Raw genomic sequence first — 144179 nt, 5'->3', positions numbered from 1 at the left:
ACCTATATAGGTTAGTTCAATTCAATCCATTTTAAGTTCCATATGCAGTGTTTGTAATAATGCAATACAATTCAATGTGCAAAAAATGCAGGATAAATGAAAGAATAGTAATCATATAAGTCCCTATAGAACAGATAGAGTATAAAGTCTATTATTGAGAATTCATATAGATACCAACCCTCAGGATCTAAAACCTCCATGTACAATGCGCATTACATCAATATAGTTAAGTGGCAGCTCTGGGTGGGCCCCTCTGAGCGTGGGGCCCGAGGCAACCGCCCCTCCCTGCCCACCCGAAGCATTGCAACAAGTGCGGGGCTGCACGTCCATTGTATTTATACTATATTGATAGAAGGCTTACTGAAAGTAAATAATAGCAACTTTGAAAATGAATCGGACTTGTGTCCTTTTCATTATACTTTGCATATGTGATTTTTTCAGTATATGGTTCATGTGGTGTCAAGGGTGTATCAAGTGTGACAGAAAGTCATTCTGGATCCGGCTGTAGAAGGTCTCTGCGATTGCCCTTGCAGATGCCTTCTTGATCTTCTCATCTCTGTAATGTAGTGATATCCTTCTTCCTTTAGGACCCAGCAATGACCTTCACCTCCTGCTGCTAATTAACACACCTTTGCTTGGTAGTTAAAAACTCTCAGTGTCTCCAGAGAGTCGCCGGTAATAGTTCTATATTCATCTGTCCATGCTTGGAATACTTGTAGTCGGCTAGTTTCTTCTTGACTTCCCTTGGAGGACAGTTGGCGTTATCTCTCTGGTGTCTTCCCAAGCTAAGTGCATCCCCTTTGTTTGTTTTCCTTGTTGTCTTTAGTTGCAGTGGGGCCTGACTAGTGTTCACGCCGTCCCCTCCCTACCTGGGGCCTAGCTCTATGGGCATTCAAGGATTAGGTTTCCTGCTCGGCGATAGGTGCGGAACCTATACAGGGACGATAGGGCAGTCAGGGTGATATTAGATCTGCCTAGGGGTCTCCACTAGAGATGAGCGTTGTTCTACTCGAACTGTTCGCCAATCTCAAATTCGAGCTGTTTTGGGCGGTGTTCGAGCCGGTCGGCGAACACGAACAATTTGAGAAAAATTCGGCTGTTCGAGGTTATGTTCGATAACTGTTCGTGCACCAAAATCATAACTGGATTTTTTCTCAGTAATGATGAAAATTAATGTTAATACGCAGTTTGAGTGTACAGCGGGGCGGGGGGAGGGGCAGGGGATGGATCTCTGCAGGAACAATGAAGATCTCCATTTTTTTTTCTCTTTCCCGCATTTGCAGTGGGGAGGTGCAATCTGTCAGCCTATCAGCAGCGCACACACGGAGCGAAGTGCTTTTTTTCACACAAGCAAGGGCATGTGTGATTGGCAGTGTATGTCACATGTCCTTGCCCTATAAGACCAAGCCATTTTCCCCGTCGCCACCATTTTCTCACTGCTGCAGCTGCGTGTTAGACGGCACCGCTGTTGCTGTGTGCGCTATACCTTGTTAATTTCAAGCCAATTTTCGCACAAATATACAGATAGCTTGGAAGTAGGGAATAGTTGTGATTGCAGTCCTTTTAAGGACTAGGTTACAGCATTTCCTACGACTTTTATCAGGCAGGTCTGTGCTCTTAAATAGATAGATTGTGGGAGTAAAGACTAATTGTAATTGGAGTCCTTTTCAGGACTAGGTTACATCAGTTCCTATCAGTTTTTGCCAGGCAGGTCTGTGCCAGTGCTGTGCAAGTTTTTTTCACAGCATTTGGCTGAATCTAGCAAAGCTAATCCTTTTTGGCCTATTGCAGAGTGTGTTAGTCAGTGGAGTAGCCTATCTGTGTTGCAAGATATACCACCTGTGTATAGAATACCAATTTTTTTACTGCACCTAGTGAAGTAAAATCTTTTGGGCATAGCATCATTCTATTAGTCCATCTATACTGACCTCCATCAGGTTGCAAACTGAATATAATTTTTTTCTGCATCTAGCTCTGAAAAAATATTTGGGCTTCTAGCGGTGTGTGGGACTTGGTCTATTAGTCCATCTATACTGACCTCCATCAGGTTGCAAATTAAAAATAATTTTTTTCTGCATCTAGCTCTGAAAAAATATTTGGGCTTCTAGCAGTGTGTGGGACTTGGTCTATTAGTCCATCTATACTGACCTCCATCAGGTTGCAAATTAAAAATAATTTTTTTCTGCATCTAGCTCTGAAAAAATATTTGGGCTTCTAGCAGTGTGTGGGACTTGGTCTATTAGTCCATCTATACTGACCTCCATCAGGTTGCAAATTAAAAATAATTTTTTTCTGCATCTAGCTCTGAAAAAATATTTGGGCTTCTAGCAGTGTGTGGGACTTGGTCTATTAGTCCATCTATACTGACCTCCATCAGGTTGCAAATTAAAAATAATTTTTTTCTGCATCTAGCTCTGAAAAAATATTTGGGCTTCTAGCAGTGTGTGGGACTTGGTCTATTAGTCCATCTATACTGACCTCCATCAGGTTGCAAATTAAAAATAATTTTTTTCTGCATCTAGCTCTGAAAAAATATTTGGGCTTCTAGCAGTGTGTGGGACTTGGTCTATTAGTCCATCTATACTGACCTCCATCAGGTTGCAAATTGAATAAAAAAATTTTCTGCATCTAGCTCTGAAAAAATATTTGGGCTTCTAGCAGTGTGTGGGACTTGGTCTATTAGTCCATCTATACTGACCTCCATCAGGTTGCAAATTGAATAAAAAAATTTTCTGCATCTAGCTCTGAAAAAATATTTGGGCTTCTAGCGGTGTGTGGGACTTGGTCTATTAGTCCATCTATACTGACCTCCATCAGGTTGCAAATTAAAAATAATTTTTTTCTGCATCTAGCTCTGAAAAAATATTTGGGCTTCTAGCAGTGTGTGGGACTTGGTCTATTAGTCCATCTATACTGACCTCCATCAGGTTGCAAATTAAAAATAATTTTTTTCTTCATTTATCTCTGAAAAAATATTTGGGCTTCTAGCAGCGTGTGGGACTTGTTCTATTAGTCCATCTATACTGACCTCCATCAGGTTGCAAATTAAAAATAATTTTTTTCTGCATCTAGCCCAGCCAATAGTTTTGGCCTAATACCACAGTTTGGCCACTCAGCTCTGCTCGGTTACCATCCATTGTTTTTTTGTGCAAACAACTCCAGAGTTGTGAATTAGTTAACCACCAAAATGAGTGGAAAAAGGCCTGCTGCTGGTGGAAAGGGGAATAGGCGTGTTGGGAAGGGGAAAAAAGGTTGTGTCCGTGGGGTAGGTGCAGAAGAAAGACCATCTTCCAGCCAAACTAAAATGTCTACTTCTTTTAGCGGACAATATGATAAGATCCCTTTCTTACGGCCACGCCAATCGCTACAAATTCCAGATGAGGCACAAAAACAGCAGGTGCTTCAACGGATATCAAGTGCTCCTTTAAGTGGGCTCTCCTCCACATCAACTTCAACATCACAAATACTCCAGTCCTCAAAGGTGTCACCCAAATCGCACTTGCTTCCTCACAGCTCCCAAATCTCCAGCTGCCCGTCTGAGTATGAGGTAGAACAGATGGTTGAGTCTGCAGAGCTGTTTACTCATACTATAGCCTGGGAATCAGAGGTCGACTCCAGCGCTTCTGTGAATCCAGACGAGGAAATGATCTGCACTGATGCCCAGAATCTTTATGAGTCGGATCCAGGACCAGACGCAGAAGGTTCTGACCATAATGTAGACCCTCATTCCCAAACTGTAACTCCTGTTGGTGGAGACAATGAGGAAGACGATGATAAGACTCAAATACCTGATTGGAGCGACAACTTTAGTTTTTTGTCAGGGCAGGAACAGGTTGGCTCTGAGGACGACGGGTGTGATAACGCACAGGGTGATGATGATGAGGTCGGAGATCCCACTTACTGTCAACCCACAGTCAGCCAAGAGATGAGGTCAGCAGAGGAGGTGGAGGAAGATGCTAGTGACGACGAGGTCAGGTTGCGCCTTCCTGGACAGAGACGTAGTACTGGAAGCACGTCAACAACTGCATCCTCAAACACAACTCTGCCTCTCACCACAAGTCGTGGTGGCTCTTCAGGTCGCATGGGTGCTAAGCCTTGCATAGCCTGGGCATTTTTTCAGATCGATAAAGATAACCCAACTCGTGTTATCTGTAACATTTGTCAGCAAAAGCTAAGTAGAGGCCAAAAAATACATAGTTTGAGTACTTCATGCATGAATCGGCACATGGACATGAAGCATAAGTTGCAGTGGGAAGCTCAGTGTGCTACAATGCGGCCTAGCCGGCCGGGCCAATCACCGTCTGCCATATCTTGTGCATCCGCGGCCTCTTCATCCTCTGTGACTGGGGGGACAGCAGTCACACCTGTTTTGGGGCGCAGACCTGCCACCTCTTTACCCGCAACAGCCAGCGTGATTGGCAGGTCATCATTTTCTTTGGAGGTGGTAACACCAGCTGGTGTTGAGCGCTGTCCGACATCGATAGCACCACCTTTGGATCAAGACAACCTAACATGTCCGCCTGCATCTTCCTCACAGACCGGCAGTTTGCCGGGGACACCCTTATCAACCCCGTCTAAGCACAATAGCCAGCCCTCGGTCCCTCAGATGTGGACAAGTAAAAGACCATTTCCTCCTAGCCATGAGAAAGCTAAGAGGTTGAATTTCACCATCTGCAAGCTCTTGGCTACAGAAATGCTGCCTTTCCGCCTGGTGGACACAGAGGATTTTCGAGACCTTATGTCCGTCGCAGTGCCCCAGTACCAGATGCCCAGTCGGCACTACTTCTCAAAGAAAAGTGTGCCTGCGCTCCACCAGCATGTCGCACACAACATCACCGCTTCTTTGAGAAACTCTGTGTGTGACAGGGTGCATTTCACCACAGACACTTGGACGAGTAGGCATGGACAGGGGCGTTACATGTCGCTGACTGGGCACTGGGTAACTATGGTGACAGCAGGACAAGGGGCTGCTGTCCAAGTCTTGCCGTCCCCACGAGTTGTGCGTCAATCCTCTTTATGTCAAAGTTCCTCCACTGCTTCTGCCTCCTCAACCTCCTCTCGGTCTTCCACCTGCACCCAAAGCCTGTCTGGTCATGCCACAAGCTTTCTAACTGCGCAGAAGGGATCCTGCACACCTCCTTACTATGCTGGCAGTAGGGCTCAATGTCATCAGGCGGTTTTTACATTGAAATGTCTGGGAAATGTGAGTCACACAGCTGAGGAGTTGTGGTCAGCTCTGGAGAACCAATTTCATGAATGGTTGTCTCCACTGGACCTGAAACCAGGGAAGGCCGTGTGCGACAATGCTGCAAACCTGGGTGCGGCCCTTCGCCGGGGCAATGTCACACACGTGCCTTGTATGGCTCACGTGTTGAACCTGGTTGTCCAGCAATTTTTAGCCCACTATCCCAGACTAGATGGCCTTCTGCAGAGGGCACGGTCGCTGTGTGCTCACTTCCGCCGTTCGCATCTCGCAGCTCAGCGACTTACATCTCTACAGAAGTCGTTGGGCCTGCCACTTCACCGGCTAAAATGCGATGTGCCTACCCGGTGGAATTCAACTCTGCACATGTTGCAGCGACTGTGGCAGCACCGACAAGCCCTGGTGCAATACGTTCTGACGTATAGCCTGGGCCAACGAGATTCAGAGGTGGGGCAAATCACGCTGGAGGAGTGGTCTCAGATCAGGAACCTATGCACCCTTCTGCACAGTTTTGAAATGGCGACGAAGATGTTTAGTGCTGACGATGCCATTATCAGCATGACTATTCCGGTGATTTACATGCTGGAGCACATGTTAAACAGAATTCGGAGTCAGGTGGTGGCACAAGAGGAGGTGGAGGAAGTAGAGGAGGAGGAGTTGTATGCGGAAGGGCTAACATCTGCAAGGTCCAGACGGTCGGCAGCACCAAGGCGGCAGGCATGTGAGGGTGGGGGAGATGGTTTTACCAGGGCGCATGGTAGCAGCCAAACTAGTGAAGAAGGTGCAGGAGCCCAGGAAGAAGTGGAGGACGAACTGATGGAAGACTCATCAGATGAGGGAGACCTTGATCACATTTCTGTTGTGCGAGGTTGGGGGGAGAGGACAGAGGAAGGAAGCATGATTGTTACCTCGCCACCAACACAACAGGGACTTGGTGCTCCTGGATGCGCAACACACATGAGTGCCTTCTTGCTGCACTACCTGCAACATGACCCTCGAATTGTGAGAATTAGAAATAATCCTGACTACTGGGTTGCCACACTGTTAGATCCCCGGTACAAAAGTAAATTTGCAGAAATTATTCCTGCCATAGAAAGGGATGCACGCATGCAGGAGTATCAGCAGAGACTGTTGCAGAATCTTACATGTGCTTTTCCACAAAATACCAGTGGTGCACGTAGTGAATCTCACAGTTCCAACTTGCCAACCGTGGGACCGTCAAGTGTTCAGCACTCAAACCGTAACAGAACCACAGTATCTGCTGGTAACATCAATTTTGCGGAATCATTTCACCACTTTTTTAGCCCATCCTTTGCAAGGCCACAGGAGACAAGAAGTCTGACACATAGTCAACGCCTAGAGACGATGGTACAGGAGTATCTCCAAGTAAACATTGAAGCCACGACTGTGTCACTGGACCCTTGCTCTTTTTGGGCTTCCAATCTGGATAAATGGCCGGAGCTAGCCACTTACGCCTTGGAGATCTTGTCATGCCCCGCAGCCAGCGTTCTGTCTGAACGTGTGTTCAGCGCTGCTGGTGGTGTGCTGACAGATAAGCGCACGCGGCTCTCCACTGATAATGTAGACAGACTCACGTTCATAAAGATGAACAAATCATGGATCCGAAACGACTTTTCTACCCCTGTGTCATCCTGGGGAGAGTAAAAGCTTGATGATTGGTTAAAATCACCCTACCAACCGTTTTAAGCTTTCAAATTACTAATCATGTTTATCTGTATCTTGACTGGAAAATAATTTGGGCTTTGTAGCAGTGTGCAGCACTGATCCTATTAGGCCATCTATAATAAGCTTCACCAGATTTAAAATTAAAAATAATTTTTAGCTGCATCTAGCCCGGAAAATAATTTTGGGGCTCCGAGATGCGCAAGACACATAAGTGCCTTCTTGCTGCACTACCTGCAGCATGACCCTCATATTGTCAGAATTCGAAGTAATCATGACTACTGGGTTGCCACACTCTTAGATCCCCCAAACTTTTCGATCAACCTTTTCATTTTAATAAAGACCAAAAAAATGGTCATTTTTTAAATTATAAGCATTAGCAGGTTGTTAGAAACTGAAATCAAACAGTTTTCAACTCAAAACTTTATTCTAGGTGATGTTACATTTTCACATAGGACCCCTTGTTCGAAAGGAGCTTCTGAACTCTCTCGTCCATTGAATTTGTCAGGTTTTGGATGGTTTCTGCTTCAATTGTTTTGCATGAGGACAGAATACCCTCCCAGAGCTGTTGCTTAGATGTGAACTGCCTCCCGCCATCATAGACACTCCTTTTAATGATGCTCCAAAGGTTCTGAATGGGGTAGAGGTCAGGGGAGCATGGGGGTCACACCATAAGTTTGTCCCCTTTTATGCCCATATCAGCCAGAGATGCAGATGTTTTATGTGCAGCATGAGATGGTGCATTATCATGCAGAAAAATGATCTTGCTGTGAAATACACGGTTCTTCTTCTTGAACCATGGCAGGAAGTGCTGTTTGAGAAAATCCACATACATTATGGAGTTCATCTTTAGCGCCTTCAGGGATCCTAAAGGGGCCGACAATCTCTCTCCCCATGATTCCAGCCCAAAACATTACTCCACCTCCTCCTTGTTGGCGCTGTAGCCGTGTTTGCGTGGGGTGTCCATCAACCAGCCATCCTCCACTCCATTCATCTGGACCATCGAGCGCTGCACGGCACTCATCCGTGAACAAAACAGTTTTGAAATCAGTCTTCATGTAATGTTTGGCCCACTGGAGCCGTTTCTGCTTGTGTGAAGTGGATAGAGGAGGTCGACAGGATGGCATATGCACAGCTGCAAACCTCTGAAGGACCCTGCATCTTGTTGTTCGGGGGACGTTGGAGGCACAAGCAGCTTCAAAAACTTGTCTGCTGCTATGACAAGGCTTTTTTGCCGCTGCTGTTTCAACCTGACGTAATTGCCTGTAGGAAAGAGTCCTCAATTTGCCCTTATCAGCACGCACACGTGTGTACTGTGAATCAGCTACATACTTCTCGATTGCCAAGACACTTCATCCTGATCATCGCACAATGTTGATTGTAGTCATGCCTTGACCTAAACACTCCACAATTTGTTGCTTCTCAGCAGCCGACACATCCTTTTTCTTTCCCATTTTGGCAGAAAATGTAGGCTGCTTAATAATGTGAGAGAGCCTTCTTAAGTAGTCTTGCCTTTCATTGGACACACCTGCCAAACTAATTAGCACAGGTGTCTGCAATTGCTTACAGTGATATAAAGAGCCCTGACACACATCACCATCAATGAGTTTAACTGACAAACAAACAAATTCTTCCCTTATCACTCCTAAACACTTTTTGCATAATAATTTGGAACGCGGTGTACATGTGCTTTTCCACAAAACACCAGTGGTTCACGTAGTGAATCTTACAGTTCTAACTTGCCAACCGTGGTCTGTATGGAATTGTTCAATAAAGGGCCCAAAATTAAGATAACATAGATGGGAGAGGTCTCTATGAATAGGAATTCCTAAGTATTTGATACCCTGTGAGGGCCAGGCAAAGGGAAAGTTGGACTGGATGGAATCCTATATGGATTTAGGGAGGGAGACATCGAGGGCCTCAGACTTCGCTGCATTGATTTTAAAATTTTACCATGTAACAAAGTGATCTATTTCAGCCATAACAGCAGGGATGGATATATGTGATTGAGTGATATATACTAGGACATCATCAGCAAATAGAGAGCACTTGTACTCGGTGCCTCCCACCTCAATCCACCTAATATTGGGGTTATGGCGAATTGATGAGAGCAGGTGCTCCGTCACTAGGATGTATAAGAGAGGGGACAGAGGACATCCCTGCCTTGTCCCATTGGTGATTGTGAAAGGTGATGAAAATGTTCTGACGCACCCCCTGGGCCTTGGGACACCCGGAGCCGGACACTTTTTGGTGGATGCTGGTGGTTGTAGTCTTCGTGGCGGCGATCCGGTTCCGTGGCTCAGGGCGGTCAAACCAGTGGCGGAACTATTTATGTGGTTTTGATGTTTAAATGTCCGACTACGCCACCCGTGGATTGCGGTCAGAGTGAACCGCCGCTACAGGGCAGACCGCTAAGGCTGGTGTTGTGGGTGCAGCAGAGCGTAGCATAACTCCCCACGGGAGGAGTATAGCCTCAGGGCAGTGTATGCGGAGGATGGGGGTGATGGTGCAGGGCAGCAGCAGTAACGACACGGAGTCAGTGATGCAGTTCAGGGCCTTTACTCACAGTTCTTATTATCCAGACCACGTCTGCAGGTAACGGCTGCCCACGTCGTACTGTGCTCACCAGGTGAGGGGCTCAGACAACTCCCAGATAACTTTGGAGCGCTTCACAGGACCCCCTTTGTGTGTCCTTTGTCTGGCCTTTCTTACCAACACTTCTGTCCGGCTGCCTCGGGCCTCCTCTTGGTAAACTTGGCGCCAGTTTCCCTGACCCTATGTGGTGCCTTCCTAGCGGGTGGAGCAAGGGGCTGCGCCACATAAAATGTCAGAGCCTCCGGTTTCTAGCTGAGGGTCGTTTCCTGCCTCCACTAGTTCGGGGACCGGTCTCCCCCTTTGGCCTGACCCCTCCACGCAGGTGGATTCGGGCGTGCGGTGGCGACTCGCCCGTCCGCACCCCTGGGATCCCTTCATTCCTCGTTCCTGGAGCCTTCTCCGCTCCTCTTCCTTCCTTCTCCCTCTTGCAGGCCTGGGCCTCTGTTACTAGGCCCGCCTCCGGAGCAGAGCTCATGCAGAGCCCCTGCTCCCTGCCACTTCTGCTCAGACTTCTCTGCACTGAACTAAGATGGTGCCCACCTTTTATACTCCCTTCTCAATGCACCCAGGAACTGCTTCCTCCCTGCTCCTGCACTGCAGGGTTCCCCTTCCTCAGTGTTCCCTCCCCCCACTCCAGCCAGGGACAGGGACTGTCGTGCCCATCTCAGGGGCATATTGGTCGCCCTGCCCCACGGCAATGTGGTGTAATGCATGCAGGTGTCGGGTCCTGATCCACACTCCATCCTTATCTGAGAGTGAGATATCACACCTCTGGGTGAGGTGCAATACGTCTGTAGCAACCGAGCCCTCGGTGCTACAGTTCCATTTATCTTCAGCCTAGGTGACGTATTGTGATACAGGGCCGTGATTTTGGCTATAAAAGGGTCCCCTAGACCCCTACCCCAAGCTTTTTAAGAGAATCATATATGGCGTGCCAGGAGACTCTATGGAATGCTTTCTCAGCATCCAACGAGAGTATCTACTTACAAATTTTTAACTGCATCTAGCCCAGGAAATACTTTGTGCCTATTAGCAGTGTCTGCTAGTCAGCGGATTATCCCGGCTGTTAAGCAAGCTACACCACCTGTAGTTTGGACACTTAATTTTTTCAAAGGAAATGCTTCGGGACCACGGGATACTTAGTGAAGAGCATCAGGAGGCACCCCAAGGCATAGGGGCTGGGACTGGCACTAGGATGCCTTGCGGTGGACAGCCGAGCTCGATCCTTATAAAAGCTTTTTAACTGCAGCAGCTTTAGTGGACGCTACTGGAGCTGGAATTACGCGGCTGCTGGCATGAGACTTGCCCTCCAATAGATCCTTGTAAATGGATTTAAAGTGTATTCATTCAAATTAGAGGGACAATTTAAATTAAAAAGCTTAGAGCTGCCTCCACCACAGGGGGGCTCTCTCGACCCACCAGCGGACAGGCACCAGTATTGGGAGAGGGGGGCTGGCCGTCAGGGTTCACCGCGGCTCTGGCACAAACCCGGCGACACGGAGGTGGCACGGGCAGGAGCGGACTGGCCGTCTCGGCTTCTCACTTTTTGGATTTTAGAAGGGCATGACATGCCTATATCTGTGTCTCCCCCTCCTTTTACTCCTCCACCTCTTTTCTTTTCGCATGACTATATGTACTTGTCACTTTTCCATGTGTTAGTTGTGTCTTCTGAGCAGTTTGTCAGCTTTTGGACACCTTTGAAGGTGTTTTCTATGTGTTTCTATGTGTTTTTGTTTGCCTGCCATTGGTTTTAACGGTGTTCGAAGGTGTTCGACGAACAGTTCGACGAACAGTTCGGCGAACACACGGGTGTTAGACGAACCGAACCGAACTCGAACACTACGGGGGTGGCTCAACACTAGTCTCTACTCCCCCTTTCCCTAGTTGTTGTGCTCCCTTCACCCTCTTCCTGTCATTGTATACTTGATCCTTTCTCTCACCCTGCATGAGATGTGTTTTTTGTGAGCCATTTTGCCTGCATTTTGCTGCACAGCTATTACGTCACATAAATAAAAACAAAATATGCTGATACTATAGAAATTTTTTATTAAATTACATCTATGATATAATAAATGTACGTTTTCCACACCTTAGACTACACACTGCACTACATGTCACATAATATATACATAAGACAAGATACATTGCCGTTTACAAAGAATAGAATTTTTCTTTAGCATGTGGTGTAAGATGTTCCATGTGTGTCACTTAATTTCATAAGTATTATTCAAACAGCAATTATGTTTTATAATTTATATTGATAACCGCTCATATCATATATATTAATCATCTCTTGTGATCAATACTGCATCACTCTGTTAATTACCGCTCATTAAGAGATTTTCCTCTTTGACTATGTTGTGTAACTTTAATTACACTTGAATATTGCATAAATTAAATTGGCATTAACTTACACATAATTTATGTAAATACCACGCACAGAAGGGATGTTAATTACAAATAATTAATGCATATGATGTGATGACATTAGGTTTTTCTCAGTAACAAGTTTGTCAAACAAGGTTGTTCGAGGGAGATTTCATGAAATATTCTTTTCTATTTGACTTTCATAGGTTTTGACATTTCAGGAAAAAAAACATCCTATGGAGGCCTATGAGCATTGATAAGAAACATTAAGGGCTCGCTCACATGAGCGTATAACATGGCCAAGTGCTATCCAACGTTTTATCCGATAGCGGTCGGCCCAGTGTTATTCTATGGGGCAGTGCAGATCAGTGATTATTTTCTCATGATACGCATGAGAAAACAATTGCAGCATGTTGCGGGGGCATCCGAGAATCAGATCGTGCGCACCCATATAAGTCTATGGGTGCATGTGAAACATTGGACTGCACTTTGATGGAGAACATGGAAAAATTAAGTTCTCCGTCTATTCCGCACCTGTGCTGAGAATCGGATCATACTCAGATGACACTTGGTTCAAACTTTGACAGAGTTTGAGCTGAGTGTCATTTGCATAACCAGCCTGGTTCTCTCGCATGAGAGAATATATGCTAGTGTACACTGCTGCAGAGCAGTAGTTGCGACCGAGCTGCTGTCCAGTTGCGCTCTGGCACTTTACAGACAAGGGTTGTCAAAGTCCCAGTGTGCTGTAGGGTGTGGGGTGCATCACAATCACTTGTACACCACATTCCTCTGCTGTCTCCAGGCTTCCATCAACAGGAGCTGCCGCACACAATGCATGAGACACCAGGATCTTTGCAATAGTCAAACTTTTACTAAACAGTCCAAGTTCATCAGGTGGTCACAGGTTAATAGGGCACAGCAATTCACAGTTTCCTCCTTCTTAGCAGATCTCCTCTGCAGTCCTGTTGCTAACTCGTCCTGGACTATCCCCAAGCCCATTGATTCTATCAGTCTCAGGGATTTCTCGTCCAACTTGGCAGTGCACCCAGGACAGGCCATCATCTTCCCTCTGTCCAGAGGACACGATGTGTCTGGCAGCCCCTATGCCTGTGTGGCACCCTGCTGTTCACAGGTACCACAGGACCCAAAAGGGTGCATGGACGGACTTCTCCACAAGAGGCCCTCATTACAAACAGACACCTCCACCCTTCCACCTCATACCACCAGAGGGAGCCCTGTTAGGGATAAATATATATATGGAGGGTGGAGCCAGGCAGTTCAGTTTAGTGAGAGAGTTCAGAGAGTATGCTGCCACTGAGAGCAGTGAAGACGCAGCACGTCTGCTGCTATATTAAGCGCCCCGAGTGTGGCCGGAGGCAAAGAGGAGAGGAGAGAGGAGTTGAGGAGGCAGAGGAGCATCATAGGCTCACACCAAGACACAAACCGGACACCGGGTCCGCGCCTACAGGGTCCTCTAAACCCAGTAGGGACTACCGGCATACCAGGAGGCTTCCAGACCCCTGGTCATCCTGAAGCTACCAGCAATAACAGGACTAGGAACCACGAAGGCCCCGGCATCCAGGGATAGTGGTTGCCAAAGAAAGGTCCTACTACCAAGCGGTCAGGTGAGAGAGCAACACAACACAGAAGCTAGGCCAAGTTCCAGGCTGGCTAGAAGCTTAGAGAGAGGGAGACAAGGATCAGGAGGCCTTATACCCGCTCACTGGGAGAAGTCCTGAAGTGCACCCTTCCTAGCAAGTACCCTGGACCATACCTGCCGTTACACCAGTAAAGGTACTGAAGCGAATCCCCTGTGTGCGTGTCCGTCATTCCCCCTGACCTGGCCATCTCTCACCTGCATCCCTTCCATCAACTCTGCCCCGGGGTTCTGCTCTGCCTGTGGGGAGCAGAAACATCTCAGCTGCCATCTCATCACCCCCGGAGGTCTGCAGCAGCAGCGGTAACCATTACAGGAAACCACAGGTGGCATCACGAAACAAACTGTACACTAAAAACCCCTTTTTCAAGAGAGACCCCAGAGTACGGGCCCGGGAGCCGACTGCCATGACATCCTAAGCAAGGCAAAAGGCCCGGGTACAGAGTCCCCTATATCCCCCTGGGCGACACACCTGACCTTAGGCTCCGGGCGTGACAGGAGCGACTGCTTGGGATCCTAGTAATGCCTCCCATTGCCTGGAATACCTACTTCTCCTAGCAATCCACCAAACCTGAACTTGGACTCTCCTCCACACTTCAATCGCTAACACTGAACTGCCCCTAACCAAGAAGTGCCCCCTTCCTATCAGCACTAGTGCCCTCCCACTGGGCTAATCCTAACATTAACCATTTCCTATCTGCATGCTAGCCTATTATATTTATTCTATATTTTATGCTGTCTTAAGCTTATCCTTATACTGTACATCACAATAATACATTACATTAGACACATGTTACTTCACATATAAAACTGTATGACTGTATTCGCATAGTGCGTCTGTTTGTCTTCAGGGGCAGGAACAGGGTAAGACAGTCTACATCTCTACACTAGTGTAAGCAAACCCTTAAAATAATATAAAACAGAGGGCTAGTGATGAGCGAGCATGCTCGCTACTGCTCGCTGCTCGCCCGAGCATTTCACTGCTTGAGATGCTTGGCGCTCGCCGAGTATTTCCGGGTTGCTCGGGCGGGAACTCGGGTCCCCTCCCTGCATGTTTGGCGCTCTTTAGAGAGCCAATGAACATGCAGGGATTGCCTGCCATGTACTGTAATGCTGTAGCCATGTTGGTTGTGCATTACAGTGATTGGCTGGCCGCACAGCGTCATCAGGTCTATATCAGACCTGGCGCCGCCATGCTCGTCACAGTCACTCCGGATCAGACAGTGTAGGGAGAGGTGCTGCTGCTGTGTCAGGGAGAGATTTGATCATGTATTAGGTAGTGTAGGGAGAAAACAAGTACATTACACATATCCATCTTAACAAACAGTCCTGCTGAGGACTAATCCATCTGCAGAGATATCAGGCAGGCAGTGTATATAGGCAGGCAGGGTATATAGCAGACTGCAGTGCATATAGCACAAGAGGCTCCATTCCAATTCTACCTTCTGCTGCTGTTAGATATTTCTATACAAAGACCCAGGTCTCAGGGGCCAGGAATACTTTTCTTTGGATCTTAATCCTCATTATTTGCTTAAAAAGCAATCCAGAGAACACCATTTTTTCTGCTCCATTTGCTTGTTGGCACTGCAGAATACAGCCAGGTCCTTTCCATATTAGAGCGCTAGAAATCCAGCTATTTAAAACTGTGTTTTCTCCGTCAAACGGATCACATATACGTTGTCAGAAAATACTGCCATTTCTGGCCTCCATTAAAAATTTCCTTTAGTGTGTCATTGAAGCAATTCACCGCAGTTTGCTGTTCAAACTACTTACCTACAGGCCAGGTAATTAAAACTGTGTTTTCTCTATCACACGGATCACATATAAGTTCGCTCCAAACTCAGTCATTTGTAGTGAGCATGGAAGATACTGTCCTCTATTTAAAATGGGCAAGGCAAGTGGCAAGGGACGGGGAACTGGATGTGATAGTAATGGTGCATGCAGAGGCCGAGGACAAGGCCGTGGGCAAGCCGAAATTGTGCCACAACAAACACCCACATATTCTCGCCTGACCTTCCTGTCCCAATTTCTAGGTGACCGCAGCACACCACTATTGAACCCAGATCAGTGTCAAAAGGTTGTTGGTTGGATAGCGGATAATGCTTCCAGTCACTTAGCCACCACCACCACCACCTTGTCTTTCACACGGTCAAGTCTCAGTAGCCGTGAGTCTGGACCGCATATTCCTCACCCTGATCCTCCTTCCTCCCACCATGCCGAGTACCCAGAGACAACTGATCACACACTTGGACACTCTGAAGAGCTGTTCACTTTTCCATGTATAGATTCGGGCCTCTCGCCAGGTCCACTTGAAGCTGGGCAAGAGGAGGTCGCATGTAGCGATGCCAAAATATTTGAACAGCCACGGTCACACGAAGGCGACGGTGGGAAAGTGTCACAAGAGTTGGACGATGATGAGACACAATTGCCAGAAAGTCAGGAGGAGGACCAGGATGCGGAAGTGGAAGACGAGATGGTGGATGATATAGTAACTGACCCAACCTGGCAGGAGGACATGGAGAGAGAGGACAGCAACACACAGGGGGAGGGAGGCAGAGCATCCCAGCGGGCAGGAAGAAGCAGTGTGGTGGCCGCAGACAGAAGGCAGGCAACCGTTCCCGTAACACGAAGGAAGTTGCCAGTACAACTGTTAGGTCTTCCCGAGTCTGGTTGTTTTTTAAAGACTCTGCCGATAATCCCAAAAAGGCCATTTGCACCACCTGCCAGGCCAGCATCAGCAGGGGTGGCAAAACGACCAGCCTGACCACCACCAGCATGATCAGGCACATGGCAGCAAAGCGCTCGACTTTGTGGGCCGAACCCCAGGGTCCAGAAACAGTGTCTGCGGGTGGCACCATTGCTTCTTCCGCTGTTGTGCATGCAAGCCAATCCCCTGTCCATGGTGCATGTGAAGACGCCTCCTGCCCTGCACCTGTTGTTGCACACTCTCAAGTAGCAGCATCAGGAAGCACGTCCATGTCCTTGTCCCAGCGCAGCGTTCAGTTGTCCATACCCCAGTCCTTGGAACGCAAGCGCAAATATGCAGCCAACGACCTACAGGCCACACTACTAAATTCTCACATTTCACGACTGCTTGCGCTCGAAATGTTGCCATTTAGGCTCATGGAGACAGAAGCATTCCGCAACCTAATGGCGGTGGCCGTCCCTCAGTACTCGGTCCGCAGCCGCCACTATTTCTCCTGGTGTGCCGTCCCCGCATTACACAAGCACGTGTCCCAAAACATTGGCCGTGCTCTCAACAACGCAGTTACCGTTAAAGTCCACCTAACCACGGACACGTGGACAAGTGCTTGTGGGCAGGGACGGTACATCTCGCTGATGGCACACTGGGTTAACATAGTGGAAGCCGGGACCCAGTCGGACCTTGGCACGGAACACGTCCTCCCGACGCCAAGGATTGCGGGCCCTAGGTCAATCAGGGTTGCCCCCACGGTCTACAGCTCCTGCACCTCATCCTCCTCAGCCTCCTCCTCCTCTTCAGCCTCCATCTCCGAAATAACCACATCAGTAACAAGCTGGAAGCACTGCAGCACTGCCTCGGCCAAGCGGCAACAGGCTGTGAAAACCGCACAATGCTGAAGAGTTGTGGACAGCTCTGAAAGAGCAGGCAGATCTGTGGCTCACACCGCTGAACCTACAGCCAGGCATGGTTGTGTGTGACAATGGCCGGAACCTGGTGGCGGCTCTGAGGCGAGGCGAGCTCGCACACATACCATGCCTGGCCCATGTGCTTAACCTCGTGGTTCAGCGGTTTCTCAAACCCTACCCGGAGCTGCCCGATCTGCTTGTTAAAGTACGCCGCCTGTGTGCCCATTTTAGAAAGTCAGCTACAGCTTCCGCCGCCCTGGCAGGGTTTCAGCAGCATTTACAGCTTCCGGCTCACAGACTGGTATGTGATGTCCCCACGCGTTGGAACTCTACACTGCAGATGTTGGGAAGGATTTGTGAGCAGAAGAGGGCAGTTGTTGAGTACCAGCATCAACAAGGCCGTCGGTATTCAGTTTAGACTCCACACATAAGACCTCAGGAGCGGACATGGATGTCAGATGTATGTACCATCCTCCAAAACTTTGAGAACTCCACCAAGATGGTGAGCGGCGATGACGTCATAATTAGCATCACCATCCCGCTTCTCTGTCCTGAAACGCTCTCTGCTCACAATCAAAGAGGATGCATTGCAGGCAGAGCACGATGAGATGGAGCAAAGAACCATACAGGGTGATTACAGACAGCCAAGCCTCATCTCATCCCAACATGGATTGGGTGACAGTGAGGAAGAAGAGGAGGAGGAGGAAAGACAGGAGCTAGTTTCATGCACTATAGATGGTACTACCTGCACAGCTGTCATACCGTCTGCACAGCGTGGAAGGCCAGAGGACAGAGAGGAGGAGGAGGAGTAGGAGGAGAGCATGGTCAGTCATCCTCTTGGTGAGGAAGACAAAAAGAGACAGGGGCACAATGTGAGGACACCTGAGATTAGATGAGAAGTAATTGGGGGCCAAAAGGCCACTCACCCCGAAGGTTGCGCAACCTTGCACAACTACGGTAAAAGCTGAATACCGTGTTGTCTAGCTGGAGATGCAAAGGAGCCCACCCAATTGTTGTGCTGCTCCCCAAACACTTCCTGGTTTGTCACGTGTTATCATGTGATGCAGGTCCTAGATGATGTGCAGGCAGGTCTCTGCAACAGCGGTGAATGGAAATGTCACTTAGTTCCTCCAAAATAGTAAGTAATATTAAACAAAACCCAAAGCAGCTCCACCAGCGGTCCCAAAGGGACAAACAGTAGAAAATGATGCGAATATGCAAGTGATCTTAAGCGCTAGGGTGATGGATGGGGATAAAAAAACACTGACTAAGACAGGGGTAAATGGTCAATTGAGACCTTTTATTAGAAAACCTTGTATAATCCACAACGCGTTTAGACAGCACGCAGGCCGTCTTCATCAGGTGATCTCCTGATGAAGACGGCCTGCGTGATGTCGAAAAGAGTTGTGGATTATACAAGGTTTTCTAATAAAAGGTCTCAACTGTCCATTTACCCCTGTCTTATTCAGCGTTTTTTTATTCCCATCCATCACCCTAGCGCTTAAGATCACTGACATATTCGCATCACTTTCTATCCTCTTGGTGAGGACACGGAAGTCTTGCCTGTTAATAGTCTGGCACGCATGGCTGAGTTTATGTTACGCTGCCTTTCCCATGACCCTCGCGTTCTCAAAATTTTGGGTCACAGTTATTACTGGTTGGTGACACTTCTAGACCCACGCTACAAGGAGAACTTTATATCTCTTATTCCTAAGGCGGACAGGTCTACAAAAATGGGGCAGTACCAGAAGGCCCTTGTTGCGGAACTATTAAAAAAATTCCCATCTGAAAATGCTGGCGGCAGAGGGCACACTTCCTTGGACAACCAAGGAGTACAGGTGAGAGAGACACAACTTCAATCCAGCAGAGGCAGGGGAACATTGTCAAAGTTCTGGGAGAGTTTTCTCAGACCCTCCCATCACACAGGCCCTGAGGCGCGGGGTACTCTCACAAGGAGTGCAAAGTTTGGGAAGATGCTGATGGAGTACCTTGCCGACCGTACCAATGTCCTCCGTGATTCCCCTGTGCCTTATAATTATTGGGTATCCAAGCTGCATGCGTGGAATGAACTGGCTCTCTATGCCTTGGAGGTCCTGGCCTGCCCTGCCGCCAATGTTTTATCAGAGCGGGTTTTTAGTGCCGCTGGTAGAATTATAACTGATAAGCGCATCCACCTGTCAACTGAAAACGCTGACAGGCTGACTCTTATAAAAATGAACAAGGGCTGGATTGGGCCAGACTTCTCAACACCACCAAATGATAGCAGCGTAACATAAACTCCGATCCAGTGTCTTTTCTTGGGACGTGTATTCCCATGCACCTTTTCACACCCACACATGTGTATACGCTTCCAGATTTTGTCTATTTGCTCTTGTCCTCCTCCTTCTCCTCATCTTCCACCACCATATCACCAGGGTGACCCTGGTCCGTGATGCAACACCCACATAATTTTTTTAAAGGGTGTTTATGATGCCCGTGGAAATTTTTTTTTATACAGTATGTTCATGTATACCCCCCAGGGGTAAATGTTTGTCAGCCCATACACTTAGTGCATGGGCATTACAAGTATAGGAGGCCCGCTCCTTTCTAATGGGAACATTTTTTTATGAGGCCCTCCTCCAAGGGTCATTGAAGTGCCTCCAAATTTTTGGCAGCCCTTGCATTCACTGTATAAGCCAACACTATGGGAGACTCTCTCCTTTCCAATGTGAATTTGTCATTACTGTGGCCCTGCTCTGTGTGTATTTAAATTCTTAGTGGGGTTTTTCCTAAAATTGGTCAGCCGTTGGACTCACTGCATACCCTATAACTGTATAGCAGACCCTCTCCTTTCTAATGGGAACATGTCGTACCTTGTTACTGTGGCCCTGCTTTATGTGTTTTTAAATTCTTAGTGTGGTTTTTCCTAAAATTGGTCAGCCGTTGGACTCACTGCATACCCTATAACTGTATAGCAGACCCTCTTCTTTCTAATGGGAACATGTCGTACTTGTTACTGTGGCCCTGCTCTGTGTGAAAAATTCTTGATTGAAAAACATTGTGCCCACCAGAGGATTTGATTCTGAGGGCTAACCTTTCTCCCCCGCTCAAGAGCCCCATAGCAGCTGCAAAGTTAGCGCTTTCATGAACTCTCCTGAGGTAGAAGCCAAGGCACACCAGAGGATTCTCTGGTGGGACCGTTCAACCCTGCCAAGAAGCAGTCCTGGCTAAGAAAAGTATGTGGAAAAGTTCCCGGACACTCTATGGCTGCTTTTTTACTGAGGAAGAAACACACGCAAACACAGGGAGAACATACAAAGTCCTTGCAGATGTTGTCCTTGCTGGGATTTGAACCCCGGATCCCAGCGCTGCAAGGCTTCAGTGCTAACCACTGATCCAATTTGCTGCCGTTCACCCTCTAATATCTAACAGGCTGGAGAAACTTGCACCTATTGGCACTCTATCTTCAGCTCCTTTGTGAGAAAATGTATTTGGGCAGCCACTCAGTCTACCAAATAAAATTCCTGAGAAGGAAATTGGGGATGGCTTCGCTACTGGTACTGGGGGCAGTGCTAATACCATGGCGTCGTACCATAGTTTGCTGGAAATATTCCAGGCTGGTTGGAGGCAAGCAAATTTCCACAGAAAAGTACCAGCAGTAATGTTCAGGCCACATTTCAAGTGCAAGCAGCTTTAGAGGACTTCCTGGGAGAAATGACACGCAGGTTAGATACGGTTTGCCTCTATGCCAGTCCTTTCACCGAGCTAAATACAACTCTCGGCAAAAAAAGTTGTGGACTGGCTCCGTACCATCCCTGGCCCTAATGTTGTGGGACCCGTGCTTGTGGAAGGCGGAGGCGATACCGGGAAATATAGTGGCGGCTGGGGACCGAGTATGGACACCCGGCCGCCGCCGGCATGAGGTTGTGAAAAGCTTCTGCCTCCACGAGCTTAAAAGGCCATATTTCAAGTGCAAAGAGCTGCCCAGAAATCTGGCAGTTTAAAGTTGCAGTCTATGGGTAGATGGGTGGCTGGCTGCATACTTGCACTTGCATTCCAAGTAACAGAAAACTAAGCAGATGGTGGCCTCTATCATCATCATGGCCTCACCTCGGCACTATGAACTCTCCTGAAGGAGAAGCCAGGACCCGCCGGAGGAGTCTCCAGTTCCCTGGTGAGCCCGTCCAACCCTGCCGAAAAGCAGCCCTGGCTAAGAAAAGTGTAGGGGAAGGTTCCCGGACACTCTATGGCTGCTTTGTTAATGTGGATCGGCCATGCTTATGCATGTTATTTCTCAAAAAGCATTACAGATCAGGCCATTGTCCAACTCTGTATTCAAGAAATTAAATGCGCAAAGAAAGATGTGTGTGTGTCAAAGCACCACCGACAAGTGCGAGTTGATGGGCTGCCATTGGTACTGCAACAAGCTCAATTACAGGACTTCCTGGGAGAAATGACACGCAGGGTACATACGGTTTGCCTCTATGCCAGTCCTTTCACCGAGCTAAATACAACTCTCAGCAAAAAAAGTTGTGGACTGGCTCCGTACCGTCCCTGGCCCTAATGTTGTGGGACCCGTGCTTGTGGAAGGCGGAGGCGATACCGGGAAATATAGTGGCGGCTGGGGACCAAGTATGGACACCCGGATGCCTCCGGCATGAGGTTGTGAAAAGCTTCTGCCTCCACGAGCCTAAAAGGCCATATTTCAAGTGCAAAGAGCTGTCAAAAATTTGGCAGTATAGTATTGCAGCCTGTGGGTGGGTGGCTGGCTGGCTGCCTGCATACTTGCGCTTGCATTCCAAGGAATGGGGTAGGGACAACTGAACACTGCAGTGGGACAAGGACGTGGACGGTGATTGTTGCAAGTCTGCAATGACAGGTGCATGGCAGAGGCATCTTCGCATGTGCCAAGGATCACTTATGATGGGCACACTTTTAGGCAGTGACTTGGGAGACAGAGATGCTTCCAGAAGTCTTCCCATGCTGTTCCCATGTCTTTTCAGCACTCTATGCATGTGTCTGATGATGTGTCACACACCACATGGCCAGATAAGGTTGTAAAATGTTAAAATGACATTTCCTGGTGAATGCATTTGTCTTGGTTGAAAGCAATTCAAAAGTGCAAAAACGGATCAAAAACGCTATATGTGAACATAGCCCAAGTTGTAGAGGAGTATTTTTGTTTTTGGTTATTTATTTTGCCTTATATACAAGTCATTACCCTGGAAAGGATGTTCCTTAACATATTTCCCAGGAAAATCCATTTTGGTTTCGTTTTTGTATGTTTTATTTGAGTCCGTAAAAGTGTTGTAATACTCTGATCACGTTGCTGACAGCAGTGATCTGGGAGTCAGAGATGCTTCCAGGGGTCTTCCCCATGCTGTTCCCATGTCATTTGAGCACTGTTCTCATCTATTTGGGCAATTTTTAGGCCCTCTGCAGACCGCCAGGGGGAGCCGCCTGAAAAATGCTCGAGTTTCCCATAGACTTACATTGGGCTCGTTGCTTGGGTCGAGCACCCGAGTATTCCAATTTGCTCGACCCGAGCAACAAGTACCCGAGCATTTTAGTGCTCTCTCATCACTACAGAGGGCTTCTCAAACTTTAAGACGACACTCATTGGTGAGGTGCATTCAAGTTGTAATGGTTAAACCCTAAATCATGGGGACTATTCTGCACCTTAGGTCACAGCCTCATTTTTTAAATCTGACATGTGTCATTTTATGCAATAATAACATTAGAAGACTTTTACTTATTCAAATGGTATTGATGTTTTTTTCATGATACATTACACTTTACCTTGACGTTTTTAGTTTATTTACCTTTGCAAGAAAATATGAAACATTTACAACTTTCTAAATGTTGTATTTTCTTGCCCTTAACATATCAGACAAAATAGTTAATAATTAACACTTAACATAAGTAAACTAAAAATGGCAAATTGACTTAAATTTAACATTTACCCCTTTCTGACATGGGGTGTATTAATACATATCTGCGCCATGGGCCTTTTGGGCCAGATACATATTAGTATGCCCTGGCGATTTCACCCGCACAGCTATGCCCTGGCGATTTCGCCCGCGCAGAGTCTGTGGGGGCGCGATCGCCGCCGGGTGTCAGCTGATTGTCACAGCTGACACCTGGTACTATGTGCAGGGAGCGGTGCACATTAACCCCTGAAATGCTGCGATTGAAGTAGATCACAGCATTCCTGGAGCAAAGGGAGGTAAGCGCCGTTACTTATCTCCTCTCCGGCGTCCCACGCTCTTTCTGCCGGGTCCCGGTGTTTGTCATGTTGACCGGATGTCTTCATCATCCCGGTCACCAGACAGCAGGAAGTTACTTTGGTCATATGTAGTGCGTGATCAAAGTAACTTCTCCCTGTGCAGCGCTGACAGCCTGGCTAGCATAGAGATGCTGCTGAATCTCTATGCTGTACAGGCAATCAGACTGCAAAAAGTGAAAGTCCCATACTGGGAAAAAGTGTAAAAGTAAGAAAAAGTATCAAAAAGGGAAAAAAAAATTGTAAAAATATATATATATTTTTTTTAAAAAAGAAAAAAATAATCCAAAAAAATTAAAATATATTGTACCCATAAATAAATATTATTATGAAAAAATAAAAGTATACATATTTGGTATCGCTGCATCCAGAACGACCTGACCTATACAACTGTCCCACTAGTCAACCCTTTTAGTGAACCTGGTAAAAAAAAAAAAAAAAAAAGCAAAAAATGATGCTTTATCATCATACCGCCAAACAAAAAATGGAACCAAACGCGATCAAAAAGACGAATGCAAATAAAAATGGTACAGCTGAAAACGTCATCTTGTCCTGCAAAAAAGAAGCTGCCATACAGCTCCATCAGCCGAAAAATAAAAAAGTTGTAGCTCACAGAATAAAGCAATACAAAAATAATACTTTTTTTCTATAAAATAGTTTTTATTGTGTAAAAGCGCCAAAAAAAAACAAAAGACAAAAAAAGATATAAATATGGTACCACTGAAAATGTACTGACCCAAAGAATAAAGCTGCCTTATCAATTTTACCACACGCAGAACGGCATAACCCCCCCCAAAAAAAAATTCCTGAATTGTTGTTTTTTGTTTATTCTGCCTCCCAAAAAGCGGAATAGAAAGTGATCAAAAAATGTCACATGCACAAATATGGTACCAATAAAAACGTCAACTTGTAATGCAAAAAACAAGCCATCACATGACTCTGTCGGCCGAAATATGGAAAAATTATAGCTATCAAAATATGGCGATGCAAAAACTAGTCTTTGCAAAAAAAAAGTTTTTTTTAGTGTGTGACAGCTGTCAATCATAAAAACCCGATATGAATCTGGTATCGCTGTAATTGCACCAACCTGAAGAATAAAGTCATCTAATCGCTTATACCGCACGAGGAACGGCGTAAAAAATAAAAATAAACTCTAGGGTTAGGTTTGTGCTAGGGTTAGGGTTAGGGTTGCACTAGGGTTAGGGTTGTGCTAGGGTTAGGGTTGTGCTAGGGTTAAGGTTGCACTAGAGTTAGGGTTGTGCTAAGGTTAGGGTTGTGCTACGGTTAGGGTTGTGCTAGGTTTAGGGTTGTGCTAGGGTTAGGGTTGTGCTAGGGTTATGGTTGTGCTAGGGTTAGGGTTGCCCTAGAGTTAGGGTTGTGCTAGGGTTAGGGTTGTGCTAGAGAGAGGGTTGCGCTAGAGTTAGGGTTATGCTAGGGTTAGGGTTGTGCTAGAGTTAGGGTTGTGCTATGGTTAGGGTTGCGCTAGAGTTAGGGTTGTGCTAGGGTTAGGGTTGAGCTACGGTTAGGGTTGTGCTACGGTTAGGGTTGTGCTAGGTTTAGGGTTGTGCTAGGGTTAGGGTTGTGCTAGGGTTATGGTTGTGCTAGGGTTAGGGTTGCGCTAGAGTTAGGGTTGTGCTAGGGTTAGGGTTGTGCTAGGGTTAGGGTTGCACTAGAGTTAGTGTTGTGCTACGGTTAGGGTTGTGCTAGGGTTAGGGTTGCGTTAGGGTTAGGGTTGCACTAGGGTTAGGGTTGTGCTAAGGTTAGGGTTGTGCTAGGGTTAGGGTTGTGCTAGGGTTAGGGTTGTGCTAGAGTTAGGGTTGTGCTAGGGTTAGTGTTGTGCTAGGGTTAGATTGTGCTATGGTTAGGGTTGTGCTAGAGTTAGGGTTGTGCTAGGGTTAGGGTTGTGCTAGGGTTAGGGTTGTGTTAGAGTTAGGGTTATGTTAGGGTTAGGATTGTTTTAGGGTTAGGGTTGTGTTAGGGAAAGGATTGTGCTGGGGTTAGGGTTAGGTTTGTGCTAGGTTTAGGGTTTTTCTAGGGTTAGGGTTGTGCTAGGGTTGGGGTTCTGCTTGGGTTGGGGTTAGGGTTGTGCTGGGGTTGGGATTGTTTCAAAAGTAAAGAAAAAAAATGATGACGATATAGCGACTAATATTGAACTTGCTACTTGAGTTTGCATTGGGTGCTCAGGCATGCACCGAGTATCGTGGGTGCTCAAGTGACATACTCGAGTCTCCTCCCCATATGTTTCACTTACACGAGGAACAGCGTAAAAAATAAGAATAAACTCTAGGGTTAGCGTTGTGCTAGGGTTAGGGTTAGGGTTGCACTAGGGTTAGGGTTGTGCTAGGGTTAGGGTTGCACTAGGGTTAGGGTTGTGCTAAGGTTAGGGTTGGGTTTGTGCTAGGGTTAGGGTGGTGCTAGGGATAGGGTTGCGCTAGAGTTAGGGTTGTGCTAGGGTTAGGGTTGCGCTAGAGTTAGGGTTGTGCTAGGGTTAGGGTTGTGCTATGGTTAGGGTTGCGCTAGAGTTAGGGTTGTGCTAGGGTTAGGGTTAGGATTGTGGTAGGGTTAGGGTTGTGCTAGGGTTAGGGTTGTGCTAGGGTTAGGGTTGTGTTAGGGTTAGGGTTATGTTAGGGTTAGGGTTGTGTTAGGGTTAGGTTTGTGTTAGGGTTAGGGTTGTGCTGGGGTTAGGGCTGTGCCAGGTTTAGGGTTTGGCTAGGGTTTAGGGTTAGGATTGTGCTAGGGTTGGGGTTGTGCTAGGGTTAGGGTTGTGTTGGGGTTGGGATTTTTTCTAAAGTAAAGAAAAAAAATGATGACAATATGGCGACTAATGTTCAGAGCAAGTACTTGCTACTTGAGTTTGTATCGGGTGCTCAGGTATGCACTGAGTATTGCAGTGACATGCTCGAGTCTCCGCCCCATATGTTTCACTTATACTGCACGTTGCACTGAGTATTGCAGTGACATGCACAAGTCTCCGCTCCATATGTTTCACTTATACTGCACGAGGAACGGCGTAAATAATAAGAACAAACTCTAGGGTTAGGCTTGTACTAGGGTTAGGGTTGCACTAGGGTTAGGGTTGTGCTAAGGTTAGGGTTGGAGTTGTGCTAGGGTTAGGGTTGTGCTAGGGTTAGGGTTGCGCTAGAGTTAGGGTTGTGCTAGGGTTAGGGTTGTGCTAGGGTTAGATTGTGCAATGGTTAGGGTTGTGCTAGAGTTAGGGTTGTGCTAGGGTTAGGGTTGTGCTACGGTTAGGGTTGTGCTACGGTTAAGGTTGTGGTAGGGTTAGGGTTGTGCTAGAGTTAGAGTTGTGCTAGGGTTAGGGTTGCGCTAGAGTTAGGGTTTGGCTAGGGTTAGGGTTGTGCTTTGGTTAGGGTTGTGCTACGGTTAGGGTTGTGAAACAAGAGGGGATTGTAGGGAGAGAAAATAGGAAGCGCAGGCTTCTAAGTGTAGTAGTTAGATTCCAAGGGTATATACTCAGTATAAATCCACTCACCTATTTGGTATCTTGAGGTAAAGCATGTAAATCCAATCAGTGGATCACTCCATTCCTCTTTCCATTCAGTTTGCTGCAGAAATCTGGGAGCTGATGAGAGCACTGGACAGAGCTTTCATAGGCAATACCACTTTGTAAATGTTTTTTCCCAGCAATATGCGCTCCTGAAGGATGATGATGGAACTTGATATTCGGATTCAAAGAATTTTTATTTCAAACTAAAATACAACCGGTTTCGACTTCTTTGAGTCTTCCTCAGGTATAACATCATGCATATAAACAGATCTATCTACACACTTTTTATAGCAGATATCCTTGCTTGTCATTTTGGGTGGAGACTGAAAGATCTGTTTTTCAGACACACCCAGATACTCAGATATGCAGGATTTTGCACTCTGAGGAATCTAACAAAACCCATATACTAAATGACTTTCATACAGTTTAAAAAAAAAAAAAAAAAAAATTTTTACACACAAATTTTTTTCTCCTTTCCTTCCTTCCTTCACACAGAAAGTATTTTCTTTTCTAAAAACACTATAAATATAATTATAATTTTACCATATATAAAATGTCTTCTAAAATGTTATTGAACATACTAAAAGTTTGATTTCATACAGAAATGTAAAATCCTGCAAAAATGTACATTATGACAAAATTTAAAACCTTTTCTTTCTTCATATTAAAACCATTATCAAATACAATTTAGTAGAAAAAAAAAAAATATATATATATATATATATATACACATACACATATATATATATATACATACATACACACATATACACATACATGCACACATGCATATATACACACGAAAAAATATATATATATATGCATGCACATGCATACCTGTCGACATTTGCATGTCAAATACCCTCTATAATATCATTTAATCCATCTGGGTATAATGTACCCAGACGGAAGATCCAATATGATTCTTTCCGGTTTAAATTTTGTACCCTATTAGTACAATTCTCAGGTATTTGCTCCAACGGGGTCACGGAAATATTAAATATTTTATTATGCTTCAAACATAAGTGCCGAGATAAGCTCTGTTTTAAAAACCCATTTTTGGTATTGTGCCTGTGGCCATTCATACGGGATCGGAGGGACTGGATGGTCCGACCCACGTATTGCAGGCCACAGGTACAGGTAATGACATATATTACAAAATCACTATCACATGTTAATTTTTGTGTGATTGCTATAGTTTCACCCGTACTGTACGATGTAATGTACTGAGTCATATGATTGATGATTTTGCAGGTACAACATTTTCGGGAGCCACATCGATGGACCCCCGATTTGAAAGCATCCGTTTTATTTGTCCTAGTTTTTTCTTTTTTCTTAATACATTCCTGTTCCCCATCTTTGGTCATTCTGAGATTACTAGGGGCAATTATACCCTTCACTGTTTGGCCCCTACGAAAGGTAATATTGGGTCTATCTGGTAGAAGTTTTTTCAAAAATGTATCCTTTTTCAACAAGTACCAGTATTTATTTAAAATGTTTCTTATCTCCGTATTACTACGATTGAAAGCGGTAATAAAGTTATACTGCCACCCATCTTTTTTTCTTTCCTTATTCTTATTAATTATCTGCTTGGGCTTTTCTCCTCCTTCCTTCGTTATCCCCTCCTCCACATCCTTATTTTTGTTATTCTCTCTAGATAAGCACTCCTGCTGAGTTCTTGCTAGATTAGTTCTGTATGCTGCCATAATTAATCGTTTTGGATATTTCTTATCTGTAAACCTATTGATCAGAATTTTTGATTGTTCCACATAATCTTCCTTATTTGTATTATTTCTCCTAATTCGACGAAATTGGCTATAAGGAATGTTTTGCTTCCATTTTTGATGGTGTGCGCTCCGAAAATCAAGGAAGCCATTAGTATCAGTTTTCTTAAAGTACGTTTTAGTGCTGATTTTTTTATTTTTATGGGATATTTCTAAATCGAGGAAATTTATTTTTTCTTTATTGACCTGTGCAGAAAACGTGATCCCCCAGTCATTCCTATTTAATGTTGTGATGAATTCTCGAGCTTCAACCTCAGTACCTTTCCAAAAAATGATTAGATCGTCAATATAGCGACGATAATATAATATGTTGTTACAGTGGGGGTGCTGACACAAGGGCGATGAGGACTCGAAGCATCCCATGAAAAGATTTGCGAAACTTGGGGCTACCCGAGTCCCCATCGCTGTGCCAAGCCGCTGTATATACAATTGCCCCTGGAAAGTGAAAAGGTTATGTTCCAATATAAATTTTAGACCCATTATTAAAAATCGTCTCTGATTTTCTGGCATATCTACTATCCCATTCAAATAATGTGAAACTGAATTGATTCCCAATATGTGTTCAATATTGGAGTAGAGAGCATGTCCATCTAAGGTTATGAACATGTAATCTTCTTCCCATGCAAAATGTTCACATTCTTTTATTAATTGACTGGAGTCTAGGAGAAAAGAGGGTAATTTTCTAACTAGATCCTGTAAGTGCAGATCGATGTAATGTGACAGTTGACTGGTTAGTGACCCTATACCCGAAATAATCGGTCGTCCGGGAGGTTTCACAGGGTCTTTATGCACCTTTGGCAGGTGATAAAAGAGGGCTGTATTTGGATTTTTGTTAGTCAGGAATCGTTTTTCCCTTTTATTTATGATGTCTTGTTTGAAGGCAGTGTCTATCAACCTATGATATTCTTCAATATGTTTTTTGGAAGGGTCAACATCTAATTTTTTATAATATGTTGCGTCTGATAATATATTGTATGCTTCCTCCAAATAGTCATCTCGGTCCTGAATGACAATACCCCCTCCTTTATCTGCCCCTCTAATCACGATTTTCCGCCCCAAATCCAATTTTAACCCCACTCACCACCGGGGCAGCCATTTGGATACTTTTTACGCTTTGGTATCCGAGGAATTTCGGGGATTAAATAGGACTGGAGAGAAAAACATACAAAAAGGGAAAACAGAAAACATGAGTTCTGGAGTAAGAACCAGGAATAAAAGATCTATTCAAAAAACGAATATTTCAAAGGAAGAAAAAGAAGCCTTAATAAAACTAAAGGACAATGAAAAAATCGTGATTAGAGGGGCAGATAAAGGAGGGGGTATTGTCATTCAGGACCGAGATGACTATTTGGAGGAAGCATACAATATATTATCAGACGCAAAATATTATAAAAAATTTGATGTTGACCCTTCCAAAAAACATATTGAAGAATATCATAGGTTGATAGACACTGCCTTCAAACAAGACATCATAAATAAAAGGGAAAAACGATTCCTGACTAACAAAAATCCAAATACAGCCCTCTTTTATCACCTGCCAAAGGTGCATAAAGACCCTGTGAAACCTCCCGGACGACCGATTATTTCGGGTATAGGGTCACTAACCAGTCAACTGTCACATTACATCGATTTGCACTTACAGGATCTAGTTAGAAAATTACCCTCTTTTCTCCTAGACTCCAGTCAATTAATAAAAGAATGTGAACATTTTGCATGGGAAGAAGATTACATGTTCATAACCTTAGACGTACATGCTCTCTACTCCAATATTGAACACATATTGGGAATCAATTCAGTTTCACATTATTTGAATGGGATAGTAGATATGCCAGAAAATCAGAGACGATTTTTAATAATGGGTCTAAAATTTATATTGGAACATAACCTTTTCACTTTCCAGGGGCAATTGTATATACAGCGGCTTGGCACAGCGATGGGGACTCGGGTAGCCCCAAGTTTCGCAAATCTTTTCATGGGATGCTTCGAGTCCTCATCGCCCTTGTGTCAGCACCCCCACTGTAACAACATATTATATTATCGTCGCTATATTGACGATCTAATCATTTTTTGGAAAGGTACTGAGGTTGAAGCTCGAGAATTCATCACAACATTAAATAGGAATGACTGGGGGATCACGTTTTCTGCACAGGTCAATAAAGAAAAAATAAATTTCCTCGATTTAGAAATATCCCATAAAAATAAAAAAATCAGCACTAAAACGTACTTTAAGAAAACTGATACTAATGGCTTCCTTGATTTTCGGAGCGCACACCATCAAAAATGGAAGCAAAACATTCCTTATAGCCAATTTCGTCGAATTAGGAGAAATAATACAAATAAGGAAGATTATGTGGAACAATCAAAAATTCTGATCAATAGGTTTACAGATAAGAAATATCCAAAACGATTAATTATGGCAGCATACAGAACTAATCTAGCAAGAACTCAGCAGGAGTGCTTATCTAGAGAGAATAACAAAAATAAGGATGTGGAGGAGGGGATAACGAAGGAAGGAGGAGAAAAGCCCAAGCAGATAATTAATAAGAATAAGGAAAGAAAAAAAGATGGGTGGCAGTATAACTTTATTACCGCTTTCAATCGTAGTAATACGGAGATAAGAAACATTTTAAATAAATACTGGTACTTGTTGAAAAAAGATACATTTTTGAAAAAACTTCTACCAGATAGACCCAATATTACCTTTCGTAGGGGCCAAACAGTGAAGGGTATAATTGCCCCTGGTAATCTCAGAATGACCAAAGATGGGGAACAGGAATGTATTAAGAAAAAAGAAAAAACTAGGACAAATAAAACGGATGCTTTCAAATCGGGGGTCCATCGATGTGGCTCCCGAAAATGTTGTACCTGCAAAATCATCAATCATATGACTCAGTACATTACGGGTGAAACTATAGCAATCACACAAAAATTAACATGTGATAGTGATTTTGTAATATATGTCATTACCTGTACCTGTGGCCTGCAATACGTGGGTCGGACCATCCAGTCCCTCCGATCCCGTATGAATGGCCACAGGCACAATACCAAAAATGGGTTTTTAAAACAGAGCTTATCTCGGCACTTATGTTTGAAGCATAATAAAATATTTAATATTTCCGTGACCCCGTTGGAGCAAATACCTGAGAATTGTACTAATAGGGTACAAAATTTAAACCGGAAAGAATCATATTGGATCTTCCGTCTGGGTACATTATACCCAGATGGATTAAATGATATTATAGAGGGTATTTGACATGCAAATGTCGACAGGTATGCATGTGCATGCATATATATATATATTTTTTCGTGTGTATATATGCATGTGTGCATGTATGTGTATATGTGTGTATGTATGTATATATATATATATGTGTATGTGTATATATATATATATATATATATATATATATATTTTTTTTTTACTAAATTGTATTTGATAATGGTTTTAATATGAAGAAAGAAAAGGTTTTAAATTTTGTCATAATGTACATTTTTGCAGGATTTTACATTTCTGTATGAAATCAAACTTTTAGTATGTTCAATAACATTTTAGAAGACATTTTATATATGGTAAAATTATAATTATATTTATAGTGTTTTTAGAAAAGAAAATACTTTCTGTGTGAAGGAAGGAAGGAAAGGAGAAAAAAAAAAAAAAAAATTTGTGTGTAAAAATTTTTTTTTTTTTTTTTAAACTGTATGAAAGTCATTTAGTATATGGGTTTTGTTAGATTCCTCAGAGTGCAAAATCCTGCATATCTGAGTATCTGGGTGTGTCTGAAAAACAGATCTTTCAGTCTCCACCCAAAATGACAAGCAAGGATATCTGCTATAAAAAGTGTGTAGATAGATCTGTTTATATGCATGATGTTATACCTGAGGAAGACTCAAAGAAGTCGAAACCGGTTGTATTTTAGTTTGAAATAAAAATTCTTTGAATCCGAATATCAAGTTCCATCATCATCCTTCAGGAGCGCATATTGCTGGGAAAAAACATTTACAAAACGGTTAGGGTTGTGTTAGGGTTAGGGTTGTGTTAGGGTTAGGGTTGTGCTGGCGTTAGGGTCAGGGTTGTGCTAGGTTTAGGGTTTTGCCAGGGTTAGGTTGTGCTAGGGTTGGGGTTGTGCTAGGGTTGGGGTTAGGTTTGTGTTGCGGTTGGGATTTTTTCAAAAGTAAAGAAAAAAATGATGACGATATGGTGACTAATGTTGAGCGCAAGTCCTTGCTACTTGAGTTTGCATCGGGTGTTCAGGTATGCACTGAGTATCGCGGGTGCACAAGTGACATGCTCGAGTCTCCGCCCCATATGTTTCGCGGCCCTTATACAGCCAAGAAACCTTGCGGGGATTGCCTGTCATGCACGAACGATCCCCACATGTTTTTTTTGGGTGTCCAATAACCGTGAAACATGGGGGTGGGGACTTGAGCATTCGTGATACATGGTGCATACCTAAGAACCTGATGCAAATTCAAGTAGCGAGCACTTGCGCTCAAGACTAATGACAACTTATTCAATATGATGACCTAATGTTATCAAATTCTGTGTCGCAACTCTGGGTTCAAAATGTTCACTATACTCCTTGATAAAATCCTTGAGGGGTCTAGTTTCCAAAATGGTGTCACTTGTGGGGGGTTTCCACTGTTTAGGCACATCAGGGGCTACCGAAATGCGACATGGCATCCGCTAATCATTCAAGCAAATTTTACATTCAAAAAGTCAAATGGCGCTCCTTCCCTTCCGAACCCTGTTGTGTGCTCAAACATTAGTTTCCCCCCACATATGGGGTATTGACGTGCTCAGGAGAAATTGCACAACAAATTTTGGGATCCATTTTTTCATGTTACCCTTGCAAAAATAAAAAAATTGGGGTCTAAAGTAACATTTTTGTGAAAAAAATTAAATGTTAATTTTTTTCTTCCACATTCCAAAAATTCCTGTGAAGCATCTGAAGCGTTAATAAACTTCAGGAATGTGGTTTTGAGCACCTTGAGGGGTGAAGTTTTTAGGTTTAGTTTGATGTCACTTTTGGGTATTTTCTGTCATAAAGGCTCCTCAAGGTCACTTCAAATGTGATGTGGTCCCTAAAAAAATGGATTTGCAAAGTTTGCTGGAAAAGTGAGAAATCGTTCGTCAACTTTTAACCCTTATAATCTCCTATCAAAAAAATATTTTGGTTCCAAAATTGTGCTGATGTAAAGTAGACATATGGGAAATGTTATTTATTAACTATTTTGTGTGACATATTTCTCTGATTTAAAGGCATGAAAATTCAAAGTTTGAAAATTGCAAAATTTTCACAAAATTTCTGATTTTTTCACAAATAAACGCAAGTCATATAGAAGAAATGTTACCACTATCATGAAGTACAATTTGTCATGAAAAAACAATTTCATAATCAGTGGGATTCGTTGAAGCGTTCCAGAGTTATTACCTCATAAAGTGACAGTGGATAGAATTGTAAAAATTGCATGGTCATTAACGTGCAAACCACCTTCGAGGATAAAGGGGTTAAGGAGATTGTCCACTTTGGAGGCAGCTGCAGCCGGGGGTCACGTGATGGGGATGAGCGGATAGCAATAGCGCCGCTCACAGGTACATTTGGAAATGCAAGGTATTTGAAGAAAGCCTTATTTCCAAGGTTTAAATTGATGTGCCCACTACACATTGTAGTGAACAACCTCTTTAAACACACTGTTATCTTTGAGGAACATTGGAGGACTTATATGCTTAGCAACAATTTTTCAAATGTTCAAGAAACTTTCAAAAGCTTATTTTTTAGGAACCAATTCAGTTTTTAAGTGACTTTATAGAGTCTACATATTGTATCACCTCCCTTCCAAACAAATAACTCAATTTCAAGAAACGCACCCTTAAAATTATTCAAAGCAGAATTTAGAAAGTTTCTTAAACTTTTCAGAGATTCACATTAATTAAAAAACTGTAAATTGGACACTTACAAATTTATTTTGTTTTGCAAGTATTTAATTTTTTTTCACCAAGAGGAGTTCAAGTTCATTTTTATTATCTGAACCTTTTAAATGTCTTGTATGTGGCCCTTTTGTGCCCAATTGTCTGAAATAAAGGAGCACCTTTTAGATTTTGAGACTTTTTACAGGCACTAGTTTGCAAAGACATTAAGATGCCAAAACAAAAGTAACACCCCCAAAAGGACCACATTTCAGAAACTACACCCCTTGAAAAAATTATCACTACAAGAGGAATAATAAAATACTGATAGGTGTTTGTTATAAGTCTCCAAATATAATAGAAGCAGCAGAAAATATCCTCATAAAGCAAATAGATGAGGCAATGAATCAGGGCAAAGTAATCATTATGGGGGACTTCAACTAACCTTATATAAATTGGTGAGCAGAAACCTGCAGGACCAGCAAAGGAAACAATTTTTTTACAACAATGAAAAACAAATTATCTTTCACAACTGGTTCAGGACCTAATCATTCACAAAATTTACTTACAAATATTATGTAATATGAGATAACAAAGAAGTTATCGGATACTTAGCTTCCACACTTCATATCTTTTTTTTCCCATAACGGCATCCATTGACTTAGAATCAAGCATGTTTGAGATTAGGAAAGCTTCACGGTTTACTATTAAATAGGAGCCCTTGATTTCACTTGTCATTTAATGCATCGTCAGGTTAGTGATTATGGGCTGATCGCTTATGGGGCAGATAATATCTAGACCTAGTTGCGGACATTCACGATATTCTTCCTCATTCATATCATTCTGTTTGTTATGACAACATAATATCACGTGTGATGACTTGATGTTCATATGGTCTTTTGATACTTCAAACATTTTGAGATTTGATTCACGGTTTGCAAAAAAAAACAACCACCCCCCCCATTTCAATTTAATTTTTTTAAATTTCTTGCACTACTGAAGCAACAGAATGCAGGCTATTGTCATTTTATGTTGCTGCATGGTCTCCCCATAATGACCCGCAGCTATGACAGAGTTTGTACAGAAGAGTTGTTTTCCATCTCCAAAGTCACTGGGTAAGTTTCTCTCCTGTAGAGTGTAAGCTCTTATGGTTAGTGATGTCCTCTTTCTCTCCCCTGTAGAGTGTAAGCTCTTATGGTTGATGGGGTCCCCTCTCGCCTGCAAAATGTAAGCTACTATGGTCAGTGGGGTCTTTTCTTTCTCGCATGTAAAATATAAGCTCTTATGGTCAACAGGATTCTCTCTCCCACTGCTTGGACAACCCTTTCTCGTTCCCCATGTTTGGCCCCATTGAAATAAAAAAGCTTATACTTACCTCCCATGCTTGGGCCATTCCAGTGGTGTCGGCACTCACGTTCCTGAGGCTGGTTGTAAATTTTGGAGTCAACACAGAGATTCAGTCTATAGCACTATTACCATTTAGCATTGGGACTTAGGTTCAATTTAGATCAAATTAATATATGTTTGGAGCTTGCATGTTCTTCTTCGAGCAATCCTTTTTCCTCTAAGATCCAAAAACATACTATTAGAGTTTACTTATTCTGCAAAATTATTATGAATGAGTGTTCCAAAGAATCTTACAGTCTGAACAGGCTGCCTATCATCTGATGATTGAGCAAAATGCTCTTTTGTTGGGTGAATTGATCATTATCGTCAGCACATCATCCTGTGCAAACAGAACCTGTGCTGCTGAGAACAATGGCAGCCTAGGCGCACTGAATTATCTATTACAGAATGTTTAGTGCGTATTGTTAAGCATTGTTGGTCTGTTTAAACAGGCCATTAAACTATCGCAAATCGGTAAATATTTACTGATGGATGGTTACTTAATAATGCAGGTCGAGTGGTGTAAACCCACCTTAAAATTAATTGACTTTAAAGGCTATGTGCCCACGATGCAGATATGCTCCAGATTTTTCCTGAGCGTTTCTGCATCTCCCTGGCAGAAAAAATGCATGCGGATTTTACATGCGTTTTTTCTGCCAGGTAGAAGCGTTTGTGAAGAATTTTTAACATGCAATTTCACATGCGGGTTGTCAAGCGCTTTTCCAAGCCATTTTAGCATCACTTGGAAACTGCTTGACAACTTGGTCACACTATATAAATCCATGCAACCGGCATGGATTTATATAGTGTGACCAAGTTACGATGCTGAAAATGCAGCATCAATGGTAAAAAAAAAGAATCAAATGGTGAAAATAAAAAATAAACATTATACTCACTTTCCGATGGCCCCCGGTCTCCTGTATGGTGCGTCCGGTGTCAGCAGTCGCATGACCTGTCACATGACTAAATGACGTCATGGAAGGTCCTTTTACCACCGTGAGCAGCCGAAGATACCGGAGAAAGAGACCGGGGGCCATCAGGAATTGAGTATATGTTTATTTTTTATTTTAATTCTTTTTTAACTACAGGTACTATGGTACCCGGGTCTTGAGGAGAGTCTCCTCTTCTCCAGACCTGAGTACCATCCGCGCATTGAACTGCATAATATCCGCATGTGCACGCGTAGTCATGCGGATGTTATGTGGTCCAATGCAAGTCAATGGCGGCTAAAACGCAGCGATTCCGCAGAATTAATGGTAGTGCTGCGGATTTTTCCACAATGATAATCCGCAGCGGAAATTTCCGCAGCATGTGCACAGCATATGCGGATTATCATTGGGGAACATGGCAGACCTTCTACCAAATGTTTTTTAAGCATTTCCGCAGTGGAATTGCCGCTGCCGAAGTGCTTAAAAAACGCATCGTGGGCACGCAGCCTTTCTCTGAAATTGGCCCTAATGTGTGCGGAAATTAGAATGTAACACAGAATTATAGTATATGAGCAACAAAGAATAAACTTTGTAAAAAATTATGGCACATGTAATCAAATGATGGCATGTGTAGTCATACTGAGATCAGCAGAAATGAAAAATGACAAAAGTGAGGTCAAATACAGATTAAATGTTAGGTAAACAAAATGGTGATGTAAATTGTGTTCTTCCCAGTATAGTGAATGTATGATACATGAAGACTCCATGAATCATATACAGTATATGGAGGGAAAAGGTTCGGTGGACTTTCATTATGTAATGAGCAAACTTGCTAATAATTATTCATCATCATTTAGCCTCATTCGTTTCCAGGAATGGCTGGAAATGTAATTATAATTATGTGCTTTACCACTAACATTCATTAGGATAAAAGACTATTAGACCTTATATAAACATTTTGACCTGTCCAGCTAATTTGGTAAAACATAACAGTTCAGTATTATATATAACATTTCGTTACATATGGATTAATTAATTGTGTGGAAATGATAGCACAACCCAACCGCAACACAGTTATCTGTTCTGCTGGAGTTACAATTGTGCAGAGCTAGTCATCCTCTTTATTGAATGGGGTACTCCTTCTCTGCAATGAAGTTTGCAATAAAGTCATCTAATCATTTATACCGCATGAGAAACGGTGTAAAAAATAAATAAAACAGATTCTTCACCTGCTGATGATTTGTTCAATCTGCCTCACAAAGATCACAGTATTGCTCGGCGCATATTATTTCAGTTATGGTACTCCTTCCCTTCCTTCCCACTGTGCCTCAAAAGTAGTTTCCGATTACATGTAGTGCATTGCCTTACTTAGGAGAAATTGTACAACAAACTGAGAGGTCCATTTTTTTCCCATTAGCCCTTATAAAAACGAAAAATTTGGGGCTAAAACAACATTTTATCAGTAAAAATATAATTATTTTTAATTCACCGCCCAATGGTATAAATTTCTGTGAGGCACATGTGTTCTTAATATGATCACTGCACCCCTGCATGTATTCATTGAGATGTGTATTTTGTAAAATGACATCACTTATGGGGGGGTTCTGCTGTTCTGGCACCTCACAGGCTCTGCCAATGTGATATGGCACCCTCAAAGCATTCCAGCCAAATCGAAATCCAATATGGCGGGTTTTCTCTACTGAGCTTTGCACTGTGCCTAAAAAATAGTTTTCGAACACATATTTTCATGTCCATTTTCTCCTGTTACCCTTGTGAAAATCAAATTTTGGGCTTAAAGAACATTTTTGTGGTAAAAATGAAATTTTTTATTTTCACGGCTCAACATTATAAATTTCTGTGAAGCATCTGGGATTTCAAAATTGCATCACTTGTGGAGGGTTTCCACTGTTTAGGCACATCAGTGGCTTTCCAAACATGACATGGCATCCAGCTCTCAATTCCACCAATTTTGTGTTCAAAAAGTCAAGCGGTGTTCTTTCCCTTCTGAGTCCTGCCGTGTGCCCAAACAGTAGCTTTCCCCCACTTATGGGGTATTGGCGTGCTCAGGAGAGATTGCACAACATATTTTGGGGTCCATTTTCTCCTGTCACCCTTGTGAAAATAAAAAAAAATTGGGTCAAAAGTAAAATTTTTGTGAAAAAAATTAAATGTTCATATTTTCCTTCCACATTGCTTCAGTTCCAGTGAAACACTTGAAGGGTTAATAAACTTCTTGAATGTGGTTTTCAGCACCTTGAGGGGTGCAGTTTTTAGAATGGTATCACATTTGGGGATTTTCTGTCACATAGGCCCCTCAAATTCACTTCAAATGTGATGTGGTCCCTAAAAAAATGGTTTTGTAAATTTTGTTGGAAAAATGAGAAATCGCTGGTCAACTTTTAACCCTTCTAACTTCCTAACAAAAAAATATGTTTCAAAAATTGTGCTGATGTAAAGTAGACATGTGGGAAATGTTATTTATTAACTATTTTATGTGATATAAGTAACTTTCTGATTTTAGAGCGTAAAAATAAAAGTTTGAAAATTGCACAATTTTCAATTTTTTTTACCAAATTTCACATTTTTTCACAAATAAAAGCAGGTCATATTGAACAAATTTTACCACTATCATGAAGTACAATATGTCACAAAAAACAATCTCAGAATCAGATCGCACATTGAAACATTCCAGAGTTATTACCACATAAAGTGACACTGGTCAGATTTGCTTGGTCATGAAGGTGAAAACAGGTTTGGTGGGTGAAGGAGTTAAAGAGAATCTGTCAACAGGTGTTTGCTACTTCACCTGACAGCAACATGATGTACAAAGAGAAGCTGAATCCAACAACGTATCACTTAGTCTATTGGGTGCAGCCGTTCTGACACTATCAGAGTTCTTAGATTTAGCAATAAAGCAGAGCTGAGAAAGCTAACCCTGCCCACACCAGGCTCTGTATATACAATGTCTATAGACAGTGAGCTGCTTATCAATGGAGCGGATGGAGCTGGACTAGCATGCACATGCTGCTGTTTCACAGTAATGATCAGCTCCTGGTGCTAAAACAATCATTGCAAGCAAGCAAAACCACACAGCTTAATAAGAGAGGCATTGCTGAAATCTGTGTTTTAACCCCTACCTCATGCTGTCTTCAGATTACATAGCAAAAACCTGCTGACAGATTCCCTTTAATAAATTCTTCCCATTTGTTATGGTAATAACTCATAAAAGGGATTGCGTCATCAGAAAATTTCCTATTCTTTAAATCACTTTGTTGTGTTAAATGTATTTCTTGTTGTTGATTTTTTTTCATTATCACAATCTTTATTAAAAATAAAAACCCTTCAAATCTTGCAATTTTCACATTGGCAGCTAGGGGGATTTTAGATTCTAACTTTCGGTTATTTCAGGAAATCCACATAAGCTACAATGAACAAACTTTGACCTTTTCTTTTTATTGACACTTCTAATGAGCGTGTGCAGAGGTCATTGCGAAGGGAGGGAGAACTGTGACATCACCTACTGTGATTTGTGGCTTCTGTGTTATCAGCTGTGTATAGAGGTGTTACCACATTGTTATCCTGTCTGTGATAATAAGGAGCCTGCTGAAAACTCTTCCTGAAAAGACAGAAAGTATTTATTTATTTATTTTCCTCATTTATATAGCGCCATTAATTTCACAGCGCTTTACAGACATTATCGGCACTGTTCCCATTGGGGCTCATAATTCCCTATCAGTATGTCTTTGGAAAGTGGGAGGAAAACGGAGAACCCGGAGGAAACCCACGCAAACACGGGGAGAGCATACAAACTCCTTGCAGATGTTGTATGAGTCCATAATAGCCCTAGTGGCCAGTGTTGAAATTGCAAGATTACTAAAATTTGTTTTTTAACAATAAGAATTTTTTTCTCAGAAATGTTTAAAAATGCATGTAAAACAAAAAAATAATTTAAACAATAGGTAATTTTCCTACAATGCATTTTGGGAAGGAAGGCAGCATGAATTTATCAATGATTCAGTGCACTTAAAAGAACTAAAAAAATATGATAATTATTCATATACTACATGACCCTGAATGGCAACAAGACTGAAATGTAAGAGATGATATAACAAGCAGCTGAGATGAATGTATCCCCATATACCAATCTTCCATCTTCCACATCAGTCCTATGTAACATGTGCTTTTGTTGATGTAGTCAGGAGATTGTCTGTACAAGTCCAGGGTTGAGACAACAGCAGTTAAGTATGCAATGTGTTTTCTCTTTGGAAAGGCATGTTCATGACTTATTCCAGTAAAAATGCTAATTCTGTTTGCCTACCAACATGTTATGGCTATTTCTATTCTTTATAAAGGATGAGTGTTATGTATGTCTTTGCTGAAGATATTTTTTAATGAAAAAAATTGTGGAAATTGTATCTTTTTTATCTTCTAAAAAAAAAATCAGACAAATGAAGCAGCATCAGAAAACGTGCAGACATGGGTCTAGCCATGCAGTTTCAATCCACCAACCTATAGTACATAAAAACCAAAGGAAGTTGGCAGCATTCAATAGCAAATTACATGCAAAAAATTGTGTATTTATAAGCCCATGTGAACAGGTGTCACCTGGGTATTGGTACTGGGGTATTTATTTATTTATAAATTCTGGTGTATTTATTGGCTCATGTGAATAGGTGGCACCTGTTCACACAGGCCAATAAATAAATATTTTTTTTTGTGTGGGATTTGCTATTGAGTGCTGCCACTTTAGCTAGATATTTATAGAAAAATAGAAGCAACACAGATCCAGTCTAAAGGCCCCATTCACACATTTAGTATTTGGTCAGTATTTCACCTCAGTATGTATAAGCAAAAATCAGGAGTGGAACAATCAGAGGAAAAGTATATAGATAATGTCAAAAAACAGCAGCACTCCTCCAATAAGTGAAAAAAATAAGGTGCCTTTATTAGTGCATATCCAATAGCAATGTTTCGGCTCCTCCTGGAACTTCCCTCAAGCAGTCATAAGGTGCAAATGATTGGCTTTATATAGCACAGTGTTTCCCAAACACGAGTCCTCGCGGCCCCCAACACATCATGTTTTCAGGATTTCCTTAGTATTGCACAGGTAATGGAATTATTATTAGGGCATCAGAAATTACCACAGGTTCTCTCACCTGTGCAATACTAAAGAAATCCTTAAAATGCACCTGTCAGCAGGATTGTGCTCAGTAAACTACATACACTGTCAGGTGGGTGACATTACACTGATTAATATGATACCTTGGTTAATGAAATCTGTCCTGTGGTTCTTGTTTAATCTTTACTTTCAGTTTGGAGATAATGATATGCTCGTGCTCCGGGGCAGCCTGTGGGGGGCGCTCTATCTGGTGCTCTGTTTATGCTCCTATGACAGCTCACTGTGTCTTCACTGACCTGCCTCCTACTTTACATAATGCATCTAGTAGTGCGGGGCTAGGTAAAATAGGAGGCAGGTCAGTGAAGGCACAGTGAGCTGTCATAAGAGCACACAGATAAATATGTAAGCAGAGCACCAGATAGAGTGCCTCCCCACAGCCCACCCTGGAGCATGGGCATATCATTATCTCCAAACTGAAAGTAAACATTACACAAGAACCACAGCACGGATTTCATCAAGTAAGGTATCATTTTGATGAGTGTAATGTCACCCACCTGACAGTGTATGTAGTTTACTGAACACAATTCTGCTGACAGGTGCGCTTTAAACATGATGAATTTGGGCCGAGAGGATGGGGATTGGGAAACACTGATGTTGTTAGAACCCTCCTGTTTGTTTTTTCCATCTTGTGTTTTGCGGTCACGTGACCACCTGCCTTTATATTCCAGCTCCGCCCTTCTGGCTGTGCTGGACTTCAGTGTTTTACTGTTTTTCTAGCCAGGTGCTTCGGTGCCTTTCCCTGTCAGTTTGCTTGGTCCTTCTGGAACCTCTAGTACCTTTTTGTCTGTTTGCCTTTTGTGTTCTGAAACAACTTTTCTGTTTAGGAGGTGTCCCATTTTTGTTCCAGTCCTTAGTTCTTTTAGGGACCCCTCCTCTTATGCTATAGGTCTTCGTTCAGACTAGCCGAGGACTAAGTCGGGTCTGTTCGCTAGGAACAGGCAGCCCGCTACATCATAGGGATTCAGCTTAGTCTTACTGTAGGGACAGTTTTCCCCTATCTTTCCTTAGTACATGTTGCAGATCATAACAGTAAGTCCAGCCCAAAAAACTAAAATGAAAGAAATTCGGGGATCAGTATGGTTTCCGTCCAGGATATGGCTCAATGCTTGCAGGGATTGTCTCTGGAGGTGGCCGAGCTCCAGCAACACGTGAGTAGCAGTTCTGGAGCCATTTTGTGGAACCCGAGGTAGGACTGCCCTATGTTTTTTATGGTAAACAGCAAGATTTTTTTTCCTTTAAAAATGCTTGATTTTAATATTTTTGTTTGAGACCAAGGTCCTCTGGGAATGAATCACAGCGCATTGGTTTTATTATGTCCCTTTTGCGCAAAGAACCACAGGGGTGGACCTTTTCTCTCCAACCTAATGATCCATGCTTAAGGTCTGTAGAAGAATTTTTTTCAGCTATGAGTCTATTATATGATGATCCTGATTGAATCTCATCTGCTGAGGTAGAACTCAGGCGTTTGAATCAGGGGTCAGGTGATGTTGAAAATTATTGTACGCACTTTAGAAGATGGGCTTCAGAAGTCAAATGGAATGATCCTGCTCTGAAATGTCTATTTCTTGCTGGTCTGAGTGAAAGGGTTAAGGATTTGCTAATTGCACTCCCCGCACCTGAGACTCTGCAGGATGCCATGCAATTAGCTGTTCGTGTGTACAAGAGGCTGAGATTTAGACAGAATGTGGTAAAGACTCCTGTAATGCCAGGTCCTTGTCCCCAGAAAATCTGCTCTGATGGTGGAGAACCGATGGAGGTTGGGGCAAAGTCGCTCTCCTCTCAGGAAAGAGACCGGAGGTTCGCCGAGGGATTGTGTCTTTATTGTGGTAAAGCTGACCATTGGATTAAGTATTGTGAGCTTCGTTTAAGTAAAGATAAAAAGAGGTCAGGTATGCCAGTATAGCTTGTTTACGCTCTGCAGGAGTACTACTTAGCAGGAGAATTTGAATGAATTTCAGGTATTTGTGGATTGTGGTTCAACACTTAATGTGATTGATAAAGGGTTTTTGGAAAAACTTAAATTGAGATCCAAACCTTTGTCATCACCTATTTCTGTGATTGCAATTGATAACACTCCCTTGAAATGTATTACTCACAAGGTTGCTGCATTTCCCCTCACTATCAATGGAGTTCACCAAGAAATTTTGCACTTGGTTGTATTAGCTAATTTACCCTCTCCAGTCATTCTAGGTTTGCCTTGGATAAAACTGCACAATCCTTTACTGGACGGGTCTACTAATGTGATTAAGTCTTGGAGTCTGAAGTGCTATGATAAATGTTGTAATGGTCGCATTGCGGCTGTGGAAAAGGGGGAATTACCGGTACCTATTCAAGATTTTTGGAGGGTTTTTTCGGAGGAGGAGTTGCAAGTTTTACCTCCTCATAGGGATTATGATTGCGCCATTGAGTTTGTTCCGGGATCTACTCTTCCCAAGAGTCGCTTGTTTAATCTGACTATCCCTGAAAGAAAGGCTTGGAGGAGTACATACCGACTAGCCTGGCTGCTGGTCACATTAGACCTTCTAAGTCACCCGTGGCAGTTGGATTTTTCTTTGTTAAAAAAAAGGACAGGGGTTTACATTCATGTCTGGATTTTCGTGAAATTAATAAGATTACCGTACGCAATTCCTACCCATTGCCGTTAATTCCTGACTTGTTTAACCAGTTGGTGGGGGCCAAGAGGTTCTCTAAAATTGATCTCCGGGGGGCATACAATTTGTTACGAATGAAGGAGGGTGATGAATAGAAAACTGCTTTTAACACTCCGGTAGGTCATTTTGAGAATCTGGTGATGCCTTTCGGTCTTACCAATTCACCTGCATTTTTTCAGAACCTTATTAATGACATCCTGAGACCTTTGATTGGTAAGAATGTGGTTGTGTATTTGGATGACATTTTGATTTATTCACCAGATCTAGAGTCCCATTGGCAGAGTGTACGTGAAGTTTTGCAGTTATTGAGTGATAATTCACTCTTTGCTAAGCTGGAGAAATGTGAGTTCGCTGTGCAGAAAATTAGTTTTTTGGGCTACATTGTCTCCAGCGAGGGCTTTGAGATGGACCCGATAAAGGTTCAGGCTGTGCAGGAATGGCCTAGGCCTATTGGTTTGAAATATATACAGAGATTTTTGGGTTTTGCCAATTATTACAGGAAATTCATTAAGAATTTTTCTGTAATTGTTAAGCCTCTAATCGATCTCACCAGGAAAGGTGCGAATATGGTCCAGTGGACTACTGAGGCCATTGACGCGTTTAAGTATCTCAAAGAGAGGTTCAGTTCTGCCCCTATCCTTATGCAACCTGATGAGACCAAGCCTTTTTTGGTCAAGGTCGATGCTTCATCGGTGGGGGTCGAAGCAGTTTTATCTCAGGAGAACAGGGATGGAGTACATCCTTGTGCCTTCTTTTCGAAAAAAAATTCGGAAACCGAACTGAATTATGATGTTGGAAATTGGGAGTTGCTGGCTATTAAACTCGCGTTTGAACATTGGCGTCATTTTTTGGAAGGCACTAGATTTCCTATTTAGGTGTTCACAGATCATCAGAATTTGATCTATCTGGATGCCCGTCAAGCTAGGTGGGCACTTTTTTTTTCTCCGTTTCATTTTTCTGTTACCTATATCCCTGGTACTAAGAACGTTAAAGCCGATGCTTTATCTCACAGCTTCTCTCCTACAGTCGGTGCCGAGGAGGAGGAGATCATTTTACAGAAAGGAGTTGTGGTGGCGGCATTGGACTCTGTTTTGGAGAATGGGATTCTGAAAGCTCAAGATGATGCTCCATCTAACACTCCCCATGGGAGGTTGTTCGTGCCTAGAACCTTTAGGAGAGATTTGTTTGTGGAGTGTCATGAGTCTCAGTTGGCAGGTCATCCAGGAATTTCGGAGACTAAGAGACTTTTCAGTCGCAGTTTTTGGTGGCCTGGATGGCAGAAGGAAGTCATCAAGTGGGTGCGTCAATGTAAGGTGTGTGCTAGGTCAAAGGCTTCACATACTCCTGCTACGGGGTAGCTTTGCCCTCTTGAGGTTCCTAGTGCCCCTTGGACGCATCTCACAATGGATTTTATTACTGATCTTCCTGTGTCCGAGGGTTTTACTGTCATCTGGGAGGTCATGGACCGTTTTAGTAAGATGTGTCATTTGGTTCCATTCATTAAGTTGCCCTGCGCCAAGACACTCGCTAAAGCATTTGTTAAGGAGATTGTCAAGCTGCATGGCGTTCCCACGGATACTGTTTCTGATAGAGGACCTCAGTTTGTGGCTCGCTTTTGGCATGCTTTTTGTGACAGGTTGGGAGTCCATTTGTCATTTTCATCTGGGTATCATCCTGAGTCTAATGGACAGACTGAAAGAAAGAACCAGGATGTTGAACAGTTTTTGCATTGTTTTGTGGTGGACAATCAAGAGGTGTGGTCTGAGTTTCTGCCTCTTGCAGAATTTGCTCTTAACAATCATACATCCACCTCTGCTGGGTGTTCTTCTTTTTTTTGTTATACTGGGAGACATCCGTCTTTTGGTTCGTTCTCCAAATTGGGGTCGGCGGTGCCGGAGGAGGAGAATTTTTCCGGTGATTTGGAGAGAGTTTGGACTAATGTACGTTGCAACCTTCAAGAGGGTAACAAGAAGTCCAAGAAGTATTTTGACAGGAAACGTAAGGAGGTTTTGTTTACTGTGGGTGACATGGTTTAGTTGTCCTCAAAGAACCTGCGGTTGAGGATTCCCTCTAAGAAACTAGGTCCTAAGTTTGTGGGTCCATTTAAAGTGCTTCAGGTTGTTAACCCATCTGCGGTTAGGTTGGATGTCCCTACTTCCTGGAAAATTAATTTTGTGTTTCATGTTTCCTTGTTGAAAAAGGGTGATGTATCAGATAGGGATTCCAGTGTCACAGTTCCTCCTGTGGTGGAAGACGGCGAATATGAAATTTCTCGTATCCTGAATTCTAGATGGCATAGAGGGAGATTACAGTATCTTGTCTCCTGGAAGGGTTTCGGTCCTGAAGATAACTCCTGGGTAAGGGCAGATGATGTCTCTGCTCCTAGGTTTGTTAGAGCTTTCCACAGGAGGTTTCCGGATTGGCCTGGGCCTGGAGGATCCGGAGGATCCTCATAAAAGAGGGGGTACTGTTAGTTCCCTCCTGTTTTATTTTTTTCATCTTGTGTTTTGCGGTCACGTGACCACCTGCCTTTATATTCCAGCTCCGCCCTTCTGGCTGTGCTGGACTTCAGTGTTTTACTGTTTTTCTAGCCAGGTGCTTCGGTGCCTTTCTCTGTCAGTTCGCTTGGTCCTTCTGGGACCTCTAATACCTTTTTGTCTGATTGTCTTTTTGTGTTCTGCAACAACTTCTCTGTTTAGAAGGTGTCCCATTTTTGTTGCAGTCCTTAGTTCTTTTAGGGACCCCTCCCCTTATGTTATAGGTCTTCGTTCAGACTAGCCGAGGACTAAGGCAGGTCTGTTCGCTAGGAACAGGCAGCCCGCTACATAGTAGGGATTCAGCTTAGTCTTACTGTAGGGACAGCTTTCCCCTATCTTTCCTTAGTACATGTTGCAAATCATAACAGATATAGTGTGACGCTGAGTCACTTCTTGCGGACAAGCCGTGAGTCCGGATAGTCTTGAAGTCTGAGGTCATAATAAACAGAGGGAAGAGACAAAGGTGTAGTCAGGTAACGGTCCGAGGTCAAAATACCAAGATGATAGCACATCAAAGGAAAAAGATTAAACAAATGGATGGTCAGAATGAGGTCCAAGGTCAGGCAGCGATAGATCAATAAGCAAGGCACTAGACACAGGGAAAACAAAACACACACATCTGAAACTACGGCTGGCAGCTATCTGGGGCTGCCAGCTCAGTTAAATAGCTGAGCAATCAAGGTTACAGGAAGCATCTGGTGAGAACTCAGCACCTCTCAGTCTCAGATTGGACGTCCGAGCTGTCAATAAAAACCCAAACAGCTCATGTCACGTCAGGTGTAAGTGCAACACAGAGGGAAAAGGGAGAGGGAGCCCAGACACTAGGGAAAGGGGGAAGTGGAGACCTCCTAGTCTGGTCTAGTGTCACCCTGTCTCAACTTATGTCCCTATATAGCCTCCTCAGCTAAGGCCGATCGCGTGCCTTGCCCTACTTTCCCTGGCATATGGCTACGGCTAGGGATGGAAGGAGATGAGCACTAATCAACCTCCACTAAAACTCTAAAGACAACAAGAGTAGACAAAACAGGGGAAAATGGCTTAGCTTTAGATGAACTCCAAATGTGCACACGGCCTCAAACTCCAGAGAGGACGAGGTACTGCTCCTGCTAAGCTTCACAAGTAGAAATGAATATAACCAGCGACGCCCTCTCAGTCACACCAGGTATATATACACCCAGGCCAGAGAGCAAATTAGCAAGAGAGAGGTAGTCGCTCGGTTCTAAAGACAGTCTCCTATCTAAGCAGCTGTCTGCAATGGCAAACATGGAGATCTCCTGCAACCCACTGCAGGGCGACTGTTTGTAACCTCTGACACACCCATGACAGTACCCCCCTTTTACAAGTGGCTGCCGGACACTCAGGACCGGGTTTCTCAGGAAAAGAGGTGTGGAATGAGAGAACCAATCTGGGAGCGTTCACCTCTGACGCTGAAACCCACATCCTCTCCTCTGGACCATAGCCTTTCCAGTGCACCAAGTATTGTAGAGAACGATGTTGGAGATGAGAATCTACAATCCTCGAAATCCGTAACTCCAGATTACCAACAACCATTACTAGGGTCGGTGGTAGAGGTGAGGGCTCAAGAGGTTCCACATATCTTTTGAGTAAGGGCATGTGGAACACATTGTGGAACTTAAGGGCCTGAGGAAGTTCAAGACGAAACGCTGCTGGGTTAATGACGGCGGTTATTTTATAGGGACCAATAAACCTAGGTCTCAGCTTCCAAGAAGGAACTTTCAATCTTATATTCCTGGTAGACAACCACACAAAGTCATTCACATTCAGGTCCAGACCCGGCAAACGCTTTCCGTCAGCCATACGTTTATACCTGTCTCCCATGGTCTTTAAATTACACAGAACATTCTGCCATACCGAGGAGAGTGATGAAGCAAACCGTTCCTCCTCAGGAACTCCTGAAGCTCCTCCCCCACTGAAGGTACCAAACTGTGGATGCCTCCTTAAATACAAAAAACCTGTCCCTACCTCCTGAAAACTTGTCCAGGAGGGCAACCTTGGGTTCAGGCTGGATAGGCCTACCTGCAGAGACCCCTACATTGGCGGCCTGTAACCGCTGATGCTGCTGCTGAACCTCACAGCGGAGGTCATTGGAGGTCATTCACCTCCAGAGACAGACAGTGGAACTGCTCTGCAACTGATCCCATACCAAGGGAAAAAGGAAAAAAAAGGGGCACGCCCAAAAACACATCAAGAAAAAAGAAGAACAAAATGTCAGTTTTATTTTTTTCCTTCCCAAACGTGCTCGGCCGATTATAATGTCACGCCAGGTATAAGTGCAACACAGAGGGAAAAGGAAGAGGGAGCCCAGACACTAGGGAAAGGGGGAAGTGGAGACCTCCTAGTCTGGTCTAGCATCACCCTGTCTCAACTGACATCCCTATATAGCCTCCTCAGCTATCGCAGATTGCGTGCCTCGCCCTACTTTCCCTGGCATATGGCTACGGCTAAAGATGGAAGGAGATGAGCACTAGTCAACCTCCACTAAAACTCTAAAGACAACAAGGGTAGACAAAACAGGGGGAAATGGCTTAGCTTTAGATGAACTCCAAATGTGCACACAACCTCAAGCTCCAGAGAGGACAAGGTACTGCTCCTGCTAAGCTTCACAAGTAGAAATGAATATAACTGGCGACGCCCTCTCACACACACCAGGTATATATACACCCAGGCCGGAGAGCAAATTAGCAAGAGAGAGGTAGTCGCTCATTTCTAAAGACAGTCTCCTATCTAAGCAGATGTCTGCAATGCTAAACGTGGAGATCTCCTGCAACCCACTGCAGGGTGACTGTCTGTCACCTCTGACACACCCATAAAAGCTCAGCACGCCCCTGCACCAGACTGGACAACTGAGCTGTCAATCACTGAACAAACAGCTCAGCATGCTCCTGCACCAGACTGGACGACTGAGCTGTCAATCACTGCACCAACAACTCAGCACGCCCCTGCACCAGACTGGATGACTGAGCTATCAATCATTGTGTTCTAAGACACACTGAGGGGTGGAATAGTTAAATATAGCATATCACAGACATCATCTCATGAACAGTGATTAATCAATATTGCTGTTAATAAGGCATAAGGTACACAGTGGACATTCAGTAAGAAGCAATATGACAGTGATAATGAAACATAATATATACATAAATACATTTCAAATCAATAAAGTGAATCATAAAGCACTTAAACATGTGAATTGAATAATTAACAGCAAGTGTGTGTATACATTATAATCATAGGTGTGACTCTCACCTCATTCATAATCCATCCTCCGATAACACTGTTAAACAGTGTGCCATCTTCAAGATGTCAGTGCTCATGCCTATCACACAATCAGGCAAAGGACCAATCCAGTAAAGACTTTCCTGGCAGTTAAATATTGCATCTGCGTCATGTGCTATAGTAATCTTCTTGCGCCATGTTGTGTGAAGGCAGAGCATTATGTTCAATATTAGATCCTTGCACAAGATCCCTCATGTATAACAAGTCAGTGGTGCCATCTTTGAAGTGAGATAGAGATATGTAGACATGACTCTATGTAGTTAAATGTAAAAAGAATTTCTCTCTATGAATATTTGACCATAAAAATTAACAAGGCTACTATTCCAAATAAAATAGAAAGAGAAAAAATATTACAAAAGCAAAGAGGTAAGTATGGGATCCAAACTCATAACCTGAGTATATTCCCAGCATTATATGTCGACAAACAATCACGATGAGCCGTATCTCCCTTCGCACACCAGATCTGTTAACAGAGTGGTGCATAACCATCAAATGCAAGCATGGTCCGACATATCCTATCTCTCATTGTTGTTGGAACCTACTGATTAGAGAGTTATCATTTACCTCCTTCAATTAGGGGGTTCTGATTGTACCATCAGAGTTTAGTCAGAGACTGATCTGTTTTCCTTGGATAAAAAAATGGTAGCGGTTTCTCCAGCTTCTCCTATCAAACAGTCAGTTGAAAGCAGACAACACATGGATGGCATCTGAGTGCTGTTTGATTTTTTTAGTGGCACCATAGACGTGCATTGGTGAGTTTGAACCGAACCTTGGATCAATATCAGACATGTGTTTTTGTGCGGACCACTTGATGTGAAGAAAAATTGCACACATAAACTATCCCATACAGGGACGGACATATCGCCAGTGCAGCTGCAACGGGGGCTTGAAGGTGGAGGGGGCACATGGACATCGCTGACTATTTCAGCAGGATGTGCGGACGCACATTTCGTTGAAATGTATTGCAGCAGAGGGGGCTCCCCGCGCTGCAATACAAGCCGCCGGCCAATCAGAGGCCAGCAGCTGACCGGCAGCTGACGTCGGCGTGCCCGTGACCTTGTGACATCACGCACCATGGCGGGGATGCCGAAGTCAGCTGTCGGATGCTGCATTGGATGCAGAAGTGGACTGCGCGTGATGTGGGAGCGGAGGAAGGTGAGTAGAATCGTGTTTTGTTTTTTTAATATGGAGGAGAACAGGGAACATTATATTAGAAAGAGGCTCAGGATTGAGCACAGTATCCCAGGAAGAGGCAAGTATGGGGAACAATAACCCCAGGAAGGGGCCAGGATGGGCACAATAACTCCAGGAAGGGGCACATTAACTCAAGGAAGGGGCAATGATATATTAATATAGTGGAGAACATGAAAGATTATATTAGGAAAGGGCCCAGGATAGAGCACAGTATGTACCCCAGGAAGGGGCCAGAATGGGGCAAATAACCCCAGGAAGGGGCCAGGATGGGCCCGATGACCACAGGAAGGGGGCCAAGGATGGAGCACAGGAACCCCAGGATGGGGCCAGGATGGGCACAATAACTCCAGGAATGGACACATTGACCCAGGAAGGGGCCAGAATGGGGCACAATGACCTCAGGAAATGGCCAGGATAGACATAATAACCCCAGGAAGTGGCCAGGATGGGGCACAATAACCCCAGGAAGAGGCCAGGATGGGCACGATGACCCCAGGAAGGGGGCCCAGGATGGAGCACCGGAACCCCAAGAGGGGGCCAGAATTGGCACAAGAACCCCAGGAAAGGGCCAGGATAGACACAATAACCCCAGGAAGGGCCAGGATGCGGCACAATAACCCTATTAGACCAGGAAGGGGCCCAGTATGGGGCACATTTGTACTGGAAGCCTGATTATTACCTGATAGCTTCCTCTCCCACCCCCCAGTTTATTATAAGACCTTGATACCATCATCTCCAAACTCTTAATTCATTATGACATTATCAGGGACTTATAATGAATGTGTGTGTAGGGGGGAGAGGACACAGGATAGGGATTAAGACTATGTGCACACGTTTAGGATTTGCAACAGAAAATTCAGCTGCAAATTCTCATATGTTGGTAGGAAAATAAGCTGTGTATAATAATTGTTTTTGGTGTATGTTTTACATGCATTTTTATTGTGTATTTCCCCATTCATCAGTATGGGTGGAATGCGCTGCAAAAATTAACATTATGCAGATTTTAATTTGGTGTAAATCTGCAAGGAGAAAATAAGCAACATGTGCATGAGACTTCAGAAACCTCATTCACTTTTTGTACTATAAAATGCTGCTTATTTTCCACTTCAAATCCGTGCGAAAAAAAGGCAACAAAAGAATGTGTAAGTAGCCTTCAAATCAATTGGGGGAGAGTCACAGAGACTGATTAATTTATATTTATTGGGCGGCGGAGATTATAGTTATTGGGAGCACAGTGCTGACTTATCACTTTATAATATATCAATGGTGCATGGCTAATATATATTAATGTTTGGGTACATATTTATATTCAGGGGCGCAGTGTGGGGGATTTTTTATTCAGGAGACAAATGTATATATAATGTGATCTTGTTATTTTTAGGGCTGCGGTGATCATTTTTACTGGTCGTGGCTGGGAGATGTCGACATGAAGATCTGATCAGATGGAGAAGAAACAATAGAAAATGTCTCTAATCAGATGAGACGTCAGCGGTCACTGGATGTAAGTATTTGTTCTTTATAGTGTGTGACTTGGAGTAATTCTGTTGTTTGTAAAATCCCTTAGGCTGCATTCTCATATTCGTGTGAAATGTCCATGTGCTGCCAGATTTTTTTTATCGAACGGCTCATGGACTTTTAGAGTTTCATAGATCCATTCACACATCCGTGAAAATCAAGGATCTGAGAAAGAGATCTGTGAGACTTAGAGGATCTGATCTGATTAGATCTTGAGGATCAGAATAGGACATACTCAATGGGTCTTTGTGCTGTCCGAGAAAGAAATCAGGCAGCACACCGACACTTCACATGGATACAGATACGGAATTGCACACAAGATTCATACCATGTTTTACAGATGCTTCTGCAAATTGTCTCTTCAGCGAGGAAGAGGACTTGAACTCTAGTGCCACTCTAGTCCCAGAGGAGCATGCGTTTAAGTCTCCTCATACTGGCATGCTAAACCTGGCATGTCACTCTCCACAAGGAGAAACCTTACTCTTTAGATCTCAGAGGCTTGTATTCATTCATTTCCTTTGTGTTGCAAAAGAACTAATTTGAATCGTATAGAATCAATGTAGAAGTCACAGTAGAAATGTTCATTTTTCATTTTCATTCTTTTCAGGGAAATTAGAGATTTAGGGCTCATACAGATGTCTGTGCCAGTCAGTCCGCTAATGCACGGACTTGGTGCGGCTCTTACGACCTGAGTAAAACAGCTTCATGTACCTTTATAAAGCTTTTACTCTCTGGTCTGGAGACCCACGGCCAGTACATGCATTGCAATCTGATCTTGGGCTTATTTGCAGGGACGTCTGCATGAGCCTTTAGAGCAGAGGAAAGCAACCTTCTGCACTCAAGCTCTTGTTAAACTACAACTCCCAGCATTTACTGACGATCACTGAACTGCTAGAAGTTTCTGCAATAGACAATTCTTAGAGACATGTTGCATGTAGCAGTTGTCTCTATCCATTTGACGGGTCATCATGGTATTGCACTCCCCCCCTGCATTATGCTGGCTTTCCCTAATGTGGCATATCAGTTGTCTATGTCACAGACTCTCTTCCTTTATCAATTTGAGCACAAATAAATGAATTTATCTAGATGAAATATTAGTTTCCCAGTGATTATTGTACATCCTGGAAAGTGTGTGGCACTGTAGAATAAGTTGGTGAGATATAAATAAATATCTGCTATAGTAATAATGGAAATGATCTTGCAGGATCCTGGAATATGAGCAAAGAGAAGTCTGTGGTTTGGAATTAAATAGCATTATGCTACCCATTCATTTACATGACACGTATTAACCCAACATAGAGGTTCCAGGAGAATTGCCTTATTCCCTTGTCTACAGGAGAGCATGTTAGGGGGCTTTAATTGCCACATTTTCAAACTGATGTAATGGTGGACATATCTTAGTCATTACCTTAATGAGATAACACCTTCTCTTCTTCCAAACTACTCATTATCATGCCTCTTGTTCAAATCTCAACTACAAGGCAGTCTTCAGATAGCACGCACTAGGCACTGGTTGTTGTTCACCTGCCATGAATCTTTCTGGCACGACGAAACAATACAAGACCAATTAAGTATTTTCCGAAAAGATTTAAGGAGAGTAAACCAAACATCTGGGTGCCCCTTAATTATTCCTAGCTGCATGCTATTTCTTGACCCTGTAGTGATGCAAAGGTGCCAAAGGGATGAATGTTAAGATGTTAGACTGTGAAGACGTGCAGCTGCAATACTGATGGGTTTGGGAGGAGATAGTAACAAGGTTAGCTGCATGTGAAGTGTGAATTGAGATTTTTGCAAAGAGACTGTGATGGGCATAATGTTATACCCTTGCACAAAATCTTGCTATTATTGTATAATGGTCACACGGGGTGTGAAATGACTTATTACTTTCCTTTTATTCTTTAATGAAGTTGGTTAGAATAGAAGCCACTGTGGGCACAAGTGCAATACCCAGAAACTACATGGCAGGTGCTGACATATTAAATATTTATTTGTTTTTTTTTTCTTTGTAGCACTGTTTCGAGTTTTCAGCTCCTGGTAATGAAAGCGTATTGTAAGAAAGAGAAAAATCCCTATGTATCCGCAGCTCCTAACGTGTAAAATAAAAGTGCACTCGTGTGTTAACGCCGAGTTATAGATTTACAGAATGACTTGCAAACAGCTTAATAGGAAAGAAAATCACTATTGAAGTCGTTTTCTCTTGTAGTTTTCTCTGGAATCTGAGTGAAATTTTATATTTCTTATTGACCAGAGAGACGGACACAATTTATCATTAGGGATCCTCCTTTTTCTTCAACTTGAAGTTAAACTATTGCATTTGTAATAAGGACAATATATCAATAATGGGGCTCTGTCAGCAGTTACCTGGCTTTAAAATTGGGTATCATGGACTAGTGGTTAATCACTCCGATTATCTCAGGGGTTTCCCTGACCTTCAGTCTTTAACCCCTGTAGAGGGATCAGGACTTACACAGGTGTCCCTGGGTTGGGGTCATAGAATAGTTGCTGGCCGGTGGAGCAGGCTGGCAGGAGTGCTCAGGTCTGAAACAGGAGGGCAGACAAAGTATAAAATCAGAAGAATAGTCAGGTTGAGGTCAGAACACTAAACTGCTAGATAAAACAGGATTTGAGAAGCAGCCACAAATCAGAGTAATAGCTAACTATATCTGGGAGCTGCCAGCAGTAAACTGGTAGCTTTGGTAGGGTGTGGTGCTGCCCAATTGGCCAAAGCAGGGCGTGGATTATGCCAACTGAACAGCATGTGACGCGCCCCCTGGGCCATATTCTTTAGGGGGGGAATATCCGGAGCCGGATCAGATGGGAGTTGTAGTCTTCCGAGTGGCTGTGACCCGGTCCGTGCCCAGGGTGTCAAACTCAGTTGTATGTGGCAGTCCTACAGATGTTATTAAGTTCTTAATGTCGACTACGCCACCCGTTGTATTGCGGTCACTATGGCCGCCGCTGCAGCAGGGTCCGCTGAGGCTGATGGTGTAGGTGCAGCTTTTTATGGTATAACCCCCAACGGGTGGGGTATAGCCTCAGGGGGTCAGGTGCAGAGGATGGGGGTTGTGGTGGTGCAGCATAGATGGTAATGAAGACAGAGTCGGGTTATGCAGTTAAGGGTATTTACTCACTGCTGATGTTCCGGTCACTCCAGCTTCAAGTGACCTCCCGAGCCGTGCTGCATCCACCAGGTCCTGGATCCAGCCAACCCCCAAGCGAGTCCGGAGCGTGACCCTGAGCTCTCCTTCTGTCCTTTCTCTGGCCGTCCCCACTAGTGATCCACCCAGGTCCAGCTCCCTCGGGCCTTCTGTTGGGAGACCCTTGGCCTTGGGTTCCCTGACCCTCCACGTGGTATGCCTTCGGGGTGGATGTGGTGGGTGGCCGTGGCAGACGCTGCCCACGGCCTCCGGTCTCTGGCTGGGGTGTGTTTTTGCCCCCACCAGCTTGGGTTCCGGTACCCTGATGCCAACTCTTCACCCGCTGATGGACTTTGGGTTCTCAGAGTCCTCTCTTCTGTTTCCCCCTCTGGGTCTCTCTTGCTTTCTCCTCTCTCTCTCTCTGGGGCTTCTCTGCTCTGCTCTTCTGCTCTCCAACAGACTCTTTGCAAAAGGCTGACTCACTCCTCCTCTACAGCAGACTGACCCTGTTCTTTGATGGTGCCCACCTTATATACTCCCTCTATGTGTGAGCTCAGGTGACCAGCACCCAATGAGCTCCTATCTTTACCCAGGCTGCTCCCCCTATCTGCCCCTACACTACTTGGGATGTACCACCCCCCTCCCACTCCAGCCAGGAACAGACTCGGTCGTACCTGCACATTTCTAAGTGGGAGTACCGTCGGTCTGCTCCTCGGAAATGGGATGTATGTAGGTCATGCAGCCTACCGAGCTCAGTTCCACACTCCATCCTTACCCGGGAGTGGAATATCACACCTCTGGGTTGAGGTGCAATACCCCTGTAGCAGCCGAATCCTCAGGGTGCTACACATGTACACCCGTACTGCTAAACTGGATGCCCTACATGTCCCAGCCACCCTGATCTCAGTGACTGGACAGAGCTTGTGCCACGCAGAACTTCTGGTCCCGTCATCTTCTCCATCACCAGCACCACCCACAGAATTAATACAACAGCAACTGGCGACAGAAGCAGATGTTGCAAGATTAGGTCCCAGAGTAGACAAAATGATACTGAATGGAATGTGGGTGCGTCATGGTTCCATGGCTCATCACGATGATATCTGGACACTTCTTTTTAGGTTCCAGGGCAAGGACCCTATAAAGAATTCCGCTGTGCCCTTTCAAGTTTTTTATGAAACTCAATTATTCTGTTGATCCTTGTGATTTTCTGCTGAAACTGTTAAAAGTCACATGAACATCATCAGCACAATTGTTTTGGTGGTGATCCAAGTAACAAAACTGGAGTTCTAGTGATGCTAGTGTCGAAGTCATGTTGTTGGCCATGCATGTCTACAGCTTGAATACCTGTTAATATTTACAGGCTCTAATAACTCAGAGTATATATTATATACAAAAAGCGAACAACACGGAGTCTTTTTCAAATTTGCTATAAAGGTATATTCAACTTTATTAATACATATAATTATTTTAGTACAAAATTGTAAAATTTAGACAAAATCTGGGCAGGAGGGGGATGGAAAATAGCAGCAGGAGGCGCAAAACAATGACAAGGGAAAAGAAAGCACCTGGAAAAATTTAAAATAAGAGGTACCCGTGTGCACAAGCCTATATTAAAGCCACACTTCCTGAAACAGCTGAAAGAGTAGACAATTAATATATGTATATTGCAAAGTAGGAAGCTGCACAGGCAGTGGCAGTATAATCAAGGTTGATACCCTCAAAACCAATAGCATGAACACACAAGCTTAGTGAACCTCGGTGCCGCTTACCCCTTATCAGTGATGCGCCTCCAAAGAATAGTATGGATGGTACTGGCTTCCCAGTTTGGGATAAGGGGTAAGCGGCACCGAGGTTCACTAAGCTTGTGTGTTCATGCTATTGGTTTTGAGGGTATCAACCTTGATTATACTGCCACTGCCTGTGCAGCTTCCTACTTTGCAATATACATATATTAATTGTCTACTCTTTCAGCTGTTTCAGGAAGTGTGGCTTTAATATAGGCTTGTGCACACGGGTACCTCTTATTTTAAATTTTTCCAGGTGCTTTCTTTTCCCTTGTCATTGTTTTGCGCCTCCTGCTGCTATTTTCCATCCCCCTCCTGCCCAGATTTTGTCTAAATTTTACAATTTTGTACTAAAATAATTATATGTATTAATAAAGTTGAATATACCTTTATAGCAAATTTGAAAAAGACTCCGTGTTGTTCACTTTTTGTAATTACCTTGTGGAGTTTCTTGTTTGTATTGGTGCACAGTTGGTCCAGACGGATCCATGTGCCCACAAACAATATGCGTTTGGGATTGTTTGTTATAACTATATATTATATACAGCGGGGAAAGATTTCTTTAAAACATAACTTCTAATAATTATAATAAAAAATCACAGATAAGCCCCAGTCAGACAGAGAGGAACCGGGACCCACAATAGGGCATACTAAGTCTTTGGTAAAGAGTGATAGGACATATCAAATTCAAAGTGCTATCATGCATAAAAAAGGGTAGATCTCACCCATTTAAGCTGTAGGGATGTCACATTCCAAGGGATTCCAACGGTAACAAAAAACAGTTGGTCTGATCTATCTACCCTGTCGTGCCCTCGGTATGTGCTCCCACCCTAGTAAGGGCTGCACCCAAGTCTAGCTCTCACGATGTATACCCCAGAAAAAATCACTCCTGATGCGTTTCTTTGTAAGTAATGAGATGTCATCAGGGGAGTGTACTTGTTAAAGGGAAAAAGCAGATATAGTGAGGTCCATATTGCTCAAAGGTCCATAGGGCAAAAAGTGCCTCACTGTCTATAAAGTGCCTAGTTTTCAAAAGAAAAAACAAAACAGATATCCCACAATTGTGGGCATTCTTATTGGAGGTGCAGAGTGCTGCCACTTCCCTGTAGAAATTGGGGAGACTTAGTAGGCCCTATTGTGGGTGACAGTTGCTTTCTGTCTGACCGGCCTTCTCTTTTCTAACTAAACATGTGTAGCAATTTGGTTTTCCATTGGGGCTATGTCTGGAAAGGGTAGTAAAAATTGTTCTCAGCAAAAGTTCCTGGTGAGCTCTCCGAAACCCCAAACATCATACCATTTTAAGTAGGATTCCTCCTGACGTTGTCAGATTGGGATTATTTTGGTAGAACAGAGAAATTATTTTGAGGGTCTATTCTCTGCACTGAACATGTTCACAGAGGGCTCCAAGTCATCTAAAAAAATGCTCGCCTTCTTATGGAAAGGTAAAGGTATGGGTCATATTCATACTGTGCTTTCAGAGCCACAATATAGTTCATAATGAACCACATGAATTTTCCCAAAGCGGGAAAGACATTTTAATATGACCATTATAAGGTTATAGCGGTCAAAAGGGTCAAAAGGGTATTTGAATTAGGGGCTTGATAGTAAGTCAGTGTCTATGTAGAAAATTCTTCGACTTCAATGGGCCAAAAATGATTTCTTGTAAGTACAGACTGTAAAGGCATTTACAAGTATGTGAAATAGTGCGAGAGTAACTGTTATCCAAAATACTGGAAACTGTGAGTTTGTTACTTGCAAGTCAGACTGTATTCCTCGAACTATTTGAGTCGAATGCTAAATATTAGCTGATAGGAAATGACAGGAAAGGCTTAATTCTCTTAACTTTACAACTATATTACCTTTGCTAAATCTGTCCAGGAATGGTCTCTGATTTACTATTACAATTGCACATATTATATGGTACTTGTATTTGCTTACCTTTTTTGTATTCTCACACTATTAAAGGGGTTATCCACCACTAGACAAACCCTTCCTAAATGCTAAAGTTTCCTAAATAAATAAAAAACAACACAAATTCACCTCCTGGACTGGCAGCATTTGTCAGCTGTCACACTATCAGTATTTGGTCAGTATTTCACATCAGTATTTGTAAGCCAAAACCAGGTGTGGAACAATCAGAGCAAAAGTATAATAGAAACACGTCACTACTTCTGTATTTATCACCTACTCCTGATTTTGGCTTACAAATACTAATGTAAAATACTGACCAGAAACTGAATGTGTGACCATAGCCTTCCAGAGATGTCGGTGCTGTGTGTCCTTTCACTTCTGCTCCTTGTTTTTGTTGACAGGCTATAGCAATTGAATGACACTATGACTATGTGACTACTGCAGTCGATCACTTGTCTTGGTGGTGATGCTGACTTTATTCGACTACAGCAAAGCCTTCAGTCAACTTCATCGACTACAGCAAAGCCTTCAACCGTGTTTATCATCAGTAACTTTAGAATATCATAAAGGATATGGGTGTGCCGAACCATCTGATCATTAGGAATCTTTACATCAACCAATAAGCAACAGTCCGAACAGAACACAGCAACACTGTGTAAGGTGCCCCAGCGAGGTAGTCATGGGCGAGCTGTAGCCCCCTCTCGCTATGCCACCCTACAGACAATTCGTGTCCTCCCTCTGAAGTGTGGCTGTGTATGTGGTGCTCTTCACTTACTTCAAGCCATCCGATCGTGGCTGTCTCCAGGCATTACTCTTCTGGGACCAGGGCAGCAATAAATTCAGAGGACACGAGGTACTTAACCAGAACTTGAACTTTACTTGGGGAAGAGGGATATATACAATATTTACAGGCAGATATAATGGATAAGGCCCGACAGGCTATCATCTCTCTCACAGGCACTGGCAACATCTTCAGCCCTGGTTCCCTCTTTAAGTGAAGCATCTCTGTGACTCTATCTCTAGCCCAAGAGACTCTTCTGTAATACTGACAGTGACCTGGATCCGATCTCTCCCCCACGTCTTAGCCTGGAGTCCTATTTATCTTCCTCTGCTTCCTGCAGACTAGAAGTGCCCCGGGTCCTCACTAACTTTCATGAGTTTCTCCGGCCGGCTAACAGGACTCGTGCTCTTGTGTAGGGAGACTTGCACACTGGGGATCCCACTGTCTGAGGGTATGGAGCTCCCGTCTACCCTAGCAGCCACTATAGTCAGGCTGCCCGAACGATTCACTGTACTATCTCTTACTGAGTAACTCCTCCTGCTTTCTGGAAACTTAAGCAGGAATTTTCCTAAAGTGGCCACCCTCGGTGAGCTGTCATCACACAGCATTAACTCCTCACTGTCTGTAACCCTGCTAGCAGACTCAACCTGACATCTGCACCCAGAACAGTGGCATCTTGTGGCTGTTTACAGGTACTGCAGCCCACAAAGAATTATGCCAGGAACAAGCTCTATGTTACTCAAGGCTTGATCAGGCACTAAGTTCCCCCTCTACTCTACTAACTGGACCACTAAAGCTAACCCCCTTAGCTTGGTCTGCCACAGTTAGAGAGGTCCGACTTCAGGAACACTTCCTTTACCTATCTCAGTACCAAGGGAAGGCTACGTCCTTCCCCACTATTACATTCCCCGACACTTTAATGTTGGTCGTCCCTGACCACACTAAACAATAAACACAGATCAGCAGCTTATGACATTATATCACATTACTAAATTTTACTAGAACATTTTAGTAAACAACTGGTCCTGAGGTCATCTTCTTGGATGGGAGACCGGCCCTTCTCGGTTAAGGGCCCCGGAACAGCAATTCAGAACAGTCCATTATCAACTTTTCAGAGGTACCGGTCCTTCTTGGTAAGGACCCTGGAAACGCAGTGTCCATGTCCATATTTTTAAGACAGGTCAACACCTCAATAGTCCCCCAATCTCCTTCGAGGGCTGCATTCTGAGGCACACAGTCACAGGTAACACCTGTGAGTCTCTTTCTTCTTGGCTCTAGCGGGGGTCACCGGTTCTTCCCGCTAGGCCACAAGTCTCTTATATTTGGAGGATATCCATCCTCAAGGTGTGCCTCAGCATTGTAAATTCCAGCAGAAAAAGGTGCAACAAGAGCAACAAAAATAAAAATAAAAGTAAAAACAAAAGGAGCATCTCTCTTGGGCACAGAACTTTTGGTGCTGCTTAAGGCCTTCCTGGCCTGGGAGGTAGGGGAACAGTCCTCCATTTTTTTTTTTTCAACTTAACTCAACATGGGGCACTCCGCCCCCATTGGGAAACAGTCCCAAAAACAGGACCACAGCTGATGGGTCCCAGTAGAGGAAGAAGTGGAAGGTCAACGGACCTTTCAGCCAACTATCTCACTTCTTCCGGGCCTCCTTCCATTCCTTCATGAAGGCGGCCCATGCTGCGGACGAAGGTGGCCTCCTCCACTTCCACGGCTGGTCGGGGTACCTGCTAGGCCCGGGGTCCTTGTCCGAGGACGTAGCGCTGCCACAGCCGACTTGGGTAGGGCCATAACTGGTCACGGTGAAATGATGCACCTCATTACTAGCGCCAGCCTGGGTTTCTCTAGCAGCTCCATGCTCCACTTCTCCAGCCCCTCCTGGGTGTTTGGCTGCTGAGCCGACATCAGGCGCCTCACTGGGAGAGTCGGCCCTGCTGCAGCTCAGGAAGTCTTCCTCTTCCTTACCGACGACATCTCCCCGCTGCTGGTTTCTAGGTTCTTCCTCCTGCGGGACGCCAGCCTTGGGAGGGGGCAAGAATCCTCCAGGGGCTTCCCTAGCCCAACGCTGCCGAGCCTCCCTCTCAGCTCTTCGCTGGAGGACTTGCCTGTCCTTCTCCAGGACGTCCTCCCACTTATATGGACGGGTGAGTGCAGCCGCATACCACCCTTTGTGGCACTCACATTTTACAAAGTGCACGATGTCCCCCACATGCAGGTTGTGGAGACGGTCGGGCAGATAGTCCCGCTTTACCACTTCGCGGGCCACGAACACCTCGTGCCCGGTCCATTCCTCCTCCAGAAACCCGTATCCTTCACGGATACGGAACTCTATGACCCGCCCCCGGGTCTGAGCTTTCTCCACCGACTCCCTTCTCGCCGCATTGGACCCCTCCAGCCAGCCTCTCAGGAAGGTATCGGTCCATCGCCGCTGTTCTCGTGCGGTCATCAGGGGGTCGCGGGTAGTCCATTTCAGACTCTCGGGCTCGGTGCACCGCTCTGCCGAGTGGGAGTGGATGGCCTCCAAGGCCAACGACCAGAAATTCTCCCACGGGGCCTTTCTTTTACAGGGCTTCCCTTCCGCGCCGTCCCCTGAAGGCCTGGGGGCCTCTGTTGCCGCAGAAGGTACTGGGGCAGATCCCGCAGGCGTAACCGGCCGCTGGGGCATGGACCGCTCACCTTCTTCAGGCTCCGCTGCGGCTATTGCACCGGCCCCACCGGGATGTTCTCCTCCCTCAGACGAGAGAGATGTTTCCTCCGGCATCTGACTCCAGCACCACACGCGAAGCTCGTGGACTAGCAGGCCCAGCTCCGGATCAGGCCTAGTGGCCCACTGGACAGCCACTGGGGGTAAGGGCAACAGTTCACGGGCAGCGCCCGCCGGCGAACGGCTCCCTGCCGCGGACCCTGGGATGGTAATCTCCAGGAGTTCCTCCTCACCGCTTGACTCACGCATGTTGTCAGGCTCTGGGGCTGCCATCCTCTCAGGACGTACGCTGCCGTACCTCCTTCCCCTTGCGTGCCAGACAGAAAATGGCGCCGGTCGCTTACCGGTGACGTGCGTCCTGCGCGTCCAGCTCCGCCTCTTCCTGGGCCGGCCTTCTGACGCGACCGCCGCGTCACTCATCACTCTCGGCCACTCCGCCTTTTGCCGCGCCCCTTTTCTGTGCGCGCTGATACTCACGGGGCCGGACTTCACTTTATGCCGCGCCCTCTTCCTCACTGAACGTCCCATCCTGGGACGCATCTTCACTGCTGGACCCATCCTTCTTCGGGCCGGAACTCGTAGGGGCTGGACATCTTTTCGCGCTCTCCGGCGCCGTCCACTCCCACGATAGGCGGTTCTTCTCCCAGACCTTACCGCCATTGTCACCATCTTGGAATCCATGCTTCGGGTCGCCATCTTGGGCCACATGCCTTCCAACACTTTCTCCTCAGTGTTCTGCGTCGGCTCTTCCCCGCTTTCTTCATGCGAGGAGCTCGCATCCTGCCGACTACGCCAAATGTAAGGTGCCCCAGCGAGGTAGTCGTGGGCAAGCTGTAGCCCCCTCTCGCTATGCCACCCTACAGACAATACGTGTCCTCCCTCTGAAGTGTGGCTGTGTATGTGGTGCTCTTCACTTACTTCAAGCCATCCATCGCGGCTGTCTCCAGGCATTTCTCTTCTGGGACCAGGGCAGCAATAAATTCAGAGGACACGAGGTTCTTAACCAGAACTTGAACTTTACTTGGGGAAGAGGGATATATACAATATTTACAGGCAGATATAATGGATAAGGCCCGACAGGCTATCATCTCTCTCACAGGCGCTGGCAACATCTTCAGCCCTGGTTCCCTCTTTAAGTGAAGCATCTCTGTGACTCTATCTCTAGCCCAAGATATTCTTCTGTAATACTGACAGTGACCTGGATCCGATCTCTCCCCCACGTCTTAGCCTGGAGTCCTATTTATCTTCCTCTGCTTCCTGCAGACTAGAAGTGCCCCGGGTCCTCACTACCTTTCATGAGTTTCTCCGGCCGGCTAACAGGACTCGTGCTCTTGTGTAGGGAGACTTGCACACTGGGGATCCCACTGTCTGAGGGTATGGAGCTCCCGTCTACCCTAGCAGCCACTATAGTCAGGCTGCCCGAACGATTCACTGTACTATCTCTTACTGAGTAACTCCTCCTGCTTTCTGGAAACTTAAGCAGGAATTTTCCTAAAGTGCCCACCCTCGGTGAGCTGTCATCACACAGCATTAACTCCTCACTGTCTGTAACCCTGCTAGCAGACTCAACCTGACATCTGCACCCAGAACAGTGGCATCTTGTGGCTGTTTACAGGTACTGCAGCCCACAAAGAATTATGCCAGGAACAAGCTCTATGTTACTCAAGGCTTGATCAGGCACTAAGTTCCCCCTCTACTCTACTAACTGGACCACTAAATCTAACCCCCTTAGCTTGGTCTACCACAGTTAGAGAGGTCCGACTTCAGGAACACTTCTTTTACCTATATCAGTACCAAGGGAAGGCTACGCCCTTCCCCACTATTACAACTGCATGGATCAGAGCATCCTGTCACCATTTCTCTTCAATTTATATGCAGAAGCTATTTTTAGGAAGGCTGGACTTGCCGAAAAAGAAGAAGAAATCAAAACTGCTGGACGAATCATCAACAATCTTAAATATGCAGAAGATACAACATTGATAGCAACAAGCATAGATGGAATGAAGGACTTATTACGGAGTGTCAAGATGGAAAGCTTTAATGTAGAACTACTTTTCAACATAAAGAAGACAAAGATATTGAATACTGCCAGGTATGACCGGGACACATTTGAGATAGATGGCGATGACCTGGAAGCTATAAAGGGGTTCAACCTATTTGGATCAATGATAGCTCAAGATGCAATGATGATACCGGATGTCAATAGAAGAATAGCTATGGGCAAATCAACAATGAAGTAACTAGTAGAGATGAGCGTTGTTCTACTCGAACTGTTCGCCAATCTCAAATTCGAGCTGTTTTGGGCGGTGTTCGAGCCGTTCGGCGAACACGAACAATTTGAGAAAAATTTGGCTGTTCGAGGTTATGTTCGATAACTGTTCGTGCACCAAAATCATAACTGGATTTTTTCTCAGTAATGATGAAAATTAATGTTAATACGCAGTTTGAGTGTACAGCGGGGTGGGGGGCGGGGCAGGGGATGGATCTCTGCAGGAACAATGAAGATCTCCATTTTTTTTTTCTCTTTCCCGCATTTACAGTGGGGAGGTGCAATCTGCCAGCCTATCAGCAGCGCACACACGGAGTGAAGTGCTTTTTTTCACACAAGCAAGGGCATGTGTCATTGGCAGTGTATGTCACATGTCCTTGCCCTATAAGACCAAGCCATTTTCCCCGTCGCCACCATTTTCTCACTGCTGCAGCTGCGTGTTAGACGGCACCGCTGTTGCTGTGTGCGCTATACCTTGTTAATTTCAAGCCAATTTTCGCACAAATCTACAGATAGCTTGGGAGTAGGGAATAGTTGTGATTGCAGACTAGGTTACAGCATTTCCTACGACTTTTATCAGGCAGGTCTGTGCTCTTAAATAGATAGATTGTGGGAGTAAAGACTAATTGTAATTGGAGTCCTTTTCAGGACTAGGTTACATCAGTTCCTATCAGTTTTTGCCAGGCAGGTCTGTGCCAGTGCTGTGCAAGTTTTTTTCACAGCATTTGGCTGAATCTAGCAAAGCTAATCCTTTTTGGCCTATTGCAGAGTGTGTTAGTCAGTGGAGTAGCCTATCTGTGTTGCAAGATATACCACCTGTGTATAGAATACCAATTTTTTTACTGCACCTAGTGAAGTAAAATCTTTTGGGCATAGCATCATTCTATTAGTCCATCTATACTGACCTCCATCAGGTTGCAAATTGAATATAATTTTTTTATGCATCTAGCTCTGAAAAAATATTGGGCTTCTAGCTGTGTGTGGGACTTGTTGCATTAGTCCATCTATACTGACCTCCATCAGGTTGCAAACTGCATATATTTTTTTCTTCATCTACCTCTGAAAAAATATTGGGCTTCTAGCTGTGTGTGTGACTTGTTCTATTAATCCATCTATACAGACCTCCATCAGGTTGCAAACTAAATATATTTTTTTCTGCATCTACCTCTGAAAAAATATTGGGCTTCTAGCTGTGTGTGGGACTTGCTGTATTAGTCCATCTATACTGACCTCCATCAGGTTGCAAACTGAATATATTTTTTTCTGCATCTACCTCTGAAAAAATATTGGGCTTCTAGCTGTGTGTGGGACTTGTTGTATTAGTCCATCTATACAGACCTCCATCAGGTTGCAAACTGAATATATTTTTTTCTGCATCTACCTCTGAAAAAATATTGGGCTTCTAGCTGTGTGTGGGACTTGTTGTATTAGTCCATCTATACTGACCTCCATCAGGTTGCAAACTGAATATATTTTTTTCTGCATCTACCTCTGAAAAAATATTGGGCTTCTAGCTGTGTGTGGGACTTGTTCTATTAATCCATCTATACAGACCTCCATCAGGTTGCAAACTGAATATATTTTTTTCTGCATCTACCTCTGAAAAAATATTGGGCTTCTAGCTGTGTGTGGGACTTGTTCTATTAATCCATCTATACAGACCTCCATCAGGTTGCAAACTGAATATATTTTTTTCTGCATCTACCTCTGAAAAAATATTGGGCTTCTAGCTGTGTGTGGGACTTGTTGTATTAGTCCATCTATACTGACCTCCATCAGGTTGCAAACTGAATATATTTTTTTCTGCATCTACCTCTGAAAAAATATTGGGCTTCTAGCTGTGTGTGGGACTTGTTCTATTAATCCATCTATACAGACCTCCATCAGGTTGCAAACTGAATATATTTTTTTCTGCATCTAGCTCTGAAAAAATATTTGGCCTTCTAGCAGTGTGTGGGACTTTCTCTATTAGTCCATCTATACTGACCTCCATCAGGTTGCAAATTGAATATAATTTTTTTCTGCATCTAACCCAGCCAATAGTTTTGGCCTAATACCACAGTTTGGCCACTCAGCTCTGCTCGGTTCCCATCCATTGTTTTTTTGTGCAAACAACTCCAGAGTTGTTAATTAGTTAACCACCAAAATGAGTGGAAAAAGGCCTGCTGCTGGTGGAAAGGGGAATAGGCGTGTTGGGAAGGGGAAAAAAGTTTGTGTCCGTGGGGTAGGTGTTAAAGCAACAGTAACATCTGCAGAAGAAAGACCATCTTCCAGCCAAACTAAAATGTCTACTTCTTTTAGCGGACAATGTGATAAGATCCCTTTCTTACGGCCACGCCAATCGCTACAAAATTCCAGATGAGGCACAAAAACAGCAGGTGCTTCAACGGATATCAAGTGCTCCTTTAAGTGGGCTCTCCTCCACATCAACTTCAACATCACAAATACTCCAGTCCTCAAAGGTGTCACCCCAATCGCACTTGCTTCCTCACAGCTCCCAAATCTCCAGCTGCCCGTCTGAGTATGAGGTAGAACAGATGGTTGAGTCTGCAGAGCTGTTTACTCATACTATAGCCTGGGAATCAGAGGTCGACTCCAGCGCTTCTGTGAATCCAGACGAGGAAATGATCTGCACTGATGCCCAGAATCTTTATGAGTCGGATCCAGGACCAGACGCAGAAGGTTCTGACCATAATGTAGACCCTCATTCCCAAACTGTAACTCCTGTTGGTGGAGACAATGAGGAAGACGATGATAAGACTCAAATACCTGATTGGAGCGACAACTTTAGTTTTTTGTCAGGGCAGGAACAGGTTGGCTCTGAGGACGACGTGTGTGATAACGCACAGGGTGATGATGATGAGGTTGGAGATCCCACTTACTGTCAACCCACAGTCAGCCAAGAGATGAGGTCAGCAGAGGAGGTGGAGGAAGATGCTAGTGACGACGAGGTCAGGTTGCGCCTTCCTGGACAGAGACGTAGTACTGGAAGCACGTCAACAACTGCATCCTCAAACACAACTCTGCCTCTCACCACAAGTCGTGGTGGCTTTTCAGGTCGCATGGGTGCTAAGCCTTGCATAGCCTGGGCATTTTTTCAGATCGATAAAGATGACCCAACTCGTGTTATCTGTAACTTTTGTCAGCAAAAGCTAAGTAGAGGCCAAAAAATACATAGTTTGAGTACTTCATGCATGAACCGGCACATGGACATGAAGCATAAGTTGCAGTGGGAAGCTCAGTGTGCTACAATGCGGCCTAGCCGGCCGGGCCAACCACCGTCTGCCATATCTTGTTCATCCGCGGCCTCTTCATCCTCTGTGACTGGGGGGACAGCAGTCACACCTGTTTTGGGGCGCAGACCTGCCACCTATTTACCCGCAACAGCCAGCGTGATTGGCAGGTCATCATTTTCTTTGGAGGTGGTAACACCAGCTGGTGTTGAGCGCTGTCCGACATCGATAGCACCACCTTTGGATCAAGGCAACCTAACATGTCCGCCTGCATCTTCCTCACAGACCGGCAGTTTGCCGGGGACACCCTTATCAACCCCGTCTAAGCACAATAGCCAGCCCTCGGTCCCTCAGATGTGGACAAGTAAAAGACCATTTCCTCCTAGCCATGAGAAAGCTAAGAGGTTGAATGTCACAATCTGCAAGTTCTTGGCTACAGAAATGCTGTCTTTCCGCCTGGTGGACACAGAGGATTTTCGAGACCTTATGTCCGTCGCAGTGCCCCAGTACCAGATGCCCAGTCGGCACTACTTCTCAAAGAAAGGTGTGCCTGCGCTCCACCAGCATGTCGCACACAACATCACCGCTTCTTTGAGAAACTCTGTGTGTGACAGGGTGCATTTCACCACAGACACTTGGACGAGTAGGCATGGACAGGGGCGTTACATGTCGCTGACGGGGCACTGGGTAACTATGGTGACAGCAGGACAAGGGGCTGCTGTCCAAGTCTTGCCGTCCCCACGAGTTGTGCGTCAATCCTCTTTATGTCAAAGTTCCTCCACTGCTTCTGCCTCCTCAACCTCCTCTCGGTCTTCCACCTGCACCCAAAGCCTGTCTGGTCATGCCACAAGCTTTCTAACTGCGCAGAAGGGATCCTGCACACCTCCTTACTATGCTGGCAGTAGGGCTCAACGTCATCAGGCGGTTTTTACATTGAAATGTCTGGGAAATGTGAGTCACACAGCTGAGGAGTTGTGGTCAGCTCTGGAGAACCAATTTCATGAATGGTTGTCTCCACTGGACCTGAAACCAGGGAAGGCCGTGTGCGACAATGCTGCAAACCTGGGTGCGGCCCTTCGCCGGGGCAATGTCACACACGTGCCTTGTATGGCTCACGTGTTGAACCTGGTTGTCCAGCAATTTTTAGCCCACTATCCCAGACTAGATGGCCTTCTGCAGAGGGCACGGTCGCTGTGTGCTCACTTTCGCCGTTCGCATCCCGCAGCTCAGCGACTTACATCTCTACAGAAGTCGTTGGGCCTGCCACTTCACCGGCTAAAATGCGATGTGCCTACCCGGTGGAATTCAACTCTGCACATGTTGCAGCGACTGTGGCAGCACCGACAAGCCCTGGTGCAATACGTTCTGACGTATAGCCTGGGCCAACGAGATCCAGAGGTGGGGCAAATCACGCTGGAGGAATGGTCTCAGATCAGGGACCTATGCACCCTTCTGCACAGTTTTGAAATGGCGACGAAGATGTTTAGTGCTGACAATGCCATTATCAGCATGACTATTCCGGTGATTTACATGCTGGAGCACATGTTAAACAGAATTCGGAGTCAGGTGGTGGCACAAGAGGAGGTGGAGGAAGTAGAGGAGGAGGAGTTGTATGCGGAAGGGCTAACATCTGCAAGGTCCAGACGGTCGGCAGCACCAAGGCGGCAGGCATGTGAGGGTGGGGGAGATGGTTTTACCAGGGCGCATGGTAGCAGCCAAACTAGTGAGGAAGGTGCAGGAGCCCAGGAAGAAGTGGAGGACGAACTGATGGAAGACTCATCAGATGAGGGAGACCTTGATCACATTTCTGTTGTGCGAGGTTGGGGGGAGAGGACAGAGGAAGGAAGCATGATTGTTACCTCGCCACCAACACAACAGGGACTTGGTGCTCCTGGATGCGCAACACACATGAGTGCCTTCTTGCTGCACTACCTACAACATGACCCTCGAATTGTGAGAATTAGAAATAAACCTGACTACTGGGTTGCCACACTGTTAGATCCCCGGTACAAAAGTAAATTTGCAGAAATTATTCCTGCCATAGAAAGGGATGCACGCATGCAGGAGTATCAGCAGAGACTGTTGCAGAATCTTACATGTGCTTTTCCACAAAATACCAGTGGTGCACGTAGTGAATCTCACAGTTCCAACTTGCCAAGTGTTCAGCACTCAAACCGTAACAGAACCACAGTATCTGCTGGTAACATCAATTTTGCGGAATCATTTCACCACTTTTTTAGCCCATCCTTTGCAAGGCCACAGGAGACAAGAAGTCTGACACATAGTCAACGCCTAGAGACGATGGTACAGGAGTATCTCCAAGTAAACATTGAAGCCACGACTGTGTCACTGGACCCTTGCTCTTTTTGGGCTTCCAATCTGGATAAATGGCCGGAGCTAGCCACTTACGCCTTGGAGATCTTGTCATGCCCCGCAGCCAGCGTTCTGTCTGAACGTGTGTTCAGCGCTGCTGGTGGTGTGCTGACAGATAAGCGCACGCGGCTCTCCACTGATAATGTAGACAGACTCACGTTCATAAAGATGAACAAATCATGGATCCGAAACGACTTTTCTACCCCTGTGTCATCCTGGGGAGAGTAAAAGCTTGATGATTGGTTAAAATCACCCTACCAACCGTTTTAAGCTTTCAAATTACTAATCATGTTTATCTGTATCTTGGCTGGAAAATAATTTGGGCTTTGTAGCAGTGTGCAGCACTGATTCTATTAGGCCATCTATAATAAGCTCCACCAGATTTAAAATTACTAATCATGTTTATCTGTATCTTGACTGGAAAATAATTTGGGCTTTGTAGCAGTGTGCAGCACTGATCCTATTAGGCCATCTATACTAAAGCTTCACCAGATTTAAAATTAATTATAATTTTTAGCTGCATCTAGCCCAGAAAATAATTTTGGGGCTCCGAGATGCGCAAGACACATAAGTGCCTTCTTGCTGCACTACCTGCAGCATGACCCTCATATTGTCAGAATTCGAAGTAATCATGACTACTGGGTTGCCACACTCTTAGATCCCCCAAACTTTTCGATCAACCTTTTCATTTTAATAAAGACCAAAAAAATGGTCATTTTTGAAATTATAAGCATTAGCAGGTTGTTAGAAACTGAAATCAAACAGTTTTCAACTCAAAACTTTATTCTAGGTGATGTTACATTTTCACATAGGACCCCTTGTTCGAAAGGAGCTTCTGAACTCTCTCGTCCATTGAATTTGTCAGGTTTTGGATGGTTTCTGCTTCAATTGTTTTGCATGAGGACAGAATACCCTCCCAGAGCTGTTGCTTAGATGTGAACTGCCTCCCGCCATCATAGACACTCCTTTTAATGATGCTCCAAAGGTTCTGAATGGGGTAGAGGTCAGGGGAGCATGGGGGTCACACCATAAGTTTGTCCCCTTTTATGCCCATATCAGCCAGAGATGCAGATGTTTTATGTGCAGCATGAGATGGTGCATTATCATGCAGAAAAATGATCTTGCTGTGAAATACACGGTTCTTCTTCTTGAACCATGGCAGGAAGTGCTGTTTGAGAAAATCCACATACATTATGGAGTTCATCTTTAGCGCCTTCAGGGATCCTAAAGGGGCCGACAATCTCTCTCCCCATGATTCCAGCCCAAAACATTACTCCACCTCCTCCTTGTTGGCGCTGTAGCCGTGTTTGCGTGGGGTGTCCATCAACCAGCCATCCTCCACTCCATCCATCTGGACCATCGAGCGCTGCACGGCACTCATCCGTGAACAAAACAGTTTTGAAATCAGTCTTCATGTAATGTTTGGCCCACTGGAGCCGTTTCTGCTTGTGTGAAGTGGATAGAGGAGGTCGACAGGATGGCGTATGCACAGCTGCAAACCTCTGAAGGACCCTGCATCTTGTTGTTCGGGGGACGTTGGAGGCACAAGCAGCTTCAAAAACTTGTCTGCTGCTATGACAAGGCTTTTTTGCCGCTGCTCTTTCAACCTGACGTAATTGCCTGTAGGAAAGAGTCCTCAATTTTCCCTTATCAGCACGCACACGTGTGTACTGTGAATCAGCTACATACTTCTTGATTGCCAAGACACTTCATCCTGATCATCGCACAATGTTGATTGTAGTCATGCCTTGACCTAAACACTCCACAATTTGTTGCTTCTCAGCAGCCGACACATCCTTTTTCTTTCCCATTTTGGCAGAAAATGTAGGCTGCTTAATAATGTGAGACAGCCTTCTTAAGTAGTCTTGCCTTTCATTGGACACACCTGCCAAACTAATTAGCACAGGTGTCTGCAATTGCTTACAGTGATATAAAGAGCCCTGACACATATCACCATCAATGAGTTTAACTGACAAACAAACAAATTCTTCCCTTATCACTCCTAAACACTTTTTGCATAATAATTTGGAACACAGTGTACATGTGCTTTTCCACAAAACACCAGTGGTTCACGTACTGAATCTTACAGTTCTAACTTGCCAACCGTGGTCTGTATGGAGTTGTTCAATAAAGGGCCCAAAATTAAGATAACATAGATGGGAGAGGTCTCTATGAATAGGAATTCCTAAGTATTTGATACCCTGTGAGGGCCAGGCAAAGGGAAAGTTGGACTGGATGGAATCCTATATGGATTTGGGGAGGGAGACATCGAGGGCCTCAGACTTCGCTGCATTGATTTTAAAATTTGACCATGTAACAAAGTGATCTATTTCAGCCATAACAGCATGGATGGATATATGTGATTGAGTGATATATACTAGGACATCATCAGCAAATAGAGAGCACTTGTACTCGGTGCCTCCCACCTCAATCCACCTAATATTGGGGTTATGGCGAATTGATGAGAGCAGGTGCTCCGTCACTAGGATGTATAAGAGAGGGGACAGAGAACATCCCTGCCTTGTCCCATTGGTGATTGTGAAAGGTGATGAAAATGTTCTGACGCGCCCCCTGGGCCTTGGGACACCTGGAGCCGGACCCTTTTTGGTGGATGCTGGTGGTTGTAGTCTCTGTGGCGGCAACCCGGTTCCGTGGCTCAGGGCGGTCAAACCAGTGGCGGAACTATTTATGTGGTTTTGATGTTTAAATGTCCGACTACGCCACCCGTGGATTGCGGTCAGAGTGAACCGCCGCTCCAGGGCAGACCGCTGAGGCTGGTGTTGTGGGTGCAGCAGAGCGTAGCATAACTCCCCACGGGAGGAGTATAGCCTCAGGGCAGTGTATGCGGAGGATGGGGGTGATGGTGCAGGGCAGCAGCAGTAATGACACGGAGTCAGTGATGCAGTCCAGGGCCTTTACTCACAGTTCTTATTATCCAGACCACGTCTGCAGGTAACGGCTGCCCATGTCGTACTGTGCTCACCAGGTGAGGGGCTCAGACAACTCCCAGATAACTTTGGAGTGCTTCACAGGACCCCCTTTGTGTGTCCTTTGTCTGGCCTTTCTTACCAACCCTTCTGTCCGGCTGCCTCGGGCCTCCTCTTGGTAAACTTGGCGCCAGTTTCCCTGACCCTATGTGGTGCCTTTCTAGCGGGTGTAGCGAGGGGCTGCGCCACATAAAATGTCACAGCCTCCTGTTTCTAGCTGAGGGTCGTTTCCTGCCTCCACTAGTTTCGGGGACCGGTCTCCCCTTTGGCCTGACCCCTCCACGCAGGTGGATTCGGGCGTGCGGTGGCGACTCGCCCGTCCGCACCCCTGAGATCCCTTCGTTCCTCGTTCCTGGAGCCTTCTCCGCTCCTCTTCCTTCCTTCTCCCTCTTCCAGGCCTGGGCCTCTGTTACTAGGCCCGCCTCCGGAGCAGAGCTCATGCAGAGCCCCTGCTCCCTGCCACTTCTGCTCAGACTTCTCTGCACTGAACTAAGATGGTGCCCACCTTTTATACTCCCTTCTCAATGTACCCAGGAACTGCTTCCTCCCTGCTCCTGCACTACAGGGTTCCCCTTCCTCAGTGTTCCCTCCCCCCACTCCAGCCAGGGACAGGGACTGTCATGCCCATCTCAGGGGCATATTGGTCGCCCTGCCCCACGGCAATGTGGTGTAATGCATGCAGGTGTCGGGTCCTGATCCACACTACATCCTTACCTGAGAGTGAGATATCACACCTCTGGGTGAGGTGCAATACCTCTGTAGCAACCGAGCCCTCACGGTGCTACAGTTCCATTTATCTTCAGCCTAGGTGACGTATTGCGATACAGGGCCGTGATTTTGGCTATAAAAGGGTCCCCTAGACCCCTACCCCAAGCTTTTTAAGAGAATCATATATGGCGTGCCAGGAGACTCTATGGAATGCTTTCTCAGCATCCAACGAGAGTATCTAATTACAAATTTTTAACTGCATCTAGCCCAGGAAATACTTTGTGCCTAGTAGCAGTGTCTGCTAGTCAGCGGATTATCCCGGCTGTTAAGCAAGCTACACCACCTGTAGTTTGGACACTTCATTTTTTCAAAGGAAATGCTTCGGGACCATGGGATACTCAGTGAAGAGCATCAGGAGGCACCCCAAGGCATAGGGGCTCGGACTGGCAGTAGGATGCCTTGCGGTGGACAGCCGAGCTCGATCCTTATAAAAGCTTTTTAACTGCAGCAGCTTTAGTGGACGCTACTGGAGCTGGAATTACGCGGCTGCTGGCATGAGACTTGCCCTCCAATAGATCCTTGTAAATGGGTTTAAAGTGTATTTATTCAAATTAGAGAGACAGTTTAAATTAAAAAGCTTAGAGCTGCCTCCACCACAGGGGGGCTCGCTTGACCCACCAGCGGACAGGCACCAGTATTGGGAGAGGGGGGCTGGCCGTCAGGGTTCACCGCGGCTCTGGCACAAACCCGGCGACACGGAGGTGGCACGGGCAGGAGCGGACTGAACGTGTCGGCTTCTCACTTTTTGGATTTTAGAAGGGCATGACATGCCTATATCTGTGTCTCCCCCTCCTTTTACTCCTCCACCTCTTTTCTTTTCGCATGACTATATGTACTTGTCACTTTTCCATGTGTTAGTTGTGTCTTCTGAGCAGTTTGTCAGCTTTTGGACACCTTTGAAGGTGTTTTCTATGTGTTTCTATGTGTTTTTGTTTGCCTGCCATTGGTTTTAACGGTGTTCGAAGGTGTTCGACGAACAGTTCGACGAACAGTTCGGCGAACACACGGGTGTTCGACGAACCGAACCGAACTCGAACACTACGGGGGTGGCTCAACACTAGTAACTAGACAAAATCTTTCACTGGCGAGGAACATTTCACTGGCGACGAAGACACGGCTCTTATATAGTTTGGTCTTTTCTGTGGTAACATACGGATACGAAACCTGGATGATAAAGAAACAAGACTGATGAAGAATTGACGCCTTCAAAATGTGGAGCTAGAGAAGGATATTATCAATATCATGGATGGCAAGAAGAACAAACAAATCAATTTTGGCACAAATCAAGCCAGACTTTGGGCACATCATACAAAGAGAGCAATCACTGAAGAGGGACGTTATGGTTGGAAGAAAAGAAGGAACAAGGCGAAGAGGAAGACCAGCAACCTAATGGGTTGATACTATCAAGATAATGGAGGAGAAGACAATGGTGGACTTATCTAGTCTTGCACAAGATCGATCTTCCTACAGAGTGTTCATCCATTAAGTCGCCATGGCTCCAGATCGTGCCGAAAGCCGCAAATAAAAATTATATTAATAAAACCCAGATATTAACTCTTCTGCCACATTGAAAAATATTTGTAAAACTAGAGGTTTAAATTACTCTACATTTATACAGGAAATATCAGCAAAACTTTTGAGGGAAAAAACTTATGGCAGAAGTCACTTCACCATACAATGGAGGCCTCTTACTATTAGTCAATTGTCTTTTTGATCTCCCCATAATCTGGACATGTTGGGAAGATTCAGAATGGGGAAGAAACCCAATACATTTGCTATCTAGCTATCCTCCAGCTCAACACTTAACGTCTTGTATACATCAGGCTTGTATGTTATATGCACTTTTTAAAATTTTTTTTTAGAATGTTTTTTTTCACTGATTCTTCATATCACTCTCGACACACAAATAAAAAAACTACTATCTTGCAATTTTCCCACAGGCCACTAAGCCTAGTACTAAATGCCTACTTCCTGTTCCGTACAGATAACTGCAGTCTCATTATAATTATTGGTATGATTTTAAAGACATATTACACCTCTATATACAGTAGATGACTCAGGATCAACTAGTCACATCAGGTGATGGGCACAATGAAGCCTTCGCCCTCCATTCAGATTGCCCTTTCTGCAGATCACAGGATGATGAAAAGGCTGTTATGTAGAGATAAATGAACCCGAACTTAAAAGTTGGGCGTTCGTACCGGACAGTTAGTGTCAGGTGCTAAAAGCTGAACATGGACTTTCCCTGGAAGTTCATTGCAATGTTCGGGGTTCCGGGGTAAGTCCGTGAGACAGAGGGATTTTTTTTTGTTACTCAGACCCAAAGTTCAGGTCTCCATTGTTTCGAATTCTGGTTCAAGTTTGGGTACATTTCTCGAACCGAACTGTGGAATAAAGTTCGGGTTGGGTACCAGATCCCGAACTTTCAAGGGTCTGCTCATCCCTACTCTTATATTGTAGAAGTTAATGAGTCAAAGTTAGTCTATTACAAGTTATGCTGATGTGCATATAACGTGGTCTGTAAAAAGGAAGTGTGGATCTAGTACTAGGTTCAATGGAGCATAGGACGAAAAAAGTGTAATTTCATCTCTCCATTCTATGGACACAGAATCCATGGTCCAATGAGCAAAGTGTTGCATGGAATTGAGCAGAGAGACGGTCCCAGAGAATGTACAAAAGATGTATCCAGCACTAATCCCAATCATACCTGGGTATTATTAAGAACTCAAGGACTAGGGTTTGAAACACATAACAGTCTATACATGTGTATTTTTTAATATTTTTAATATTTTTGTAATGATGGATTATAAATATACCTAATACATGGAATTTTTTTTATTGAACTTTTGGACTTGATACATTCTTTATACATTTATTAGGTCCTGTTGACAGTGTACAAATTGCAAGGTTTGTTATTTTTTAATTTAATATAGATTGTGATAGGAATAATTTAAAAAATAAATCAAAAATCAGTTAAAAAATGCATTTACTACAAAAACCTGATTTAAACAATAGGCGATTGTTTGATGACCCATTCTCTTCAACAGGCACAATTGATTGCAGAGCAGTAGGACCTCTTTAAAGAGGTCTCTTCCAGTGAGAGGGAGGCTTGTAGAGCCAACTATGTAAAATTAACTATCTGCAAAAAAACCCCGATGTATATACAGATTTCCGTTAACCTTTCAACTTTTTTTTCGCGTTTAATTCATAGTTATCCACCATTGGGTATAGAACTGCTCGTTATCTACATTAAAGCAAGATTCATTGCACAGTATCCTGAAACAAAAAGCCCTAGATATGTGACCCAAGAAAGTTTCCTCTCCTTCTCACAGTTCAATGCCATATGTATTATGATAATATGGCTAAATGATACATAACCACTCTTTTTAGTCTACCTCTAGCAAAAAACATTTTATGCCACATGGATTCGCTTATTGCAGGCATTACTCGTGATTGTTACAAACCCTTCGCCAATGAGTGACAAATTTACATACACATCATGTCAGACGGCAATACTTTGCAGGCTTAATTGCTTTAGCTCCAGGCATTTTGTGTCAAAATGGAGTGTTTTACGTCCTGCAAGTTGCTGTGTTCCTTTGCAACAGTTAAATTATTCTGTAATTTGCCAGTTTTCTTTGTAATGCACTGTCCATTAAGTAATTTAATAATTTATTGCAGAAAATGTTTGATGCCTTCCAAACAACACTGCAGCTTTCTGTGTTGTTATCCACAAAATCTGTCCTGGCAATGATAAGACTTTACAACTATTCTAACATCTGACTGGCTTTTATAGTTCTGTAAGGAGTACATAATGTGATGTTCGCACTTTCCTTCAAGAATATGTGCTTAAATGATATGTGGCTGCTGAAAATATGCTATAATACAAACGATCATTTTAGTACTGTTCGTCATTAAACGTATACATGAAGGTAAGTTTCACCTGGCTTCTAGAACTCTTAACATTTACTTGTCCATTGTAAAAATACACTGAAAAATCCCTTCATTACCTCCCTGTTTGTATTAAATTAAAATGGTTTACCCTCTAAATACATATATTCTGTCTACAGGATAGCTTATAATTGGACAATCACTTGGGGTCCGACACCTGGTATTCCCACCAATCCTATGAACATAGGATCCAAAGTCCCGTATGTAACTGGAATAGTGTTGTATTTACTCAACCACCTCTCTGTTCACTCCTGTTCATCATCGTTTGATATTTTGCTAGTCTCTCTGATACATACACTATACGGAATTTACATATATTAAGCCTGAGTTCACATACACTATAAGGAAAATAGTATTGAGACGCACCTCTTAATCTTTGAATTCAGGTTGTTCATTTGGTCCCTTTGCCACAGATGTATAAAATCGGTCGTCTAAGAGGAGTCACTAGTACAACAAGACAGATCATGACTAGTGATGATCAAGTATGCCTCATTAACCCTTTAAACGAGCATGCTCGCGTGCTCGCCGAGTAGTTTCGGCGTGCTCGGCGTTTCATTCATTGTCGCCGCGCAGGCCTGGACCCGTAGAAGCGTGATAGACACTCGAAATGGCCGTCGTCCGCAAAAGGCGCCGCTTCCCTGCATTTTTAATGGAAATGAAATAAAAGAAGATTTTATTACATCGGTGTGCCACCTCGCTTTCTTCACGTATGATTTGTATGGATACACCTAAATTAAATGGGAATGGTTGGTGATATCAACTTCCTGTTTGTGGCACATTAGTATATGGGAGGGGGAAAACTTTTACAGATGGGTGGTGACCATGGCGGCCATTTTGAAGTTGGCCATTTTGGATCCAACTTTATTTTTTTCAATGGGAAGAGGGTCATGTGACACATCAAACTTATTGAGAATTTCATAAGAAAAACAATGGTGTGCTTGGTTTTAACGTAACTTTATTCTTTCATGAGTTTTTTACAAGTTTATGACCACTTATATAATGTGTTCAAAGAGCTGCCCATTGTGTTGGATTGTCAATGCAACCCTCTTCTCCCACTCTTGACACACTGGTAGCAACACCGCAGAAGAAATGCCAGCACAAGCTTCCAGTATCCGTTGTTTCAGATGCTACACATCTCGTATCTTGATGGTATGGTGTGGTATATGGGGTACAAAGATAGTGGGGCCATTCTTCATCAATGGAAACCTCAGTGAAAATTGCTACATGATGACGTGTAGCCCTCTTTATGCACTGAAGATGGCACGTTCCCTGAGTTTTTCCAACAAGATGGTGACCCACCACACTATGGGTGTAAGGTCCGAGCATTCCTACATGAACAGTTTCCTGGAAAGTGGATTGGTCGTCGTGGGCCAGTTGAATGGCCACCAAGGTCTCCCGATCTGATCCCCTTAGACTTTTATCTTTGGGGTCATCTGAAGGCAATTGTCTATGCTGTGAAGAAACGAGATGTGCAGCATCTGAAACAACAGATACTGGAAGCCTGTGCTAGCATTTCTTCTGCGGTGTTGCTATCAGTGTATTAAGAGTAGCAGCATCAGGAAGCACATCCACGTCCTTGCCCCAGCGTAGAGTTCAGTTGTCCATACCCCAGTTCTTGGAGCGCAAGTGCAATTACGCAGCCAACACAGGCCACACTACTAAATTCCCACATTTCACGACTGCTTGCACTCAAAATGTTGCCTTTTAGGTTAGTGGAGACGGAAGCATTCCGCAACCTGATGGCGGCGGCTGTCCCTCGGTACTCGGTCCCCAGCCGCCACTATTTATCCCAGTGTGCCGTCCCCTCATTACACAAGCATGTGTCCCAAAACATTAGCCGTGCCCTCAACAATGCAGTTACTGGGAAAGTCCACCTAACCACGGACAAGTGCTTGTGGGCAGGGACGGTACATCTCGCTGACGGCACACTGGGTTAACATAATGGAATCCGGGACCCAGTCGGAACGTGGGGCGGAACACGTCCTCCCGACGCCAAGGATTGCGGGCCCTAGGTCAATCAGGGTTTCCTCCACAGTCTACAGCTCCTGCACCTCATCCTCCTCAGCCTCCTCCTCCTCTTCAGCCTCCATCTCCGAAATGACCACATCAGTCACAAGCTGGAAGCACTGCAGCACTGCCTCGGCCAAGCGGCAACAGGCTGTGCTGAAGCTAATATGCTTAGGTGACAAACCGCACAATGCTGAAGAGTTGTGGACAGCTTTGAAAGAGCAGGCAGATCTGTGGCTCACACTGCTGAACCTACAGCCAGGCATGGTTGTGTGTGACAATGGCCGGAACCTGGTGGCGACTCTGAGGTGAGGCGAGCTCACACACGTACCATGCCTGGCCCATGTGCTTAACCTCGTGGTTCAGCGGTTTCTCAAATCCTACCCGGAGCTGCCGGATCTGCTTGTTAAAGTACGCCGCCTGTGTGCCCATTTTAGAAAGTCACCTACAGCTTCCGCCGCCCTTGCCGTGTTTCAGCAGCGTTTGCAGCTTCTGGCTCACAGACTAGTGTGTGATGTCCGCACGCGTTGGAACTCTACACTGCAGATGTTGGGAATGATTTGTGAGCAGAAGAGGGCAGTTGTTGAGTACCAGCATCAACAAGGCCATCGGTATTCAGTTCAGACTCCACACATAAGACCTCAGGAGTGGACATGGATGTCAGACATATGTACCATCCTCTAAAACTTTGAGGACTCCACCAAGATGGTGAGCAGTGATGACACCATAATTAGCATCACCATCCCGCTTCTCTGTCTTCTGAAATGCTCTCTGCTCTCAATCAAAGAGGATGCATTGCTGGCGGAGCATGATGAGATGGAGCAAGGAACCATACAGGATGATTACACTGTTAGAATCTATGTTATTTTACTTTTAGGTTTGCTGGCTTCTAGTCTTTTCCTCTGGTGCTGGGAGTCTTGGTCACGTGATCTCCTCACTCTTTATTACTCAGCACCTGTCTCCCATTCCTCGCTGGACATCAGTGTTGTTACGCTTGTGCTCTGGCTAAGTTGCCTTGTTAGTTCTTTGTGCTTAGTACAATTGCTAACTTGGGACTTCTTGTTCCACCAGTTTTGTTTCCTTTTATCTTCGTTTCTGCAACTAACTTATCTTTTAGGAGGTCACCTGTTTTTGCTCCCAGTCCTTAGATCTTTTAGGGACACCCTTTCCCCTTCCTTCAGGTCTTCGTTTGAGTTCAGTGCAGGATCTTTGGTGGGGCTATTCACAAGGAATAGGGCACCCATCATAGCGTAGGGTTTTAAGTTGAGTCTCATTGCAGGGTCTACTCTTCCCTCCTATTCCTTAGTTCATAGTTGCAGAACATAACAGTATGTCCAGCCCTGTTTAAAAACAAAAAAAAAAAGTTTTTTTTTCTCCTCTCCTCTTCCTGGGTTTTCTTCAGTATGAGTACCATCCAGGAGCTTGAGCTTGCTCAATGCTTGCAAGGGTTGACTCTGGAGGATGCCGGTCTTCAGCAGTACGTGAGTAAATACTCTGCAGAACACTATGAAGAACCTAAGGTAGGATTACCTGAGCGTTTCTTGGGGAAACGACAGGATTTTTTTTCATTTAAAAATGCTTGTTTGTTGTATTTTCGGCTCAGACCTAGATCTTCTGGTAGTGAACTACAGCGTGTAGGGATTATTATGTCTCTATTGCGTAAAGAACCACAAATCTGGGCGTTTTCCTTGTCTCCTGATGATCATTGTTTGAGGTTTGTGGAGGCATTTTTTGATGCCATGGGTTTCTGTATGATGATCCTGATCGGGTTACATCAGCTGAGGCAGAGTTCAGTCGTCTCAAGCAGGGTTCTCTTGATGCTGAGAGTTATTGCACCCTGTTCAGACGATGGTCTGCAGAGGTCAGGTGGAACGACCCTGCACTCAAGTTTCAGTTTCTGGCAGGCTTGAATGAAAGGGTTAAAGATTTGCTAATTGCATTCCCGGCACCTGATACTTTGCAAGTTGTCATGCAGTTAGCTATCCGTGTGGATAGAAGGTTTAGAGCCAGACAGAATGAGGAGAAGTTTCCTATATTGCTGGATTCTGTTTCTCACGATAATCCTGCCAACACTGGAGATCCTATGCAGGTGGGGGCAATGTCATCCCGTTTCAAGGAGAGGGACAGGAGGTTCTCTGAGGGACTTTGCTTGTATTGTGGTAAGGCTGATCATTTTTTAAAGCAATGCGAGGTTCGCTTAAAGAAAGAAAGAAAAATGGTCAATAGAAATAACACTCCCATTCGCATTGGGTTTTTACGTTCTGCTCGGGTGTTTTTTCCTGGTAATACCACCTGTCAGGGTCATTCCATTGAGTTTCAGGTAATGGTGGATTGTGGTTCTGCACTTAATTTGATTGATCAACAATTTCTTGAAAAGTATAAGTTCGGTTTTGAACCTTTGTCATCTCCTTTTCCTGTGGTGGCGATTGATAATACTCCCCTGGAGCATGGGAGCATTCTTCGGAAGGTCACTGGGTTTCCGCTTACTATGAATATGGAACATCAGGAGCAGATTGACTTATTTGTACTTGCTAAATTGCCTTCCCCGGTCATCCTGGGGTTGCCCTGGTTAAAAGTGCATAATCCTTTGTTGGACTGGTCGTCTGGTTCCATAAGATCCTGAGGTCAGGGGTGTTATGGTAAGTGTTGTAATGTTCACATTGCGGCTGTTGTGAAGGGGGAGTTACCTGAACCCATTCAGGATTTTTGGAGGGTTTTTTCAGAGGTGGAGTCGAAAGCTTTACCTCCTCATAGAGATTACGATTGCGCTATTGACTTCGTCCCTGATGCTAAGCTCCTTAAGAGTCGGTTGTTTAATCTGACAATTCCTGAGAGGGAGGCTTTGAAGGAGTACCTTCAGACTAGTTTAGCTGCAGGTCACATAAGACCCTCTAAGTCTCCTGCGGCGGTTGGGTTCTTTTTTGCCAAAAAGAAGGATGGGGGTCTTAGGCCATGCCTGGATTTTCGGGAGATTAATAAGATCACTGTGCGCAATCCTTACCCGTTACCACTTATTCCGGATTTGTTCAACCAATTGACCGGAGCTAAATGGTTTTCTAAGATTGACCTTTGTGGGGCATATAATTTGCTGCGGGTGAAGGACGGTGATGAATGGGAGACAGCTTTTAACGCCCCGGAAGGTCATTTTGAGTGTTTGGTGATGCCTTTTGGGCTTACTAACGCTCCTGCATTTTTTCAAAATTTCATCAATGACATTCTGAGACCTTTGATTGGTAGGAGTGTTATTGTTTATCTGGATGATATTTTGATTTATTCATCGGATCTTGAGTCTCATTGGCAAAGAGTCCACAAAGTTCTTCAGATACTGAGAGATAACACACTCTTTGCTAAATTGGAGAAGTGTCAGTTTGCTGTCCAGAAAATTTGTTTTTTGGGTTACTTTGTCTCTTGTGATGGTTTTGAGATGGACCCGGTGAAAGTTCAGGCTGTGCTGGAGTGGCCGAAGCCTGAAGGTTTGAAGTCCGTACAGAGGTTTTTGGGGTTTGCAATTATTACAGGAAATTCATAAAGAATTTCTCTGTCATCGCTAAACCCATTACTGATCTCACCAAGAAGGGTACAAATACAGCCCAATGGTCCACTGAGGCTATTGAAGCTTTTGAGTATCTCAAGGAGAGGTTCAGCTCTGCTCCTGTTCTTATGCAGACGGATGAGACCAAACCATTTTTGGTTGAGGTGGATGCCTCATCTATAGGCGTAGGGGCAGTTCTGTCCCGGGAGGGAGAGGATGGGGTACATCCCTGTGCTTTCTTTTCAAAAATTTTTTCTGAGACTTAGTTCAACTATGATGTTGGGAATCGTGAGTTGTTGGCTATTAAACTCGCGTTCGAGCATTGGTGACATTTTTTGGAGGGGGCTCGACATCCTATATAGGTTTTCACTGATTATAAGAATTTGATTTATCTGGATGCAGCTAAACGTTTGAATGCCCGTCAGGCTAGGTGGGCACTGTTTTTTGCCCGGTTCAATTTTTCCGTAACCTTTGTCCTGGGGACAAAGAATGTTAAGGCTGACGCTTTGTCTCGTAGTTTCTCTCCAGCAGTGAATGCTGAGAGGGAGGAGTGTATATGGCAGAGAGGGGTGGTGGTGGCCGCATTGGATTCAGAGTTGGAGAATAGCATCCTATGATCTCAGAGTGGGGCACCAACCAACACTCCGTGTGGTAAATTGTTTGCGCCTAGAGCCTTGAGTAGAGCGTTGTTTGTTGGCGAGTCACCCAGGGATTTCAGAAACTAGGAAGTCTATCGGTCGGAGTTTCCGGTGGCCAGGGTGGCAAAGAGAAGTCATCAAGTGGGTGCGTCAGTGTTCTGTGTGCGCTAGGTCGAAGGCCTCTCACGCTCCGGTTGCGGGGTTGCTGTACCCCTTGGAAGTTCCTAGTTCGCCATGGACGCACCTTGCCATGGATTTATCACCAATCTGCCTTTATTGGAGGGTTTTTCTGTCATCTGGGTTGTTGTGGACCGGTTTAGTAAAATGTGTCATCTGGTTCCATTCAACAAGTTACCTTGCACCAAGACTCTTGCTAAGGCTTTTGTGAAGGAGATTGTCAGGCTCCATGGTGTTCCCACCGACATTGTTTCCGATAGAGAACCACAGTTTGTGGCTCGCTTTTGGCATGCTTTTTGGGACAGATTGAAAATTCATTTGTCATTCTCGTCGGGGTATCATCCAGAGTCCAATGGACAGACTGAAAGGAAGAACCAGGATGTTGAGCAGTTTTTGAGATGTTTTGTGGCAGACAATCAGGAAATGTGGTCGGAATTTCTACCACTTGCGGAGTTTGCCATTAATAATCATACTTCTTCCTCTGCTTTGTGTTCTCCTTTTTTTGTTGTACAGGTAGGTATCCATCTTTTGGTCCATTTTCCAAAGTTGGGGCTGCTGTACCGGAGGAGGACATTATTTCTGGTGATTTGGAGAGGGTTTGGACCAGTGTATGCCTGAATCTTAAAGAGGCTAACAGGAGATCAAAAAGGTATTTTGACAAAAAAAGAAAGGAGTCCTTGTTTTCTGTTAGGGACATGGTTTGGTTGTCCTCTAGGAATCTTCATTTGAAAATTCCTTCTAAAAAAATGGGTCTTAAATTTGTGGGTCCTTTCAAAGTGGATCAGATTGTCAACTCGGCAGCGGTGAGGTTGGGCATTCCCTCATCCTGGAGGATTAATTTTGTGTTTCATGTGTCATTATTTAAGAAGGCGGACACGCCTGATAAGCAGGCAAAAGTCTACTGTTCCTCCTGTTGATGAGGACGGTGAATTTGAGATTTCTTGCATTTTGGATTCCAGGTGGCATAGAGGGAGATTACAGTATCTTGTGTCCTGGAGAGGTTTCGGCCCCGAGGATAATTCCTGGGTGAAGGCCGAGGATGTCTCGGCCTCAAGGCTATTTAAGGCTTTTCACAGGAGATTTCCTGGTAAGGCCCGGCCTAGAGGATCCGGAGGATCCTTGTAAAAGCGGAGGTACTGTTAGAATCTATGTTGTTTTACTTTTCAGCCATATTTTTGTGCTTTGCTGGCTTCTAGTCTTTTCCTCTGTGGCTGGGTGCCTTGGTCACGTGATCTACTTACTCTTTATTACTCAGGACCTGTCTCCCATTCCTCGCTGGACATCAGCGTTGTTACGCTTGTGCTCTGGCTAAGTTGCCTTGTTAGTTCTTTGTGCTTAGTACAATTGGTATCCTGGTACTTCTTGTTCCACCAGTTTTGTTTCCTTTTATCTTCCTTTCTACAACTAACTTATCTTTTAGGAGGTCACCTGTTTTTTCTCCCAGTCCTTAGATCTTTTAGGGACACACTTTCCCCTTCCTTTCGGTCTTCTTTCGCTCCTATTTCTTAGTTGCAAAACATAACATACACACAGCCCAGCCTCATCTCATCCCAACGTGGATGAGGAAGAGGAGGAGGAGGAAGAGCAGGAGCTAGTTTCATGCACTATAGACGATACTACCAACATAGCTGTCATAGCTTCTGTTCAGCGTGGATGGCCAGAGAACAGAGAGGAGGAGGAGAGCATGGTCAGTCATCCTCTTGGTGAGGACATGGAAGTCTTGCATGTTAGCAGTCTGGCACGCATGGCAGAGTTTATGTTACACCTTTCCCATGACCCTCGCATTCTCAAAATTTGGGTGACAGTCATTACTGGTTGGTGACACTTCTAGACCCACGCTACAAGGAGAACTTTATATCTCTTATTCCTGAGGTGTACAGGTCTACAAAAATGGGGCTGTACCAGAAGGCCCTTGTTGCGGAACTATTAAAAAAATTCCCATCTGAAAACGCTGGCGGCAGAGGTCACAGTTCGTTGGACAACCAAGGAGTACAGGCGAGAGAGACACAAATACAATCCAGCAGAGGCAGGAGAACACTTTCAAAGTTCTGGGAGAATTTTCTCAGCCCCTCCCATCGCACAAGTGCTGAGGCGCAGGGTACTCTCACAAGGAGTGCAAAGTTTGGGAAGATTCTGAGGGAGGAACTTGCCGACTGTACCAACGTCTTCCGTGATTCCTCTGTGCCTTAAAATTATTGGGTATGCAAGCTGGATATATGGAGGTCCTGGCCTGCCCTGCCGCCAGCGTTTTATCAGAGCAGGTTTTTAGTGCCGCTGGTGGAATTATAACTGATAAGTGCATCCGCCTGTCAACTGAAAATGCTGACAGGCTGACTCTTATAAAAATTAACAAGGGCTGGATTGGGCCAGACTTCTCAACACCACCGAATGATAGCAGCGTAACATAAACTCAAATCCAGTGTCTTTTTTTGGGAGGTGCATTCCCATGCACCTCTTCACACCCACACATGGGTATACGCTTCCTGATTTTGGCTATTTGCTCTTGTCCTCTTTCTTCTCCTCATCCTCATCCTCCACCACCATATCACCAGGGTGACCGTGGTCCGTGATGCAACACCCACATAATTTTTTTAAAGGGTGTTTATGATGCCCGTAAATTTTTTTTTTCATACAGTATGTTCATGTATACCCCCCAGGGGTAAATGTTTGTCAGCCCATACACTTAGTGCATGGACATTACAAGTATAGGAGACCCGCTCCTTTCTAAAGGGAACATTTTTTTATGAGGCCCTCCTCCACGTCTCTTCCAAGGGGCATTGGAGTGCCTCCAAATTTTTGGCAGCCCTTGCATTCACTGCATAGGCAAACAGAATGGGAGACCCACTTCCTAATAATGGGAATATTGTTTTCAGGATGCCCTCTGACCTCCACGTCTCTTCCAAGGGACATTGGAGTGCCTCCAAATTTTTGGCAACCCTTGCATTCACTGCATAGGCAAACATAATAAGAGATCCACTTCCTAATAATGGGAAGATTGTTTTCAGGAGGCCTTCCTCTTAGTCTCTTCAAAGAGGCATTGAGATGCGTCCAAATTTTCAAAGTGGTATTGGGGTGCGTCCAAATTTTGGGCAGCCCTGCCACTCACTGCATGTGCAATAACAGGAGACCCACTCTTTAGTAATGGGAACAATAAAACATAGCCGGCTGATGGCTCTCTTATAATAGTGAGGGCCCACTGCTGTCCCTTTAAGAATAGTAAAGGCCGCCTGATGGCCCTATAAAATTAGGCTTTGTGACTTTCAGAGTCCCTCCTTCATAAATGAAACACGATGTGTCTGATGATATCTCACACACCACATGGCCAGATAAGGTTGTAAAATGTTAAAATGACATTTCCTGGTGAATGCATTTGTCACGGTTGAAAGCAATGCAAAAGTGAAAAAACGCATCAAAAACGCTAAATGTGAGCATAGCCCAAGGTGTGGAGGAGTATTTTTGCTTTTGGTTATTTATTTTGCTTTAGATACTCATTATCCTGGAAAGGATGTTCCTCAACATATTTCCCAGGAAAATCCATTTTGGTTTAGTTTTTGTATGTTTTATTGTGAGTCTGTAAAAGTGGCGTAATACCTCTGATAAAGTTGTTGACAGAAGTGACCTGGTAGTCAGAAATGCTTCCATGCTGTCCCCATGTCATTTGAGCACTGTTCCTATTGATTTGGGCAATTTTTAGGCCCTCTGGAGACCGACAGGGGGAGCCGCCTGAAAAATGCTCGAGTTTCCCATAGATTACATTGGGCTCGTTGCTCAGGTCGAGCACCCGAGTATTCCAATGTGGTTGACCCGAGCATCGAGCACCCGAGCATTTTAGTGTTCGCCCATCACTACTGAGGAGCACAGGGGATAAAAGTCACCAATGCTCTGCTGACTCCATAACTCCTCCTCTAGTATTAGCATCAGCACAGAAACTGAGCGCTGGGGGCTTTAATGCTTGGGTTTCCATGGCTGAGGAACTGTATGCAAACCTTACAACACCAATGCAAGGACAAGTGCCACCATTGGACTCTGGAGCAGTGGAAATGTGTTTTTGGAGTGATGACTCACGCCTTTCTATCTCCCAGTCTAATGGATGAGTCTGTGTTTAGTGAATATCAGGTGAATGTTATCTGCCTGACTGCATTGTACTAATGTAAAGTTTGGCATAGGAGAGATAATGCAGTGCCGTTGTTTTGCAGGCATTAGCATAGTCAACTTAGTTCCTGTTAAGGGGAATTGTAACTTCCAGCTTTGTGGGTACACTTTGGGGAAGGTCCTTTTCCGTTCCAGCATGGCTGTGCCCCAGTGCACAAAGCAAGGTCCATAAAGACATGGTTGGGTGCGTTTGATGTGGAAGAGTATGACTGGCTAAACAGACACTTCACCTCAACTGCATCCAACACCTACAATAGAGATTGTGATCCAGGGCTTCTTGCCCAACATCCTAGCAGCTCAACACTAGGAAAAAATAATGCAGTGTTTGAATGAAGTTTTTGAAACCTCATTTACTTTGCCAGTTATATATATACGAAGTGTTTTTGCTGCACTAAAAAACCCATGGAAAACACTGAAAAATTGTCACATGTGTATGTACCCTTCAGGTTCAAGTACTTTTGTTCATATTGTAAATCACTCATGTCCCACCAATATTTTTATGCTTTACCAGACACAATGGCAGACAATGTTGTTCACTGATCTGGTATTCTTAAGCAGACAGGCAAATAATATCAATGTTTTTTTATTCTACTTTAGGACCAATATGGCGCTACAACTGACGCCCCAGTTGCCAAGAATAATCATATAGAAAACGATTGAATCACTTATGAAATCAGTTTCTCTCTGGCAAATCCCTACCAGGCCGGAAAGGAGGGAAAAGAACATAATTTTTTTCCTAGTGGTTACAAATAATTTCATTAGGTAAGGAACTTAATCAGTATCAGTATATCAAATATCGATATAAGACATGACTACATAAATATTAAGAACAGATTACCTTACCATCCTGAGCATAATGTTAATATACATCTACTCATCTAACTAGCTTTAATGCAAGATGTTATGACCATCAACATAAAGCACTAGACATTTGTCAAAAATCATTCTTTATTTTTAATTCAATACATTGCACATCATACATTTCCATGAACACCCACGGTGCTTATATTTTAAAGATCTCTCTGTTTTGCCACAAATAGTCTTGATACAAGTGATATTTAATAATCAAGAAAGACAAATGCAATTGACAAATCAATCATATTCCTTCTCACTTAATAATGATAGCCTGCCACTGTTTTATTGTTATTGTTTTTTCCCGCTGGTATGTTAATGCATTTTCATTCAATCGTGGAAGAATCCATCCGTCCAGTAAGAACTCCCTGGGAGGCAGCATATTGAATGCCGTGTAACAGCCTTCAAACCAAACTATTTATTAGCAGCAAGTGCCAAACAAACAAGTAGAGCTCAACCGATAAGAACAGTTGACTACAAAGCAGGATTATTTATACACCCCACATAATCAATATCACTTGCAGAAATGGCATAATGATTTCTTACTTTAGATCTTTATTTATTTGTAGAAATTCACTTTATAGAAATGCTTGCCTTATTTTTTTGTGTTATGTCATTTGTTTTATTCTTTCATTTTTTGCTAAAATTTATCTTTTTTTATGAATGGTATCTCATTAAAGAGTTCATCTCAAAACATTTCTCCCAAATTTAAATTTTTTGTGATCAGCTTCGTGCCTGTTGCCATTTTGCTTATTTTTAGACGGCCAAGAAAGGGGTAAAAAAAATAATACTTCACCACTCAACTTTCCTTCTACAGCCGGCTTCTCTCTGGTCCTTCGGACAGCTCTGTTCTGCCTCTTCTTCTCCATTGAATGCTACCTCCTCTTCCTTCATCTAAATTGTGCACCTGGGCTTCTGGGGCTAAATAGACCCGGAAATTTGACAAGGCATATTGTGACATCACAATTTCATGATGTACATTGCCAGAGGCATAGTCAAGGCATCACAATTTGTGATGATAAGTTGTGACGTCAACGGCCTATTCAGTGCCTGAAGCCCTGATGCAAACTGAAAATGGAGGAAGCGGATGGTGGACACCTTGGAAAACTAAAGAGAAGACCAGAGGGTGCTGCGGTGGCAAGACAGGGGAGCACCTGGGCTTCTGATGCTAAATAGACCCTGCAATTTGACAATGCATGTTGTGACATCATAATTTCATTACACACATTGCCAGAGACATAGTCAGGGCGACACAATTCATGATGATGTGTCATGACGTCAACGGCCCATTCAGTGCCTGAAGCCCTGATACAAACTGAAAATGGAGGAAGCGGATGGTGGACACCATGGAAAACTAAAGAGAAGACCAGAGGATGCTGTGGTGGCAAGACAGGGGAGCAGCAAGTGGACTATTATTTAATTTAATTTTCTCATCCTGTACGGACCTTTTTTATGTTGGACAAACTGCTTTATGTCTGAGCCTAATAATCAGCATTTATTGTACATCAGGAGATTTTACCACTGCATACTCTGAAAACTTCAAGTGAATAAAGTCTTAGTACAGACATTTATAGAACATTTCAGGGATATGCTATCAATGTTATATTGCTAGAATAAAGTGATGGCAGTAGAAGGAAAGTCACTTTGGCCCCTGTTGAGCTCCACTTAGTTTTTTTTCTGGAGGCTGCATTGTCAATCATGAGAAAAGCTGGGCTTTCTGTTGTTCTTTCTATGGATTGAACAGACACACAGTGATTGGACATTGCTTGTACTATCTAAAAGTGCTGCAAAAACTTAAGGTTGTGGTTCGAAGTCAAAGTAAATTTCATTCTAAATCCCTACCTATTTAGTGCCATAACATTCCTGATAATGTCGCAAAGTAGCTAAAAGTTGCACCAAATTCATTAAGAGGTTCATGCCTCTTAGAGAATTTGGAAACTCTTACGCTAGCGCTCACTGGATAAAGACTGGTGTGATAAGCAATAATCTCAATGAATTGACCCCAATGTTTTTATCACATTTTGTCCTCAGGAATCTATGTTTTCATGTGATTGAGCCACATGCAGGGGTGTAACTATAAAATGTGCAGGGGTTTCAATTGCACCCAGTGTCTGAAAAATAGGGGGCCCAGAGGGTCCTTTTGCCCTATTTGAAAAGAGTATTAATATTAAAGATCTACATTAGTTGGGAGCGATAATGAAGATTTTGCATTTGCGCCCAAGCTTCAAGTTACACTGTTGGTCATACGTATGTCTTCTTGTTTCAAATAATATTACTAAACTAATAGACATAGATGATCACAATATTGCTAACTTACAGCTATGTCTTAAGAACATACCACTAAAGATGGCTATACAACTTAGATAGTTGTCAATCAAGCAGCTGTCCTTCCCAATATCTGGTCATTCGAGTACCCTACACACATGCACGATTTGCTCAAGAAAGGGGAGCAGACCATTGCCAGATACTTCTGGTAGCAGATTAACTCCTATGGATGAAAAAATGGTGTTGAAATTTACCCAACATCTTCTATCAGGGAAGACTCGTGGGCATTGGGTGTAATGTGTATAGGGTCGTTAAAAGGGTTGTCTCATGTTAGCTGAACAGGAATGCACTGCCCCCAGCCGACTTCCTCGTCTCTGGTAGGTGGTGCGCTCCTGATTGACAGTTCGTGACCAGGCCAGTTTTTTTCAATTCTGACCAGTGTCATTTTATGAGGTAATAACTCTGGAATGTTTCAATATACACTGTGTTCCAAATTATTATGCAAATAATATTTTCTCAGATTTTCCCAAATTACCTATATGAATTGCAGTCATTGTAATTTTCCAGTCAAATAACTATTAGAGTACAATTGAAAGGTTTTTGTACAAACTGCCTATGATAACAGTATATTTTTAAAAAAATAAAACACTCAAACTGCATGTTCCAAATTATTATGCACAGCAGAGTTTTCAACCTTTTCATTTTAATAAAGAACAAAAAAATCATCATTTTTGAAATTATAAGCATTAGCAGGTTATTACAAACTGAAATCAAACAGTTTTCAACTCAAAACTTTATTCTAGGTGATGTTACATTTGCACATAGGACCCCTTGTTCGAAAGGAGCTTCTAAACTCTCTCGTCCATTGAATTTGTCAGGTTTTGGATGGTTTCTGCTTTAATTGTTTTGCATGAGGACAGAATACCCTCCCAGAGCTGTTGCTTAGATGTGAACTGCCTCCAGCCATCATAGACACTCCTTTTGATGATGCTCCAGAGGTTCTCAATGGGGTTGAGGTCAGGGGAGCATGGGGGCCACACCATAAGTTTGTCCCCTTTTATGCCCATAGCAGCCAAAGAAGCAGATGTGTTATGTGCAGCATGAGACGGTGCATTATCATGCATGAAAATGATCTTGCTGCGGAATGCACGGTTCTTCTTCTTGAACCATGGCAGGAAGTGCTGTTTGAGAAACTCAACATACATTATGGAGTTCATCTTTACCCCTTCAGGGATCCTAAAGGGGCCGACAATCTCTCTCCACATGATTCCAGCCCAAAACATTACTCCACCTCCTCCTTGTTGGCGCCGTAGCCGTGTTTGCGTGGGGTGTCCATCAACCAGCCATCCTCCACTCTATCCATCTCGACCATCGTGCGTTGCACGGCACTCATCGGTGAACAAAACAGTTTTGAAGTCAGTCTTCATGTATTGTTTGGCCCACTGGAGCCGTTTCTGCTTGTGTGCAGTGGATAGAGGAGGTCAACAGGATGGCTTACGCACAGCTGCAAACCTCTGAAAGACCCTGCATCTTGTTGTTCGGGGGACGTTGGAGGCACCAGCAGCTTCAAAAACTTGTCTGCTACTATGACAAGGCTTTTTTGCCGCTGCTCTTTTAGCCTGACGTAATTGCCTGTAGGAAAGAGTCCTCAATTTTCCCTTATCAGCACGCACACGTGTGTACTGTGAATCAGCTACATACTTCTTGATTGTGCGATGATCACGATGAAGTGTCTTGGCAATGTTGATTGTAGTCATGCCTTGACCTAAACACTCCACAATTTGTTGCTTCTCAGCAGCCGACACATCCTTTTTCTTTCCCATTTTGCCAGAAAATGTAGGCTGCTTAATAATGTGGGACAGCCTTCTTAAGTAGTCTTGCCTTTCATTGGACACACCTGCCAAACTAATTAGCACAGGTGTCTGCAATTGCTTACAGTGATATAAAGAGCCCTGACACACATCACCATCAATGAGTTTAACTGACAAACAAAAAAATTCTTACCTTATCACTCCTAAACACTTTTTGCATAATAATTTGGAACACAGTGTATACAAGTGATTCTGAGATAATTTTTTCGTGACATTTTGTACTTCAGGTTAATGGTAACATTTGTTCAATATAACCCGTGTTTATTTCTGAAAATATTGGAAATTTGGCAAAAATGTGGAAAATTTTGCAATTTTCAAACTTCTAATTTTAATTATGTCCTTAAACCAGAGAGTTATTTCACACAAAATAGTTAATAAATACCATTTCCCACATGTCTACTTTACATCAGCGCAATTTTTGAAACATAATTTTTTTTTGTTAGAAAGTTAGAATGGTTAAAAGTTGATCAACAATTTCTCATTTTGCAGCAGAATTTACAAAACCTTTTTTTTACTGACCACATCACATTTGAAGTGACTTTGAGGGGCCTATATGACAAAAAATTTCCAAAAGTGACAGAATTCTAAAAACTGCATCCCTCAAGGTGCTTAAAACCACAATTAATGGAATGTTGAATGAAAAAATTAACATTTTACCTTTTGCCACAAAAATGTTACTTTAGCCCCAATTTTTTCATTTTCACAAGGGTAACAGGAGAAAATGCACCATAAAATATGTTGTGCAAATTCTCCTGAGTGCGCCGACATCCCATATGTGGTGGAAAACTATTGTTTGGGTGCCTGGCAGGGCTCGGAAGGGAAGGAGCATCATTTGACTTTTGGAATGCAAAATGGGCTGGAGTCGATAGCTGACGCCATGTCGCGTTTAGAGGGCCCCTGAGGTGCCTAAACAGTAGAAACCCCCCACAAGTGACACGATGTTGTAAACTAGACCCCTCAAGGAATTTATCTAGATGTGTGGTGAGCACCTTGAACCTTCAGGGGCTTCACAGAATTTTATAGTGTTGAGCTGTTTATATAAAAAAAATCAAATTTTTCCCACAAAAACGTTGTTTTAGCCCCAATTTTTTTATTTTAACAAGGGTAACAGGAGTAAATGGAGGCCAACGCAATTTTTCCTGAGTATGCCGATACCCCATATGTGGTGGAAAACTACTGCTTTGGCGCACGGAAGGGCTTGGAAGGGAAGAAACGCTGTTTTAGCTGAGATAGGTTGCGAACACTATGTCACATTTGAAGAGTCCCTGACATGCCGAAACAGCAGATACACCCACAAGTGACCCCATTTTGTAAACTACACCTCTCAAGGAATTCATCTATGGGAATATTGAGTATTTTTAACCCTCAGGTAATACACAAACTTGTATAACATTGGGTTGAATAAATGAAATATTACAATTTTTTTCAGCTAAAATGTTGCTTTGACTTCAAGTTTGCAATTTTCAAAAGAGATAATAGGAGAAAATGTTACGTAATTTCTCTTGAGTACATCAATACCCAATAAGTGGTCCAAAACTGCTTTTCAGGCACAGTGCAAAGCTCAAAAGGGAAGGAGCGCCATATTAAAGTGCAGATTTTACTGTTGTGGTTTGCAGGTGACGTGACACACTGGGAGGTCCCAGAAATGCAGAAACCCCCCCCATAAGTGACCCAATTTTACAAACTACATGTACCATCGGCGTCTCTGCCCCCTGCCAGGCAGAGACGCCGTCCCTCTCACCTCCTCGCTCCCCGCGTGGCGTCCTCCAGCGCTCCTCTTCCTGCTGCTGCTGTCGGCGCGCGCTGCTTCCCGGGCACTGTGCTTAGGGCGCGCGCTCCCTCTCTCTTAAAGGGGCCGCGCGCGCCGTCCTAAGGAGTCCCCGGCCAATAGCCGGAGGACCTCCCATATATAAGGCACCTCCTCCAAAATGGAGGTGCCCGAGCAATAGTTGATGCACAGTATACTTACCTCTGCTTCAGCCCTCAGGTCCAGTTGCCAGCCTGACTACTGTTCCAGTCCGCCAGCCTGACTACTCTCCCGCCCGACAGTCTGTCTTCCGTTCAACCCGCCAGTCTGTCTATGGGCAAGTCCACCTGCTTACCAGGAAGCACCTGCCAGTTACCTGCCTGCTACCTGCCGTGCCTGCTAGCCTGCTCACCTGGGAGCACTCGCCTGTTATCCGCCTGCTACCTGCCGTGCCTGCTAGCTTGCTCACCTGGGAGCACTCGCCTGTTACCTGCTAGCCTACCAGGAGGCTCGGCCGTCACTTGCTGTGACCACCTGATAGCCTACCTGGAGGCTCCTGCTGTCACTTGCTGTGACCACCTGATTGCCTACCTGGAGTCTCCTGCCGTCACTTGCCGTGACCACCTGTCTGCTAACCTAGAGACTTCAGCTTGCTCTGCCGTCACGTGCCGTGACCACCTGTCAGCTAACCCAGAGACTTCTGCCTGCTTGTTGTGCCCATCCGCTATACCGGTCAGTCCCAGTCATCTGACCCATGGGAGCCACCTGCTTTCTGACAAGGTTGTCCCCAGAGTAGCACCTGGTCCTTCTGCTCGGTCCCTCCCTGGTCACAGAGTCGTTAGCCGCCGTACGACCAGGGTCGGTCTGAGTTGATACTTAGTTACGCCCCTCTGGGTCCCTCCTTGCACCGCGGCCCAGAGGTTCCACCACCCGGATCCGTAACAGTTTGCTCGGGCCATGGAACCCTGTGGTCCCCAGATCTCCGATCTGCACCAGGAAGTCTTACGTCAGAGAGCTCAACAGGAATCGGTCCTGTCCTTTCTACGGTCTGTTAACTCTCGCCTAGGCGCCTTGTCTGACTCGTCTGTGTCTATCTCCGGTCCAGTGGTGCCTGTTCCTGCGGCTCCGCAATCCAGTCCCATTATGGCACCTGGCTATGTACCTCGGCTCCATGTTTTGCTGGCGACCAAGCTCTAGCCCGGGGTTTCATAAACCAGTGCACTCTGCACTTTGAACTCTTGGCATACCAGTTCATCTCCGAGCGTGCCAAGGTGGCCTTCATCATGTCCCATCTCACTGGGGAGGCACTGGCATGGCTAAATCCCCTGTGGGAAAGAAGGGATCCCCTGGTGTCCGACCTGTCGTCTTTCCTCGCTGCTTTCCAGAGAGTCTTCGATGAACCAGGACAGAAAACCTCTTCTGCCTCCTCTCTGCTACGTCTCCGCCAAGAGAGTCTCACCGTGGGCCAATATGCCATATGGTTCCGTACTTTCGCTTCTGAGCTTGCCTGGGAGAACGAGGCTCAGGTGTCTGTCTTCTGGGAGGGTCTTTCCGGTCGGATTAAGGATGAGTTAGCCGGTCGGGACATTCCTACCACCCTGGATGACCTGGTGTCACTAGCTACCCGGATCGACATACGGTTCCAAGAACGTACCAAAGAGACTACTCGGGAGAGAAAGTTTTCCCGCCTTGCTCCTACTTTCCAGAGACCTGCCTCTCAAGCAGTCACTCCCCGAGCGCACTCGCCCGAAACTATGCAGATCGACCAGACCAAGATGGTCAAATCTTGCTTAGAGTCCCGCCAAGCCGAAGGAAGCTGTTTCCATTGTGGCAGTAAGGAGCACTTCGTCCGTTCCTGCCCGGAGAAGCCGGGAAACGCCAGTGTCTAGGACCGCTCGGAGAGGTCGTCCTAGGCAAAAGTAAGCCCTCTCCAACCCTGACTTTGTCCGTCTCTATCTCGTGGGGTGAAAACCGTCACTTTGAAATCGCTCACCTGGATTCTGGAGCTGCTGGAAACCTCATTTCCCAGTCCCTGGTAGAGAGATACCGGATTCCCACCAAACCTCTGGCTGAACCATTGTTGGTCGCCTCCGTGGATGGAAGACTCCTTTCGGTGACCATCCTGCTCGTCACTGAACCCATAACCCTGCAGATGGGAATGCTGCACTCTGAGAAAATCTCCTTCCATGTGCTACCCAGACTCTCCCACTCCCTATTGCTAGGTCTACCCTGGCTCCAGACACATGAACCCGTGCTGAACTGGCAATCTGGTGAAGTACTCCGGTGGGGTCAGGACTGCCACAGGACCTGCCTGGTTCCGGTTCGCCCGGCTCGTCCACCACCTACCCCAGCTAATTTACCCGGTCTTCTGGCTCCTTACTGGTCTTATGCGGATGTCTTCGGTATAAAGGAAGCAGAGACACTGCCACCCCATAGGCCATATGATTGCCCGATCGACCTGGTACCTGGCGCCACTCCACCCCGTGGGCGTATTTATCCGTTGTCGGCGGCCGAAACCCGGGCCATGTCTGAATACATTGAGGAGAATCTGGCTAGGGGATTCATCCGGAAATCTACCTCCGCGGCTGGAGCCGGATTCTTCTTTGTCAAGAAGAAGGATGGCTCGCTATGCCCCTGTATTGATTATAGAGGACTCAATCAGATCACGGTAAAAAACAAATACCCCCTGCCGCTCATCTCCGAGTTGTTTGATCGCCTTAAGGATGCCAAGATCTTTTCCAAGTTGGATCTACATGGAGCATATAACCTGGTCCGTATCCATCAAGGAGACGAGTGGAAGACGGCATTCAATACCCGGGACGGTCACTATGAATACCGTGTGATGCCCTTCGGTCTCTGCAATGCTCCCGCCGTCTTCCAAGAATTGGTCAATGACATCTTCCGTGATCTTCTCTACTCCTGCGTGGTGGTATACCTGGGCGATATCTTGGTCTTCTCTCCGGATCTTCCCACACACCGGAGGGATGTTCGTCAGGTCCTGCTTAGGCTCAGGCAGAACCACCTCTATGCAAAATACGAGAAGTGCCTCTTCGAGCAGACCTCTCTTCCATTTCTGGGCTATGTCATCTCCCAGACAGGCTTACGAATGGATCCTGAGAAGCTCTCTGCAGTCCTAAAATGGCCCCGTCCGGAGGGGTTGATGGCGATTCAGCGATTCCTGGGCTTCGCCAACTACTATCGTCTCTTCATTCCGCACTTCTCTTCCCGGACTGCTCCCATATCTGCGCTCACCTGTAAGGGAGCAAATCCCAAGGTATGGTCGCCCGAAGCTGAGGAGGCCTTCCTTTCTTTAAAGCAAGCCTTCTCCTCTGCCCCAGTACTGCACTGTCCGGACTGCAACAAACAGTTCTTCCTGGAGGTTGATGCTTCCTCCTCCAGAGCCGGAGCGGTGCTCACCCAAAAATCTTCATCCGGGAGAATGGTAACCTGCGGCTTCTTCTCCAAAGTCTTCTACTCGTCTGAGCGCAACTGGAGACCGAGAATTGTTAGCCATCAAGTTGGCACTGGAGGAGTGGCGTTACCTGCTTGAAGGGGCTCTATACCCAGTGATCATCTATACGGATCACAAAAATCTGGCATATCTCCAAAATGCCCAAAGACTCAATCCGCATCAGGCCCGGTGGTCTTTGTTCTTCGCCCGCTTCGACTTCGTCCTACATTTCCGCCTGGCGGCCAAGAATGTCAAAGCCAACGCCTTGTCCCGATCCTTCCTGTCCTCCGATCAAGAGGAGGAGCCTATGCACATCATCGACCCCTCCAAGGTGATGAATGTGGCCCCCTTGGATCTGACTCGTCTTCCACCCGGTAAGACGTTTGTGGCAGTACCAGATCGGAAGAAGGTTCTTCACTGGAGTCATTCATCTAAACTAGCCGGCCATGCTGGCCAGAAAAAGACCTTCCTGCTCATTACCCGGCATTACTGGTGGCCTACCCTGCGCAAGGATGTGGTAGACTTCGTCTCAGCCTGTTCGTCTTGTGCCCGCAACAAAGTTCCCACACATCTACCAGCTGATCATCTCCTATCTCTTCCCGTACCTGATGCCCCGTGGCAACACATTGCTATGGACTTTATTACAGATCTCCCTGTCTCTGCCGGTTGTACAGTCATTTGGGTGGTCGCCGACTGCTTTTCTAAAATGGCCCACTTCATCCCTCTGCCTGGTCTCTCATCTGTATCAGAGCTAGCTAAGGACTTCTTCCTTAATATCTTCCGTCTCCATGGTCTACCCCTCCACATCGTGTCGGATCGAGGGGTTCAGTTCACCTCACGTTTCTGGAGAGCTACGTGTAAGCTGCTGGATGTCACCCTGGATTTCTCCTCCGCTTACCATCCACAGTCCAATGGTCAAGTGGAGCGGATCAACCAGATCCTTACCGGCTACATCCGGCACTTTGTTAATGCTCACCATACTGATTGGGTGGACCTCCTACCATGGGCTGAATTCTCCTACAACAACCATGAGAGCGAATCGATTTCCAAGTCCCCGTTCTTTATAGTCTATGGTCAACATCCCCGGATTCCGTTTCCCATCTCCACTTCTGTGGACAACCTTGCCGCGGAGTCTCTGGTCAGCGAATTTTCCACCATTTGGGAGAATACTAGGTCCGCACTTCTTCAGTCCTCCGAGCGGATGAAGAGATTTGCTGACAAAAGACGTCTAGATCCGCCTCAATTCCATCCAGGAGACAAGGTTTGGCTCTCCTCCAAACATGTTCGGCTCAAAATACCCTCCTACAAGTTGGGTCCTCGGTTCATCGGTCCATTTGAAGTCCTTAAACAAATCAATCCAGTGGCCTACAAGTTAAAGCTTCCAGCCACCTTACGGATTCCCAACTCCTTCCACGTATCTCTCCTCAAACCAGTTGCCTTTAATTCTTTTTCCAACAATCCAGGTACTTCCCCTGCCCCGGTTTCCGCTGAGTACGTTTTTGAGGTAGAGAATATTCGGGCCACCAAGAGGGTAAGAGAAAAAAACTTTTTTCTGGTGGATTGGAAGGGGTTTGGCCCAGAGGAGAGAACTTGGGAACCCAAGGAGAACATCCACGCCCCGCTTCTACTTGAAAGATTTCTTTCTGGCCTAAAAAAGAGGGGCGCAAAGGGGGGGGTACTGTAGCATCGGCGTCTCTGCCCCCTGCCAGGCAGAGACGCCGTCCCTCCCACCTCCTCGCTCCCCACGTGGCGTCCTCCAGCGCTCTTCTTCCTGCTGCTGCTGTCGGCGTGCGCTGCTTCCCGGGCACTGTGCTTAGGGCGCGCGTGCGCGCTCCCTCTCTCTTAAAGGGGCCGCGCGTGCCGTCCTAAGGAGTCCCCGGCCAATAGCCAGAGGACCTCCCATATATAAGGCACCTCCTCCAAAATGGAGGCACCCGAGCAATAGTTGATGCACATTATACTTACCTCTGCTTCAGCCCTCAGGTCCAGTTGCCAGCCTGACTACTGTTCCAATCCGCCAGCCTGACTACTCTCCCGCCCAACAGTCTGTCTTCCGTTCAACCCGCCTGTCTGTCTATGGGCAAGTCCGCCTGCTTACCAGGAAGCACCTGCCAGTTACCTGCCTGCTACCTGCCGTGCCTGCTAGCCTGCTCACCTGGGAGCACTCGCCTGTTATCCGCCTGCTACCTGCCATGCCTGCTAGCCTGCTCACCTGGGAGCACTCACCTGTTACCTGCTTGTTACCTGCTAGCCTACCTGGAGGCTCGGCCGTCACTTGCCGTGACCACCTGATAGCCTACCTGGAGGCTCCTGCTGTCACTTGCTGTGACCACCTGATTGCCTACCTGGAGTCTCCTGCTGTCACTTGCCGTGACCACCTGTCTGCTAACCTAGAGACTTCAGGCTGCGCTGCTGTCACGTGCCGTGACCACCTGTTAGCTAACCCAGAGACTTCTGCCAGCTTGTTGTGCCCATCCGCTATACCGGTCAGTCCCAGTCATCTGACCCATGGGAGCCACCTGCTCTCTGACAAGGTCGTCCCCAGAGTAGCACCTGGTCCCTTTGCTCGGTCCCTCCCTGGTCACGGAGTCATTAGCTGCCGTACGACCAGGGTCGGTCTGAGTTGATACTTAGTTACGCCCCTCTGGGTCCCTCCTTGCACTGCGGCACAGAGGTTCCACCACCCGGATCCGTAACACTACACCTCTCAATGAATTCATCTAGGGGTGCAGTGATCATATTGACATCACATGTGACTCACAAAAATGTATACCTTTGGCAGGTGAAGAAAAAATAATTCTATTTTTACCACAAAAAATTGTTTTAACCCCAGATTTTACATTTTTACACAGGACAATGGGTAAAAATGGTGATGAAATGTGCCACACAATTTCCACTGAAAGTGGCAATACCCCAAATGTGGCTGTACAGTACTGCTCAGACATACGGTGAGACTTGGGAGGGACAGAGCACTATTTGACTCTTGGAGAACAAATTATTGTAGAATAGTTTGTGGACTCCATATACAAAGCCCCTATGTGCTAGAAGAGCAGAATTCATGCTCAAGTGACCCCATTTTGGAAATTATACCCCTTTGGGAATTTATCTACAGGTGTAGTGATGATTTTGACTCCATGGGTGTTTTCCAGAAACAAGCAGCAGTGGATGTTGCTGAGTGAAAATTGCAAACTGCAGTTGAAGTGACTAGTGTTGAGCGAGCATGCTCGACACTGCTCGGTACTCGCCCGAGCATCACGCTACTCGGGATGTTCGGCGAGCACCGAGCATTTCCGGGTTACTCGGGCGGAAGCTCAGGTCTCCCCCCTACATGTTTGGAGCTCTTTAGAGAGCCAATGAACATGCAGGGATTGCCAGCCAGTCACTGTAATGCCGCAGCCATGTTGTTTGTGGGCATTACAGTGATTGGCTGGCCGCACAGCATCACCTCAAGTATTTAAAACCAGGCGCTGCCATCTTGGACACAGTCGCTGCGGATCAGACAGTGTAGGGTCAGTGCTGCTGAGCTAGGGAGAGATTTATACTGCAAAATAATTAGTGTAGGGTCTCTAAAGCCTGCCAAATCAAACAAGCAGTCCTTCACAGGACTAATATCCATCCCAGATATCAGGCAGGCAGGCAGGCTGTATAGGAGACGCAGTGGTTATACCAACAAACACTGCATTACAGTCCTGTGTGCTCCTGCTGGTCAAATTGCTAGACTTATCCCCAGGTCTCAGGGGCCAGGAAAAATCCTTTTTTTTTCATCTAAATCCTGTTTTTTTTTTTTCCCTCAGTCAGACTGTATAAATACCTGTCTTATTAACCTTTTGGTATTCCCCCCCTAAAAATGTTTTTTTAGTGTGTCTGTGAGTGTTCAGACACAAATATATCTGTTTAAAAGAGTCTGGTGTAGGCCAAAGAACTAGAACTGTGTTTTTCCTCTTCCACAGTTCAAATCTGGGTGTTATCAACCTGCTTGCCTTTTTTTAAAAAAAAAAACAGTTTGAGTGTGTCGCTGACTGTTCAAACACAAATATATCTATTTTAACAAGTCTGGTATACACCAGGAAATTATAACTGTGGTTTTGCAGTTCCACAGTTCAAATCTCTGTATTATCCACTTTTTGGTCTTTTTTCCATAAAAAAAAACATTTTCAGTGTCTCGCTGACTGTTCAGACACCAATATATCTGTTTAAAAGAGTCTGGTGTAGGCCAGAAAAAGAGAACTGTGGTTTTCCTCTTCCACGGTTCAAATCTCCTTTTTATTACCCTTTTGCCATTGATAGTGTGAGTGTAAGCTATTTTACTTTATTTACAATGGGCAAGGTGCATGGCAAGGGACGTGGAACTGGATGTTCTGGTGATGGTGCGTGCAGAGGACGGGGCCATAGCCAAGGTGAAAATGTGCCACAACCAACAGCAACATCTTCTCGCTCCCAGTTCTTGACCAAATTACTAGGGAAGCACACAACAGCACCACTATTGCGAACTGATCAGTGTGAACAGGTTATTAATTGGATAGCAGATAATACTTCCAGTCACCTGGGCACCACCACCTCCGGTCTGTCTTCCACACGGTCAAGTGTTAGTAGCCGTGAGTCTCGACTGCATACTCCTCCTCACCCTGATGCTCCTTCCTCCCACCATGCCGAGTGTCGTCAGACAGCAACTGATCCCACAGTTGGACACTCTGAAGAGCTGTTCACTGGTCCATTTCCATATTTGTGCCCCTCGCCTGCTCCTCTTGAAGTGGTGGAAGAGGAGATCCCATGTAGCGATGGACAAATATTTGAACAGCCACAGCCACAGGAAGGCGACGCTGGCAATTTGTCACAAGAGGTGGACGATGACGAGACACAATTGCCATGAAGTGAGGAGGAGGACCGTGGTGCGAAAGTGGAAGAGGAGGAGGTGGTGAATGATCTAGTAACTGACCCAACGTGGCAGGAGGACATGCAGAGCGAGGCCAGCAGCACACAGGGGGAGGGAGGCAGAGTACCCCAACAGGCAGGAAGATGCAGTGTGGTGGCCACAGACAGAAGGCGGGCAACCGTTCCCCGTAACACCAACACGAGGGACGTTGCCAGTATAACCGGTAGGTCTTCCAGAGTCTGGAATCTGCTGATAACCCCAAAAAGGCCATTTGTACCACCTGCCAGGCCAGCATCAGCAGGGGTGACAAAACTACCAGCCTGACCACCACCAGCATGATCAGCGGGTGTCACCACTGCTTCTTCCGCTGTTGTGCGTGTAAGAGAACCCCCTGTTGTGCGTGCAAGGCAATCCCCTGTCCATACTGCATGCAAAGATTCCCCCTCCTCTCAGTCTTCACTTGTTATGTCAGTTTTTCAAGAAACAGCATCAACGTCCACGTCCATGTCCCACCGCAACGCTCAATTGTCCATATCCCAGACCTTTGAACGAAAGCACAAATTCGCAGCCAACGCCCCACAGGCCACAGTCCTAAATTCGCACATTTCACGACTGTTTGCGCTGGAAATGCTGCCTTTTAGGCTTGTGGAGACGGAATCCTTCCGCAACCTTATGGCGGTGGCCGTCCCTCATTACTTGGTCCCCAGCCGACCACTATTTTGCCCGGTGTGCCGTCCCCGCACTACACAAGCACGTGTCCCAAAACATCTGCCGTGCCCTCAACAACGCAGTTACTGGGAGAGTCCACCTGACAACGGACACGTGAACAAGTGCTTGTGGCCAGGGATGGTACAGCTCCCTGATGGCACACTGGGTAAACATAGTGGAAGCCGGGACCCAGTCGGACCTTGGGACGGAACACATCCTCCCCACACCGAGGACTGTGGGCCCTATGTCAGTCAGAGTTGCACCCACAGTGTACAGCTCATGCGCATCATCCTCCTCCTCATGTTCAGCCTCCATCTCAGATATCACCACATCAGTTACAAGCTGGAAGCACTGCAGTACTGCCTCAGCCAAGCGGCAACAGGCTGTGCTGAAACTCATAAGCTTAGGTGATAAACCTCACACTGCTTGTGAGTTGTGGATAGCAGTGAAAGAGCGGGCAGATCTGTGGCTGAGACCGCAGAATCTACATCCAGGCATGGTCGTGTGTGACAATGGCCGTAACCTGGTGGCAGCTCGGAGGCGAGGCGAGATCACACACGTACCATGCCTGGCTCATGTGCTTAACCTCGTGGTTCAGCGGTTTCTTAAATCGTACCCCAAGTTGCCAGATCTGCTCGTCAAAGTACGCCGCCTGTCAGCTCATTTTCGGATGTCGGCTACAGCTTCCGCCATCCTTGCTGTGTGGCAGCAGCGTTTGCAGCTTCCGGCACACCGACTGGTGTGTGATGTCCCCACACGTTGGAACTCTACCCTCCACATGTTGCAAAGGATTTGTGAGCAGAAGAGAGCAGTTGTGGAGTACCAGCTGCAACAAGGCCGTCGATATTCAGGTCAGACTCCACACATAAGACCTCAGGAGTGGACCTGGATGTCTGACATATGTACCATCCTGACAAACTTTGAGGAGTCCAGCAAGATGGTGAGTGGCGATAACGCCATCATTAGCGTCAGCATCCCACTTGTCTGTCTTTTGCAACGCTCTCTGCAGAGAATAAAAGAGGAGGCATTGCAGCCAGAGTATGATGAGATTGATCAAGAAGCCGTAGCGGTCGATTACACACAGCCCAGCCTCATCTCATCCCAATGTGCATTGGGGGACAATGAGGGAGAGGAGGAGGAGGATGAGGAAGAACAGGAGCTGGTATCATGCGCTGTAGACTGTAGTACCTGTACAACTGTCACACCGTCAGTTCAGCGTGGGTGGCCTGAGGACAGGGAGGGGAGGAGGAGGAGGAGGAGAGCATGGTCAGTTGTCATCTTGGTGAGGACACGGAAGTCTTGCCCATTACCAGTCTGGCACGCATGGCTGACTTTATGTTACGCTGCCTTATCCGTGACCCTCGCGTTGTCAAAATGTTGGGTGACAGTCATTACTGGCTGGTGACACTTTTAGACCCCCGCTACAAGGAGAACTTTCACTCTCTTATTCCTGAGATGGAGAGGTCCACAAAAATGGGGCAGTACCAGAAGGCCCTTGCTGCAGAACTGTTAAAAAAATTCCCATCTGAACACGCTAGCGGCAGAGGTCACAGTTCGTTGCCCAACCAAGGCGTACAGGCGAGAGAGACGCAACTCCAATCCAGCAGAGGAAGGGGAATACTGTCAACGTTCTGGGACAGTTTTCTGAGACCCACCCAGCTTACAGGCCCTGAGGCGCGGGGTACTCTCACAAGGAGTGGAAAGTTTCAAAAGATGGTGAGGGAGTACCTTGCCGACCGTACTAGCGTCTTCCATGATTCCTCTGTGCCTTTTAATTATTGGGTATCCAAGCTGGATACTTGGAATGAACTCGCTGTGTACGCCTTGGAGGTCCTGGCCTACCCTGCCGCTAGCGTGTTATCGGTGCGTGTTTTTAGTGCTGCAGGGGGTATTATAACTGATAAGCGCATTCGCCTGTCAACTGACAATGCTGACAAGCTGACCCTTATCAAAATGAACAAGGGTTGGATTGGACCAGACTTCTCATCAACACCAAATGACAACAGAGTAACATAAAGTCAAATCCACTGTGTTATTTCTGGAGGTGTATTCCCGTGCACCCCTTCACACCCACACATGGGTATACGCTTCCTAATTTTGGCTGTTTTTTGCCCTTCTCCTTATCCTCAGCCTCCACCACTACTATACCACCAGGGTGACCATGGTCCCCGTTGCCAGCATTGCAAGTTCCTCCATTCTAATTTTTGGCAGCTTTTGCTTGGAAGGCATAGGCAAAGACTATGGGAGACCCACTCTCCAATAATGGGAATAATGTTTTAAATTTGCTGTACTGCATGGCTCTTGTAAGGGGCATTGCAAGTTCCTCCGTCCTAATTTTTGGCAGCTTTTGCTTAGAAGGTATAGGCAAAGACTATGGGAGACCCACTCCCCAATAATGGGAATAATGTTTTTAATATGCTCTACTGCATGGCTCTTGTAAGGGGCATTAAAACCATCTTGTTAAACCACTCTGACCTCCACGTCTCTTCCCAGGGGCATTAAAACCATCTTGTTAAACCACTCTGACCTCCACCACTCTTCCAAGGGGCATTAAAACCATCTTGTTAAGCTACTGTGACCTCCACGTCTCTTCCAAGGGGCATTAAAACCATGTTGTTAAACCACTCTGACCTCCACGTCTCTTCCAAGGGGCATTAAAACCATCTTGTTAAACCACTCTGACCTCCACGTCTCATCCAAGGGGCATTTAAACCGTCTTGTTAAGCTACTGTGACCTCCACGTCTCATCCAAGGGGCATTAAAACCGTCTTGTTAAGCTACTATGACCTCCACGTCTCTTCCAAGGGGCATTAAAACCATCTTGTTAAACCACTCTGACCTCCACGTCTCTTCCAAGGGGCATTAAAACCATCTTGTTAAACCACTCTGACCTTCACCACTCTTCCAAGGGGCATTAAAACCGTCTTGTTAAGCTACTGTGACCTCGATGTCCCTTCACGGGGCATTGATATTGTCTTTTTATTCCACTGCGACCTCCACCACTCTTCCAAGGGGCATTGATATTGTCTTTTTATTCCACTGCGACAGCCACCACTCTTCCAAGGGGCATTAAAACCGTCTTGTTAAGCTACTGTGACCTCCACGTCTCTTCCAAGTTGCATTAAAACTGTCTTGTTAAACCACTCTGAACTCCACAGCTCTTCCAAGGGGCATTGCAATGTTGTTTTTAATTACCTCTAACCTCCACGACTCTTCCAACGGGCATTGCATTTCCTCCTAATTTTAGTCAGCTTTTTCTTTTCAATGCATAGACGAATACTAAGGGAGACCCACTCCCCAATAATGGGTAGAAGGTTTTTGGTATGCTGTAATCCACGTCTCTTGCAAGGGGCATTGCAGTTCCTCATAATTTTTGGAAAGCCTTCCATTCACTGCTTAGGCCAACAGTGTACAGTAGAGCCAGTTGCTATAAATGGAAAAAATGGTTTAGTTAAGGCCCTCTGACCTCCATGTCACTTCCAAGGGGCATTGGAATGCTTGGAAATTTTTGATAGGCATTGCACTCACTGTATGCCCTATAACTGTGTAGTCGAACCGCTCCTTTTGGTACAGAAACATATCCTACAAGACATGTGTTGTTGACTGGCCTGATATTGATGTGAATGGTCCCTGTTCCTCCTGCTCTTTCTCCTTTGCCACCACCTCATCCATCATTCATCACCTGAAGCTTTGTTTTAACGGGAGTCGTAGAACTGGGATAGTAGCAGGAAAACATCCAACAATCCCCGGAGGAGGTAGGATATGCGCCAAAAATCTGACCACCTCATGCCTAGCCGCTACTACATACATGCGCTTGCATTCCAAGTAACAGAAAGCTAAGGAGATGGATGGCCTCATGATCATGAATAACTTACTCGTTGTGTAGGAGGCCAACCACTGCTGCTGTCTACCTTCTGAACTTTGTGTTGAAGCATGATTGACCCAGGACCCGCAATCCTCTATGTCTGGAGGACGTGTTGCATCCCTGTGTCCAACTGTGTCCTGGCTTCCACAATATTAACCCAGTGTGAATGCGTCCGTGAGATGGACCATCCCTGGCCACATTCACTTGTCCACGTGTTTGTGGTTAAGCTGTCCTTCCCACTAAATGCACTGGGGAGGGCACAGGTAATGTTTTTGTATGCGCGCTTGTGTATAAGGCGCACCGGGACAAATAGGGGCGGCTGGGGACCGTTTATGGACACCCGGCCGCCCCCTGGCGGCTGGGGACCGAGTGTGGACACCCGGCCACCGGGCGGCTTGGGACTGAGTATGGATACCAGGCCGCCGACGCAGCCATGACATGGTGGCCGGCGTCTGCCTCCACAAGCCTAAAAGGCCTCATTTCAAGTGCAAGCAAGCTAGCAGTATAGTATTGCAGCCTGGGGTGGGTGGGTGGCAGGCTGCATACTTGCGCTTGCATTGCAAGGAATGGGGGAGGTACAATTGAACACTGCCCAGGGACAAGGACTTGCATGGGGATAGTTGCAAGTCTGCATCTTTTGATGCGGCAAGGATCACTTATGATGGGCACACTTTTAGGCAGTGACCTGGGTGTCAGAGATGCTTCCAGGGGTCTTCCCCATGCTGTTCCCATGTCTTTTCAGCACTGTATGCATGTGTCACACAGCACATGGCCAGATAAGGTTGTTAAATGTTAAATTGACATTTCCCGGTGAATGCATTTGTCACAGTTGAAACCAATACAAAAGTGCAAAAACGCATAAAAATGCTACTTGTGAACATAGCCCAAGGTATGGAGGAGTATTTTTGTTTTTGGTTATTTATTTTACCTTTTACACAAGTCTTTACCCTGGAAAGGATGTTCCTTAACATATTTCACAGGAAAGCAGTTTCAGTTTCGTTTTTGAACGTTTTATTGTGAGCCCGTAAAAGTGGCTTAATACCTCTGACCACGTTGTTGACAGCAGTGACCTGGGGATCAGAAATGCTTCCTAGGGCGATCCCCACGCTGTCCCCATGTCATTTGAGCACTGTCACTATCGTTTTGGGCACATTTTAGGCTTTCTACAGACTGCCGGGGGTGCCGCCGCAAAAATGCTCGGGTCTCCCATAGACTAACATTGTGCTCGTTGCTCGGGTCGAGCACCCGAGTATCACTGTGAGCTCGGCCCGAGCTTCGAGCACCTGAGCATTTTAGTGCTCGCTCAACACTAGAAGTGACCAGTATGCTGTAGTGACCAGCTCATGCCTCTGTACACATGCACCTGTAAATTAGGTGGGATCTCATCGCTGCAGAAATGCCAAACATGTGGACCCTAAACATGGTTAAGGCACTCTGTGGGGCTCAGGAGAGAGGGGGCATTTGGATTTGGGAGCACAGAATTTGCTTTTCCAGAGCCTTTGTGCTACCAGTAACATGAAAGCCCCCTATATTTCCATTAACAGATGATGGAACTGAGTGGGGACTTGCTTTTTTGGGGACTGAGTTGAAGCTTTTATTGGAAACATTTTACGTAATGCTTTGGATCACATTTATCCTGCACTTTACGCTGAGCACTTATATTGGGATTTCCATCTAAATCTCCAAGTGATGTAATTCAGATGAAATCCCCAAGGGATCCATTCACTATCATAAGGCAGCACAGTACTCTGGACTCGGTCTGGCCTCTGTTCAGCTGTGCACTTCTTTTCAGAAGTGCACAAAACTGTGGCCAACCGCACTTTTATGCACACCTAAAAAAACTGACACCTCTGGATCACAGGTCAGAAGGCATAAAGTCCATCACAGTCACATTCACAGTCACAGTCCATCTGCCTCATTAGAGGGAATCTTCCGCCGGGAGTTCTATCTGAATCACATATTTCAAAGATTTACACAGAAACCGCTGTGTAAGCACTCAGTGCAGAGCGCAGGATAAATGTGAGCCGAGCCATACTGTGCTGTTGTGGGAACAGAATGAGCAAATCATCAGCAGGTGAAGAATTGGTTTTATTTATTTTTACGCCTTTCCTCGTGTGGTATAGGTGATTAGACGACTTTATTCTTTGGCTCAGTGCGATTACAGCGATACCAGATTTATATTGGGTTTTTATGATTAGCAGCTGTCATACACTAAAAGACGCTTTTTTTTGCAAAACTAGCATTGCCATATCTTGAGAGCTATAATTTTTCCATATGTCGGCCGACAGACTCATATGAGGGCTTGTTTTTGGCGGGACGAGTTGACATTTTAATTGGTACTATTTTCTGGCACACACCATTTTTTGATCATTTTCTATTCTGTTTTTTGGGAGGCAGAATGAACAAAAACCTGCAATTCAGGATTTGTTTTTTGAGGTTTTTTTTTAATGCCGTTCCGTGTGTGGTAAAATTGATAAGGCAGCTTTATTCTTCGGGACACTACAATTACAGTGATACCACTTTTTTATAGTTTTCTTATATTTTGGCGCTTTTACATAATAAAAACTATAGAAAAAAAAAGTTTTTGCATCGCTTTGTTCTGAGAGCTATAACTCTCAGAACAAATGCCACTGGATATCTGAAACTGCTACATGATGATGTGTTGCCCTCTTTATGCACTGAAGATGGCACGTTCTCTGAGTTTTTCCAACAAGATGGTGCACCACCACACTATGGGTGTCAGGTCCGAGCATTCCTACATGAACAGTTTCCTGGAAAGTGGATTTGTTGTTGTGGGCCAGTTGAATGGCCACTAATGTCTCCCGATCTGACCCCCTTAGACTTTTATCTTTGGGGTCATCTGAAGGCAAATGTCTATGCTGTGAAGATACAAGATGTGCCACATCTGAAACAACAGATACTGGAAGTCTGTGCCAGCATTTCTTCTGCGGTGTTGCTATCAGTGTGTCAAGAGTGGGAGAAGAGGGTTGCATTGACAATCCAACACAATGGGCAGCACCTTGAACACATTTTATAAGTGGTCATAAACTTGTAAATAACTCATGAAAGAATAAAGTCACGTTAAAACCAAGCACACCATTGTTTTCTTATGAAATTCTCAATAAGTTTGATGTGTCACATGACCCTCTTCCCATTGAAAAAAATAAAATTGGATCCAAAATTGCCGACGTCAAAATGGCCGCCATGGTCACCACCCATCTGGAAAAGTTTTTCCCCTCCCATATACTAATGTGCCACAAACAGGAAGTTGATATCACCAACCATTCCCATTTAATTTAGGTGGATCCATATAAATGGCCCACACTGTATATAATAATAATAATATTTTTTTTATTTTTATAGCGCCAACATATTCCGCAGCACTTTACAAATTTTAGGGGGGGACTTATACAGACAATACAGAATAAGCATATCTCATATCGAAAGAAGTGAGGGCCCTGCTCACAAACTTACAGTCTATGAGGAAATGGGGGAGACACAAAAGGTAGAATGTACATATATTGTATAATGCAGCCTTGATATACTAAATAGGATAAATAATAATACATGGACTGGTCGCCTGCCGGTATGTGCACAGTCCTGACCGAGGCTATTAAGTGCATGGTTGGTATGAACCTGAAATTGAAGAAGATTTTAATATGGGGGAAAACTGGGACGGACAACTGGGAAGGACAGATAGTGTGTGGAGTCGATACGCCAGTCTAAAAAAATGGGTTTTTAGGGTCCGCTTGAAACTGTGGGTATTGGGAATTAATCAAACTGTCCTGGGTAGTGCATTCCAAAGAATTGGCGCAGCATGCGAGAAATCTTGCAGGCGGGAGTGGGAAGTTCGGATTATGGAGGATTTTAGTTTTAAGTCATTGGCAGAATGGAGGGCACATATAGGGTGGTAGACTGTGACAAGGGAGGAGATGTAGGGGGGGTACTGAAGCATGGAGCTCTTTGTGGGTAAGCGTGATAAGTTTAAATTGAACTCTATATGGGATGGGCAACCAATGCAATGACTGGCACAGGGAAGAGGCATCGTTGTAGCGGTTGGCGAGGAATATGATCCTGGCTGCTGCGTTAAGGACGGATTGGAGAGGGGAGAGTTTAGTAAGAGGGAGCCCGATAAGTAGAGAGTTGCAGTAGTCCAGACGAGAATGAATAAGAGCTACAGTAAGAGCTTTTGACGAGTCGAAGGTGAGAAAAGTCCTGATTCTTGTGATGTTTTTGAGGTGTAGATGACATGAACGAGCGAGTGATTTGATGTGAGGATGAGAGAAGGAAAGATCTGAATCAAAAATGATCCCAAGACAGCGGACTTGTTGCTGGGGAGTAATGGTTGAGCCACAAATGGAAATGGCAATGTCGGGCACAGGTAGGTTAGTGGAGGGAAGAAATACAAGTAGTTCAGTTTTTGACAGATTCAATTTTAGACAGAGGGAGGACATAATGTTAGACACGGCAGAAAGACAATCACTGGTCTTTTGTAGTAATGCAGGGGTGATGTCCGGAGCAGAGGTGTATAATTGGGTGTCATCAGCATAGAGATGGCACTGAAAACCGAATCTGCTGATTGTTTATCCAATGGGAGCAGTGTATAAGGAGAAAAGAAGGGGGCCTAGGACTGATCCTTGAGGAACCTTGACAGTAAGGGGAAGGAGATAGGAGGAGGAGCCGGCGAAAGACACAGAGAAGGAGCGGTCAGAGACATAGGAGGAGAACCAGGAGAGAACAGCGTCCTTGAGGCCAATATTGCGGAGCATTGTGAGGAGGAGCTGGTGATCCACAGTGTCGAATGCTGCAGAGAGATCCAGGAGAATCAGCAGGGAGTAGTGACCATTAGATTTAGCTGTTAGTAGATCATTAGAGACTTTAGTGAGGGCAGTTTCAGTAGAATGTAAAGAGTGGAAACCAGATTGTAAAGGGTCAAGAAGAGAGTTGTCTGAGAGATAGCGATTAGACGGGAATGGACGAGGAGTTCCAGGAGTTTAGAGATAAAAGGAAGATTGGAAACAGGTCTGTAGTTGGCAGTGCAGTTCTGGTCAAGGGATGTTTTTTTAAGTAATGGATGTATGCTGGCATGTTTAAAAGAAGAGGGAAAGATACCAGATGAGAGGGAGAGGTTGAAAATTTTCGTTAGGTGAGTGGTGACAGCTGGAGAAAGGGACTGAAGGAGATGTGAGGGAATAGGGTCACTGGTGCAGGTGGTAGGGCGAGAAGATGCAAGGAGCCTGATCACTTCATCTTCCGTGACTGGTTCGAAGTCAGAAAGTGAGCAAGATACAATGTGGCGGGGGAGAGCATGCATAACGTTTGGGGATTGGGAGAAAATTTCCTGTCGGATATGGTCAATTTTTTCTTTGAAATAATTGGCCAGATCGTCAGCGCTGAGGTCGGTGATCGGGGCCTGTGCTGTTTGATTGAAGAGAGAATGAAACGTGTCAAAGAGTCGTTTAGGATTATTGGAAAATGAGATGATGAGGTTGTTAAAGTAGGTTTGTTTGGAGAGGTGAAGCGCAGAGTTATATGTTTTCAGCATAAATTTATAATGGAGGAAATCTTCGGGCAGATTAGATTTTCTCCACAGCCTTTCAGCGCACCTGGAGCACCGCTGGAGAAGACATGTTTGAGGCGTGTGCCAGGGTTGTCGCCATCTATGCCGAATTGTTATTTGTGTAGGAGGTGCGGATTCATCCAGGGAGCAGAGCATTATTTCGTTAAAATGCTTCAATGCAGAGTCGGGACATGAGAGGGAGGAGATTGGGGCCAATGATGATTGCAACTTTTTCATAAATTTCTGTGTGTTAATGGCGCATATATTTCTATAAGTGTGGAAAGTGGAGGTGTCTTGAGTAGAGTCACAGTTCTTGACAGAGAATGAAAGAAGATTATGGTCAGAGAGTGGAAGGGGAGAGTTAATAAAGTCATGTACTGAGCAAAGCCGGGAGAAGATCAGGTCCAATGTGTTCCTGTCTTCATGTGTAGGAGAATTAGCAAGCTGTGAAAGGCTGAAGGAGGAGGTTAGTGATAAAAGATGAGCGGCAGATGGAGAAAGAGAATCGCCAATTGGGATGTAAAAATCTCCCATGACTATCGTGGGGATGTCGCAGGATCGAAAATTTGGAAGCCAGGCAGCAAAGTGTTCCAGGAACTGACGGGAGGGACCTGGAGGGCGATAGACAACCGCCACTCACTGGGAGAATGGGCGGTAGAGTCTGACTGTGTGGGCCTCAAAAGAAGGGAAGATAAGGGAGGGTACTGGGGGGATAACCTGAAAAGTACAGTTTGTTGAAAGAAGCAGACCAACATCTCCACCTGATCTGTTGTAAGGTCTCGGAGTATGAGAGAAGTGTAGGCCACCATAGGAGAGAGCTGCAACGGCGGTGGTGTCTGACTTCTGGATCCAGGTTTCAGTGAGAGCCAGAAGGTTGAGGGAATTAGAGAGGAGAAAGTCATGAATGTAAGAGAGTTTATTACATGCCGAGCGCGCATTCGAAAGGGCACAGTTGAATGAGACAGAAGATATGTAGGTAATATTAATGAGATTAGCAGGGTTACTGAATGTAACAGGGAAAGAGTTAGTGTTATTACTGGAGGGTCTTGGATTAGGAGAAATATCACCTGCGACTAAGAGAAGGAAGATACAGAGAGTGAGCAGATGGTTGAGTGATTTGTGAGAGTGTTTCCTGTGTTGTATGGTGGGAATAAATGGATCTGTGTGGTCTAACATTGTGAAGAGAGCATGACAGCTGTACATAGGAGAAGAGAGGAGAGAGGGGTTAATATGGATGAAGTGTGCAGAATTTGTGGGAGAACGGTGAATGTGGATGATTGTAGCAGCCAGAACATAAATGGCACAAATACAAATGGTGAATACTGTTTGCAAAACAGATGACCTGGAAGCAAGTTTGTTTAATTGTCTTGCATGTCTTACCTGTCTCCTGCCCTGTCCAACTGCCATATCTAACTGCCGAGACACTTTGATAAACTATGGCACTTCGATAAAGTATGCATAAATCCTATATGCATAAATGCCCCTGCATAAATGCTGCCCCTTGACTTTGTCTCAATATATAGGGATGTATCTGCTTAGATGTACACAGATTTAACTCGTTAGCAATCAATCAGTATATCACTTATAATGTTAATGATTTATTTTGGATTTCCAATATGTCCGTATAAAATATTGGATGTCTATGATTTTTTGATAAGCTATTTAGAAATAATAAAAAACTCAAGTTGATGACTCTACTGTATAGGGCAATTCTAAATATTAAATCACTATAGAAAATAAATAATCTCTTAAAATCTCTTTCATTGTCTGAATAATATGAAGTTTAATTTAAAAGAGGCCATTTAGATATTTCCATATTTTGGTTGTTTTTAACCAGTGACAAAGCTAACTTGAGTCATGACCCAATGACTTTTTGTGGATACAGATGCCCTTAGATAATGACACTGCTTTCCTTATGATAGTTGGTGCCACATCAGTGTTGGTGCCTGCCCCATTTGTTTCTGCTACTCTCACTAGATGGCATCACGCTTGTTGCAGGTGACACAGGGCGACAAAGCAGTGGTCCTGTGTAAGTCTCTGGGACTTGTGATGCTGTCGAGGATGGGAGCTTGGAGGTTAACTTCTTGTTTGAGCTGGATCCCTGTAGTTAGCCCATGGTAGAGCTGCTCGTTACTTAATCCCTTCATAACTTTTACGTATATTTATGTCAAAGATCGCTGCCTTTGATGTGGGTTTGCACACCGAGCCCACATCTAATCCCGCACATGATGACTGATTTAATCAGTCATCATGTGCCTTTAACAGCCGTGGTGCTGTTAACCAGTTAAATCTTGCCACGCCCAGGGCCTCCGTTGAGGGTTTTCGGGCGGGTCCCTCATGTTCTTGTTTGCTAGTTTGCACCTTACTGAAGAATGGACACCCGGTTGCAGATCGTGCTGTAACCTGTTAAGGAACAGTTTATATGAAAAATGTTTTGTCTGGAAAATGTTTTATAAGTGAGAGAAAATGTTATTTAATAAGTCTTATAATGTTTTGATATAGTAACCAGAAGCGTTAAAGAAAAAGAACCTCCCATAAAGGGAAGAAAAGATATTAAGTTTATAATCTTCTATGTGATGCATCTAAAAATTTGCTTGTCTGAAATATACCCTGTTTTTACTCTGTTCCAGCCCGCGGACGTGCTGTGTTTTTCCAGGGGGGTATGTGGCGCCCCTGAAGGTTCGGTCACCACAGAGGTGTTGCATCTCAGCCAGAGATGTCGCATCTCACTCTCAGGTAAGGAAGGAGTACAGCTCAGGACCCTAACACCTGCATCCAACACACACCACTCCAGGCCAGCAGGAGGGGCAAGATGCCTCTGCTTCTTGCTGAGCCCCTTTCCTGGCTGGAGTGGGGGGAACCCGGAGAGGGGGAACCACATAGTGGGTGTGGGTGGAGGAAGTAGTTAAGGGGAACACATAGAAGGGAGATATAAGTAGAGAAGCCATCTTAGAAAGACAGATTAGTCAGAGGAGGAGAAGTGAAGGAGCAGAGGCTCTGCAGGAGCTATGCTCCAGAGGCGGGCCTAGTCAGTGAGGCCCAAGTCTGAGAGGAAGGAGAGAAGGAGAGGAGAGGGAGCAGGAAGGCTCCAGGAACCAGAAGAAAGGACCCCAGGGGTACGGGCGGTGCGAGAGGCCACCCATACACCCGAATCTACCGGGAGGTGGAGGGGTCAGGCTGCACAAAGGGAACCGGTCCCTCAGCTAGCGGAAGACTGTACATCTTAACTAGAAACCGGAGGCTGCTGTACTTGCAAGGTGCAGTGGTCACATCCACAACTATATCGCCGAAAAGGTGGCCACAGAGGGTCCATGGGACTGCTGGTCACCCGACAAGACCCGAGGCTACTGGATTGGGACACTGGTTGCGAGGCACAGGGCAGGATCCCTGCTGCAGTAACATCAGCTTCAGAGGACTGCTCCGCAGCGGCGGCTCCCTTTAGCCGCATTCCACAGGTGGAGTCACAAACTCTATAAAGACTCTATAAATCCCCTATATATTTTGCCCCCCCTTTTATTGACCGCCCTGGGTCATGGACCGGGTCACCGCCACTGTGACATTCCCCTAGCATCCAACGGTCCGGCACTGGACACCCCATGGCCCAGGGGGCGCGTCAAATGCACCTGCCTTAGTCCCATAACAAAGCAAAACACTTTGCAATATTTTACAGATAAAGTCTTTTTGGAGATTACCGTTCCTATTCCCTTCTGGTTCACTTGAGTTATGTCCAGTAGAGAAGAAAAAGTTTTCCAGCGAAGTGGTATTCAATTTCCAAAATTTATTATGCAAAAAATTAAAATCTTCAATCCAAACAAGGAGCTAGCACTGTGTAACTCTCTGTTTGGATTGAAGATTTTATTTTTTTGCATAATAAATTTTGGAAATTGGATACCACTTCGCTGGAAAACTTTTTCTTCTAAGTTGATTACTGGTCACAGGATGGTGTCCGTGCGAGTGAGCATCTAACGGAACAGATTTATACTACTGGCTGGGGAGCTGCTTCACCTCCTTTTACTATATGTCCAGTAGAGAAACACAATGATGTACAATGCAAAAGAGAGGATTTTTATTAAAGGAGTGGTCTAAAAGTGACATTTATTGTAATCCTAAATGTCTGTGTATTTAATGTAATAATCTAATCGCTTTTCAAATATACTTTAAAGAAGTTGTCCATTACTTTATATGAACCCCCCAATGTATCCCCCGTGGCCCCGAAGTGTTTTTGTAAATACCTTGTGGTGCCTTTTCTGCCTCTGAGCGGCGCTATCGCTGGCCGCTCAGAGGCATCATGTGACCTGTCACTGATGTCATGTCAAGTGAGGCGTGACATCAGTGACGCGCTCCCCGCGGTGGATGCTGGGCTGTGGGCGGGGTCACCCAGCACATCACACCCAGCATCCACAACGCGCTTTCCCAATGAATGAGGAGAGGGAGAGCGCACGGTGGATGCCGGGTGTGACGCACGGGGTAACCCCGCCCACAGCCCAGCATACACCGTGGAACGCAGAAGTCAGTACCCCCTGCTACAGCCGGAACTTGATGTGACATCAGCGGATGTCAGAGTCGGCTGCAGCCGGGTGTCACGTGATGCATGTGAGTGGCCAGTGATAGCGCCACTCACAGGCAGAAAAGGCACCACAAGGTATTTAGAGAAACACTTATGGGCCCTGGGGGAATACATTGGGTGATCATATAAAGTAGTGGACAACCCCTTTAATTAAAAAGTCCCTATCATTCCCTCACTACTCTATCTAACTGCTTTATTTTTATTTTTTACCTACTTCCAGTTTGATGATGCTTCATTTGATAACCCACAGTCACTGCCTCTGCCCCAACTCTGAAATGAAGCATCATCAGTGACATCCGTTTCGGTGCTGGGCTAGTCCCTGCTTTACTAAAGATGTGTTGGTTGTCAATTCCACTGTATGCTTAGTAGAATCTTGTCACTATGAAATATTCTTTTTAATGCACATTGACAGTGCTCTCCCTCACTGGCTCTGATGAGAATTGACATGCCGGCAAGAGAGCGCACTTTACTTTCGGGGCAGGGCTAGTCTCTGTTCTCACTGCGTGCCTTATTATCCTTACAATGCATGCTGACAGTGCACTCTCTTGCCTGCTCATCACTTCTGATCAGAACTAGTGAGGGCGCACACTGTCAATGTGCAGTAAAAAGTATATTGCACAGTGACAAGGTTCTACTAAACACACATTGGAGTTGAAAACAGACATGGGCTCAGTAGAGCTGGGACTAGCTGAACCCCTGAAGTGGACAACACTGATGCTGTTTAGATTCAGCGTGGGGGCAGAGGCTGGGGCAGTTACCGCAGCTTCTGCCCCTGATGATGTCACATGTGAGTATCCCAGCATGTACTAAGGTTTCTCAAAGGAAATGTCATCAAATAGGAAGTTGGTAAAAAATAATAAAGCATTTAGATATCATAGTGAATAAGGACATTTTAATTAAAGTGTGTTAGAAAAGAGATTAGATTATTATGTTAATTAGACAGATATTTAAGATTAAAATAAATGTTAGTTTCGGACCACCCATTTAAGGTGCTGCTTATAAATCAGTCTCAGAATAAGATCCTCTTTTTTTGCATTGTGCACCATTGTGTGGTTGGAGGTTTTGACTCTTTCATTGTCTTTGTGGAGCATTATCGGCTGCTAGTCTTTCGCTCCAGTGCTGCTTTGTAGCATTGTAAATAGTTATGTTACACTGATCAATAGATCCGAACCTAACATGTTTCAGGGAAGATGAAACAAGTAGTGATCTGCAGTTGCTATGGTTGGTATTTCCACTTGCAATAACATTCACACATACTTGAGCTTCAGTGTACTTCAGCATCTGAAAAGATATTCAAAGGTCGAGATACATGTAGGCTTCAATTTACCAGTGCATTGTATCTCTGCATTGTTCTCATTCAAGGACCTATTAGAAATGGGACCATAATTGTTTGAACGATCATTAACTGCATAAACTTGCAATTCACTGTAAAGTACATCAAATTCAAACACATTCCAGCTCACAGCCTTTTATTCACGCTATAAGATCGTCAGGCTGCCTAGCACTCTGTAAATGAAGAAAAAAATGTCTAGAAAATGAATGGCAAACTATAACTCGCTCATTTGTCATTGATAATCACATTTTATATGCTCTATGGGACTGTTTGAAACAGCTGAGCACTTTCTATGGTTGTCCCATAGACAACCGATTGATCAGTTGTGTGCATTTCTGACCGCTGCTCCATTCAGATGGGGCTTCTATGAGCCCTGTTCTTTAGATTGTTGAGGTTTCCAGTGGTTGGAGCCTGATTGATCAATAAGTTATTCCCCATTCTGTGAATTAGAAGTACCTTTTAATCTTGAGAAAACTCCTTTAACAGTGATCACGCAAATTCTTAAATCATTACCAGCTTTATTATGGGGAAGAGTTATTTCAACCTCAGTTCATGCATTGTCATTACGAGTACATATAAAGAATAACTGCACTTTTTCAATATTAGTAAAGTTGTAAAATGTCATGATACTGTTATGGTTAATATTTTATATCTTGCTTTGATTATAATCAACAACATTATATTATTAAAGTATAGATTATATATATTAACATTATTTGATTATTTATAATCAAGAACACCATGTCTCATTGCTTTTCTAAAAGGGCACAAGAACAAACAACGATACACAAGCCTCTAAATTTTATGAAAGTATATCAAAGTTTATTTAAGAATAATGACAAGCACAAAATGGGGGAAAAAAAGGGCAAGTGCAACCGGTAAAGAATAGTGTTGATCGAGCACTAAAATGCTCGGGTGCTCGAAGCTCGGGCCGAGCTCACCGTGATACTCGGGTGCTCGACCCGAGCAACGAGCCCAATGTTAGTCTATGGGAGACTCGAGCATTTTTGCGGTGGTACCCGCGGCAGTCTTTTAAAAGCCTAACAAGTGCCCAAAACGATAGTGACAGTGCTCAAATGACATGGGGACAGCATGGGGATCGCCCCAGGAAGCATTTCTGACCCCCAGGTCACTACTGTCAACAACGTGGTCAGAGGTATTAAGCCACTTTTACGGGCTCACAATAAAACGTTCAAAAACGAAACTGAAACTTTTTTCCTGTGAAATATGCTAAGGAATTTCTTTTCCAGGGTAAAGACTTGTGTATAAGGTAAAATAAATAACCAAAAACAAAAATACTCCTCCACACCTTGGGCTATGTTCACAAGTAGCATTTTTTATGCGTTTTTGCACTTTTGTATTGCTTTCAACTGTGACAAATGCATTCACCGGGAAATGTCATTTTAACATTTTACAATCTTATCTGGCCATGTGCTGTGTGACACATGCATACAGTGCTGAAAAGACATGGGAACAGCATGGGGAAGACCCCTGGAAGCATCTCTGACACCCAGGTCACTGTCTAAAAGTGTGCCCATCATAAGTGATCCTTGCCGCATCAGAAGATGCAGACTTGCAACTATCCCCGTGCAAGTTCTAGTCCCAGGGCAGTGTTCAATTGTACCTCCCCCATTCCTTGCAATACAAGCGCAAGTATGCAGCCTGCCACCCACCCACCCCCAGGCTGCAATACTATACTGCTTGCTTGCTCTTGAAATTGGGCCTTTTAGGTATGTGGAGGCGGAATCTGGCCACCACGTCATGGCTGCGTTGGCGGCCTGGAATTCTTACTCAGTCCCCAGCCGCCCGGCGGCCGGGAGTCCATGCTCGGTCCCCAGCTGCCCCACGGCCGGGTGTCCACACACGGTTCCCAACCGCCTGGGGGCAGCCGGGTGTCCATAAACGGTCCCCAGCCGCCCCTATTTCTCCTTGGAACATCCCCCCACACACTTTTCTTAGCCCGGCCTGCTTTAGGGCAGCATTGGACGAGCCCACCAGAGAACCAGACTCCTCCGGTGGGCCCTGGCTTCTCCATCAGGGGAGTTGAGAGTGCCAAGGTGAGGAGCATGATGATGATGACAGAAGTTAGCATCTGCTTTGTTTTCTTTTAATGCAAGTGTAAGTGTGCAGCCTGCCACCCACCCACCCCCAGACTGCAATGCCATACTGCTAGCTTGCACTTGAAATGGGGCCTTTTAGTTTGGAGGAGGCCGAAGCTGGCCACTACCTCATGGCTGCTTCGGCAGCGAGGTATCCATACTCAGTCCCCAGCCACCCCTATTTGTCCTGGTGTGCCTTATACATAAGATTAAGCGCGTATACCAAAACATTACCTGTGCCCTCCCCAGTGCATTTAGTGGGAAGGAGAGCCTATTCCGCTGTAGTGTGTGCATGCCAAACCCCTGTTCATGGTACATGCGAAGATGCCTCCCACCCTGCACCTGTCGTTGCAGACTTGCAACTATCCCCGTTCAAGTCCTTGTCCCAGGGCAGTGTTCAATTGTACCTCTCCCATTCCTTGCAATGCAAGCGCAAGTATGCAGCGTGCCACCCACCCACCCCCAGGCTGCAATACCATACTGCTTGCTTACACTTTAAATTGGGCCTTTTAGGCATGTGGAGGCGGAATCTGGCCACCATGCCATGGCTGCGTCGGCGGCCTGGTATCCATACTCAGTCCCCAGCTGCCCAGTGGCTGGATGTCCCCGCTTGCTCCCCAGCCTCCAGGGGGCGGCCGTGTGTCCATACTCGGTCCCCAGCCACCCCTATTTGTCCCGGTAACCTTTCCCATACTTTTCTTAGCCTGGCCTGCTTTAGGGCAGCATTGGCCGAGCCCACCAGACAACCAGACTCCTCCAGTGGGCCCTGGCTTCTCCATCAGGGGAGTTGAGAGTGCCAAGGTGAGGAGCATGATGAGGATGATAGAAGTTAGCATCTGCTTTGTTTTCTTGGAATGCAAGTGCATGTATGTAGTAGCGGCAAGGCCTGAGGTGGTCAGCGTTTCGGCGCATATCCAACCTCCTCCGAGAATTGCTGGATGTTTTCCTGCTACTATCCAAGTTCTATGACTCCCGTTAAAACAAAGCTTCAGGTGATAAATGATGGATGAGGTAGTGGCAAAGGAGAAAGAGCAGGAGGAACAGGGACCTTGCACATCAATATCAGGCCAGTCAACCAGATATGTCTTGTAGGTTATGTTTCTGTAAAAAAAGGAGCCGTTCGGCTACACAGTTATAGGGCATACAGTGAGTGCAATGCCTACCAAAATTTCGAGGCACTCCAATGCCCCTTGGAAATGACATGGAGGTCAAAGGGCCTTAACTAATCCTTTTTTTCCATTTATAGCAACTGGGTCTCCTGTGCACTGTTGGCCTAAGCAGTGAATGGAAGGCTTTCCAAAAATTATGAGGAACTGCAATGCCCCTTGCAGGAGCCATGCAGTACAGCATATTACAAAAATAAGTCCCAGTATTGGGGAGTGGGTCTCCCATAGGATTTGCTTATGCCTTCCAAGCAAAAGCTTCCAAAAATTAGGACGGAGCAACTTGCAATGCCCCTTACAAGAGCCATGCAGTACAGCATATTACAAACATAAGTCCCATTATTGGGGAGTGGGTCTCCCATAGTATTTGCTTATGCCTTCCAAGCAAAAGCTTCCAAAAATTAGGACGGAGCAACTTGCAATGCCCCTTACAAGAACCATGCAGTACAGCATATTACAAACATAAGTCCCATTATTGGGGAGTGGGTCTCCCATAGTATTTGCTTATGCCTTCCAAGCAAAAGCTTCCGAAAATTAGTACGGAGCTACTTGCAATGCCCCTTACAAGAGCCATGCAGTACAGCATATTACAAACATAAGTCCCATTATTGGGGAGTGGGTCTCCCATAGTATTTGCTTATGCCTTCCAAGCAAAAGCTTCCAAAAATTAGGACGGAGCAACTTGCAATGCCCCTTACAAGAGCCATGCAGTACAGCATATTACAAACATAAGTCTCATTATTGGGGAGTGGGTCTCCCATAGGATTTGCTTATGCCTTCCAAGCAAAAGCTTCCAAAAATTAGGACGGAGCAACTTGCAATGCCCCTTACAAGAGCCATGCCGTACAGCATATTACAAGCATAAGTCCCATTATTGGGGAGTGGGTCTCCCATAGTATTTGCTTATGCCTTCCAAGCAAAAGCTTCTAAAAATTAGGACGGAGCAACTTGCAATGCCCCTTACAAGAGCCATGCCGTACAGCATATTACAAACATAAGTCCCATTATTGGGGAGTGGGTCTCCCATAGTATTTGCTTATGCCTTCCAAGCAAAAGCTTCCAAAAATTAGGACGAAGCAACTTGCAATGACCCTTACAAGAACCATGCAGTACAGCATATTACAAACATAAGTCCCATTATTGGGGAGTGTGTCTCCCATAGGATTTGCTTATGCCTTCCAAGCAAAAGCTTCCAAAAATTAGGACGGAGCAACTTGCAATGCCCCTTACAAGAGCCATGCAGTACAGCATATTACAAACATAAGTCCCATTATTGGGGAGTGGGTCTCCCATAGTATTTGCTTATGCCTTCCAAGCAAAAGCTTCCAAAAATTAGGATGGAGCAACTTGCAATGCCCCTTACAAGAACCATGCAGTACAGCATATTACAAACATAAGTCCCATTATTGGGGAGTGTGTCTCCCATAGGATTTGCTTATGCCTTCCAAGCAAAAGCTTCCAAAAATTAGGACTGAGCAACTTGCAATGCCCCTTACAAGAACCATGCAGTACAGCATATTATAAACATAAGTCCCATTATTGGGGAGTGGGTCTCCCATAGGATTTGCTTATGTCTTCCAAGCAAAAGCTTCCAAAAATTAGGACGGAGCAACTTGCAATGCCCCTTACAAGAGCCATGCAGTACAGCATATTACAAACATAAGTCTCATTATTGGGGAGTGGGTCTCCCATAGGATTTGCTTATGCCTTCCAAGCAAAAGCTTCCAAAAATTAGGACGGAGCAACTTGCAATGCCCCTTACAAGAGCCATGCCGTACAGCATATTACAAACATAAGTCCCATTATTGGGGAGTGTGTCTCCCATAGTATTTGCTTATGCCTTCCAAGCAAAAGCTTCCAAAAATTAGGACGGAGCAACTTGCAATGCCACTTACAAGAGCCATGCAGTACAGCATATTACAAACATAAGTCTCATTATTGGGGAGTGGGTCTCCCATAGGATTTGCTTATGCCTTCCAAGCAAAAGCTTCCAAATATTAGGACGGAGCAACTTGCAATGCCCCTTACAAGAGCCATGCCGTACAGCATATTACAAACATAAGTCCCATTATTGGGGAGTGGGTCTCCCATAGTATTTGCTTATGCCTTCCAAGCAAAAGCTTCCAAAAATTAGGACGGAGCAACTTGCAATGCCCCTTACAAGAACCATGCAGTACAGCATATTACAAACATAAGTCCCATTACTGGGGAGTGGGTCTCCCATAGGATTTGCTTATGCCTTCCAAGCAAAAGCTTCCAAAAATTAGGACGGAGCAACTTGCAATGCCCCTTACAAGAGCCATGCAGTACAGCATATTACAAACATAAGTCCCATTATTGGGGAGTGTGTCTCACATAGGATTTGCTTATGCCTTCCAAGCAAAAGCTTCCAAAAATTAGGACGGAGCAACTTGCAATGACCCTTACAAGAGCCATGCCGTACAGCATATTACAAACATAAGTCCCATTATTGGGGAGTGGGTCTCCCATAGTATTTGCTTATGCCTTCCAAGCAAAAGCTTCCAAAAATTAGGACGGAGCAACTTGCAATGCCCCTTACAAGAACCATGCAGTACAGCATATTACAAACATAAGTCCCATTATTGGGGAGTGGGTCTCCCATAGTATTTGCTTATGCCTTCCAAGCAAAAGCTTCCAAAAATTAGGACGGAGCAACTTGCAATGCCCCTTACAAGAGCCATGCAGTACAGCATATTACAAACATAAGTCCCATTATTGGGGAGTGTGTCTCACATAGGATTTGCTTATGCCTTCCAAGCAAAAGCTTCCAAAAATTACGAAAGAGCAATTTGCAATGCCCCTTACAAGAGCCATGCAGTACAGCATATTACAAACATAAGTCCCATTATTAGGGAGTGGGTCTCCCATAGTATTTGCTTATGCCTTCCAAGCAAAAGCTTCAAAAAATTATGACGGAGCAGCTTGCAATGCCCCTTACAAGAACCATGCAGTACAGCATATTACAAACATAAGTCCCATTATTGGGGAGTGGGTCTCCCACAGTCTTTGCTTATGCCTTCCAAGCAAAAGCTGACAAAAATAAGGACGGAGGAACTTGCAATGCTGGCACCCTGGTGGTATAGTGGTGGTGGAGGCTGAGGATAAGGAGAAGAACATAAAACAGCCGAAATGAGGAAGCGTATACCCATGTGTGGGTGTGAAGCGGTGCATGTGAATACACCTCCCGAAATAACACAGTGGATTTGACTTTATCTTACTCTGCTGTCATTTGGTGGTGATGAGAAGTCTGGCCCAATCCAGCCCTTGTTCATTTTGATAAGGGTCAGCTTGTCAGCATTGTCAGTTGACAGGCGAGTGCGCTTATCAGTTATAATTCCCCCAGCGGCACTAAAAACACGCTCCGATAACACGCTAGCGGCAGGGCAGGCCAGGACCTCCAAGGCGTACAGAGCGAGTTCATTCCAAGTGTCCAGCTTGGATACCCAATAATTAAAAGGCACAGAGGAATCACGGAGGACGCTGGTATGGTCGGCAAGGTACTCCCTCACCATCTTTTCAAACTTTCCACTCCTTGTGAGAGTACCCCGCGCCTCAGGGCCTGTAAGCTGGGCGGGTGTCAGAAATCTGTCCCAGAATGTTGACAGTGTTCCCCTGCCTCTGCTGGATTGGAGTTGCATCTCTCTCGCCTGTACGCCTTGGTTGGACAACGAACTGTGACCTCTGCCGCTAGCGTGTTCAGATGGGAATTTTTTTTAAGAGTTCTGCAGCAAGGGCCTTCTGGTACTGCCCCATTTTTGTAGACCTCTCCACCTCAGGAATAAGAGAGTGAAAGTTTTCCTTGTAGCGGGGGTCTAAAAGTGTCACCAACCAGTAATGACTGTCACCCAACATTTTGACAACGCGAGGGTCATGGTTAAGGCAGCGTAACATAAAGTCAGCCATGCGTGCCAGACTGGTAACGGGCAAGATTTCCGTGTCCTCACCAAGATGACGACTGACCATGCTCTCCTCCTCCTCCTCCCCCCTGTCCTCAGGCCACCCACGCTGAACCGACGGTATGACACTTGTACAGGTACTACCGTCTACAGCGCATGAAAGCAGCTCCTGTTCTTCCTCCTCCTCCCCCTCCTCTCCCTCATTGTCCCCCAATGCACGTTGGGATGAGATGAGGCTGGGCCGTGTGTAATCGCCCGCTACGGCTTCTTGATCCATCTCATCATACTCTGGCTGCAATGCCTCCTCTTTAATTCTCTGCAGAGAGCGTTGCAAATGACAGACAAGAGGCAGTACTGCAGTGCTTCCAGCTTGTAACTGATGTGGTGATATCTGAGATGGAGGCTGAACATGAGGAGGAGGAGGAGGAGGAGGATGATGCGCAGGAACTATACACTGGGGCAACTATGACTGACATAGGGCCCGCAATCCTCAGTGTGGGGAGGACGTGTTCCGTCCCAAGGTCTGACTGGGTCCCGGCTTCCACTATGTTTACCCAGTGTACCGTCAGAGAGATGTACCCTCCCTGGCCACAAGCACTTGTCCACGTGTCCGTTGTCAGGTGGACTCTCCCAGTTACTGCGTTGTTGAGGGCACGGCAGATGCTTTGGGACACGTGCTTGTGTAGTGCAGGGATGGCACACCGGGCAAAATAGTGTCGGCTGGGGACCGAGTACCGAGGGACGGCCACCGCCATAAGATTGCGGAAGGATTCCGTCTCCACCAGCCTAAAAGGCAGCATTTCCAATGCAAGCAGTCGTGAAATGTGCGAATTTAGGACTGCGGCCTGTGGGGCGTTAGCTGCGAATTTCCGCTTTCGTTCAAAGGTCTGGGATATGGACAATTGAATGCTGCGGTGGGACGTGGACGTTGATGCTGTTTCTTGAGAAACTGCCATAACAAGTGAAGACTGAGAGGAGGGGGCATCTTTACATGCAGTATGGACAGGGGATTGCCTTGCACACACAACAGGGGGTTCTATTGCACGCACAACAGCTGAAGACACCCGCTGACACTGGTCGTGGACCCTGGGTTTCGCCCCACAAAGTCGGGTGCTTTGCTGCCATGTACCTGATCATGCTGGTGGTGGTCAGGCTGGTAGTTTTGTCACCCCTGCTGATGCTGGGATGGCAGGTGGAACATATGGCCTTTTGGGGTTATCAGCAGAGTCTTTAAAAAAATTCCAGACTCTGGAAGACCTACCGCTTGTACTGGCAACGTCCCTCGTGTTGGTGTTACGGGGAACGGTTGCCCGCCTTCTGTCTGCGGCCACCACACTGCTTCTTCCTGCCTGTTGGGGTACTCTGCCTCCCTCCCCCTGTGTGCTGCTGGCCTCACTCTGCATGTCCTCCTGCCACGTTGGGTCAGTTACTAGATCATTCACCACCTCCTCCTCTTCCACTTGTGCACCACGATGCTGCTCCTCACTTCCTGGCAATTGTGTCTCGTCATCGTCCACCTCTTGTGACAAATTGCCAGCGTCGACTTCCTGTGGCCGTGGCTGTTCAAATATTTGGGCATCGCTACATGGGATCTCCTCTTCCACCACTTCAAGTGTATCAGGCGAGGGGCACAAATATGGAAATGGACCAGTGAACAGCTCTTCAGAGTGTCCAACTGTGGGATCAATTGCTGTCTGACGACACTCGGCATGGTGGGAGGAAGGAGCATCAGGGTGAGGAGGAGTATGCGGTCGAGACTCACAGCTACTAAGAGTTGACCGTGTGGAAGACAGACCGGAGGTGGTGGTGCCCAGGTAACTGGAAGTATTATCTGCTATCCAATTAATAACCTGTTCACACTGATCAGTTCTCAATACTGGTGTTGTTCTGTGCTTCCCTAGTAATTCGGTCAAGAAGTGGGAGCGAGAAGATGTGGCTGTTGGTTGTGGCACATTTTCACCTTGGCCACGGCCCCGTCCTCTGCACGAACCATCTCCAGAACGTCCACTTCCACGTCCCTTGCCACGCGCCTTGCCAATTGTAAAGGAAGTAAAATAGCTTACACTTGCACTATCAATGGAAAAAGGGTAATAAAAAGTTGATTAGAACCGTGGAAGAGGAAAACCACAGTTCTATTTCTCTGGCCTACACCCGACTCTTTTAAACAATCTGAACAATCAGGGAGAAACTATTACTGTTTTTCTTTACGTAAAAAATACCAAAACCTGAATAATAGAGACTTTTTACCGTGGGATGGCAAAACCACAGTTATTGTTTACTGGGGTATACCACACTTTTTTAAATATATAGATTTGCGGATGAGCAGTGAGCGACACACTCAAACTGTGTTTTTTTAGATACCAAAGGCCCAAAACTGGATAGTACAGAGATTTGACCCATGGAACTGCAAAACCACACTGGTGTTTGTCGGGCCTACGCAATACAGAGATTTGACCCATGGAACTGCAAAACCACACTGGTGTTTGTCGGGCCTACGCAAGACTATTTTCAACAGATATATTTTTATGTCACAACAGTCAGGAGACACTACTGTTTTTCTTTACGGAAAATATACCAAAACCTGAATAATAGAGATTTTTTACCATGGGATGGCAAAACCACAGTTATTGTTTACTGGGGTATACCAGACTTTTTTAAATATATAGATTTGCGGCTAAACAGTGAGCGACACACTCAAACTGTGTTTTTTTAGATACCAAAGGCCCAAAACTGGATAGTACAGAGATTTGACCTGTGGAACTGCAAAACCACACTGGGATTTGTCGGGCCTACACCAGAGTATTTTCAACAGATATATTTTTGTGTCACAACAGTCAGGAGACAATACTGTTTTTCTTTACGTAAAAAATACCAAAACCTGAATAATAGAAATTTTTTACCGTGGGATGGCAAAACCACAGTTATTGTTTACTGGGGTATACCAGACTTTTTTAAATATATAGATTTGCGGCTGAACAGTGAGCGACACACCCAAACTGTTTTTTTTTTAGATACCAAAGGCCCAAAACTGAATAGTACAGAGATTTGACCCGTGGAACTGCAAAACCACACTGGGATTTGTCGAGCCTACACCAGACTATTTTCAATAGATATATTTTTGTGTCACAACAGTCAGGAGACCCTACTGTTTTTCTTTACGGAAAATATACCAAAACCTGAATAATAGAGATTTTTTACCGTGGGATGGCAAAACCACAGTTATTGTTTACTGGGGTATACCACACTTTTTTAATATATAGATTTACGGATGAACAGTGAGCGACACACTCAAACTGTGTTTTTTTAGATACCAAAGGCCCAAAACTGGATAATACAGAGGTTTGACCCGTGGAAGTGCAAAACAACACTTCTGTTTCTCTAGCCTACACCTGACTATTTTCAACTGATATATTTGTGTCTGAAAAATCAGAGACACGATTTTTTTTTGGGGGGGACAGTGTGAAGGAGGAAAAAAAAGAGGATTTAGATGGAAAAAAAAAGGATTTTTCCTGTCGCATGAGACCTGGAGCTAAGTCCAGCAATTTCAGCAACAGGAGCAGCACACAGGACTGTAATGCAGCGTTTGCTGGTATAACCACTGCGTCTCCTATACAGCCTGCCTGCTTGATATCTGGGATGGATATTAGTCCTGAGAAGGACTGTTTGTTTGATATGGCAGCCTTTACAGACCCTACACTAACTATTTCGCAGTTTATATCTCTCCCTAAATCAGCAGCACTGTCCCTACACTGTCTGATCCGGAGCGACTGTGTCCAAGATGGCGGCGCCCGGTTTTAAATACTCGAGGTGACGCTGTGCGGCCAGCCAATCACTGTAATGCCCACAACCAACATGGCTGCGGCATTACAGTGACTGGCTGGCAATCCCTGCATGTTCATTGGCTCTGTAAAGAGTGCCAAACATGCAGGGCAGATACCCGAGCTCCCGCCCGAGTAACCCGGAAATGCTCGGTGCTCGCTGAACATCCCGAGTAGCGTGATGCTCGGGCAAGTACCGAGCAGTGTCGAGCATGTTCGCTCAACACTAGTAAAGAACCTAAAACTCGCAGCTCCACATGGCAAACGCTAGGAATAATGAATGTACATATATAATTACATCATTCATATCTAATATGTATGGTCCTATCAAAAATTGAAGCCTGGGTAAAATTGCAACAGAGTAAATGTCAGTATAGATATATATATTTTTTACCAACTAGGTACTACCTTTATTTTAGCTGTGGCACCAAATTAACCACAAGTTATGAACTAGAAGATATGGTTTACAATATAATACCCTTAGTTGTTAATTAATAAATTATTTATTCAATTTAATACCATCTGAAGTCATATATCAAACATATAAGGTCCGCAAAGCATCCTGTGTATACATACCAGGGAGTCACAGGCAGACAACAGAGGACAGCCAGAAGGGTGTAAGGGCATATATTGAGGAGTTGCACATGTGGAGCGGATGCCCCGATGCGCGTTTTGGTGTTCCTTCGTCAGGGCATGGCCCTGCACTTGCATGGCCCTGCACTTGCACTTTTTTCCCCCCATTTTGTGCTTGTCATTATTCTTAAATAAACTTTGATATACTTTCATAAAATTTAGAGGCTTGTGTATCGTTGTTTGCTCTTGTGCCCTTTTATGTTATTTGACGATGTATCCTTGATCTAGTCTGTACTATGGTAGTTTACATTTTGTTAAATATAGAGATTTTGTATAATTATTCCCCTTCGAGTGAACATACTACTATTCTTCCATGAATTGTGTCTACTCATTGCTTTTATGAATAAGACTTATAAAGCTAATACAAAACATAAAGTTATTAAGATAAATATATAGATATAAATTGTTTCAATTGTAATTATCATTTAAACAATTTGTATCTATATATTGATTTTTAATAACTTTGTGTTTTGTATTAGCTTTATTCATAAAAGCAATGAGAGAGGGTATTGTCTTTGTTTAAAAATTGTTAAAGGCATTGAGAGATGTTTTAAACTAGTTTGAGGGAATTTAGCAGAATACTTTGTTTTTTGAAACATACATATCCTTTTTTTGGTAATGTACTAAACAATTCCCCTTTTTTCAACCTATGGGTTGGTATCTGAGACAGACAAGTCTTGTACACCAACTGTTTAGGTGTGTATGATTTTGTTTCCGATCAATAAATGCCCTGATTTGGTCAACACTGGCACCTGTGTGAGACACCTTGTGTTTCCCCTAAATCTCTCCCTAAAAAGAGATTTACATGACAATATTTAGAGCTTGTATGATATCACATAGAGTTATTACAGTTCCATGTTAGAGAGGCATAGGTACTTCAAATGTTGCCGTATGGTTCATCTAATTATAGACAGCAATGCATTTAGGGTAGAAGACCTCTGTAATACAATGTCTGATGGTGCATGCCATGATTTTATTACTGTTGACTTCTAGAAACTCAGTCCTACAAAGAATAAACTCTGCATGATTTCAATAAAATTGGAGGCATATTGAGGTACAGTATGGCTTCATCTACTGCAAAGGATGGTCTTTTTGGCTCTGTACAACTTGGAGTTACAATGCCATAATATTCTTGAGTACATAACACTGAGAGAATGTTGGATATTTGCTTCTATGGTCTATTTATACCTTTTAAAATCTGCTGAATGTGATTTGATATCAGCCTAAGATGGGAGTTAGGAATGCAAAATTATCTATCAAATACTGCTTGATCAAAAAAAAAACGACTGTATCTAATGACTGAATTGTGAAATAACATATCAGACATAAATGACACTATTCTTACATGTACTGTATGGTATGCCTTAGCTTGAGTAATTTTTATGCTCCTACATTTCTTGCATAGCAATAGTATATATATATATATATATATATATATATATATATATATAGTGTGAAAAAGTGTTTGCCCCCTTCCTGATTTCTTATTCTTTTGCATGTTTGTCACACTTAAATGTTTCAGATCACAAAACTGATTTATATATTAGACAAAGATAACACAAGTAAACACAAAATGCAGTTTTTAAATGAAGGTCTTTAATATTAAGGTAAAAAGAAATCCAAACCTACAGGGCCCTGTGTGAAAAAGTGATTTCCCCCCATCCTTAAAACATAAATCAACTGTGGTTTATCACATCTTTGGGGAGCTGAGTTCAATTTCCCTAGCCACACACAGGCCTGATTACTGCCACACCTGCTCTCAATCAAGAAATCACTTAAATAGGAAATGCCTGACAAAGTGAAGTATACCAAAAGATCCTCAAAATCTAGAAATCATGCTGCGATCCAAAGAAATTCAGGAACAAATGAGAAACAAAGTAATTGAGATCTATCAGTCTGGAAAAGGTTAAGATATTTCAAAAGCTTTGGGACTCCAGAAAACCACATTGAGATTCATTATCCACAAATGCCAAAAACATGGAACAGTGATGAACCTTCCCAGGAGTCGTCGACCTACCAAAATTATCCCAAGAGCGCAGCGACGACTCATCCAAGAGGTCACAAAAGACCCCACAACAACAGCCAAAGAATTTCAGGCCTCACTTGCCTCAGTTAAGGTCAGTGTTCGTGACCCCACCATAAGAATGAGACTGGGCAAAAATGGCATGTGGCAGAGTTCCAAAACGAAAACCAATGCTGAGCAAAAAGAACATAAAGGCTGGTCTCAGTTTTGCTATAAAACATCTTGATGATCACCAAGACTTTTGGGAGAATACTCCATGGACTGACGAGACAAAAATGTAACTTTTTGGAAGATCTTTGACCCATTACATCTGGCGTAGAAGTAACACAGCGTTTCATAAAAGGAACATCATACCAACAGTAATATATGGTGGTAATAATGTGATAGTCTGGGGTTGTTTTGCTGCTTCAGGACCTGGAAGACCTGCTATGGTAAGTGGAACCATGAATTTTGCTGTCTACCAAAAAACCCTGAAGGAGAATGTCCAGCCATCTGTTCATAACCTCATGCTGAAGCACATTTGGGTTATGCAGCATGACAATGATCCAAAATGTACCAGCAATTCCATCTCTTAATGGCTTAAGAATAAAAAAAAATAAGACTTTGGAGTGGCCTAGTCAAAGTCTTGATCTTTATCCGATTGAGATGCTGTGGCATGACCTTAAAAAGGTGGTTCATGCTCGGAAACCCTCCATTGTGGCTGAATTACAACAATTTTGCAAAGATGAGTGGCCAAAATTCCTCCAGAGCGTTGTAAAAGACTCATTGCCAGTTAACGCAAACGTTTGATTGCAGTTGTTGCTGCTAAGGGTGGCCGAGCCAGTTATTAGGTTTAGGGGGCATTCACTTTTTCACACAAGGCCCTGTAGGTTTGGATTTCTTTTTTCCTTAATAATACAGACCTTCATTTAAAAACTGCATTCTGTGTTTACTTCTGTTATCTTAGTCTAATATTTAAATTTGTTTTGTGATCTGAAACACTTACATGTAACAAACATGCAAAAGAATAAGAAATCAGAAAGGGGGCAAAAAGTTTTTCACACCACTGTATACACACACAACGATTTTAAAGTGTCAGATCACTGCCATTATGAGTAACACAACATAAGGGATTATTTGCAGGTGCCTTGACCCACTCTCTAACTGTATGTATTGACCTCTTGTGAGCAAGGATCTTATGGAGTTTCGCCGAGTGTGACTCTTTGTACGATGGCTTTAGTTGACCCAGATTTGTAGATTTGTAATGTTAAAGCGGATATGTCAACAATAGTGTTGAGCGATACCTTCCGATATCGGGAAATATCGGATCGGATTGGATCGGACCGATACCCAAAAAGTATCGGATATCGCCGATTCCGATACCGGAAGCCAATGCAAGTCAATGGGACACAAATATCGGAATAAAAATAAACTCTTTCTTTCCTTGTAGGTTAATTCTACATGAAGGAAAACAACTAAGAATAATGTAGAATGACATGAAAAGCCGGCAATTCAGCAGCGGCAAACACCGGTACCTGATAATTTAGAACAGAAAGAATAGAACATCACACATAGATTAGATAGATAGAAACATGTCAGTCACATATATATGAAGTACAGTGACAGTGTTGCTTACTGTACTTGTCATTTAGTGTAAAGGATTTATTAAAAAAATAACAGTGTTTCCATGCACCGTCTCTTTAAAAAAGCCGGCCGGCAATTCAGCAGCGGTACCCGACAATTTAGAATAGAAAGAATAGAGAATCACACATAGATTAGATAGATAGAAACATGTCAGTCACATATATAATAAGTACAGTGACAGTGTTGATTACTGTACTTGTCATTTAGTGTTAAAATAAAGGATTTATTAAAAAAAAATAGGCGTGGGGTTCCCCGTAATTTTAGCCTCTAGCGGAGGTTAAGCAGATAGCTGGGGCAGATGTTTGAAGCCTGGGAAGGGGGTAATACCCATGGAGCTTCCCAGGCTACTAATATCAGCCCCCAGCTGAATACCTAGCCTTTACTAGCTATTAAAATGGGGGACCCCCAAAAAATGACGTGGAGTCCCCCCTATTTTAATAGCTAGCAAAGGCTAGGCAGACAGCTGGGGGCTGATATTAATAGCCCAGGAATGGTGCCGTGAATATTGGCCCCCTCCCAGGCTAGAAACACCAGCCGTCAGCCGCCCCAGAAAAGGCGCATCCATAGGATGTGCCAATTCTGGCACTTAGCTTCGCTCTTCCCACTGCCCTGTAGCTGTGGCAGTGGGGTAATTGGGCTGGGGTTGATGTCAGCTTATAATGCCAGCTGACATCAAGCCCAGGTTAGTAATGGAGATGCGTCTATAAGACACCCCCATTACTAACCCCATAGTGAAAGTTAAAAAAAAAACACAAACACCCAGAATAAAGTCTTTTAATTGAAATAAAGACACAATTCTTTATTGTTCTAAATTAAACCATACTTACCATCACGCCCATTCCAGCTGAAGCCAACGATCTCCTGCAATAAAAGTAAAATAATAAAGCAACCTCATCCTTACCTTTCCATGGTTCCCACGACGGCTCCAGCTCTGCTACATTCACATGACAGGCTGGATCGCAGCCGAAAGCTGCCATCCAGCTTGCCATGCCGCAGAGACTGAGAAGCGCAGGCATGCTTGCGCTCCTCAGTGTCTTGCTGTGACGGCATCCAGATGAGCTGAGTTCATGTCCAATGAACTCAGCTCACCTCATGCACGTCACTGACAGCGTGGGAAAATTCTCCTGCTCAAGCGCTGAGCACAGGAGAATTTTCCCACGCTGTCAGTGACGTGCATGAGGTGAGCTCATGTCCAATGAATTCAGCTCACCTCATGCACGTCACTGACAGCGTGGGAAAATTCTCCTGCGCTCAGCGCTTGAGCAGGAGAATTCTCCCACGCTGTCAGTGACAGGCATGAGGTGAGCTCATGTCCAATGAACTCAGCTCACCTCATGCACGTCACTGACAGCGTGGGAAAATTCTCCTGTGCTCAGCGCTTGAGCAGGAGAATTTTCCCACGCTGTCAGTGACGTGCATGAGGTGAGCTCATGTCCAATGAACTCAGATCACCTCATGCACGTCACTGAAGGCGTGGGAAAATTCTCCTGTGCTCAGCGCTTGAGCAGGAGAATTTTCCCACGCTGTCAGTGACGTGCATGAGGTGAGCTGAGATCATTGGACATGAACTCGGCTCATCTGGATGCCGTCACAGCGAGACACTGAGGAGCGCAAGCATGCCTGCGCTTCTCAGTCTCTGCGGCATGGCAAGCTGGATGGCAGCGTTCTGTTGCGACCCAGCCTGTCATGTGAATGTAGCAGAGCTGGAGCCGTCGTGGGAACCATGGAAAGGTAAGGATGATGTTGCTTTATTATTTTACTTTTATTGCAGAAGACATTGGCTTCAGCTGGAATGGGCGTGATGGTAAGTATGGTTTAATTTAGAACATTAAAAAATTGTGTGTTTATTTCAATTAAAGGACTTTATTCTGGGTGTTTGTGTTTTTTTTTTAACTTTGACTATGGGGTTAGTAATAGGGGCGTCTTATAGACGCCTCTCCATTACTAACCTGGGCTTGATGTCAGCTGGCATTATAAGCTGACATCAACCCCAGCCCTATTACCCCCTGCCACCGCTACAGGGCAGCGTGGAAGAGCGAGGCTAAGTGCCAGAATTGGCGCATCCTATGGATGCGCCATTTCTGGGGCGTCTGACGGCTGGTGTTTCTAGCCTGGGAGGGGGCCAATATTCATGGCACCCTTCCTGGGCTATTAATATCAGCCCCCAGCTGTCTGCCTAGCCTTTGCTAGCTATTAAAATAGGGGGGACCCCACGTCATTTTTTTTGGGGGGTCCGCAATTTTAATAGCTAGTAAAGGCTAGGTATTCAGCTGGGGACTGATATTAGTAGCCTGGGAAGCTCCGTGGGTATTACCCCCTTCCCAGGCTTCAAACATCTGCCCCAGCGGTCTGTTTAACCTCCGCTAGAGCCTAAAATTATGGGGAACCCCACGCCAATTTTTTTTTTAATAAATCCTTTATTTTAACACTAAATGACAAGTACAGTAATCAACACTATCACTGTACTTCTTATATATGTGACTGACATGTTTCTATCTATCTAATCTATGTGTGATGCTCTATTCTTTCTATTCTAAATTGTCGGGTACCGCTGCTGAATTGCCGGCCGGCTTTTTTAAAGAGACGGTGCATGAAAACATTATTATTTTTTTAAATAAATCCTTTACACTAAATGACAAGTACAGTAAGCAACACTGTCACTGTACTTCTTATATATGTGACTGACATGTTTCTATCTATCTAATCTATGTGTGATGCTCTACTCTTTCTGTTGTAAATTGTCGGGTACCGGTGTATGCCGCTGCTGAATTGCCGGCCGGCTATTTTAAAGAGACGGTGCATGAAAACGCTATTATTTTTTTTAATAAATCCATTAACACTAAATGACAAGTACAGTAAGCTGAGTGCAGCCATCCAGCTTGTCATCCTTCAGAGACACTGCAGAGCGCAGGCATTATGGGAACTTCCGATTCCGGTATTCGATATTCTAAAAGTATCGGAACTCAGTATCGGAACTCCGATACCGCGAATATCGGTCGATACTCGATATTTCAGTATCGGAATGCTCAACACTAGTCACCAAGGTTACAAAACAAACAGCATACAATGTTATACAAAAGAAACCAACAAAACTTCTTAGACTTCTTAGACACCAGCCTCCTTGACTGTCTGATAATGTATGTAGTTCTTATTGTGAAAGCCTTTCTTTGTCATTCAAGGTAAAAATCCAATCATTATCAAGTATTACATTTTTGTAGGTCGAACATGGGACTGTGACTCAATCCAAAGAAAGCAAAGATATTGACTACTGCCAGGTATGACCAGGACACATTTCAGATGGGTGGCGGCGAACTGGAAGTTGTAAAGGAATTCAACCTACTTAGATCAATGATCACTCAAGATGCAGCGATGACACCGTAAGTCAATAGGAGATTAGCTATAGGCAAAACAACAATAAAGTCACTGGACAAAGTCTTCAAATCGAGGAACATTGCACCGGCAATAAACACACAGCTCATACATAGTTTGGTCTTTACTGTGATAACATACGAATACAAAACTTGGACGATAAAGAAACAAGACAGAAGAATCGACGCCTTCAAAATGTGGTGCTGGAGAAGGATGTTATTAATACCATGGATGTCAAGAAGAACAAACAAATCCATTTTAGAACAAATTAAGCCAGACATGTCACTTGAAGCAAGGATCACCAAACTGCGACTTGCCTACTTTGTACACAACATACGAAGAGAGCAATCACTGGAGAAGGAATTCATGGTAGGAAGAATAGAAGGAACAAGGCGAAGAGGAAGACCAGCAACCCGATGGCTTGATGCTACAAATATAACAGGAGAAAAGACCCTGGTGGACCTATCTAGGCTTGCACAAGATCGATCTTCCTACAGATCGTTCATCCATCAATTCGCCATGGCTCGAGATCAAACCGAAAGCCAAATCACTTTTGTAAAACAATCAATTTTTAGTGAAATATCATAAGGTATAGTAAATTTACGTTATAATTTTTTGTGCACCTGATTGCACATGAAATACCATCAATACCATATATTTTATTATTTTATAATAAGCAGGGCCTTGGGCTTTGGCATGATTGTTTATGCAACCCTTGGAAAATAAGTGTCCCCATGGACGACAAATTACGGCACAATGTTGAGATAAGTGTGTGACTTAACAACTCCTAATGAGACTGTCCCTGACCACTTGCTATTTTTTTCGTTATTCTTGGATAATTAGAAGTACGCACCTCTGTGAAGAGTACACAACAATAGAGATGACAGGATTGTACATTAATAATAGAAGGACATGGATCACGTTTGCTTCCAAAACTTACCTGATGGTACAAGATTGATGTCTATTGCTGATGTTGAAGCGCTTTCTTTGTGCATTTGATATCGTCTTCTTTTTTTTTTTATTGATAATTATATACTAGAAGCCACCTGATATTTTGGTTCAGCAGGAGGTAAAAGCATTTGATTGACTCATGGGAACCAAGAAGGCTGTTTCCACTGCATTCACAAGGCAGTTTCGTGAAGACTACAAACAAGAGCTGTGACAAATAGGAACAGCATACAAGTTTCAACTGGCCCATTGTGTATGACTAGTAAATTGGGAGCTGATATTTCTGACAGCTATGTATTAGCAAATCACGCTGTGATACCCCCTGCCTGGCACCCTTCACAATAGTTATCTTCTGCAAACAGTTTTATACCAGTCTTGATAAGCAATATAAAGCAGTTTATTGTGATTTCCACTCATTGCATAAAGTCACAAGATGTTCAACATTGTTTTGCATAGTAAAATAAAATTCACATTAGCGTTAATAGTGCAAACGTAGCAGGGAATCTTCTTGGTTTTTTACACTCAGGTCTATTACGCTGGACATTATTTTCAGGAAATAGTGGGAATGCAGAAGTGATGTATTCCCAGGATTAGAGCCATGATCATAATATCAGAGCGCACAATATGCCAGTAGATTGACTTCATTTTTCTTGCCATCTATAATATTTTCATAGCTATCATTTTTTGTAAATGATTATTTTATTTTGAGAATTTTGCCCATTTCTTTGTGAGGAATGCTCACCAGACTGTACTCACCATTGATTACAATTCTGAACTGTACATGCCCAGACGTGCAGACTTCTACCAAAATTATGTTAAGCCCAACTGGGAAACAAATATCCTGGACTTCTTCAATTTAAAAAAAACCCAACTGGAATTATATGCAGACACCTTTGGGTGTCATTTACAACATAGAGGTGCAGTGCAATATCATGTGTCTATTATTTTGCACAACCATGACCAATGATATAATGGTGACAGAACACTGCAATGTGTACAGCTCTAAAAATGTTAAGGAAATGAACTATTTGGAGTATATCACTGTGCAAGCAATATTCTTCAATTACTGGATTACGAAATTTAATCTTCTACTATATTCTACTGTATTCTTCATATATTAATATTATAATTGCTTTATGATAAATGTAAGGATGGCAAAACAACATTAGATATATGAGAAAGTTGACTAAGCAAGGTTAAGTTCAGATAGGTTCTGAATAGAGAGGATCAAGGAGAATCGAGTTGGATTCTAATTTTCTGAAATTCGCGGTTTCACATGAATTCAAACCCTTTGAAATTCAATTTGCGGTTCAAAAAAAAAGTAAAAAAAAACAACAAAAAAACTTCCCTCATTTCCCTCACTGTTGAAGCATCATAGAATGGGCTAACGACATAATGCCCTGCAGGTATGACATCTTATGGATTATCATACCTTATACAGTAGTGATCAGTACCTGGGACGTCACAGATCAGCAGTTCCCAGTGGACACAGTTTGTACGGCAGAGTCGTTTTCTATCTCCAGAGCCACTGTAGAGTGTAAGCTCTTATGGTCAGTGGGTCCTCTCTCTCTCCTGTAGAGTGTAAGTTCTTAAGGTTAGCGGGGTCCTCTCTCTCTCCTGTAGAGTGTAAGCTCTTATGGTCAGTGGGGTCCTCTCTTTTTCTCTCTTTCTCTCTCTCCTGTAAAGTATAACCTCTTATGATCAGTGGAGTCTAGTGTTGAGCGAGTATGTTCTGTTAACCCTTTCGCCGAGTACGCTCGGGCCGAGCACCGAGTATTTATAGCTGCTCGGTGATATGCTTGAATCACTCCCATGTGCATGATTTGCGACTGTTTGACAGTTTTATTACATGGAAGGAATGTCTATTTCTTGCACATTCCTCACATGTAATAAAGCTGCCAAACAGTTGCAAATCATGCACACGGGAGCGATTTAACCTTATCACCGAGCAGCTGTAAATACTCGAAGCTCGGCCCGAGCGTACTCGGACAGAACATACTTGCTCAACACTAGTGGAGTCCATTTTCTCTTGTAGACTGCAAGCTCTTATAATCAGAAGGATTCTTTCTCTTTCTCCTGTAGACTGTAAGCTCTTATGGTCAGTGGAATTCTCTCTTTCCTCTCCCAGACATGTGTTGTTTTGAAGCAATTACATGCTTTTAATATTGAGATTTGCGCCAAAGTATTCGCCGCCAATCTAATTTTCTGGGAAAAGTAATCAAAGCTGGCAAACTTGAATTTCAAAAGATCCACCCATCTCTAGTGCTGAACTTTATGGACCAGTCAGACCAGTCTCATCCATAAATTGCTTAGTGGATGAATGTACGAGCTGCATGGTCTGGTCCATAAATCGGATCAGAATAGCCCATGTTGCAAGTATTTCTACGTGGACCTGAAGGTGAAAATGCATTAGCACATGGGCTAACATTAGTCCATGTGCTATATGTGTTATGTCCATTGTGGACAAGGACAGCACACATACCGGAAAAATATTTTCATATGACCATAGTACTGACAAGTACCAGTCTGATATATGCAGGCTGCATGTAACCAATGACTTGGGTTGGCCAGGACAAGATGTCTGACAGCTCAATGAGGGAGACCACCAGTCGAAAATAAACTTTTTACTCAACGATTGCTGGGAAGGGATTATATACAGGAGATAGCGGGCACATATGTAGATGAACATTTCTTTCACAATACGGACCATTTTTCACACACAGATTCCTTCTTCTTTTCTCTCTCTTGTCCTCTATCTTCACCTTTCTTCTTTACAGAAAGGGGCTGGGGCGTAAGAGACGAATATACAGCTACCACCCCGTGCCACATTACAAAACAAAACAGGACAATGTTTTAGCTTACTGCAGTCAAAACTGATGGTCCTAACTTTCAAATTTCTAGTTACTCTACTAAAATGATTATTTTACCTAAATTTCTTTATGATTTTTGTATCCCCTCGATCACTGCCATTTCATATTTCCTACATTTACCCCAGAAATAGCTCATGTCTTTTATATAAAAATGGAAGAAACGGCACCAACCATCTGATAGTGTTCTGAATACACCTGTTCAGTGAACTGATTACCACAGCTAAGGAAAAACAGTGATGCAAAGCCAAGCATGCGAGTCCCATTGTAAAGAGAAAAAAGTAAAGGCAGCACTCACCGATCCTTCACTTGGACCCGCAGAAGCGCTGTTCTGAGTGCGAAACAGCTCTTGTCCGTTCTCCATTCTCCCGCTCCCCCTGCTTATCTAAACGACTGTCCCACCACATGAAATAAAGGACATATTCTTTTACTGAAGGATCGGTAAGTGCTGCCTTTACTTTTTTCTCTTTGCAATTGGACTCTTTTATATAAAAGGCAGAAAGATCCAGCATCCCACATCTCACCGCTCATAGACGAGATTCCCAAACCTCTCATGCTATTATCAAAGATAGCAAGAATATAGCTTTCTGTGTCACAATCTAAAATAGGACTACCCCTCTAATATTACCTACAGAGTGTCAGTGTCTCTCCCTTATCCACCAATTGCCTTTTAACGGTCCTTTCAGAACTTCATAAAACAAAGCAACTACCACTAAAGGTATAAGAATTTTTTGGAAAGCTCATCTGTTCCAATTTTCCTCTACAATTTTTTTAGAATTTAGAAGGATGGAGTGTCTACAGAATCCTCATGGGTGGGTACATGGTCCACACAAGATTAGCTCATACGTTTATTCCACAAAGAGGTCAAAGATTTGCAGACTGTGGATAGCTCCTACTCATCTGCAATTGTTAAAGAAGCACTCCTCCCATCAAAGTTTTTATCAACTTAATATATTGCAATC

Source organism: Phyllobates terribilis, unplaced genomic scaffold, assembly GCF_046119375.1.
Source record: "Phyllobates terribilis strain yellow unplaced genomic scaffold, ASM4611937v1 Scaffold_8__6_contigs__length_399053987, whole genome shotgun sequence".
NCBI lineage: Eukaryota > Metazoa > Chordata > Amphibia > Anura > Dendrobatidae > Phyllobates > Phyllobates terribilis.
Note: the sequence above shows the minus strand (reverse complement) of the source record.